General features: G+C 46.1%; 8 protein-coding genes and 2 pseudogenes across 41 annotated transcripts in view; 5 read left to right on the top strand and 5 right to left on the bottom strand.

The window, feature by feature from the left end:
- The window catches only part of Capns1 (calpain, small subunit 1), a 10,114-nt gene extending 2,357 nt beyond the window's left edge, over nucleotides 1-7,757 (top strand). Inside the window, 8 exon segments of the mRNA NM_017118.1 lie at nucleotides 89-178; nucleotides 310-367; nucleotides 472-536; nucleotides 3,481-3,549; nucleotides 3,662-3,740; nucleotides 3,858-3,974; nucleotides 7,031-7,089; nucleotides 7,222-7,757. Of these exon segments, the coding sequence (NP_058814.1) occupies nucleotides 89-178; nucleotides 310-367; nucleotides 472-536; nucleotides 3,481-3,549; nucleotides 3,662-3,740; nucleotides 3,858-3,974; nucleotides 7,031-7,089; nucleotides 7,222-7,248 (564 nt within the window). The 3' untranslated portion in view covers nucleotides 7,249-7,757.
- On the bottom strand, nucleotides 5,855-26,308 carry Cox7a1 (cytochrome c oxidase subunit 7A1). 7 transcript variants are annotated; one of them, XR_015640917.1, is made up of 6 exons: nucleotides 26,252-26,308; nucleotides 23,514-23,581; nucleotides 9,636-9,722; nucleotides 9,448-9,532; nucleotides 8,577-9,052; nucleotides 7,370-8,201 (listed from the first exon to the last, which is right to left on the bottom strand). XR_015640917.1 is itself a non-coding variant. In XM_087591229.1 (5 exons), the coding sequence occupies exons 2-5, from the start codon at nucleotides 23,571-23,573 to the stop codon at nucleotides 6,122-6,124; spliced, it is 288 nt and encodes a 95-aa protein (XP_087447355.1). In that variant the 5' UTR covers nucleotides 23,574-23,581; nucleotides 26,252-26,308; the 3' UTR covers nucleotides 5,855-6,121. The 7 variants fall into 7 exon arrangements, 5 of the variants coding, with proteins under 5 accessions (XP_087447355.1, XP_087447363.1, XP_087447344.1 ...); XM_087591229.1 differs by lacking the exons at nucleotides 7,370-8,201; nucleotides 8,577-9,052 and adding an exon at nucleotides 5,855-6,177; XR_015640918.1 differs by lacking the exons at nucleotides 23,514-23,581; nucleotides 26,252-26,308 and adding an exon at nucleotides 10,534-10,585.
- A 406-nt stretch (nucleotides 26,309-26,714) lies between these two features.
- Nucleotides 26,715-38,971, top strand: Zfp146 (zinc finger protein 146). 2 transcript variants are annotated; one of them, NM_001420070.1, is given in 2 exon segments: nucleotides 26,715-26,798; nucleotides 36,100-38,971. In NM_001420070.1, a coding segment is annotated over 1 exon segment (879 nt). In that variant the 5' UTR covers nucleotides 26,715-26,798; nucleotides 36,100-36,862; the 3' UTR covers nucleotides 37,742-38,971.
- LOC148007319 (uncharacterized) lies at nucleotides 27,277-33,574 on the bottom strand. The gene is made up of 2 exons (XM_087606978.1): nucleotides 33,467-33,574; nucleotides 27,277-33,060 (listed from the first exon to the last, which is right to left on the bottom strand). Exon 2 carries the CDS (start codon nucleotides 31,683-31,685, stop codon nucleotides 30,990-30,992), a length of 696 nt encoding a protein of 231 aa, XP_087463104.1. The 5' UTR covers nucleotides 31,686-33,060; nucleotides 33,467-33,574; the 3' UTR covers nucleotides 27,277-30,989.
- On the bottom strand, nucleotides 33,722-34,142 carry Ptma-ps5 (prothymosin alpha, pseudogene 5; annotated as a pseudogene).
- A 6,577-nt stretch (nucleotides 38,972-45,548) lies between the features above and the next one.
- Zfp382 (zinc finger protein 382) lies at nucleotides 45,549-68,778 on the bottom strand. Of its 16 annotated transcripts, none has more exons than XM_087619121.1 (6): nucleotides 68,492-68,778; nucleotides 66,559-66,635; nucleotides 63,479-63,633; nucleotides 62,741-62,833; nucleotides 57,905-59,303; nucleotides 45,549-47,163 (listed from the first exon to the last, which is right to left on the bottom strand). In XM_087619121.1, exons 2-6 carry the CDS (start codon nucleotides 66,576-66,578, stop codon nucleotides 47,109-47,111), a joined length of 1,722 nt encoding a protein of 573 aa, XP_087475247.1. In that variant the 5' UTR covers nucleotides 66,579-66,635; nucleotides 68,492-68,778; the 3' UTR covers nucleotides 45,549-47,108.
- Nucleotides 68,779-101,787: 33,009 nt separating this feature from the next.
- On the bottom strand, nucleotides 101,788-114,600 carry Zfp260 (zinc finger protein 260). 5 transcript variants are annotated; one of them, XM_087584700.1, is made up of 3 exons: nucleotides 114,554-114,600; nucleotides 109,245-109,448; nucleotides 102,014-107,102 (listed from the first exon to the last, which is right to left on the bottom strand). In XM_087584700.1, exon 3 carries the CDS (start codon nucleotides 104,935-104,937, stop codon nucleotides 103,714-103,716), a length of 1,224 nt encoding a protein of 407 aa, XP_087440826.1. In that variant the 5' UTR covers nucleotides 104,938-107,102; nucleotides 109,245-109,448; nucleotides 114,554-114,600; the 3' UTR covers nucleotides 102,014-103,713.
- Nucleotides 114,601-118,376: 3,776 nt separating this feature from the next.
- Zfp566 (zinc finger protein 566) lies at nucleotides 118,377-134,293 on the top strand. 8 transcript variants are annotated; one of them, XR_015636982.1, is made up of 5 exons: nucleotides 118,377-118,605; nucleotides 121,603-121,662; nucleotides 128,197-128,323; nucleotides 132,133-133,622; nucleotides 134,038-134,293. XR_015636982.1 is itself a non-coding variant. In NM_001134726.1 (4 exons), the coding sequence occupies exons 2-4, from the start codon at nucleotides 121,654-121,656 to the stop codon at nucleotides 133,155-133,157; spliced, it is 1,161 nt and encodes a 386-aa protein (NP_001128198.1). In that variant the 5' UTR covers nucleotides 118,433-118,605; nucleotides 121,603-121,653; the 3' UTR covers nucleotides 133,158-133,475. The 8 variants fall into 8 exon arrangements, 2 of the variants coding, with proteins under 2 accessions (XP_087440667.1, NP_001128198.1); XR_015636987.1 differs by having other exon boundaries at nucleotides 132,133-133,638; nucleotides 134,048-134,293; XR_015636978.1 differs by having other exon boundaries at nucleotides 132,133-133,638.
- LOC120100358 (small nucleolar RNA SNORA5) lies at nucleotides 129,609-129,730 on the top strand (annotated as a pseudogene).
- Nucleotides 134,294-137,998: 3,705 nt separating the features above from the next.
- Nucleotides 137,999-140,318, top strand: Ddx18l1 (DEAD-box helicase 18 like 1). The gene is made up of 3 exons (XM_087606986.1): nucleotides 137,999-138,311; nucleotides 138,420-139,798; nucleotides 140,008-140,318. Exons 1-3 carry the CDS (start codon nucleotides 138,042-138,044, stop codon nucleotides 140,243-140,245), a joined length of 1,887 nt encoding a protein of 628 aa, XP_087463112.1. The 5' UTR covers nucleotides 137,999-138,041; the 3' UTR covers nucleotides 140,246-140,318.
- Nucleotides 140,319-141,067: the final 749 nt, after the last annotated feature.

The following is a 141,067-nucleotide window of genomic DNA, read 5'->3' as shown; positions in this document are numbered from 1 at the left end:
AGCCCTCCCTGACTTTTCCCTGGGATCTTGGGTATGAGGAGAGAGACGTGTTTCTCCACGTCTGTTCTGAAATCGCTTCTCTCTGCAGCCCCCACGTAGCCATTACTCTAATATTGAGGCCAACGAGAGTGAAGAGGAACGTCAGTTCAGGAAACTTTTTGTCCAGCTGGCTGGAGACGTAAGTATCCTGCGTGGCTGCTCCACGGTGTTACCTGACTGTGAAAAACCGGAAGTTCCCACCCCGTTTTGTTTTATGGTATCCAGACCTCTTTCCATCTCCCTTGAACCATACTTAACTTCTGCCATCAGGACATGGAGGTCAGCGCTACAGAACTCATGAATATCCTCAACAAGGTCGTGACCCGACGTAAGTGACCAGGGTCAGGGAGTGATGAAGGTGTAGAGGCGTATGGGCTGGGATGATCTTTGACCTCTGACCTTCAACCTGTCCACCCATCTAACCCCCCTCAGACCCAGATCTGAAAACTGATGGGTTCGGCATTGACACTTGTCGGAGCATGGTGGCTGTTATGGATGTATCCTTTTGGAGCCAGTCTGGAGGATGTCTTGGGTGAAGAGGGTGTTTTCTGGGAGTATGTTGAGGACAGACGAGGTGAAGCCTTCATACCTGAGGACACAGGCCTACCTACATGACACCACCAGAACTTTACCTGGATTAGGAGACCCAACCTTTACAGATACCTTGTTAGATAAGGACAATGTAATAGGAAAGGAAACAGGGTCAGAGAGACACAGTGGTTTTTTTTTTTTTTTTTGTTTTTTGTTTTTTTTAATTAAAATTGCACCCTGGTGCATTGATTTTAATTTGGGAACTCAATCCAAGGCAGTTTCTCCTTAGTGGTGGCCCTCTGGCCCTGGACACACACACACAGACTGGGGGCCCGCAGAATAGCTGGAACAGCAAGGGATGGGACAATCAAATATCCATTCATCAGAGGGCAGCCAAGTCTTCAGTTCTGCACACCTTGCTGGTGATTGGGTGACAAGTTTCAGAGAGACACAGTGGTTTTGTCTCTGGCCAACCCACCCAGAACTCACTGGACTTGAATATCTGATCTTGGAAGCTAATCTTGGGGCTACTCGAGACTTGGATAACAGAACCAATCATTTGGAGAATACATGGCAGGTTAGGAATTTGAACTTGGGAGTTTCGATTTGAGAATCTAAGCTGCTTTTATTTCTCTATTTACTTTTAAATGATATTGATTGATTGATTGGTTTTTGAGACCGGGTTTCTCTGCCTTGGCCGGCCTGGAATTCACTCTGTAGACCTGGCTAGCCTCGAACTCCGAGATCTGCCCACCTTTGCCTCCCAAGTTACAGAATTAAAGGAGTGTGCCACCATCATGAGATTATCAGTTTTAGGTGTACTTATTTTATGTGTCTGAGTGTTTTGTCTGAATGTAATTATGTGCACCTGATACATGTCTGGTGTTGGAAGAGGACAAAAGAGGGTATCAGACCTCTCAAGAGTGTGTTACAGGGGGGTTGGGGATTTAGCTCAGTAGTAGAGCACTTGCCTAGCAAGCGCAAGGCCCTGGGTCGGTCCCCAGCCCCGAAAAAAAAAGTGTGTTACAGACAGTTGTGAGCTGCCATGTGGGTGCTAGGAATCGAACCCAGGTCCTTTCTTCAAGAGCAACCTATTCTGTTAATCTCTCCAGTCTATATATCTATATCCATATCCATATCTATATCTATCTCAAGGGGCATAACTACATGCATGGTACATATGTTCACATATATACATCCCAAGAACATAACTACATGTATAGGATATGGAGGAATGTGTACAGAAACTCACATAAACATTTGCACATGGGCCAGGCAGTATTGAATCCTGAGTGTGTACACATACATCTAGCACACTTTACTCACTATCTCCTTAGCTCCTACGCCCCACCCCCACCCCAAGGCTCTGTGGGATCAAAGATGAGTGCCACCACTGCCCAGCTAAAACTTCTTTTATTTTTAATTTATTTTTATTTTGTGTGTATTGGTGCTTTGCCTGTATGTATGTCTGTGTGAGGGTGTCAGATCTTGGAGTTATAGACAGTTGTAAGCTGCCATCTAGGTGCTGGGATTTGAACCCAGGTCCTCTGGAAGACCAGCAAGTACAATTAACCACTGGGCCAGCTCTCTAGCCCCCAAGCTGTCTTTCAAAGCACAAGAGTTCTGCCTGCTTTTACCTGCTATGGGCTGAAGGCCTGCACCACCAGACCCAGCCCAACCTTGTTTTGTCTTTTGGGGTAAGATCTTTCTGTATACTCTGTATACTCAAGTTACCATGAAACTCCCAATGCTTCTTCCTCTGTCTCCTCAGTGCTGGGATTACCACATAAGACCCTATCCAAGAAAGGGGGGGTCTTACTGTGTAACTCTAGCTGGCCTGGAATTCACTGTGTGGGCCAAGCTGGTTTCAAACTCACAGGTATCTGCTTGCCTTTGCCTACTGGGTGTTGGGATGAAAGGTGTGTGACAACATATCCAGCCCAAACTTTGTGTTAAACAAATGAAAAACCCCAAATAATTAAAAGCATATCTCTGGTGACATGCTCTAGTGTTGAATGGGAGCTGTTAGGCCAGATCCCTGGGTTTATTGTCATGTACCCAGTCTGGGTTTAGTTATCGTGTGTGTGTGTGTGTGTGTGTGTGTGTGTGTGAATGTGTATGAGACTTGGTATTAAACCAGGACTCATACGTGGTAGGCAGGGACTGTACCTCAAGCTTGTTGCTTTACCTACATGTAGAGAGGCTCTTGCTATATACCCCAGACTGACCTTGAACTGGGTCTAGCCTCCTGCCTCTCCGCTTCCTGAGTGCTAGGTCAGAGTGCATCCTACCTCATCCAGTTTCTTTTATTTCGTGGTACTGTAATTTTGGATCCTCTGAGGTGGGTCTCGGGAGGCCGAGGCTGGTCTTGGAGTCGGGGTGTAGCCAAACCCCTGATCGTCCTCTCAGGTGCTAGAGTTGTAGGCTTGTGCTGCCATGCCTGGCTTGGCTTGTTTTACTTTTTTCCGCGGGCGTGTGTGTGTGTGTGTGTGTGTGTGTGTGTGTGTGTGTGTGCATGCACGTGCTCTCAGGGGCCCAAGGACATTGGTTCCCCTGGAGATGGAATTCCAGGTGGTTGTGGCTGCATGATTTGGGTTGTGGAAACCAAACCCGAGTCCCTTAGCAAGAACAGAAAATGCTCCTAACTGGAGAGTTGTGATAGTCAACCTTCCAAGGTTAGCATTAGGGTTAAACCCAGCACTCAGGAGGCAGAGGCAGGCAGATCTCTGAGTTGGAGGCCAGCTTGGTCTACAGAGCAAGTTCCAGGACAGCCAGAGCTGTGTAGAGAAACCTTGTCTTGAAATTAAAAAAAAAAAAAAGAAAGAAAAAAAGAAAGAAAGGTTAGCATTATGGCATTAACACATACACACACTGCATTTTGTCACATTGTTCTTAACAACCTCTTGCTAGAGTGACACCACAGGCAAGCTGGGCTTTGAGGAGTTCAAGTACCTCTGGAACAACATTAAAAAGTGGCAGGTAAGTGGCAGCTTCTGAAACCCCCAGGATCTGGACACCCAGGCCCCTTCCAAACCACAGGGACCCCATGCTCCGTGATGTTTGGTCTGACTGTTGTTTTTTCTGTCCTTAGGGTATATACAAACGCTTTGATACTGACCGATCAGGGACCATTGGTAGCAATGAACTCCCAGGGGCCTTTGAGGCAGCAGGTGGGCTGGCCGGGCGATGATGGGCAGGGGGTGGGGCAAGCAAATTCACACCACGTTATTGGTGATCGAGAAGGCCTGTGTGCGGGTGCCGAGACTGAACCGGTTTGTGTTTTTCAGGATTCCACCTGAATCAGCATATCTACAGCATGATCATCCGCCGCTACTCGGACGAGACCGGGAACATGGATTTCGATAACTTCATCAGCTGCTTGGTCAGGCTGGATGCCATGTTCCGTGAGTGACACAGTCAATCTTCGGTGAGGGTGGGGATTTGTTAACCTTCATTGGCGAAGGCTCCTCTAAGTCAGAGCTTAACATGAGCAATGCTGGACTCCCTAGGCAGTAACAACGGACTTGAATGGCTCAAACACTTGTACAGTCATGTGGATACTGGGAATTGAACCCAGGATCCTCAGCTAGGGCAGTAGGTGCTCTTAACCTCCGATAGGGTAGTAAGAGCCACCTAGGCTTTGAAGGGAAGCCCAGGAGGAGGTGTAGACCAAGCAGGGATCTGAAGTAGCCCAGGGACTGAGGGAGGACTGCTTGGAGGAAGGCACGTGTGAACTGGGACACGGTGGAGGAGGAATGAACAGAGAGAGATCGAGGAAGAGAGGAAAGAGGTAGCGCTTCTGTTGCCGTTTTTAGGTTTATTTATTTATTAATGAAAGTTGTGGAGCTCAGAGGATAACTTGCAGGAGTAATTATTCTCTCTCTCTCTTATGCTAAAGGCATATGCTATTACGCCTAGGCTAGCTTCCTATTTATTTATGATATATATTTTATGTATATGAAGTTTTGCCTGTGTGGCATGGATGCCCGTGCAACAGATGCTTGCCTGATGCCAACGAGTGTCAGAACCCCTGGAACTGGAGCTACAGATGGTTGTGAGCCACCATGTGGAAACTGGGAATTGAACTCAGGACCCCTGCAAGAGCAGTAGGCGCTCTTAACCGCTGAGCCATTTCTCCAGCCCCGTCTTACCTGTTTTGTTTTGTTTTGTTTAATTTATTTATTTATTTCAAGTATGTGAGTACACTGTCAGCTGTCTTCAGACACCAGAAGAGGGCATCGGATCCCATTACAGATGGTTGTGAGCCACCATGTGGTTGCTGGGATTTGAACTCAGGACCTCAGGAAGAGCAGTCAGTGCTCTTAACCACTGAGCCATCTCTCCAGCCCCCTGTTTTTTTGTTTTTGTTTTTGTTTTTGAGACTGGTTTTCACGTAGTTCAGGCTGCCTTGAGACTTGATTTGAAGCTGAGGGTAGCCTTAAACTTTTGACTCTGAGGTGAGAGCTTTTATTAAGATTGACGTAAGAGCCCTAAGACTACCTCCAAAATGGCAACTATTGTCCTGTCATGGTGGAACCCAACACTCGGGAAAGCAAAGCACTTGCTCCTCGCCACTACTCAGCCAGGAAGATGGAGAGTCAGAATTTTTGACTCTGTGTTTGCCTGAGAACTTAACTGAGCAATGAGAAGAAGCAGGAGTGATGTGTGCTGTGCAGCTGTGGATACCAAGGTCAGGGGTGCTCCGACAATCGTGGCATTGTGGAGCCACGGCAAGGGAGGGGCGGAGTCAGCCGTGGCTTACAAAGCTCCTTTCATCTGGCAGCTGAGGGAAGATGATGCATTAAGAGTGAAAACAGGGGCTGGAGAGATGGCTCAGTGGTTAAGAGCACTGTCTGCTCTTCCAGAGGTCCTGAGTTCAATTCCCAGCAAGGTTACATGGTGGCTCACAGCCATCTGTAATGGGATCCGATGCCCTCTTCTGGTGTCTGAAGACAGCTGACAGCGGACTCAAACTTTTGAGGGGGGGGGGGGAAGAGTGAAAACAGAAGTTGGATGTGATGGTGTGTGGACACAGGATGATCAGGACTTCAAGGTCATCCTTGACTACCTGGCAAGTTTCAGTCAAGCCTGGGTTTTGTTAGACCCATCTCAAAGCAAGGTTAGTTCATTAGTTACTTAGTGAAAAGGGCTAGAATCCAGCTTAGTTGGGAGAGGGCTTGCCTCCCATACATGAAGCCCTGGGTTTGAGAGCAGGCGCTCATTAACCTGAATACCCACACCCATAATCCGGCACCCAGGCGATGAGGCAGAAGGATAAGGAATGTAAGGAGAAATGTCCTCTCAGCTGTGGTAGCCGGGGCACCAGTGGCACCAAGGACACTGTATTTGGCCACCTGAAAGTGGAGACTCAGCCTTGGTATGGGAAGGAACAGACATAGTAGTGTGGGCAACTCTGGCTTGGTTTGGCTGTGGGCGGAAGGCATGGATTCAAGTTCCAGGGCAGGAGTGGCCTAAATCTAAGGCCAAGATTGGCAGGTCACCTCCTTCAGGGCCGGTGTTGGTTACAGCTGGAGAGGGTGTAGCACGGGTGTCAGGAAGGATGCGCCTGGCCTCCAGTCAGTTTTCTGTCCTGTCTTGTCGAGTGACCTGCAACAAGACAGGACATGTCACTCTGTCTGTTTACTTATTGAGGCGCCAGGGATTAAATCCCCTGCCTCAAGCTTAAAGAGTAAATACTTTATCATTGTGTTTTAATACCCGAATTCTGACATTTAAGTGATTTAACTTTCTTCCTCTTCTTTTTTTTTTTTTTTCTTTCTTTTTTTTTGGAGATAGGGACCGAACCCAGGGCCTTTCACTTGCTAGGCAAGCGCTCTACCACTGAGCTAAATCCCCAACCCCCCTTCTTCTTTTCTATTACTACTATTCCTACTACTATTACTACTACCACCACCACCGCCGCCACCACCACCACCACCACCACCACCAGAGTCTCATGTAGCCTGACTAACCATTAACTCCCACATGTAGCTAAGAGTAATATTGAACTCAAGAACGTCCTACCATAACCCACCTAGTGCTAGGATTTCAAGCGTGTATCACCACCACGTGCTTTTTTTTTTTTTAACTTTTTTTTTTTTTTTTTTACTTTTTTTTTTTCTGAGCTGGGGACCGAACCCAGGGCCTTTCGCTTGCTAGGCAAGTGCTCTACCACTGAGCTAAATCCCCAACCCCCACCACGTGCTTTCAACGTTCTGTAGAGCACTGTCATCATCGACAACATCGTTATCCTATAGCCAGTCAGGGTGGCCCGTGCCTTTGATCCCAGCACTCTAGAGGCAGAAGCAGGGAGCTCTCCGTGAGTCTGAGGCCAACCAAAGGGTACTTAGTGAGACCCTGCCTAAAAACAGAGTGGAATAAAACAACAACAAAGGGTGTGTGTGTGTGAGAGAGATTATATTAGCGTTCTAGAAGTTTCCAACCTTCTTTTCTCCTCCAGGTGCTTTCAGATCTCTTGACAAAAATGGCACTGGACAGATCCAAGTGAACATCCAGGAGGTGAGACGGCTTCTCTTGGGGGTGGCGCTCAGCGGTGAGGTCTATCCCCTACCATCCGGTTTGCCCAGCAGGCCCTGGGTGAGGTGTCTGGTTCTCCAGGGTCCTTTGCTCACCTGTGCCTCCCTCCTTTAGTGGTTGCAGCTGACTATGTATTCCTGAGTGGAAGTCACAGACCTGCCGCCTCACTGCTCACTGTGGAGCCTTGAACCTGATCCTGTCTGCAGCCACGTTTTTACGGTCATGTCCTGCTACCCAGAGGCCTTCCTTTTCCCTATGCTGGTACCCAGCTTCCCAGTCGGCAGCCAGAGCTCAACGTGCCCCAGCTTGCTGCACCCTGAGTTCCCCTGGCTCTGAGACAAGCTAGCTTGCTCTGCCGAAGTGTCACCCCACCCCAGCACACCCAGTCCGCACCCTCTGTGACCTCCATCCTGTCTGTGTGCCAAGCCTAGCACTCCTATTGCTTCCATGTCCCAAGGGCCCTGTCTCAGTTCTGGGAGGATCACGCCTGTCCCTACACACCTTGTTACACACTCACACAGTTACCTCCCAGGCAGCCAAATAAACTCCAGGCCATCCAGTGCCACACACCCTAGTGCCTATGCCTGCACTGTGTTCCCCCTGCACAGCTGTCGGGCCCAGGAGGAAATAAACTCTCCATTCGCTGCTTCCTTCAGACTCTGAGTGCGGAGAGGGGGCGCTGAGTCCAGGAAGGAGAGCTCTGTAGAGTGACTTGGTTATTTATTTAATGCGTATGTGTATAATGTGCGTGTACATATGTGCACTCTGTGTGTGCCACCACTGGGGTCCTGGGGTGAACCCGGTCCTCTGCACAGCACCCTCTCTCCAGCCCCACAGGCGGTCTGGGGCGCCAGTCACTGCGGCTGGATCCGTGCGCTTTCTGCTCTGCGTCTTTGCTTCCAAGTTGAGGCTTGGCCTGGTTTTGCTGCTTCACCTGGGTCCCACGCAGGCTGAGAATGGGACTCTGAGTCCCCAGTGATCTCCTCGCAGGTTCCCAAGCGGTTAGGAGAGCTCAGCGACCCTCTGTCTCTTGGGGTCAGGTTTGTAGTTCTCCGAGCTTTGTTCTTTTAGGTCCTCCGACTGATTGATTGGTGCTGAGGATGGAACCCAGGGCTTTTACACATGTACGTGCTCTAACACCACCCCACACATACCTACACCACACATTCTCCCTCTTACACATACACACACACCATACCCCCAATACTTATAACACACACGTATCATACATTCTCACACATACACACACCATACCCCCCCACACAAACACTTAAGCTACATACCTCACACACTCACACAAACATACCACACACATTTACCACACTCACACTCAGACATCACACATACCCTACACTCTCACAGATATATACACACACCACACCCACACATGCTCTCACACCCACATTTGCTGGTGGATTCTGTGCCCTTGCACTCAGCCATATCACCAGTGAGTTTCAGTTGGCACCAACCTTTGTCCTCCCTAGGTTCATAGATCACGGTCAGCCATCTCCTTTTTGCCACAGGCTCTGTCGGTAATATAGCCCTGACTTCCCTGGAACTGGCCCCTCGCCGTTCCTCCCCTTTGGGCCTCTGCAAGGGGAGGGGATTCCATTCCAGTTTATAATATACCGCTGCTGCTGCTCCATTCCCATCACCACTTGAGGTCCTCCGCCCTGCCGCCCAGCAGGCATCCACAAAGCACACTGTCCTAGGTACAGTGCTGGTCCAGCATCGGGACCAAGATCAGGGGTAACTTGCTTTCCACTGAGTAGACAGCCCAGATTGTGGGAAGGTGGGTTAGGACACACACACAGGCTGGAGTTGGGTTGGGTTCTCAAGAGGTTAGCATATTTATTGATGTTTGCCCAAGTCCTCTGAGCTTCTTGGAATCACTTCTTGTGGGGGAAGGAGGCCCAGCCCAAGCAGTATAAACAGTAGGCAGTGCCTAGGAGGGAGGAGTTGGATATCAAATGAGACCCTACTTCCCTCTCAACATCTGGCGAGGCCTCTGAAAGCCCCTCAGGTTCCCTCAGTTCCACAGCTCGGGTCACACAGCTCTGATTCAGCTGGCATCTTCCTCCCAAATCGGATTCCTCACGGGGAACCCCCACCTCCACCCGTTTGGATTTGAACCATCCCAGGAGCTTGTTTTGGGCTGGGGTGGGCATTACTGATTGCTAGCCCAGCTTCCTCAGGGCTATAGGTAACCCATTGCTCCCTTCCTAAGCACTGTGGGTCCTCAGGCCTTGTCAACTCAGGACCCACCCCTTCTGAAGCACCAGCCGACCCAGACCCTGGCTATTCCTACAAGGGGAGCAAGCCAGTGGGCCCCGCACTCACCCCCGAGCGTCAGCGTCATGGTCAGTCTGTACAGGATGTTGTCCATTCCCCCGCCCTTCAAGTGCACCGGGAGGTCGTTGTCTGCCTGAGTTTGAGGGATGAGAACAGGGTTGCTGGTTGCTGCACAGACCTCCACCTGCCCAGCTACACCCACCCCTCATTGGGTCCAGAGACTTTGTCCTGCCTACCTGGAAGAGCTTCTGCTTCTGTGCCACTCGGTTTTCTAAGTGGCTCCTGGTAGATGAGGTAAAAGACCGGATCAGAGCCTGGGAGACCTGGAGGGATAGGAGATGGGTAGATTAGCAGCACCTGGAGAACTGCCCTCTCGGGGATCTGGCAGGAAGGGGCTGCTTTGCCACCAGGATATGGGAATTATGTTTCTGGGAAACAGCTAGGCAAGATATCTTAAGGCAAGATAGTCGCCAGTGAGAGCGGGGAAGGGACTCCTGTCAAGAACAGATTGGTAGGAAGCCTATTATCCCAGCATTCAAGAGGAAAGCAGGAGTTCAGGGTTAGCCTGAGTTACTTGGTAAGCATTTAGAAAATGAGGGGAGGTGTCACACATATGTTATTACAGCTGGGAGGTGGAGGCAGGAGGATCGGGAGGTCAAGGACATATTCAGCTGCATAATAAGTTAGAGGCCAGCCTAGGCTACGTGAGACCCCGTGTCAAAAAAAAATGGGGAATCCGGGCCTAGATTCAGCTTGGAGCTTTGCAGGCTGTGAGAGGGTCTCGGAGACTCCAGTGTTGGGAATGTGAAATAGGTGCTTCGGTATTGAGGGAGGGGGCTGGATTAACACGAGAAAATCAGGTTCCAGGGATGTCAAGACTGGCTTGGAAGTTCCATGAGAGTTGGTATTGGGACTCTCTGGGATGTTAAGAGGGACTCGGGTAAACGGAGGTTTAAACCCAGGGTCCTGGACCGTCTTAAGGATAGTGCTGTCTGGAAGCTCAGGCTGTCAGGGAGGAAATCCCAGACTCTGAAGGCTACACCTGATCCAAGACTCCGGATCCTGGATGTTTAGGGTAGGCATCTGGGTTGTGGGGTTCCCCTCCACCCCGACACAGCCCATGGGGGGCCTCACCCGTAAGGCCCTCATTTTGCGTCCTCAGCTGCTCGAGTCACCTCCCCTCTTTGCCCAAGGACGAGCAGCAAGTTACCCTAAGAGAATCCCAACCACGCCCACTGATTCCCATGCCTGATGGGGGCGTGGCCAGATAAGATTTGTCCAATAGGGTCAGAGAGAAAGTGTTCCAACTTGTCAGTCATCATTTCCTCATTTGAGTTGACTCCAGCAGAAAGTGTGTTGGCTGCGACGTTGACTCAGGAGATGTGCCACTCCCTGGTTTTTATCTAGGGTTACCCTGCTAGTTAGTATCTGGGAGCCAGTGAGGACAAAGATAAACTTGTTCTGTCTACAGAATGAGAGATCGTTGCACCTGGGAGTCTTAGTTTCCATATTTGTTTCCTGAGGGCCAAGTCAGGTTCTTCCCCAGGGTTCTCGAGGAAACGAGGAGGCACCCCGATACAGATAAAGATATTTACCAGGCCAGAACTGATTTAAGGAAAAAAAAAAAAAAGCGAGCCGTGGTGACTCAGACCTTTAATTCCAGCGCTTCTGAGGCACACTGGTCTACACGTTAGTTCCAGTGTGGAGGAGAGGAGGGAAGGAGGGAAGGAGGGAGGAGGAAGAAGGAGGGAGGAGGAGGAGGGAGATGGAAAGAGCAGGGGAGAAAGAGGTGTTCTCTTAGAGAAAAAGTGTGGGGGTTTTGTTTTGCTTTTTTTTTTTTTTTTCTGTTTTCTTTTTTTCGGAGCTGGGGACCGAACCCAGGGCCTTGCGCTTGCTAGGCAAGCGCTCTACCACTGAGCTAAATCCCCAACCCCTTGTTTTGCTTTTTGTTCGTTTGTTTTTAGCTGAAGTTAAGCTTCCTAGATCTTTTCTTTGCGATCAAGCCTGAACAGAGGTGAAGGTGACAACCCACCATTTTTTTTTTCTCTGTGAAACCAGCCATTTGGGTGGGGCCCTAGGAGTTAGGAGTCAGGCTTAATTGTAGATGGACCCCCCTAAGCCACGAGGTTTGACTGCTAGTGAGTGGGTCATTTCGCTTTTAATTTGTCTCTATAACTAGAAGTTTATTGAGGCAATAAAGTGAGCTCACGACATAATTCGGTTAGCACAGTTGAATCAAAACACAGGCAGTGAGCCAGCTCTGTGGTCAAGCCTCTTGCCGGTCCATCCTGTGGCACAGGTGGACCCTCCCGCCGTAGCAAATAGTAAAATTAATAAAATACAGCAAAAAGAAAGACACTTGGCGGGGAGGAGTGGAGGTTCCAGGAGCAGGAGTTCAAGGCTAGCCTTGACTACAGAAAGTTCCAGGCTAGCTAAAGCTACCTGAGACCTTGTCTGTATAGGAAAGCCTGGGGGCGGAGGGGGGGAGGAAGAGAAGAAAAAAGAAGAAATAAACTAGTGTGAATTTCGAGAAAAATCAAACAAAAGCCACTGTTTCTAGTGGGAACATCTGCATATCTATTTTTTGCGCAGGATCAAACCTAACCTCAACTTATGTTAGGCAAGCAGGCCGCCCTGAAGCCACGCCCTAGTCCGCAATGGGAAAGCTATGACTTGAGAGTCACATATTTTTGCATTACATTTACTTTCACCCGTATGAAGTGGAGACTTAAGGGTTCTTTGGAAAGTCAGTTGTGTTGTGTTTTGCTGGGGTAAACAGGCGAAGGAACATTTCGCTGAAGCAGACACAGGAGAGAGGATTTTTTTTTTTTTTGGTTCTTTTTTTCGGAGCTGGGGACCGAAACCAGGGCCTTGCGCTTCCTAGGTAAGCGCTCTACCACTGAGCTAAATCCCCAGCCCGAGAGGATGTTTTACTAAAGCAAGCTCGTGAAAGGACACACGATGAAGGATTCTTTGCTAAGACACACGTGTATCGGTTTGCCTTACATTGCGTAGTTGAGCTCAATTTGTTGGGACTCCATAGAGAGAAACACACCAAACACTTCCGGTGGTGTGCCGCGGCTTCCTGCCACTCCTGTGGACTCCGGCTGATTGGTAGAGTGATGTCCGCTGAGACAGACACACATACTGAGGGAAGACACACGCGGAGGACACTGATGTTTGGAGGGATATAAATAGGACTTGCCGGATAGTGATGGGAGCAAAGCTAGGCTTGGCTTACTTGCTTGTTGGTCTCTCATCTTCACTGATCTTCCCTTCACTGCTGACTTGTGTCTGCTATCCCACTCTACTGCACTGGACTGCTGGTGCATCCGTTTGCAAGGGGATGGAGCTGCTGCTGCTGACCTGTGAACGGAACTGTCGATTTCCTGACAACACAGAGGGGAGCCTCTCCAAAGAACCATTTCTAAACAGGTCCACTCCCCCCCCCACACACACACCCCTCCCCGTCTCCTTTCTTTTCCACTACCTCTGGTGGGTGTTGGCTAAGAGGGAGGTTAAAGCGCTTGAGAACCATCATTAAAAAATAGGTTTTGAGGGGTTGGGGATTTAGCTCTGGTCCCCAGCTCCGGGAAAAAAAAAAAAAAAAAAAGCACTGACTGCTCTTTCAGAGGTCCTGAGTTCAATTCCCAGCAACCGCATGGTGGCTCACAACCATCTGTAATGGGATGCTCTCTTCTGAAGTGTCTGAAGAGAACTACAGTGTTCTAACATATAGATAAAATAAATAAATCTTAAAAAAAATAGGTTTTGAAAAAATGAAGTTACATCTATGTGCAGTCACACATATTACACCATATGCACAACACAAATATGTGCCTACACACATACACATACACGCACACATACACTCATACACACACACACACTCATACACACACACACACACACACACACACACACACACACACACACACACACAGACACCCATCCTTGCCTACGTAAAACATTAAGCACTGAAGAACAAGGATGCAGCTTAGTGGCAGACGGTAGGCCCTGCTGCCTAGGGGACAAGGCCGGGGCTGGGGGGGTGGGTGTCGATCTCCTGCTTAGCTTATGCAAAGCCCTGGATAAAGTCTCTAGTCCGAAGTGGGAACCATCAGAAAAGCAACCCGTGGCTTCTGCTTCTAATTCTGAACTCAGGCCTAGACAGGAGAATTTCACATTTGAGGCACCTGTGGGTTCCATAGGCCTGCAAGGTGTACTAAATGTGAAGTTCCTCCTTTCTCCCATGGCTGCCCTCAGCTCCTTGCAACAGGCATGCAAACAAACAAACAAACAAACAAACAAAAAGTCTGTACGAATAAAGCTAAAAACCGAAAAATGTGAGAGAACGCCTATTAGCCATTCTCGATGATGATGTGTACAGTTTTGGTGCTTTATGTGTAAGGGTGTTTTACCTGCATGTAGGTGCACCATGCCTGCCTTGTGTCATAGAAGCCAGAAGAGGTGTCAGAGCTCTTCTGCAAGAGTAGCCAGTGTAGCCCAACCCCTAGGACTTACTTTTGAATCTCATTCTGCCACACACCCCTCTTTGTTCCCCAGACAGGGTCTTGCCACATAATTCAGGCCTTTCTGGAACTTGGGATCCTCACACTTCACTCTGCTGGCTATTACAATCTGAGGCAAGTACCACAAAACCAGGCTTACAATCGTCATTTTAAAAGTCAACGTTGGAGGGGTTGGGGATTTAGCTCAGTGGTAGAGTGCTTGCCTAGCAAGCGCAAGGCCCTGGGTTCGGTCCCCAGCTCCGAAAAAAAAATCAACGTTGGAAAGCAAACGGCCCCACAGTGCTTTAAGGTATGCCATAAGTTCACACCTATAAACCTTGTGGGAGGCTGAGGCTGGATAATTTTGAGTTCTAGGGTAGCCGAGGCTATATAGAGGAACTCTGCCACAAAACAAAACCCATTAGTATTTCTGTTTGAATGAAGGTACCAGTTGCATAACAGAAAATACATCTCTGGTCTTGACTCCAGTTCTAGTTTGCAGCTCCTGAAATTCTTTGAAACATTAGAATGATTGACACTGTCACTTATGTGCTAACGTGGTGGCCTCCAAATAGGCTAAAGAAAGAATTGACATCCAGCTCTCAACATCCTTGGGCCTTTAGGGAAGGGGTGGGGGGCTATTTGGAGATGATGGAATCACTTATTATCAATAATTAAACACCTCAATTTGTAGTTAAATTGCCCTTCGGCAGGCTCCAGGACTGTGACTTTATTAAAGGATTAGGAAGAAGATGATGCCTGGGCAGTGGTACGTGACTTCAATCCTAGCACTCAGGAGGCAGAGGCAGGCAGATCCTTGAGTTCGAGGCCAGCCTGGTCTACAGAGTGAGTGCCAGGACAGACAGGGCTACATAGAGAACCTGCGGTGTTGAAAAACAAAAAGGGGCCTGGTAGACCTGAGAGCACAGAGCTCTAGTCCCCATCCCCCCTATGCATCCCTTCTCTCTCTCTCTCTGAGTCCCTGAGTTTTGGCCTTATAAGTAAATATTTAAAACTGTGGCACTTGGGAGCTGGAGTCAGGAGGACTAGTTCAACTTTATCCTTGGCTGTGGAGGAACTCTAACGCCAGCCTGGGCTGCAGCAGAATCTGACTTGTTCCCTTTCCCAACTCCCACAGTAAGCAGAAAGTACCTTCCATATTCATTTTGGATTTAATTTTTTTGAAAAAGGAAACCCTATAAAATTTATGTGCACCATGTACATGCTGGTGCCTGCAGAGGCCAGAAGTGGGTCCTGGATCCCCTGAAACTGGAGTTATGAATGGTTGTGAGCCACAAGGCTGGAAACCAAACTCGGGTCTTCTGTAAGAAGCAACAAGAGCTCTTAATGGGCGCCCCTCCCCTTCTGAGGCAGGGTCTCGCCTTGGCTGGTCTGGACCACTTGCTTCTGCCTCCAGAGTGCTAGGACTAAGGGACCTGTGCGACCACTGATCTCTAACTCTTCACTACTGACTGCAGGAAATGCCACAGAGAGAGATGCATGCTAAATTATAACATGGAGGTTTTCTACAAGTTAGGACAGTTTCTTCTAACAAAGCCCCAACCCCCAAAACTAAATGAAACAAAATGAAAAACCTAAGACGTTTGCTGGGTGTGGTCATGCGAGCCTGTAATTCCAGAATTTGGGAGGCTCAGGCAGGAGGATCAGGAGTTCGAAGTCATCTTCAGCTACAATTTTGAGACCAGCTGAGGTTACATGAGATTGTCCCTTAAAAACAAAATAAATACCAACCAACGAGTAAAAAGAAGTAGAGGACGAAGAAGGACAAAATTGCACAATATGTTCTGTGACATCAGTAACCAGATGGGGTTGAGAACTGAAAGACCCCCGGAGTGGGGAGACCCTCACTCAAGTCTCGGGATGACGCGACCCCCCAAGAACTCACACAAGACCGTCCTTGTTATAATCACATGAGGTTTATCGAGAGCAACCAGTGCACTGGGGTCGAGACTCGTATCCCATGCAGGGGCAGTGGACTTCGACCCCGAGAGGCTGGGAGAAGAGGTATTTAAAGGGAGAAACCGGGGCTGGGGATTTAGCTCAGTGGTAGAGCGCTTACCTAGGAAGCGCAAAGCCCTGGGTTCGGTCCCCAGCTCAAAAAAAAAAAAAAAAAAAAATAAATAAATAAATAAATAAATAAATAAAGGGAGAAACCGCAACCCGAGGGGGCAGGGATGGCGTCATAGAATAACAGTGAAAAATCACAAGGAAGAACTCTATCCCCCAAGATTGTTTCCTAGGAGAAGCTGTCTCCTACTTCTCAGATTGTTTAACTTCATGGTCCGCTAGTTCCTAGGAGAAGTTGTTTCCTGCTTCTCAAGATTGTTCTCTAAGATTTATGGTCAGCTAGTTTCTGGGAGAAATCTGTTGAGCTGGCCAATGTAATTATCCATTCTATAGCCCTAGGAGAGGCTTCTTGGAACATACAATTCTGGGGCCTAACCTGTTTGTTTGTTTTTTTTGTTTCTTTTTTTTTCTGCTCTAAACTTTGTGTCTAGGGGGGCAACTTTAAAACTTTTATCTTTCGGGGCTGGGGATTTAGCTCAGTGGTAGAGCGCTTACCTAGGAAGCGCAAGGCCCTGGGTTTGGTCCCCAGCTCCGAAAAAAAGAACCAAAAAAAAAAAAAAAAAAACAAAAACAAAAACAAAAACAAAAAACTTTTATCTTTCAAGAACGAAATCAGTTTTAAGCCACGCCCACCCAAAGGCACACTCATCCCTCGAAACACACCGAACCAATGTTTTAATCAGGATCACCACCCATGCGGGATTCTCAGAAACTGAACGTATTTTGACATATAATAAAGGCCTTTCCTACATTCATATCAAGTTACTTTCAGCACAGGTTCGATGCTGCTTAGTAACCAGTGGGAGGAAAAAGGCGTTTCCGCAATAATGGGTCTTTCTCCTGGTATTGTGTTTTCTGATAACAGACGAGACGAGGGGGCTGGAGAGATGACTCAGCGGTTAAGAGCACTGACTGCTCTTCCAGAGGTCCTGAGTTCAATTCCCAGCAACCACATGGTAGCTCACAACCGTCTGTAATGGGATCCGATGCCCTCTTCTGGTGTGTCTGAAGATAGCCACAGTGTACTTATAAAATCTTAAAAAAAAAAAAAAAAAAAAGATGTCTCAAATACTGAGCAATTTCCAGAAAGCACAAATTTGGTAGAAGTGCCCATGATGCTATAATTGGCAAAAAACAAACAAACAAAAAAACCCAAAAAAACCAAAAGAATGAAGCCTGAGGTTCTCAATCTTGAAATTGATCAGTTACCCAGAAAACGAATTATTAATACAAATGTCCAAGTGTCCTCCTGGTGTGTGTATGTGTGTGTATATGTGTGTGTGTGTGTGTGTGTGTGTGTGTGTGTGTGTGTTTAGAAGCAAAGCAGGAACAGCTGGAAATGAGGGTGATGAGGGAACAGACATACTAACTGTAAAATTGTGTAAGAGCTGGCTGGAGTACGACACCTTTAATCCCAGCACTCAAGAGCCAGAGGCAGGAGAATCTCTGAGTTCCTGGTCTACACAGCAAGTTCCAGGACAGCCAGGGCAACACAGAAAAACCCTGTCTCAAAAAACCAAAAACCAAACAAACAACCCCCCCAAAAAAAACTAAACAAACAAACAAAAAAACCAAACTACAAAACCAAACCAAACAAATAAAGCTCTCTCTCTCTCTCTTTAGTATATGATTTCATTGTTTTCGCTGTCTTCAGACACCAGAAGAGGGCATCAGATCTCATTACAGATGGTGGTGAGCCACCATGTGGTTGCTGGGAATTGAACTCAGGACCTCTGGAAGAGCAGTCAGTATTCTTAACCGCTGAACCATCTCTCCAGCCCCAAATAAAGTTCTTTATAGGTAGCAACACATGATGGGCATCTTTTGGGACAACTGGCACAAGACACTGGGGACCAACGGAAACTACTACGAGAAGAAGAAGAGGTATGAGCTGGGGCTGCCTGCTGTCCACACTACTACTGGCTCTTGGCATAAGTTCTGTCTGAGCTTGAGAAGGCACTGAGAAGCACTGTGCCCTGAGACTGGAGGTGGAGACTTTCCTGGGTTGTACCAGCAAAACAAGGATCAATGATGTTGTCGGGACACATGGAGCAGTGGAGGCTGACTCTTGAGGAGGAAGGGGTTTTAGACACAAAGGGGAAAACACCGGAAGCAGCCTTCTCTTGTGAGCCACCATGTGGTTGCTGGGATTTGAACTCCGGACCTCTGGAAGAGCAGCCAGTGCTCTTTACCACTGAGCCACTCTCCAGCCCCCAGTTTTTCTTATTCTCATGGACTGTGTTCTTACATCCGTATATAAGCAACCTTTGTGAATAAATGCATACATCCTGGAGGTGGGGGGTGGGAAAGAGGAGGGGTTGGAGAGGTGGCTCACTGGTTAGGAGCACTGGCTGCTCTTCCAAAGGACCCGGGTTCAGTTCCTGGTACCCACGTGGTGGCTCAACCATGTGCAACTCCAGTTCCAAGGGATCAGATGCTCTCTTCTTGCCTCCTTGAGGAGCCACACATGTATATATGGTGCAGACACACATGTAGGCAAAACACCCACACACTTAAAGTAAAATAAAACAATAAATGTGCATGGAATATTTTCCAAAATTATAGCTGCCCGATTCAGAAGATAGAAGGCAGTGGAAGAAATACCATCTAATACAGAATGTTTTGACTTATTTTTATTTTGTGTGCTTGGCCAGTGCTGACAGAGTCCTTGCTCTTCTCCTTAACTCGGGCCTTTATTCTGCAGCAGGCTTTGAGGGCTTCCTGACAAGCACTCAGGTTACAGCTGTGAGCTGTAGTTACCACACTATCCTGTTAGACCCAACAAGACCAGGTCTTACTTACCTGAGTGCCAAGAACCTGTCATATAATTTGTAACCATCTATGGCTCTCTCCCTTGCTCCAGTAAGAAGATGACATCAGGCTTAGAAATGACAAGTCCTGGGGCTGGGGATTTAGCTCAGTGGTAGAGCGCTTACCTAGGAAGCGCAAGGCCCTGGGTTCGGTCCCCAGCTCCGAAAAAAAGAACAAAAAAAAAAAAAAAAAAGAAATGACAAGTCCTGTTTATGGGAAAAGAAATGAAGCATGAACAGAATGTTTAAATGCCAAACTCCTGGGACTAGAGAGATGGCTCCTCCGTGATTTAAAGCACTGGCTGCTATTCCAGAGTACCCAGGTTCAATTCCCAGCACCCACATGGCAGCTCACAACAGTAACTCCAGCTGCAGGAGATCCAACAGCCTCATAAAGACACACCATGGGGTTGGGGATTTAGCTCAGTCCCTGGGTTCGGTCCCCAGCTCCGAAAAAAAGAAAAAAAAAAAAAAAAAAAAAAGACACACCATACAGGCGAAACAACAACAAACATTAAATTTCAAACTCTGGCCAGTCATGGTGGCACATGTCTTTAATCACAGCACTGGGGAGGGAGGCAGAGGCAGGTGGATCTCTGTGAGTTTGAGGCCAGCCTGGTCTACAGAGTGAGTTCCATGACAGCCAGGGCTATATATAGAGACCCTGTCTCAAAACAAACAAGTCCAAAAACGAAGATTAAAATGAAATTCAAACTCTGGGGCTGGTAGGACAGCGGAGCAGGGTAAAGCACTGCCAAGCCTGACAACCTGTTTGATTCCCAGGATCCACATGGTGCAAAGAGAGAACCAAATCCCGAAAGATGTCCCCTCACCTCAAGACGCATTCAGTAGTGCACCTATGCCATCACCTCCAACACCAAGGAATCAAAACAATGCTTATTATTATTAATATTAATTGCATATGTCTGGCAAGGCCTGTGGTGGACCAGCCTGCCTTCATCTTACAAGGGACAGATAGCTCAGCAAACTTTCATTTGCTTTGGCCCCAGGGCGTCCCATTTCCTATGTGGCCCTGGGTGCTACAGGCCTTACCTAGTGAGCCAGATGACTGAAATTCTCTAAAGTCATATTTCTGTACAAGTCCCTCTGGGCAGGCTCCATGAACTTCCACTCTTTCTCAGAGAGCTCTACAGCCACATCCCCGAAGGCCACTGTTCGCTGAAACAATGCGCTTACACAGTATTAGTGAATCAATTGTTTCTTTTCTGTAGTTTTCTACACAGGGTCTCACTGTACTGGGCTGTACAGTGGGGCTCACTCCTTAGACCAGGCTGGACTTGAACTCACAGAGATCTGCCTGCCTCTCTCCTTGAGTTCTGGGATTGAAGATGTGTGTCATCATGTCTGATTCTCTTACTTCCTTTCTTTCTTTCATTCTTTTTTTTTTTTTTGTGGTTCTTTTTTTTTTTTTTTTTTTTTTTCCGGAGCTGGGGACCGAACCCAGGGCCTTGCGCTTCCTAGGCAAGCGCTCTACCACTGAGCTAAATCCCCAACCCCTCATTCTTTTTTTTAACTGATAATTTCCTAAATATGTGAAAGTAGCAGTCTGGAGAGATGGTTCAGTGGTTAGTTAAGAGCACTTGCTGGTCTTCCAGAAGATCCAAGTTTGGTTCCCAGCACCCCTATTGGCAGTTCAGGACCACATGTAACTCCAGCTCCAGGGTATCAGATGCCCTCTTCTGACCTCCAAAAGCCCCTGTATACATATACACATAAACAAACAAACAAACAATCAATCTTGTAAAATGCTTGAATGTACATAGTGGCTGGGCACAGTGGCACACGCCTTTGATCCCAGCACTAGGGAGGCAGAGGCAGTCAGATCTCTGTGATCAGCCTGGTCTACGGAGTGGGTTCTAGGATAGTCAGGGCTGCACAGAGAAACTGTATCTTGTGAAACAAAACAACAAAAAAAAAGAAAGGAGTGTAATAATGCCAGTGGCCTAGCACTCTGCTTGCATAATCATGAGATTAATCTCCTGTTTGGATCTGTTCTTTCCCATTCTCTTTCTTTTTGAGTGCTGGCGACCCAAGCTGGTACCTCACACATGCTAGGCAAGCCCCACTACACCAGTCCTCTCTTCCCTCTTTCATCTACAACCTAATTCCGCATCCACAGCACTCGACGTCTTTAGTACCTAACGGGTTATATGCTTTTTTTTTTTTTCTTTTTCTTTTTTTCCGGAGCTGGGGACCGAACCCTTGTGCTTGCTAAGCAAGCGGTCTACCACTGAGCCAAATCCCCAACCGAGTTATATGCTTTTATTTTCCTTTTGTTGTTGCTTTTTGAGACAGGGTCTTAGGAGCTCAGGCCTATTTCACATTCTACAGCTGAGAATGACCTTGTACTCTTGGTCCTCCTGCCTCTATCTCCCAAAAACTAAGAGTAAGGGATGATAAAAATGTGTCTCGGGCTGGAGCAATGGCTTAGCAGTTAGGAGCACTGACTGCTCTTCCAGAGGTCCTGAGTTCAATTCCTAGGAATACATGGTGGGGTCTGATTCCTTCTTCTGGTGTGTCTGATGACAGAGACAGTGTGCTCATAGAAATAAAATAAACAAATAAATCTTTAAAAAAACCCAACAGGGGTTGGGGATTTAGCTCAGCAAGGCCCTGGGTTCGGTCCTCAGCTCCGGGAAAAAACAAAAAACAAAAACCCAACAAAACAAACAAACAATATGTGTCTCCTTCCTTTTCTTTCTTTTTTCTTTGAGATAGGGTTATACTGTGTTACTCTGACTGACCCAGAACTCACTATGTAGACACAGAGATCCTCCTGCCTCTGCCTCTGGAGGTGGGCCAGTTGTTGCATCTCCATTGAGACTATAACTGATGAAAGGTTCAGGTTTCCCCAAGCCAATCCATTCAGGAAAATGACTTCAAGATGTGGAGGTGAGGGGGCTGGAGAGATGGCTCAGTGGTTAAGAGCACTGACTGCTCTTCCAGAGATCCTGAGTTCAATTCCCAGCAACCACATGGTGGCTCACAACCATCTGCAATGGGATCCGATGCCCTCTTCTGGTGTGTCTGAAGACAGCAACAGTGTACTCACATACATAAAATAAATTTTAAAAAGTGTGCTAAAAAAAGATGTGGAGGTGAAGAAAAGCACTATGGGATGTGGGACACTATAGTTTTCAGTCCGTGTCACAGAGTACATGAGTCGAGATCGGTCAATATCCTCTTCTGAGGAGCAGGACTCTCCTGTCTCTCATTCAGACTGGAAAATAAACAAGATCTAGCTGAGCAGGGTCTCATAAATTATCGAGACCATGACCAGGTGTGGTGAAGTAGGCCTATTATCCTAGTACTCGGCAGAGTAGGGTGTAGGCCAGAGGCTCAGGAGTTCAAAGTCATCTTTCGTTACAAACAAGCTGGTTTTGTGAGCAGCCTCAGTTACCAATCTTAAAACAACACCCTCCCCCCCAAAAAAAGGTATCAAAGCCTGCATGCAAATGAAAAGCAGTCGCTCCACTCATAAGGACGTTTGGACGACACATTTGGGTAACGGATACATTGATGTTTATTTTTTCATCCATATGCATGTGGTAGACATGTGGGGTTTTGTTTGTTGGTTTGGTTTCTGTGTGGGGAGGGAGGGGTATTTCGAGACAGGGTTTCCCTGTGAAGCCCTGGCTGTGCTGGAACTCTATAGACCAGGCTGGCCTTGAATGAACTCGGAGATCTGCCTGCTTCTGCCTTCCAAGTGCTGGGATCAATGGAGTGTGCATGACAACCAGCTTATGGGAGACATGGTTTTATATGTGTGACGGACATGTTTTCTATCCAGTTTCCAATGGCATGAAATATGGGTTGTAGTTTATGTGTCTGGGTGATCTGCATGTATGTCTGTGCACCATGTGTGGACCTGATACCTAAGGAAGTCAGAACAGGGCTTCTGATCCCCTGGACCTGCAGTTAGATGGTTGCAAGCCAACATGTGGGTGTGGGAAATGAATCCAGATCCTCTGGAAGTGCAACCAGTTCTCAAGCATGGAGTCATCTCTCCAGCACCATGAAATAGGCTCCTTTTAAACAAAACAAAACAAAACAAAACAAAACAAGAGGGAGTGACATATATCAGTATAGGAAAGTCACTGGAAAAGACCATCTCCTCTTCAGTCCCAATAATGGTTATTAGTAAGCTACCATCTTTTTCAAGAGAAGGTATTCCTTTCCTCTGCTCCTCTGTGAGAGCACTGTATATGGTGCCAAGAAGAAGGAGCTACTGAGGGAGGTGGGGCCCCATCACTTGCTCCCCGGGAGCAGGCATTTTGACATGAAGAACACAGGTGTTCCTATGTTCTGAAGGGTTAGAAGGAATTACAGGGCTGAGGGGATGGCTGGGCAGGTAAGGCACCTGCTGCAAAATCTGATCCTGGAGCCCGCATGATGTAAGGAGAGAGCTGACTCCTACTATGGTTCTCCGACCTCCACACAGTACAGCAGCTTGCATAACACACCACCACTAACTTACTAACTAACTAACTAACTAACTAACTAACTAACTAACTAGCTGTAAACAAAGTCCAGGCAGTGGTGCACCACCCCTCTAATCCCAACACTTGGGAGGCAGAGGCAGGTGGATCTCTGTGAGTTCCAGGATAGCAGTCTCTACACAGAGAAACCCTGTCTCAAAAGCCAAAACAAACAAACAAACACATAAACGAAACTTTCAACCTACCTGAAGGACCATGGCATTCAGGACAACCTGACCTACTCTGATTTCTCCTTCCGGATACATGAAGAGTCCTGAGAAGGGAGAACACAGAGGAGTAAAGCCCCCCATACTCTGACAGACAAGTTCAGGCCCAGAGCTCTGAAGGCTGAGGCCTGCAAAACAGCAGGAGTCCTGTGCTCGCCTCCCCTATCCCAATCCCCATGCAAAGAAAATGAAAGAACAAGAGATACAGGTGGAAATGGGTCCAGACGGAAATCCATGGAATAAATAATGATCTTCAGTAACAGAGGGAACGCTAGGACTTTATTACAGAGGCTCAAAGATAGACACACACACACACACACACACACACACACACACACACGCAGGCATTCACGCACACGCACACAGAGGCAGTTAGTTCTGTCAGTTCGAGGCCAGCCTGGTCTACAGAGCTAGTTCCATGACAGCCAGGGCTACACAGAGAGATCCAGTGTGGTGGTTTGAATATGTTGAGCCCAGGGAGTGACATTTGGAGGTGTGGCCTTGTTGGAGTAGGTGTGTCGCTGTGCTGTGGGTGTGGGCTTTAAGACCCTCATCCTAGCTGCCTGGAAGTCAGTCTTCTCCTAGCAGCCTTCAGATGAAGATGTAGAACTCTCAGCTCCTCCTGCACTGTGCCTGCCTGGATGCTGCCATGCTCCCACCTTGATGATAATGGACTGAACCTCTGAACCTGTAAGCCAGCCCCAATTAAATGGTGTCCTTATAAGAGTTGTATTGGTCATGGTGTCTGTTCACAGCAGAAAAACACGAAGACACCGTGTCATGAAAAACCCTCCAAAAAGGGGGGCAGGGGTTCAGGGAAAGGAGACTAAAACCTGATGTTTTTTGAACTTGGCTTTGGAGATGCTCAATAGCTAACCACTGAGCTATAGTCTCAGCTCAGCATCACCTTCTTTGAAAATGGTTAGAAGAAAGAAATCATGAGTGATCAGGGTACTTTTGGATAGCTGTCCTTCTGTCCTATGTACATGGGATGGAGGTCAGAGAGGGCTGGACATTCAGTCCAAGCTCAGGGTCACCTTGTAAAGCTGATGTCACTACAGTCCAGGGTCACAATCTGCCATTCACAGCATCTGCTGGGGCCAGAACAGTAGTCATAGACATATCTCATTGACACACTTGGGTGCTGCAAGATATGTCACACGAAAATATCCACATAGCAACTCTTCACTCTTTAGAAATAACTTTTTAAAAATTTATTTATATTATTCATATGAGTACACTGTAGCTGTCATCAGACACATCAGAAAAGGGCATCAGATCCCATTACAGATGGTTGTGAGCCACCATGTGGTTGTTGGGAATTGAACTCATGACCTCTGGAAGAGCAGTCAGTGCTCTAAACCACTGAGGCATATCTCCAGCCCCTAGAAATTAATTGCTGAGCCATCTCTCCAGCCCTAGAAATAATTTTTTAATAACTTATTTTATTTTATGTGCATTGGTGTTTTGCCTGCATGTATGTCTGCGTGAGGGAGTCCGATCCCCCGGAACAAGAGTTACAGACAGGGGGGTTGGGGATTTAGCTCAGTGGTAGAGCGCTTGCCTACCAAGCGCAAGGCCCTGGGTTCGGTCCCCAGCTCCGAAAAATAGAAAAGAAAAGCTGCCATGTGGGTGCTAGAAATTGAACCTGGTCCTCTGGAAGAGTAGCCAGTCCTCTTAATCACTGAGCCATCTCTCCAGCCCTAGAAATAATTTTTTATCTTTGTGTGTGTGCACATATTCAGGTATGCGTGTGCAATGCCACTTATGTGTAGGGCAGTGTAGAGTCTTGGGTGTTGGTTCTAGACTTCTACCTTGTGGTCTGATCACTGTTACATACTCCGGGCTAGATTATCTGAGAGCTTTTGGAAACTCTTGTCTCTGAATTCTGTAGGATCTCGGATTACTGAATACAAACACATTATGGCAACTGATTTGTGCCACAAGAACTTTACCCACTTAGGCATCTCTCGAACACCCTCTACAGGATTATATACCACAGTGATTAGCATCACTGAGACACACGAAGACACAGTCACAGGTAAATATCTCCATACACGCCAGTCAGTTTGCATGCCATTGTGATACTGTCACTTCCCTAACATCCCTAAAAGCCCTACCTACATAGTCACAATCACATATGGTGGCACGCAGAAGGCACAGTACTCTGCATCATCCACAGCCATAACTGAAAATTCACTCGCAAGCCACTCACTCATTAGCAAAGATAGTCCACACCCGCATACACACAGCATTATACACTGTCACAAAGTCCTTTCCCCTCCCTCCCTCTTCTCTCCACGAACACAAGGATACCTATGCAGTGCCGACGCAGAGCCACGGACACGGAACACAGCACACAGTACTACACAAGGTCACTTAACCCAGAGATACAAACACAGTCACAGTTACAACTGTATTCACAGCCCCCAAAAATAAAGGTTATTGGGCGTATAACACACTACAGGACGACGGGATACCACTTCCACAATCACAAGATCCCGGAATACATAACATCACATGTGTTTGCACAGCAACCGTCAGATATACACCTTGGCGACAGGTGATTACAACAGCACACTTATAAGTATTCACAACCAGTCACCACCACAATCAAAACCACAATTAGAATCCCGCACCCCGGTCCTTCTCCCGCGTGCGCAGCCCCAAGATTCGGGACACGCCTGGTCCCCGCCCAGAACTACCAGACCATTCACCTTCGGTCTCTGTAGAAGGCGCGCGCGTCCGAGTCAGCCAAAGCTAAAGATTTCACCAAGTTGAGGTGCAATGTCAGCTCGCTATGAACTCTGGGAAACGTAGTCCACAGTCACATCAGCCATTGACAAAGATGGTGTCCTCTCACCTTGGTGTCTGGGGCTCAGTGTATTTTTGAGACGCCGCCCGTGAAGTATCAAAGAGGAAGCCCCCACTCCAAACATCCCACCAGGCATGAGCTTATTTGGATCCAAGTGGCAACAATCTACTCTAAGAAACCCCAAATCAGAAGAAAAGGCGGCCAGGTTTGAGCGTGGGAAGATAAGAGACCCGCAATGCCTTGTGGGAAGTGTAGTCCGAAGTCGGAAAAACAGTATTGCTGATAATAGACAACAGCCTTGCTGGGCTTTAGTGAACAAGCCCGGAGGTGTCGCGGAGACTTCTGGGAGTGCTCTCTCGCTCCCTGAGTGCGCAGACGCAGGGCAGCGAGTGGACATTTTGGTCTTTGTCCGCGGGTCAGCACGGCGGTCGGGTCCACGTGGCGCCAAAGTAGGAGGTGGGATCTGGACGTCCTGGGTCGGTGGGGCCGGGGAGGTTGGAGGGGAGTGTTTACGATCCTTGGTGGTGTAGCGCGGGGGGTCAAGGAGTGAGCTGAAGAGCATCGGGCCTTGGTGAGGGGAGGAGGTGGGGGCCTCTAAGGAACGCTTGAGCATTTGAGACCGAATTTGACTGCAAAGTTTGACCCACTATTTGGAATTATTGAGTGGATGGGGAGCTGGGTGGAGGATTGTGGGTGGCTGGGTGGAGGATTGTGTGAGGCAGTCTGGAGACCCATGTTAAAATATCACGTCTGCGCCGTAGTTCCCGTGTCCAAAGTGCTGATAATTACAACGGGGCCATCTTCCCGAAGAGCATCCGTTTTATTTGAATACTTGAAAGGTGGGGCGAAGCTAAGGAGTAAATAATTTTAAAACTGTATTTATTGATGGTGAGTTTTATTTGCCAGGCAGTTGGATTTTGTGATACGATGCAGTAAGCCTTAATAGACATGTTTAGATTTTAAAAGACGATCTTTATACTAAAACGTGGTTGCTTATGAGTGGAAGTAGAATACAGGTTACTCTGACATGCTTAGTTAAAAAAACATTTGGTTTGGAATTGTTGGTCTCGGGGGTGCCAGTCTTAGACTCTATTTCTGATTTTTGAGGTACTTTAATAGAGCTGTTAGGCAAATTCGGGTTTCATTTTGAATAGCGTCATTTCACTGAAAACCCATGATTAAGGAATCTAATTTAGATTTAGGTTAATCACAATTCCTCATTTAAAATAATTTTATTTACATTTATTTGTGTGAGCATGCTTGGCACAACGCACACAATAAGGCCTTTGGAATCTGTTCTGTCTTCCACCCTGTGGGTTTTGGGGCGAGTTCAGGTTGTCAGCCTTGGAAGCAAGTACCTTTGCACCCTGAGCTATCTTGCTGGCTCATGTTCCTCGTTTTTTGAAGAAAATGTAGTGACTACTGTGCTAAATCATAGATGGCATAACTCCTTCATGAGTCTGTGTGAATTGTGTGGCGTATGTAAAACATTACTTCTCCCTGCTGTTGCAGTCATTAAAGATATGGTCAGCTTTGTCCTTCTTTTAATGGGAAAAGTTAAGCAATCCAGTATCTAATTAAGATTTGCAAATCAGTAGCCTTCAAATTTATGAATAGGTGCCACTGGTTGATTGTAAAAAAAAAATCGTAAAAACAAAACTAGTATTTTAAGTGTTTTTTTTTTTTTTTTTCCGGAGCTGGGGACCGAACCCAGGGCCTTGCGCTTGCTAGGCAAGCGCGCTACCACTGAGCCAAATCCCCAACCCCAAAACTAGTATTTTAAATAGCACTGAAGTTGGACACGCACACACGCACACACACGCGCACACACACACACACACACACACTCCTTTAATCCCAGCATTTGGGAGCTGAGGCTGTCTTGAAAAACGGAAACAAAACAAAGAAAGACACCCCCCCCCCAAAAAAAAAAAAAAAAAACCAACCAGGAAGTAGAATGAGAGTTTGTTGTTTAAAAGTGCTGTGTATTGGCTCTCCACTAAGCTGTATCCCTAGCCCACAGTTCCGGAAATTAATGTTACAAATGTGTATTTGAGTTAAACAGTATAGGCAGAAGTTTGCTTATGACAGCAAAGTTTAGCCTAGAAAAATATTAGAAACAGTTCATGCTCATCCATTTAGAGGATGGTTTAGTTGATCCATGATAGTAAACTTATCCAGTAAAACGCACAGTTGTGCAAAAGATTGAGGAAGGAGCTTTATGTAGACACTGAAAGGATTCAGACTTATTAGAACGAGGTTCAGAATATAGACTTGTCAGGAATAAGCTATCTTTGTATTCTATTGGGAGTGGAACCCCTCAAAAGATACTTAAACTTTTCAAAATAACTACTACTGTGGGAGTGGGAATACTAGAACAGGCCAAAGGCCAGTAACTCTATTTACATCATAACGTAGACATAGGAGGGTAGTATATATTGTAAAGTCAGTGTCTTAATTATTTATGTTTGAGCCTGTGGAAGTTTGGGCACTAGCAGTGTCTTGAAACCTCAAAACCCTCCTGTAGTGGCACACCTCCTCTAACAAGACCATACCCTGTAAATGGTAAATTCCTCCCATTTACTTCTACCAACAGGGGACCAGTTACTCAAATACGTGAGCCCATGAAGGCTATTCTCAGTCCACCAATTACAGGATGCTCTAGTCAGCTATGCTGCCGGTTTTGTACTACTCCATTACACTTAGCTGCCGAGTGTGGATTCACCATATTTTCACTTGCACTAGTTTATCTTGTTCTGAGATCAGCTGACTCTCTGATCCTAGTTACCCTGTATGGCTTTCCTTTGCACACAGATTGGCCTTGAACTTGTTGCAATCCTTGCACCTCTGCCTCCTGGGTGCTTAGATTACAGGTTGTGCCACCAGGCTCAGCCGTCTTCGCCCGTTTCCTGGGCTGTTTTCTTAAAAGGAAGCATAACTGGTTCACCATGTCAGCTGATGCAGGTATAGAGGCGGAGCCCCACAGTCCCCTGCAGCAGCCTGAGGAGTTCCTTAACGGTTTAGGAGCCATGACTCAACTTAAAAATATTCTGCTGTCTTTGAGATTGTATTTTAATTACATCTCTCCCTTCCCTTTCATGTGTGCTCTCTTGAGTGACAGACGCACCTGCATATGGCAGTCAGGACAACTAGAAGGGGCGGGTTCTCAGTGTTCCAGTACTCACCTCTACCAGAGGAGCCATCTTGCCTTGGAGTTTATTAAACATTTTAGGGGCAGGGTATTATTTGATGACTTTGAGCTGGGTGCGTAGTAGCTGGGGCTGATCTGTCTCTACCCCCAGAGCTGCAGAATTACAGGGGTGATTGAACCAGATCTTCCTGAACGCTAGGCAAGCAGTCTTCTGGCTGAGGCACACGTCCTCATCCTCAAGGCACACGGATTTAAAGCCATAAGGGTTAAGGAGGACTGAGGGCACACAGGAAGGAGGCACATCCCAAAGCACGTGCGTGCGTGGGCTTGTCAGAGAAGAGTGACACTACTGTCCCTGCAGGAGTCACGTGGACTACCTCAGAATTGGGGCTAGTGTCTTCAGAGGGCCGCTGAGGAACATCACAGGGTATTGAGGTGTACCTGGTGGGGTTACAGACGATAAAATAAAATCCCCTCACAGGGCCACAGGAACTTAGGATAGCTTCTCCGTAAACAAGTTAACAGTCTGATTTAAGATTCCCAGGGAATGTTATGTATATTCAGGCCTTAAGGTCGGCTCCTTGTTATTAGCATAGAACTATGGGTGGGGGGGTCTGGATAGCTGGTTCACTTCAGTAAAGTGCCTGCCATGCTGGCATGAGGGCCTTCTTCAGATCTCCAGCATTCAGGTAATGATCATGGCGTGCTGACACTCTCAGGCTCTTCCTGCTTCGGACCATGAGTAGCTAGGATTATAGACTTAGCTTTTCTCTTTCTCACTGTCTTCTTTCTTTCTCTTTCTTTCTTTCTTTTTTTTTTTTCCATATAAATTGTAGGATTGGCTTGTCGGGTTTTGTGGGAGGGAGAATGTTCCCCTAATGCTTTCTATTGCAATGGTATTAAATTTATAAAATGATTTAGAGGAAAGCAGCATTTTTATAATGTCAGCAACATCTGTCCATGAGCACATGCTTTGTTTAGATAGTATTTGGAGCCTTAAAAGCTTACATCAAAAAACCCTAACATTATTGTGAGTGCAGGGTGCATAGGTGGGCGCCAAGGTGCGCGGGTGCATGTGTGAGGAGTGTCAGAAGACAGCTCTGTAAGATTGGGCCTCCCCTTACATTCTGACCGCACGTTGTCAGGCTTGCACAGCGGGCCATCTCAGCAGCTCTCAGTGCTTTCATAGAGGTTTTATTCTATTATTGTTATTGTTGTTATTTGAGACAGTCTCAATAAATATATCCCAGGCAACTCTGAACTTATCCTCTTCCTGCTTCAGGCTCTAGATCATACAGGTTTTAAGTATTCAACAAACATCTTGCAATATTTATCTCATTTTTCCTTCTGAGTGCTACAGTGAATGTAGTTATAGTTATTAGAATGTATGAAGCTTTTCAGTTTTTTACTTTTTTAGCATAGATTACTGTGTCATAATATTGATATGGGGACACCCTTGTGTTTATTTAGAATTTAATATAAATAGCTCCTATATGCCATTGATGGTGGTGATGATGGTGATGATGGTGGTGATGGTGATGGTAGTGGTGGTGATGATGGTGGTGGTGATGATGGTGGTGGTGATGATGATGGTGATGATGGTAGTGGTGATGATGGTGGTGGTGATGGTAGTGGTGGTGATGATGGTGGTGATGGTGGTGATAATGATGATGGTAGTGGTGGTGGTGATGATGGTAGTGATGGTGGTGGTGATGGTGATGATGGTAGTGGTGATGGTGGTGGTGATGGTGGTGGTGGTGATGATGATGGTGGTGGTGATGATGGTGGTGATGGTGGTGATAATGATGATGGTAGTGGTGGTGGTGATGATGGTGGTGATGATGGTGGTGGTGGTGGTGATGATGGTGGTGGTGGTGATGGTGATGGTAGTGGTGGTGATGATGGTGATGGTGGTGGTGGTGATGATGGTGGTGGTGATGATGATGGTAGTGATGGTGGTGGTGATGATGGTAGTGATGGTGGTGGTGATGATGGTAGTGATGGTGGTGATGATGGTGGTGGTGGTGGTGATGGTGGTGGTGATGATGGTGGTGATGATGGTGGTGGTGATGATGGTGGTGATGGTGGTGATGATGATGATGGTAGTGGTGGTGGTGATGATGGTGATGATGGTAGGGATTGACTGTATAGAGCCGCTAGGCCACACACTATTATTGAGCCACATCAGTAGCCACCTGTGCTTTTATATTAGGCAAGATACAGGCTTTTCTTGTCCTGTGTGGATTATGATGTGTGTCGTAGTTACATTTCTATTGCTTCGAAGAGATGCCATGACCAAGGCAGCTCACTAAAGAAGGATTTACTTGGAGGCTTGCTTATAGTTTCACAGTGTGAGTCTATGACCATCATGGTGGGGAGTGTGTCCACAGGCAGGCCCGGTGCTGGAGCTGAAGCTCAGAGCTATATCTTATTCACAAGATGTAGGCAGAGAGAGAGAGAGAGATGCGTGTATACACACACACACACACACACACACACACACACACACACTGGGCCTCAGTCCACCCCCAGTGACACACCTCCTCCAGCATTTGCAAGAGCAACAATTGCTCTCAACTGCTGAGCTGTCACTTCAGTCCTCTAGTATGTGTTCTGCTGTTCTGTGTGTGATTGTGCAATTGTGTGCACCACAGCATGCATATGGAGGTCAGGGGACAATTTGATGGAGCTGGTTCTCTCCCACTACAGTGTGGGTCCATGGGAACAAACTCAGGTCATCAGGTTTGGCTGCAGGTCCCTTTACCCACTGACCCATCTCACCAGCCTGCATCCTTTCTTGGTTATTTCATGTCATTTTGAGTTTTAGTTTATTCAATGACAGCATGTTACATGATTGTGAAAAATGTCATAGAAGCCAGAGAATCAGGAGTTCAAGTCCAGCCCATGAGACACTTTGTCAACAGATCCCAAATATAACTCTTTTAAAAAGAGCACAGTCACAAGCTATTATGTGTTGAGCTCACTGATTGATCAGTTGACAAATAGGCCCTTTCAAGCTAGATACAGTGTTGGGCACCTGGATTGGGAAGGCAAGGGCAGAGGGACCCAGAGGTCAGGGTCAGCCCCAGCTACATAGCACGACTGAGGTCAAGCCTGGCTACTAAGGATCTGCTTCCTCTCCCCTTCCAAAAAATGCTGGTTGTGATGACACATCCTATATGCCAGAATGTGAGGCAAAGGCAAGAGTATCCTTGTAACTTGAAGACCACTGTGGTCTACACAGAGAGTCCTGCATCAGTCATAACTACATAGCCAAGACCGTGTCTCAGAATAAAAAATAAAAAGCGAAAAATATAGTTTTTGTTCTTTGAGTATTTTCTTTAATCAGTTTTATATCCACCCCCATTTTTATTATTTTGAGAATTTTTTTGTTAGAACAACTCAGCAAAATATTTATTGTTGGACATTGTTTCACACATACATCAAACTGACCAAAAAAACCCAAAACAAAACAGCAATTTCATAGACAAAAAAAGGAAAAAAAATCTTTTTTTTTTGTTTTTTTTTTTTTTTTGTTTTTTTTTTTGTTTTTCCCCAGAGCTGAGGACCGAACCCAGGACCTTGTGCTTTCTAGGCAAGCGCTCTACCACTGAGCTAAATCCCCAACCCAAAAAAAATCTTTTTATCTTTGACCTTTTTAACCATCTCATACAAACCAACTAATAGTACAGCTAGGTACATACCCAAAAAAGTTACTGGAATAAGATTGTTTTTTGTTGTTTTTGTTTTTGTTTTTGTTTTACAAGGTTTTTCTCCTCCTTTGAGAGTATAATGAACATGGTCACACCACAAGTAAAGTCTGAAGTAGGACAGAAAACTCTCTGAAGGCTGGTTTGGTCACCCATTATCATTAAAAATGGCTGACGGGGGAGGGGGGGGTTGGGGATTTAGCTCAGTGGTAGAGCGCTTGCCTAGCAAGCACAAGGCCCTGGGTTCGGTCCCCAGCTCCGAAAAAAAGAAAAAGAAAAAAAAAGTGGCTGACCCCTAACTATATGTACAAAAACAAAATGTAAATACAAAATACAAACACATTCTCCCTTTTAAAGTATTTTTAAGAAAAAAAAGGAAGGAAAAACCTGGGAAGTTCTGGTTCTTTTCTCCTCCCATGTTGCCAATTCATGTGGTTTTGGTGGGGTGGTGGGGAGCGCACGTCATCTGTGGGTGGGCGGGGCCTGCTGTGGGTGGGCGGGGCCTGCTTCTCTACTGGAAGGCGATCATGTTTAAATTATGAGACGGGAAGTGGAGGGTGAGTGGGTCCCGGTGCGTAGGGTTAGCTTTTCCTTTTGCTGTCTGGTCATCCTCATCAGCCTTCTGCTCCTTGTTGTCAATATCATCGTTCTCATCATCTCAGCTACCTGCTTGCCTGTAAGAGCCTCAGCTTCCTCACCTTCATCTCCGTCCTCTTCCTCACCATCACCTTCTTCCTCTTTCTCCTCCTCCTCCCCACCTTCTTCCTCTTCTTCATCTACCTCACTGTCAGCCTCCTGCTCCCCATTTTCCTCATTTTGAGCGTTCCCATGGGCAGGCGCGTCTCTTCCACTCTCTCCTCCTCCACAGCTTACTTCTTCTCCTTCAAGTCCTTGGTGATCTCGGAGCTGCTGTCCACTGCCGCGTCTGACATGGTGGCGCAGGCTGGTGGTCCGATGCTGTGAATAAGGAGTTAGTCAAGTTTTGAGGACTTTGGTGAGAAAGCTGCCGGAGTCCGCGTTGGAGGAGGTGGTGGGCGGCAAAGGTAGCTGCAGTGAGCGCGGAGCACGACCCAGGAACAATGCAAAGATGGCTTTTCAGAGCAGCCAGTTTGAGATTTTTTTTTTTTTTAACTCCACTGCTGTATTTCCTTGGTATATACTATGGTTTTGTTATTAAACTTCTACCAGCAAATGGCAAGTGCCAGGTAAAATCCATTTTGAATAAAAAGATCCTGTTCTTGAGCACTTATAATATAATCTATGTCATCTGCCTTTTATCATCAGTTCAGTTCTCTCCCCTGCCCCCAACACACACACAGGGTTTCTCTGTGGAGCTGGCTGGCCTTGAACTCCACTTACCTGTGTCCCCCACCGTGCTGGGGCTAAAGGTGTGCATCATGGCTCAACTCTAGTCCTTACCCTCTCCATTGCCTGTTTTGGAAACAGTTTCATATAGCCCTGCTGACTTGGAAGTCTAATCTGACACACACATGCACATATATGTATATATGTATGTATACATATATATGTAAAGGCACTTGTCACCAAGCTTAAGAACACAAGTTGTTAAATGTATATACATACACACATACATACATTCCTCATAGTGGGATGGAGATATATATGTATATATGTATATATATATGAATGATATGCTGTATAATACATATATTTGGAATTAAAGTGTAATTGCATAATTCTCCCTTTCCTTGAGCCCTTTCATTTCCTCTCCTCTGCTCCTTTCAGATTCATGGCCTCTCTTAAAATGTATATATGTATGTGCTCAGTTCATTTAGTATTACGGGTATGTATATGATTTCAGGCATGACTAATTGGAACTGGATAACCAATGAGAGGGCTTATCTCTGAGGAAGCCTGTTCTTTCTCTTCTCAGCATTCCTTAGTTGCTGCTGATAGTTCTTTGTTTCTGTGTGGGGCCTGAAGATGTCTCCCTTTGATGTTGTGTCTGTTGGTGTTGGACCTGCTCATGTCCTGTTTAGGCAGCCCTGTTGTTGAGTATCAAAGGCAAAGCTTCCCTGTCAGTTCGAGAAGACACAGTCTCCTCTAGTTCTTACTGTCTTTCCACCCCGTCTTCTCTGACATTCCCGAAGCCTTAGGTGCATGTGCTGTGCCTGTCAGGGCTGGGCACCCCAGTCAGTTGTGCTCTGCATTTTGACCAGATGTGCTTTCCTGTCATGGCCTCCATCTATTGTAAAGAGAAGCTTTTTCGATGAGGGGTGAGAGCCACAATTAACTGGATATAAGGATATATACACGTATTTAAGGTGTAGTTAGAAATTGGGCTGGTTTAGTAAGGTGGCAGTGGTATGGATTCCTTTTAGGTCCATAACCTCACTAGCCCCAGGTAGTGGCCTAGGTTTCCCGGACCAGACATGATTTCCCTCCTGTTGCGCATGCCTTAAGTGCAATTAGACAGCTGATGGTCACCACCAAGGTATGCGTGCGCCCTCAGAGCTCGCATGTGCTGCTGCTATGCTTCATAGGTGTCATGCTGGTTGCTTCCCTCTCTAGGAAACTTGTACAACACATTCTTTTCTTTTTTTTTTTTTTTTTTTTAGATTTATTTATTTATTATATATAAGTACACTGTAGCTGTCTTCAGATACACCAGAAGAGGGCATCAGATCTCTTTACAGATGGTTGTGAGCCACCATGTGGTTGCTGGGAATTGAACTCATGACCTCTGGAAGAGCGGTCGGACGCTCTTAACCGCTGAGCCATCTCTCCAGCCCACAACACATTCTAATACTATGAAAGCGAGTCCTCAGGTAGCAGGGAATATTTAAGTAATATTAATGGTAGTGTTTGTTGAGTGCTTACTGTATTTCAGCCATGTTCCTTTAAATGGTTCTTCGTGATCTGTTGTAGAAGCGGCTGAGGAATGCCAAGCACATAGAGCAACGCCGACACTGGGACAGCAGTTTATCCACCAAGGAGAGTGGAAGGCAAGAATTGGAACACTGCTTCCTGTGCTCACAGACTTCATTTCTTTTCTTTCGGAACAGACATCAAGTTTTAAAAGGCGAAACATTTTTTAAAGCTTAAAGCTTTGCGCTTGAAACATAATTTAGATTTAAACAGAGAGTTGTATGGGATGAATCCTCTGCTACATATGGTTTGGGAATCCTCTATGACGACCTCCTGCTGGTAGGAGCCTCTTATAAGAGAGCAGCGTGGAGATGCCTGCACTTTGTTAGTGGACTGCACAGACCAGAGGAAAGCCTCTGAGTTTCCTGAAGGCCGGAAGCATTTACCTAAGGGAAGCATTTGCCTAAGTGTCCTCCGCCCTGGACAGAGAAGTCATGCTGAGAGGAAGCCCTGTGTCTCTAAGAAATATTGAAAAGCCTTTAGCTAGATGACGGCTTTCTCAGCCTTGCTGGAGGAAAACAAGTGAACTTTGCAAAAACACCATTGACTATTAGTAAAACTTACCCTTGGAAGAAAGGTTTATACCAATAAAGTTCTCTTAAACTTTCTCCCCTGCTCCGCATTTGAATGAATAGTCAGACCCAGAGAGAAGCCTTAGAACTGTAAGAAATGTGGAGACATCCTCAGTCAGGAGCAAACCCTCCTTCATCCAAACTTTCGTATTGGAGATAAACGCTGTGAATGTGATAAAGCTTCTATTCAGATGTCACACCTCAGTCAGCAGAGGATTTTAAGTGGGGGAAGCCCCTTTGCCTGTAAGGTATGTGGAAAACTCTTTAGCCACAAGTCGAATCTTACAGAGCACGAGCATTTTCATAATAGAGAGAAGCCTTTTGAATGTAACGAGTGTGGGAAAGCCTTTAGCCAGAAGCAGTATGTCATTAAGCATCAGAACACTCACACCGGAGAGAAGCTCTTCGAGTGTAATGATTGTGGGAAATCCTTTAGCCAGAAGGAAAACTTGCTTACCCATCAGAAGATTCACACTGGAGAGAAGCCTTTTGAGTGCAAAGACTGTGGGAAAGCTTTCATTCAGAAGTCAAACCTCATCAGACATCAGAGAACTCACACGGGAGAGAAGCCCTTCATATGTAAGGAGTGTGGGAAAACCTTTAGCGGCAAATCAAATCTTACTGAGCACGAGAAGATTCATATTGGTGAGAAACCCTTTAAGTGTAGTGAGTGTGGAACAGCGTTCGGCCAGAAGAAGTACCTGATAAAGCATCAGAACATCCACACCGGAGAGAAACCGTATGAGTGCAATGAGTGCGGAAAGGCCTTCTCTCAGCGAACGTCACTCATTGTGCACGTGAGAATTCATTCAGGCGATAAGCCGTACGAATGCAATGTATGTGGGAAAGCCTTCTCTCAGAGTTCATCTCTAACCGTGCATGTGAGGAGCCACACGGGTGAGAAACCCTATGGCTGCAATGAATGTGGGAAGGCCTTTTCTCAGTTCTCAACCCTGGCCCTGCATCTGAGAATCCACACAGGTAAGAAGCCTTATCAGTGCAGTGAGTGTGGGAAGGCCTTCAGCCAGAAGTCCCATCACATCAGACACCAGAAAATCCATACTCACTAAACGCTCTGTGAATGTCTTCAGTACGGGGAAGTGTTCGTTAGCAGTCTACACCTCATGGTACATCATTTGGTCATTCTGAGGCTGAGCACCATAAATTAGCCAAACATTTAATGTACGATGCTGTGAACACCGGAGAACTCCTACTGAAGGGAAAGAAGTGTGTGTGATCAAAAGCCTGCACTCGGCAAAGCAGCAGAAAAGAAAAGCAGTGCTGAACCGTGAACACGGTCGTCTACAATGGAGACTGGCAAACAGGTCCTGCTGACGGCTGTCAGCGTAGATCTGCAGGTCTTCACAGTTAGTGAGGACAGACATTAGAGAATGCTAACTACATTTACCAGGACTTAGAATATGAAAATAATTGCTTCAGCTGAACACCAAGACTATGTTTGGAGGTAAATTATTCTCTGAGGAGCAAACCTGCACACCACAAACTATAACCTGATAGTAAAAGTAAAATATATGGATATTGAAAGTAGAAATATAGAAATGCTGTACATCATACAAGGTTGACTTTGGAGAGGGAAAACATTCCTTGTAACATTTGAAAATACTTGGGAAGTCTCATGAGTATTTATGCTCCGGAGGTGAGGCACCAGGAAATTTACCATGACTTTAGTTTAGAGCAGCCCAGTGTTAGCACTCAACTGCCGGTTTGGCCTGGATGAGGAAGCACTCGGGACTCCTTCGCAGACATTGGCAGGTGCAGGAGATGGGGTGTGAGTGACTGGAGGGACGGAAAGTGCTGTGGGGAGACTCAGTTTACAGGAGGATGCATACAGTACAGTGACTCCCAAGTTAAATCTCCTCCTCTGAGCTCCTGTCACGGCATATATGCACATGTATGTAAATGAGATGCATCAGAAGGATGCGGACCAACTGCTGAGAGTGAGGAAGGGAAGCGGGAGGGGGAGGGCAGGCTTCAGCTTTCATACAAGCATTCATTCTCTTAAAGACGCAGGTAAATATATGAAGATATTGGCTAATTTTCAGTTGTGTTATATGAATATCATGTCTTATTTTTTGTACTTTTCTGTATTTTTCAAAATAAGAATGGAGGTAATGGTGGGAACTCTGCACCTGTAGAGCTGTTATAGTTGTTTAATTCCCAATCAAATACTGAGCTTTTATAGAGATATTTCTAAAACTTTAACATGACAGTGAGTGGATGGACTTGGCACTCTGTGTAATGAAATTATCTATTTTATTAAAGTTTAAAATGACAGCATATTCTTAAATCTTTCAACTTTATTTTATACTATGTTGCATATGGTCTCGTTCTTATAGTTCTAATATTTTGCAAGATCGTGTAAATGTAGGAACTTTAAAGAGCTTAAAGTTCAGTTGCATGGGGATCAGTTGACATGCAGTGTTTCACTCTTCCCCCGTTTTTTACAGACGCTGTTTCCTTTTCCCAAGGCAGGCCTTCCTGAAGATTTTTAAAATTAGTATTTCATTATGATGTGATTTGTTATAGAATATTAAGTTGTGTGTGTGTGTGTGTGTGTGTGTGTGATTACATGCAGATGTGTGTATTATGGAAGCCAGAACACAACCTCATATAGTGTTGCTTGGGCTCTGCACATCTCACCGACCTGGAACTATGCCTGACTGACAGCAGGCCCTAGGGGTCTTCCTGTCTCAGCCTCCTCAGCCAGGCATAGCTGTTGGAGCTTTTTACATTTTGTGGTGGGAGTTGGTGTGGTGGGTGTCAGGTGAGGGGGACGTCTTGAGTTCAGTTCTCCGCGTCTACCTGCAGTGAGTGTAGTACCGGGGAAGTGAGTGTAGTACTGAGAAAGTGAGTGTAGTACCCAGGAAGTGAGTGTAGTACTGTGGAAGTGAGTGTAGTACTGTGGAAGTGAGTGTAGTACTGAGGAAGTGAGTGTAGTACTGAGGAAGTGAGTGTAGTACCCAGGAAGTGAGTGTAGTACCCAGGAAGTGAGTGTAGTACCCAGGAAGTGAGTGTAGTACCCAGGAAGTGAGTGTAGTACCCAGGAAGTGAGTGTAGTACTGAGGAAGTGAGTGTAGTACTGAGGAAGTGAGTGTAGTACTGAGGAAGTGAGTGTAGTACTGAGGAAGTGAGTGTAGTACTGAGGAAGTGAGTGTAGTACCGAGGAAGTGAGTGTAGTACTGAGGAACTGCGGCAGAGTCCCTGACCAGCACACGAGGTCTTAGGTGGAGCTGACCTTGTCAGAGGACAACTTGTGCGGATTGGTTCTACTCCACCACGGGAGATCCTAGAGATCCAATTTAAGCCACCAAGACTCGTGGCAAAGGCCTTTACCTGCTGAGCTACCTCACTTGTCTGGTTTCTAAATAATTTTATCAACAAAACTAAGAATCCAAAAGGAATCATTGCCCTGGTAAGAACTTTGAGGCTCTCGTCTGAGATTAAGTTGAAACTAGAGGCCGGGAAGAGGTTCAGGCAAGCATATTGTAAAAAAGGTGGTCCATTGTGCTGTGTGAGTGCGTGAGGAAGAAGCGGGTGTCTCCAGTGTTAAAGAGGCTGGAGATTTATAGTTTGCAGAGAAACCAAGAGGACAAAAATGTGTAATCATAGCTGTATGATTACACTGTCGAAGAGCTGAAAAGTGTGTTCAAGGCCATCGTGGTCTACATAGCAAGTTCCAGGATACCAGTGCTACTTAGATGGACTCAGAAGATGAGTGCCCAGTGTCACCTTTTCTGTCTCCGGTACCTCAATCCAAAGGCCTGGTTGAGTATGTAAGTCTTTTTTTTTTTTTTTTTTTTGGTTCTTTTTTTCGGAGCTGGGGACCGAACCCAGGGCCTTGTGCTTCCTAGGTAAGCGCTCTACCACTGAGCTAAATCCCCAGCCCCGAGTATGTAAGTCTTAAGCAGTGTTTGGCTGTATATTACACAGTCACTGTTCAGGAAACATTTGCAGCTGTTGAAAAAGTGAATTCAAGATGGGAAGGCTCTGGCCTAGTTAAGGCTCCTGAAGAGGACCCGAATCAGGCAAATCAACATTGTAATGAAAGATGAATTTTAAAACCTTCAGGAAGGCCCAGAAGGTCTGAGGCACTGACCCCACCAAGACTTGGCAAAAGAAAGTGTCTGTTAAAATGGAAGGATGAAACACTGCATATCAGCTGATCAGCACGCGACTAAATGTTAATGCGGCCTCCAATGCCCTCTTCTGGTGTCTATACCCAAGTTGCAAATGTCCACACACAGACACACATACTTTTTAAAAATATAAATTGATATTAAAGATAAGAGAAGGGGGTTGGGGATTTAGCTCAGTGGTAGAGCACTTGCCTAGCAAGTGCAAGGCCCTGGGTTCGGTCCTCAGCTCCGGAAAAAAAAAAAAAAAAAAGATAAGAGAAATACTTTGCTAGAAGCCTAGAGGTGACCCAGCATGAAGTTTGGACTTAAATGTTTGGCTAAGACATGATCTACTGGACATGAATCAGGAAGACAGCGAGGGAACAGGGTTGGGACAGGGTTTGGAGGATGTATATGTGATGTGCCACTTGGGTGACATGGGGTTATTATGAAAGGTCATGTGATCTCACACCTGCCACTGAGTTTGCATGACTGTGTTTCTTCCGGCCACTACAATTTAATACTTTTTGAAATTTCCTAATTACACATGTATTGTGTGTATATGTCTGGTAGAAATGTGCCTCTGTGTGCATGTGCCCAGAGAGTTGGGAAGACATTGAGCTGGAGTTTTCGGCAGCTGGGAACGGTCTACATTGGCACTTTGACTGCTTAGCTGTCTCTTCAGCCTCCCCCCAAATTGGGGGAAGAAAAAAAAACACATTTAAAAGCACATTTACCATTCGTGTGCATGTGTATGGACACATGGCCCTTGTAGAGATTAGAGGACAACTTGGAGGGGTGGGGTCTTACCTGCCACCGTATGGGTCTCTGGGAATTGAGAGCTTCCTGCTTAGCACCCAGAACTGGTGCTTGCTAAGCCGTCTTGCTGGTTCTCTGGCCAGCAGTTGATTCTGTGTGGATGAGGTGAGCCGAGTATAGAATTGGGTAGGAATTTAACTCATACGTTCTCCCTGTTACACAACACTCCCTGAATCTTGCATTCAGCATTTGGTCTAAGATTTTCGAGTAGTTATTAAGTCTCTGAAGTCAGCACTATTGTAGAAAGAGGCTTCTCAGACCACAGCTGATAGCGGTATGGGTATTTGACAGACACATGTCCATCAACAAAACAACAGTGGCTTTCCTGTCAAGGCCTGTGATCTCCCAACAGTGGCCTGTCACTGGGTCTAGAGAAACAGAATCTTTTTAAATTGTTGGACAGGATCCTCGTGTGCAGTTGCTGGTAGAGAAAGCAGTGGTAGGATTGCTGGGTGGTTAAGAGTGCTTTGCTCAGGGGTTGGGGATTTAGCTCAGTGGTAGAATGCTTGCCTAGCAAGCGCAAGGCCCTGGGTTCGGTCCCCAGCTCCAAATAAATAAATAAATAAATAAATAAATAAATAAATAAATAAATAAATAAAGAGTGCTTTGCTCTAGCAAGCGCAAGGCCCTGGGTTCGGTCCCCAGCTCCAAATAAATAAATAAAGAAATAAAGAAAGAAAGAAAGAAAGAAAGAAAGAAAGAAAGAAAGTGCTTTGCTCTTCCAGAAGTCGGGATGGAGGTTGGTTACCTGCCTCCATATTGGGCACCCACATTGGGAGCTCACAGCCTCCTCTAACTATAGCTCCAGGGAAGTCAAAGGCCTTTGACCGTTGCAGACACTGGTACATGTATATGTACATATATACGGATATAATTGGAGAAAGTATTTGTAAGAGAATGTAAGTTTAGTGGGCTATTTGATATCATTTGTGTAATATATCCATTTCTGGTTTGGCCTGGAGGGTAAAGGTTAGCTGTGCGAGCCTGGCGACCAGATCCCCAGAACTCACAGAAAAGCCTGCTTGTGGTAGAACACACTTCTGATCCCAACACTGGGAGGTCAAGGTGGCAGGATTTCAGTGCTCACTGGCCAGCCCAGGCTCTGGGAACAATCCTGATAAAACTATGTATATAGCATTCACGGCTATCAGGCCTCTATATACACTCAGGAAAGAATGGGCACACACATACACATTTCCTTCCATTCAGGTAAGGAGGGAAGAGATACAAAATATTTTAAGGAGAAGTGTCAGGTTGCGGCTGTCACACTTGAAAACTGGCAGGTAACATAAATGTCAACTGCAAATGGAGTTCCAAATATACCTAAGTATGGCTTTCCCAGAAATCTTACAATGTTTTCACAGTTTTGTCTTGAATTTAAAAGATCAAGGATATGTATTTCCACTGTCCCCAGGACCGTTTAGCCAAGTGTGTTGGAATGCAGAGAGGGTTTGCCTTGGTGTAGCCTGCTATAACTGCAGTCTCATGGGCAAAGCTGTTATGATTTGTAACTTTGTATTCATAAACCGTCTTTCACCTAGAAGACCTGCGTTTAATTCAATTATATAAACAGTTAAATTCACTAGAAAGTATAAATCTGCAAGGCAGTTTTCATTGTTAGGTTCTGACACAGATTTTGTTTTTGAAATTGTAAACAACTAGACAATACTGTAAATCTTTTCATCTTTTTGTTTTTTACTTTTTCTTGTTTTGTTTGAGACAGGGTTTTCTTGAATAGCCCTGACTGTTCTAGAACTCACTCTGAAGACCATGCTGGTCTTGAACAAAACTATGCATTTACATAGACCAAAAATAGCCTCTGAGCTGGGCCTCAAAACCAAGCTACTATGTAACTGGCCAGCTCAGGGCAGTCTTTTGCATCAACTTCTCAACTTTTGGAACCTCAGGCTTGTGCCACCATGACTCACCTGTAAAGTTTATTTTCAGCAAATGTTATCTCGACAAGAAGGTATGGTGAAGCCACTCATGCATCACTCCATGGATATAAAGAAGGAAAGTTTACTGAAAATATGAAACTGTCAAGTCTCTCAGGGTAGAGCGAGAGCAGCCAGATATGATTGGGAATGCCCAAAGATGCTGGAGCAGAGAGAGACACCGAAGGGGTGGGGTCGGGGCTGCTTTTAAGAAAACAAAGTAGCTACAGAGTTGGAGGGAGGCAGCTGTGCTGGAACAGTCTGGAAATTTTGGGCCAGAAGAGCCCAGCGCCTTGATATGTGCTAAAAGGGACTGAAGAGGGGGCTGGGGATTTAGCTCAGTGGTAGAGCGCTTACCTAGGAAACGCAAGGCCCTGCTTTCGGTCCCCAGCTCCGAAAAAAAGAACCAAAAAAAAAAAAAAAAAAGGGACTGAAGAAGCCCGGAAGACAGAACAGGGCTGTGATGTGTAGTCAGATGCCTCATTTGCCTAAGGTAGCAAAAAATCAGGGATGTAGCTTTTTTATACCCCAGCTCAATAAATCTGCGGTGCAGCCGAAGCTGAACACATGTCGTTTTGGACAGTGTCAGTGGCACTACTATTTTCTGAGGGGAAGTGGGGGGTGGGGGAAGGGATGGAGGGGAGGGAGCTGGGATGGAACATTTTCCAGTTTGAATGGATGTTAATGAATTCTGTTTGGAGCTAGGCATACGGATACACTCTTTTTTTTTTTTTTTTGGTAAAGATTTATTATGTATTTAGAGTTCTGCCTGCATGTGTGCCTACAGGCCAGAAGACAGCACCAAACATGACAGATGGTTATAAGCCACCATGCAGTTGCTGGGAATTGAAGACTTCTGAAGAGCAGCCCAGTGTTCTTAACCTGTGATCTATATACTCTTAATCCCGGCACTCGGGAGGCAGAGACAGGCAGATCTGAGTTTGAGGCCAGCTTGATCTACAGAGCTCCAGGGCAGCCAGCACCATGTAATGAGATTTCTTTTTTTGTCTCAAAAATATTTTTTTTCTGTTTGGATTTGGTTTGATTCACATTGATTTATATTTAGCTCTCTTAAGAATGAAATCATTTGGGGTTGGGGATTTAGCTCAGTGGTAGAGCGCTTGCCTAGGAAGCGCAAGGCCCTGGGTTCAGTCCCCAGCTCCGAAAAAAAGAACCGGAAAAAAAAAAAAAAAAGAATGAAATCATTTTGGGAAAGGTCTGATATACATTGCAAAATGTCCCATAACTAAAAAGGCCTATATATTGGGAAGAAAAATTCCAGTGTTTGGTATTAAATAATCAGAAATGCATACATATATACAAACACCAAAAGGCATATACCAGAGCAGAGTGGTATTTTTATGACAATATCATTAAACATATCCACCATTAGAGAAGATTGAAATGTATTCTTAAAATGGAATGTTAAAAAGAATGCCCTGACACATCTTTAAAATGTGAAACAATGTTAAAAACCAGGATGTATGATAAAACATGCTTAAGATATAAGAGTATGCAAAAGCACTTAGAGGGAAAGTAACAAGTTTCTCTTACTAATATAGACTGCAATGAGCCTCAAGGTTCACTTTTATTCTCTTATGGAAAGTAATGCAGGTAATCATTTTGTAGCTTGTTCCTACATGTGTTATACCTTTTTGTTGTTGTTGTTCTGCGTACGTCTCGCTCATGTATGAGGTCTGAACTGGCCTGAAAGCTGGTATGTAGGTCAGCTGCTCTGTAACTGTGACCCTTGTGACCCTCCTGTCTTTGCCGTCCAAGTGCTGGCGTTAAGTCTGCTCTATCCTGCCCAGTTGGAAGCATTTGTAAATAAATATGCAGAGCTGGCAGAAGAGTCAAAAACAGCAATGACCATGACTATTTCAGATACTAGGAAGCAGTGGCATGGGGCTTTAATAACTTACGACGTGTGGAAGCATGTTCTTATGATACTAAAGATTTACAGTAATTGTAAAGGCTTCACAAAGACACCACTTTTCTCTTTTATTGTATTTCCATATTTTATCTATGAATCCTTTCAGGATAATGAGGTTCCTCTTATAACTAAAGGGCTTGCCACAGTTGTTACATGCATAGGGCTTCTCTCCAGTGTGAGTTCTCGGATGAGCAATGAGACTGGTCCTCTGGCCGAAGCACTTTGCACACTCACTGCATTTACAGGGTTTCTCTCTGTGTGAGTTCTCTGATGACAGATGATGTAGGACTTCTTCCTAAGAGCTTTCCCACACTGAGGACACTTGTAGGACTTCCACCCTGTGTGGATTTTCTAATGGACAGTGAGGGCTGCCTTTTGGCAAAAGGACTTCCCACACTTGTTACACACAGGGTTTCTCCCCAGTATGAATCCTCTGGTGTAGACTGAGAGGTGTTTGTTTGTTTGGTTTTCTTTCCTGGCTGAATGATTTCCCACACTTACTACATTCATATGGTTTCTTTCCTGTGTGGGTTCTGTGGTGATCAGCGAGGTAGGATTTGTTCCTAAAGGCCTTCCCACAATGAGGACATTTGTAAGACTTCTCCCCTGTATGTGTCCTCTGATGTGTCACAAGAGTTGTTTTCTGGCAGAAGGACGTCCCACATTCATTACACACATAGGGCTTCTCCCCTGTATGAGTCCTCTGGTGGACACTGAGGTTCGCTTTTTGGTGGAAAGATTTCCCACATGCTTTACAAATGTAGGGTTTCTCCCATGTATGAATTCTCTGATAGAGGGAGATAATTGTCTTTTGGCAGAAAGGTTTGCCACAGTGATTATAGCCATCAGGTTGTTCTCCTGTGTGAGTTCTCTGATGACGAATAAGGTGATTTCGGTCGGAATGCATTCTGACACTGTGGACATTCATACGACTTTTCCCCTGTGTGTGTTCTCTGATGATCTGTGAGGGCTGTCATTAGGCAGAAGGACTTGACACACTCATTACAAACAAAGGGCTTTTCTCCCATGTGAGTTTTCTGATGGCTGATGAGATAGGACTTCCTTCTAAATGCGTTTCCACACTGATGACATTGGTAGGGCTTTTCCTCTGTGTACCCGCCACATGCAGAGTCAACACTGACTTCCTGCAGAAGGATTTCCCACATTCAGTGCATTATGTGTTTTTCAGTACTTGCCACCATTTTCTCTTTGTTATATATCGATGGCTTTTCTTCTCTGTACAGTCTACTGAGTGTCACTGAGCTTCCCTGTCTACTTCTCGCAGACCTTATGCTCAGATGCCTGTGCTGCAGTCACAGGCTCCTTAGGCTGCACAAGTGCATCGTGGTGACTGCAGCACTCGCCATCTGAGTGTGGGGTTTGACGTCAGGATGTCCCACGTCTTGCATGGAATTCGGGTGTGACTTCCCATAGTCGTCATACTCACCGAATCTCTTTCTTGCGGGGTTTAGATTACAGTTGATTAATTCTGAGACATTTTCTACAACATTTCCATGAGTGTCGTGTTTAGGGGGTAGATCTTTGGAATTAACAGGACTGTTCACTAGGGTAAATGTCTTGTCTGTGGTTAATGCGTACAGATGATCTCGAATACCTATCTTCCTGTTCCTTCAACTTCATTAATAGCTCTCTTGAGTTCCATTTTTCTTCTAGGAAAGAATAACAAAAATTATAAAACAGTGTGCCATGCAGACCGAGAGCCAACCACTTCCCAGTTACAAAGCAAAATAAAGAAAAAGAAAAAGCCTACAGCAGACGACAACAGGAAGCCACACATTGCTTTCCATCATGCTCTATCTAAAACCAGGATATAATGAGCAACTAGAGACAACCAGTCTGTCTTCAGCAAAGGGGGAGGGTAGTACCTACAACCGCAAAGCCAAGAAGGGGCGAAGTCGGGTGTGTGAGAACTCACTCACTTTACGGCTAACTTCCACGGCTCACAGCTGAGCTAAAGGCCACAGTTCTTGTCTCCTTTTTACATCCCAAAGAAGTATAATAATGGGTGCTCATGAGCTATTTCATTCCCACATCCAAGGATGCAGGCTTTTAGAACCTGATGGATCTAGGGTAAGCTGCACCCCCTCTCCAAACAAACTGTGATTATGAAGCTGAAGTGAGAATTTCTGGTTTCACTGGAGACTCAAGTTGTGTCATGTGATATTCTTCTGGAGCAGACACTTGTGAAGGACGTGATGTTTGGAGAGAGAATAACCCAATAGACAATGGTCAACAGTCTGGCATTGGTTCACCTTGCGACTCCGTGCTGGTCTTCACTGACACTGGTCTAAACTGATGACGACAATGATATTACATTGGTTTACACTGCTTTCCTCACTGATCTTCACCTGTCGTGACTTCATAGAGAGAAACAAACCACAGAACTTCTGGTGGTGTTCCAGCTGGTTCTTGCCGATTTGGCGGACTCATGCCAATTAGCTGAGCCTCACGCTGCTGGTGTTTTGCTTATAGACTCGACTGCAGGTGAAGAAAATTGGAATGGCCCCAAGGAACTACTTCTAAACAGGTCCACATCCCTCTTGCCCTTTTAGCCATTTTCCTCCTCTACCTTTGGCCAATGGTCTGTAAGGGAGGTTGAAGTGTTTAAGAACCCTTATTAAAGTAGGTTTTAAAAAAATATAAGCCTCCAGACTGCTCCCTAATTAGACCACACCATATATGACAATATATGGGAACATCTGGTGATAATCTCTTAAGAGGCATCGATTCTGATTCTAGTTTTTAGTTCACTATGTCCCAGAGAAGATAATCTTAAACAAACAAACAAACAAACAAACAAAAAACACCTAGTTTCTTGTCTGTAAATAAGCTTTTATATTTATTATATTTGCCTACTGTAGGGGTTAATTTTATTTTCTAGATGGGTATTAGTTCTTTGCTTTTTGAGTTATAGTTTTATACAGCCCAAGATAGCCTCAAAATTGTTATGTAGATGAGGATGACTTGCCCTGATCCAACTGCCTCCTTTTAAAATTTATTTACATTATGCGCATGAGTAGTTTGTGTGCTCTATGTACGCAAGCCCTCGCATTATTACCTTTAGAGGACAGAAGATTAAAGACAGCTGTGACCTGCCATGTAGATTCCAGGAACAGAACCCAGGTCCTCTGCAAGAGCAACATGTATGTACCCTTAACAGTGGAGCCAACTCTCCAGATGCCAACTGCCGCGCCCCCCCCCCAAAGATTTATTTATTTTATTTATATAAGTACACTGTAGCTATCTTCAGACACACCAGAAGAGGGCATCAAATTCCATTACAGATGGTTGTGAGCCACCATGTGGTTGCTGGGAATTGAACTCAGGATCTCTGGAAGAGCAGTCAGTGCTCTTCACTGCTGAGTCATTTCTCCAGCCCTCTTTTTCTTCAGAGCTCTACAACAGTCAAACAAATCGACTCACTTTAAAACGGAGGCGCACGCATTTCCCCCTTACCATTTTGGTTAACAATCGTTTTCTAAAACACTGTCTATAAAGGACAGGCTCAAAAAGACACACAGTGGAATCTCCTTGGGAAGAATCCAGAAAAAACAAAACAAAACAAAAAAACCTTAAGTCCAGCGCTCCCAGAGATCGCCTCCCTCCCTCCCGGAGACGCGCCCTTGGCTCCCGCCCTCGCTACATTCTCCCTGCTCGCTGTCTCTACGGCCTGGGCTCTCTCTCGCTATACTCCCGGGGTTTTCCTTCCTTGTCTGTCCTAACCCAGCCTTCCCCTTCAGCTTTCCCAGCCAGGCTCGTCCATTACCGGCCCACTTCACAAGCACAAGACCCGCGGGTTCACCTTCGAAGCCTGATTTAATGTGCGCGCCTGCGCGTTGTGGCGCGTTCGACCTATCCCAGGGGGCTCTGCAATGTCCCTGGGACCGCTGGCCATACGCGTCTTCCCGACATCCGGGTTTTGCGGACCTTGCACTACATTTCCCACAGACCACAGGGCCACGTTCAAACTGCTGATTTTGGGTCTGAGTCTGGCGTGAGTTCCCAGAGGTCTTACCAGAGTGGAACGCCATTCTGGAGTTCGCGTTTGTGTGTGCCTACTTGCGTGCGATTGTGTGGCGAGACCATGATTAAGTGCGTGGCTGGGCTTGGGTACCTGCTCTGATGAGGGGCCTTTGGAGTGACGCGATGACTTGTGAAGTGGGCTGTGATGGATTTGAGATCCTCCGACATAGGATGCTGCTGCCTTGACTTAGTATTTATACTGCCTGGGTTCATGGGGCAGAACTTCTGCACTTCCAGTTTGCTTGGAGTCTGTTGGGGAGTCAGCTTTTGCCTCTGAAGACTAAAAATGGTGCCTAAACAGTCAACTTCCAATGAACACGGATTGCTTGTCTTCCTCGGGACTCCTGGTCTGCGGTGCCTGAGTAAATGCGCCAGGTATCAGTAGAATGAATGCCAGGCTAGACACTGATTCTTGATTTTTGTTTGGTTTTGAGACTGGTCTCTTAATTATATAGTTCTGGTTGTCCTGGAACTCCCTATGGAGACCAAACAGGACTCAGACTCATAGAGATGCACACCCCTCTGCCTCTGAAGTACCGGGATTAAATGAATCACCACACCTGGCCTTTTATTGTCTACCTGTGCATTTTTTAAAAGGCTGCCAGTAAGTCTGGCTTGGTCTACTGAGTTCGTAACAGGATCCCGAGGGCCACACAGAAACCTAGTCTTTTGCTGCCTTCCTTCTTTGTCCTGCAGTCTTGAACCCTGGCTCTGTGAATGTTCCTTGGCTAGCTGCAACGGTAAACTTTTGTAGAATGAGAGATGTGGTGGATCTGTTTAGTCTCACTCTTGCTGAGAAATGGTGGCATGCTCCCTGAAGACCGTTTCTCTCTTCTCCTTAGTTCCCTCTTCAGTGTTCCACAACCCCCTGTCCCAAATGCAGCAAATGGTGGAAACTTAGTGTGCAGACCCAGGGACCTGTCAGGACATTTATATTCAAACCATAACTTGAGACCCTGAGGCAAAAGGATAACTATTTTGAAGGCAGCCTGGGCTGCTGAGAGAGCCCTTGCCTCAAAGTACATTAAAAGACTCTCAGAAGATATGTGCTGCAGGAGAGAATATGATCCTCAAGAATGCAGAATACCCCTACACTTTTTCTTGTTCCAAGATGGGGTTTCTCTGTCCTGGAACTCACTTTGTAGACCAGGCTGGCCTTGAATTGACTAAGATCCACCTGCCTCTGCTTCCTGAGTGCTGGGGGCTGTGTATGCCACCATGCCTGACTAACCAGACTTTTTAAAAAAAAAGAATTTTAACTATACTTGTGTATGTGGGTGCATGTGCGTGTGGGCATGTTCCTGGAAGTCAAGAGGACAACATGCATGGATCAGCTCTCTCCATCCATCGTACAGTTCCCAGGAATCCAACTCAGGTCTTCAGGCTTGATAGTAAAACCATCTCCCTGTCCCCCAAATTCATTCATGTAACTCATGTCACAAGTAATACTGCTCAAAACCAAGGGCAAAACCAGGTTGTCCCCCAATGTCATTCCCAATGATTGCATGTACACTAATGAGCACGCCTTTGGTCAACCACTGTGCTCTCTTTTAAAGACTGCCCCACGGCCTAGTATATGACCTCACACAGGTGTGCTCTCTAACCCAGATATGAAGCCCACCATTCAAGGCGTATTAGATGGACAGGTGTTGCAGCTAGGGCCAAATGCAATGTCTTCCTTGCAGTGTGATTGAATTGATTCAAAGAAAAATGTGGAGGTTTGAATTAGAATACTTGCATAGTTCACAATTTCTCTTGTCACCACATAGTGGTGCTATTTGAGGATTAGGAGGTATGGCCTTGTTGGAGAAAGTGTGTCATTGGTGGTGGGCTTTTGAAGCCAGGTGTCTGTCTGTCTCTCTCTCTTTCCCTACCTTCCCCCACTCTCTGCTTGCAGATCCCAGATGTAGCTCTTTGCTAGTTCCACAGCATCGTGGCCTGCTGCCATGCTCCCCACCATGATGAAAATGGACTCACTCTGAAACTGTAAGCCAGCCCCAATCCTTTCCAGGGTTTCTCAGGTCTGGTGTGTCTTCACAGCAACAGAATAGTGACTAAGACAAAAAGTGACTATCAGATCACATGGGTAAGGCTAGTATGTTTCATGCATGCACAGCATGTATAATTCATGAGTCCAAGGCCCATTGTGCCCATACCCATATCCCAATCCTCCCAAGGCCATGGCAGGAGGATCAATCACCACAAGTTCAAGTCTAGCTTGGGCTACATGGAAAATCCCAGGTCACCCAAGGCTTCACAGAGAACTTGTTTCAGAGAAAACAACAAACCATTCAGAAATTACTTTTTTTTTTTTGGCAGAGCATGAGTGTGTGGGGACACAAGGTCCTGTGGCTGTGGGGCTATAGGAAAGATCTCGAATTTGTTTTAGAAAACTTACAAACAATGCAATTTATTTTTGCACTTCTATTTGTAATTTTATACATGTGTAAATTTTTGTATCTGACCACAGTGAGAACATGAAAGCACTCCAACACCTCAAAGGACACCCTCATGCATTGCTTCTGCCCCAAGATCCTCCCCACACCAAATACTCAGTGAACTCTCACCAATCCTGTGATGTTTTTGCCGTTTTCAGAATGTCATGTAAGTGGAATCACACAACTTGTAACCTTTAGACAGCTTCTGCTTGTAGCTTAATTCATTTGAAGTTTATTAGCAGAGTTGAACACTGGAGAACTCCAATAGTCTCGCGGTGCCAGCCCATCTTGCTCGTGTGACACAGTATGCACACTTACCCCTCGAAGAGCTCTTGGCTCCTTTCAGATTTTGAGGAACTATCTGTGGCATTGCCCATTAGCATTCTCTCTGGTGAAGATGTTTTCACTTATCCAAGGGATGGAAAATACAAGTGAAATTTCAGGTCACATGGGAAGTGTGTGTTTTATCCTTTGGTTGGTTTTTTCCATTGAAATTTTTACTTTTAAAGTTTTTTTTTTTCCAAAGACAGGGCTTCTCTGTGTAGCCCTGGCTGTCCTGGAACCACTATGTGATCACTGAGATTTGAACTCAGGTCCTCTGGAAGAACAGTTAGTGCTCTTAACCGCTGAGCCATTTCTTCTGTCCCATCTGTTCTCTTAATGATCAGCTGTCCTAGGCTGTGACGAGGCCGGAGAAGTTTTGCTCCTCCCCTACCTAGAAGCTGCCATGGCTCTACAGTGCCCATGACTGTTTTAACTTTTTAAGAGATTGACGACTTGTTTTCCAGGGTGGCTGAGGCACTTTGCAGCTCGTTTAGCAATATGGAGGAGGTTGTGCAGAGCCAGTGAGCATCTCCTCTTGTTCATACACCAGGGTGGTGGAAAGTTCAGGACCATCAACTGCTAACTATTTCAAGTGGTTGAACATCCCAGAGGTAGATGTTGGAGACAAAAGCTGAGGCCAGAAATATGTGCTGTTTCTTATTTCTTGTGAAGTGTGGCAGTGGAAGCCTGGTTACCTCAGATAGTACTGGGAGAACATCTCACAAGACAGGTCACGCCTAAGACGCACTGTTCATTAACAGACGGGGACACAGAGTAAAGGGGCACATCTGTTCACACATATCACCAGGAACCCATAATCAAAGATGGAGTTAATGTATAGTTGGGCTGCAAAGCTCTCATGTCTTCAGGCTGGAAGGCCCACCACCACCCAAACCAGTCTGCTTATCGGTGCATCTCAAATCACCACCACTAGCCTGGCTTGACATGGATTCGTGGGCTGAGGGTTCTTGCAGAGAGCTTCTGCTTGGAGCATTCACCAAGCAAAACTTCCTGCGCATTCGCACTGGAGACAGCAGCATGTGGAGCTGTCCTGAGTGCTAAGGACGGCAGGCAGCTTGCGTCCGCATGATATGCAGCTCCCTCCCCATAAGTGTGATGAGGGTGTGTTCGGTGGGGGTCTTATGAGTCTTCAAATGATAGCAGCCTGTCTTAGAGTTTACTGCTGTGAGCAGACGCCATGACTCTGATAAAGGAAACGCTGAATTAGGGCTGGCTTACGGTTCAGAGCTTCAGTCCGTTGCCGTCATGCGGGAAGCACGGCGTGCGTGTCCATGCACACGTGGTGCTGGAGATCGAGCTGCATCTTCATCTGCAGGCAGCAGGAGACCGTGTGCCACAAGACGTGTAGCTTGAGCACGAGGGACCTCAAAGATGCCTCCACAGTGACACATTTCCTCCGACAAGGCCACCCCTCTTGTAGTGCACCTCCCCATGGCCAAGCATTCAAACACAGGAGTCTATGGGGGCCGTTCCTATTCCAGCCACCATGGAGCAGATCCTCACGAAGGCTGAATGACCTTATAAGCTGAGTATGGTGACACATCTGTAATCACAAGACTTGGGAGAGACAGCAGGAGAATTAGGAGTTCGAGAACACCCTGAACTATATGACATAGTGAGATGGAAGCCAGCCTGGGCTATATGACATCCTGTTTGAAACAGCATGTTGGGGGTCGGGGCTAGAGGACTGAAAGAAAAATCAGGCATGACCATGTAGGCTGGCCAATGTCCAGCTAGGTATTTACATAAGCTACATGCCTTCGAGTGTGAAGACCTGCCTTCCCCTCCCTCTCACTGGAACCATCACTGATCAGTAGTTCTATATACTCAATCACAATGAATGAAACCAGACACAGCACGAAGGCCAGAAACGTATAAAAGTCTCAGCCTTGTGATATCGAGGTCCCTCTAGCTTTCAGGTTCTAACCTACGGAAGAACAACTACTTCCTGGTTATAAAATCTCGGCCATCTCATGCCCTGCTCATTGTCCTGCGACACACAAACACTCTGTTAGGTGTCTAAAACCTGCAAAGACTGTAGGGAAGTGGGCATGGGTTCTAGAACCAGCTTCATATATCACCGCTGCCCAACCAACACAATGGAGCAACTAATCCAAGTAAAAAATCTCCTTGCATTTATTTAAGGCGAAAATCTCTAAAAATCAATGCAAAAATAAATAAATAAATAAATAAGTAGCGCTCTCAACTGCACAGGCCATCATCAATCCCCAAGCAGAGCACTGCCAGGCTGTGCGTGGCACACAGCCTGGCATACTTTGAGGTATTTTTAATGACGTCAACAAATCCAATTTTAAAAAGAAAGAAAATGCACAAAGGAACACTTTGGGGGGAACACTTTGGCTGACAGTTTCAGGTGAGGGCCATGCGGTTCCACTGCTTCTGGACAGACCTCTCTGACAGCTCCGCATCGCACAGTGGACAGAGTAGAAAGATGGCGGACAGAAGAAGGGGCCAGAGTCAAGGTGTTTTACCAGGGACTGTCCTCAGGGGCCTAGCAACAGCTTATGTCATTATCTGCCACTGTCATCACCAGGTGCCACCTGATTGCTCTGCCTCCCTCCATCTGTCTTGTTCATTCTCTCTCTCTCTCTCAACCTCGTACACTAGATGTGTTACTTGGCATAATTTCTTAGCAGCATGCCATGCTATAGGCCTATGGAAAGCACCCATCTCGACGCCTTCTCCTATCAACCTCCAGTGGCCTACTTCCTCCAAATATGACCCTACTATTGGTTTCATCAAGGCTTGTAACCCACTGATGAGGCTAGAGTGCCCCAGGCGCTAATCACTTCCCAAAAGCTCATTAGCTGGCAGCCACACCTTTACCACATGAGCCTTTGGCAGACACTTTAGATTCAAACTACAGCATCGCCTCACGGTGGGACTCAAAACCGGCATCAGCTCTCCCAAGCAGCCTGCGCGCTAACAGTTATGACGGCCTTATAAAGTCCACCCAGACTTTCTCTAACACATTCAAAAGTGTGTCTGAGAAGGACGGGTTTGTGCTCTCTGCCCCTGGACTGTGTCATTTGATCTGGCTTCCCTTCACGGACTCCATGACAGCCTTGTTCCCTCTGCGTTAACCATGGCATGGCTTTAGTAGCCAGCTTCACTTTGTACAAAGTTGGGATACTGAGGGTTGGGGAGACAGTTCAGTTGGTAAAGTGCTTGCCATGCAGGTAGGTTTAAGAACCTTCGTTCCCTCCCAGACACCATATGAGATCCCAGTGTGGTGTCACAAGCTGATATCCCCACTGGTAGGGAGGCAGAGGCAGAGGCAGAGGCAGAAGATAGGGTTCACTGGACAGGCAGCCAGACACTTGCTGAACTTCAATCGGTAGAAAACAAGATGGACAACTTCTGAGAACTGAGGTTGTTCTCTGGGATACATATCACACCCACTCACACTCACACTGACATACTCATTCATATTCATACACACCGCACAAACTCTCTCTCACACACACCATACAAACAACTCTCTCTCTCTCTCTCTCTCACACACACACACACACACACACACACACACACACACACTGACATACTCATTCATACTCATACACACCGCACAAACTCTCTCACACACACCATACAAACAACTCTCTCTCTCTCTCTCTCTCTCTCTCACACACACACACACACACACACACACACACACACACTGACATACTCATTCATACTCATACATACCGCACAAACTCTCACACACACCATACAAACAAATCTCTCTCCCTCCCTCTCTCTCTCTCTCCCTCTCTCTCTCTCTCTCTCTCTCTCTCACACACACACACACACACACACACACACACACACACAATCATTTGAGTATGAGTAGTCAGATCTATAGGCCTTGGATAAAGTTGTATTTTCCCCACCCACCTCTAATTTCAACAATCTTACAGGTTTTCCAGTGTTGAGCAAAGGAACTGCTGAGTGCTTCTGTTTCTCTCATAGTTTTCAAATAAGGTGTTAACTGCAGCTGAAGGCCGTCCCAAGTTTGTCACATGACGATATGAAGACCTGGGCTGTGGCTAAACACCCCTGTTTATTCATTCTCTTCTCAGTCCCATCTCCCCAGTAGCATTGCTCGAGGTCCCTTCTAACGGGATTTCTGTGCGGGTCTGCCAATGAGTCTTGACTGTTTGTATGCACAACCTCATGCATGCCTAGTTCTTGCAGAGGACAGGACAGGACTAGGTCCCCTGGAACTGCCATTACAGCCAGCTGTAAGCCACCAAGTGGGTGTTGGGGACTAAACCCAAGTCCTCTGCAAGAGCAGTGAGTTCCCTTTGACTGCTGAACCATCTCTTGATCCACTCCAGAATTCTGTCATTTGAACACTGTCGTGCTGGGAATATTTGTAGTGGTTTCTCTTTGGAATACACTTATCTCATGATGTGAAGTTCTGAGTTACGTGGTTCTACCTACTAAAGCTGACTGAATACACATGTGCCCTAACACTCAGTGACTTCACTCCTTGAAGATACACAGGAAAGTGTATATATGTACCTTTTTATTATGGCCGTAAGCAATAAACAGTGTAAACGTCTACCAATAATAGCAGAATGGGTAAGAGAGATATACGACTGTATGGAATTCTATATAAATGAAGATAAATGGGCTTTTGCCCACGCACTCATGACTGTCCCAGAGACGATGAGTGGAACAAGCTATGTATGAAAGGACATAGGCTAAACACTCCAATCTTCTAATAATACAATGGTAATAATAACGTGTAGAACCTGGCTTATACTTTTAGAAGTCGGAGCTGTGGTTAAACTTGAGGGGGCAACAACTGACTTTTTTTTTTAAAGATTTATTTATTTATTATATATAAGTACACTGTAGCTGTCTTCAGATACACCAGAAGAGGGTATCGAATCTCTTTACAGATGGTTGTGAGCCACCATGTGGTTGCTGGGACTTGAACTCATGACCTCTGGAAGAGCAGTCGGGTGCTCTTAACCTCTGAGCCATCTCTCCAGCCCAACAACTGACTTTTATGCCACATGGACAAGCTGCATTCGGTCAATGGTCTATTACTGATTCCAGAGGAATCTATGTCCTGAGACTGAAAGGCAAACCTGAACATTTACAGCATAAATCAGAGGTCAGTGTAGTCTCCTGAATCTAGTGATTAAAACATGAAGCCTTCATTTTCAAATACTTGGTTGTCATTGAGTTTATGCAGTAGTGTGTGTGTGCGCGTGAGCGTGTGCGCGCGCGCGCGTGTGTGTGTGTGTGTGTGTGTGTGTTACCAAGTAGTAAACGGAAGGAATAGAACTGGAAAGGAATGGAACCTGAAAGCACTCAGTATCAAAAAACCCAAAAACCAGAAAACCACCCCAAATCTGCCAGCTGTGGTGGCCGGTATCTTTAATCCCAGCACTTGGGAGGCAAAGGCAGGTGGATCTCTGTAAGTTTGAGACCAGCCTGGTCTATGCACCAAGTTCTGGGCCAGCCAAGTCTACATAATGAGACCCCTGCCTCAAAAATATAAATAAATAAATAAATAAATAAATAAATAAATAAATAAATAAATGAATGAAAGCACTCCACTCACTGAAATCTCACCGTCTCTGCCTTGTGAGTTTTCTGGTGGGCGACGAGGTTCGATTTACAACTAAAGAATTTTCCACACTCATGACATTCATAGGGTTTTTCTCCCGTGTGAGTTTTCTGGTGGCGGATGAGGTTTGACTTCCTACTGAAGGCTTTACCACACTGGGGACAGCCGTTGGACTTTTCCCCTGTGTGTATTCTGTAGTGCACAGTGAGGATAGCCTTCTGGCGGAAGGACTTCCCACAGTCACTGCAGACGTAGGGCTTCTCGCCAGTGTGGATCCGCTGATGGAGGGTCAGGGTCGTCTTCTGGCAGAAGGACTTCCCACACTCGCTGCACATGTAGGGCTTCTCCCCTGTGTGAGTCCTCTGGTGCACTGTGAGCGTTGTCTTCTGGATAAACGCCTTCCCACACTCAGCGCACTGATAGGGTTTCTCCCCTGTGTGAGTCCTCTGATGGTCGATGAGGTAGGACTTTTTCCCAAAGGCACTTCCACACTGAGTGCATTCGTAGGCTTTCTCCCCCGTGTGCGTTTTGTGGTGCCTGGTGAGGGTGGCCTTCTGGCGGAAGGACTTCCCACAGTCCACACAGAGGTAGGGCTTCCCGTCTGTGTGTGTTTTTTCATGGAGCGTCAGAGCCGTCTTCTGACGGAAAGCTTTCCCGCACTGACTGCAAATATAGGGCTTCTCACCTGTGTGGATCCTCTGATGCTCGATAAGGTAGGACTTCCTTCTAAAACTGTTCCCACAGTAAGGACACTGGAAGGGCCTCTCGTCCACCTGAGATCTGGGGTGCATAACAAAAACTGACTTTCTGCAAAGGAGTTTCCCATATTTGTTGTATGTAGAACATTTCTTTTCCATAAGATTATGTGGGTGAATACCAAGGTCTGACTTCTCAAAAAAAGCAATTTCATCTTTACTGCAGTTGAAGTCCCTGACCCCTCTGTGAGCTCTGTCATGTGGAAATGCCACTTCTGTCATGAGGAAGGAGCTGTCACATTCATCACATTCAAACCTCTGCTCCGGAATCTGGGTCTTCTGGTGCTGAGCGAGCTCCAGGCTGGAGCTCAGATTCCTTCCGATTTGTTTATAGAGAGTTGGGACAGGATGAGTTTTCTCCTGCTCTGAAGTCAGGACTGATTCCTCCCACTCACTGCTGTCACCCAGCGTCCCCATTACAGGGTTTATATCTCTACTGATGAAGTCTGAGATGTTTTTCAAAACTTTCCCATCAGATTTATACTCAAACAGTGTTTTGGAAATAATATGGTTATTGCCTAGTGTTTTCTCATAAACATTGTTCCTCTCCTTAATTAGCTTCTTGTGGTTGATGATCACAATTGATGTAGGAGGCTTGTCTTGGTAGTCTCTGAACTTCACCAAAACCTCTTCATCTTCTAGAAGAGAAGTTAGATATATATAATTAGCTGGCAATAGTCCAAGTATATATATGTGTATGATGTATATATACATAAATGCAGTAGATATAGATATTGAAGGAACCTATGATGTCTCATTATTATGGTTTCCAAAAGGATAGATTGAATCTTATGTTCTATAATGATACATTATATAAATGTCAGAAAAGTTCCCAGTCTCTCAGGCCAACAATAAAAGACCACAATGGGCCAGGCCCTCCCCCAGCAATCACTAGTTAACATGTTTCACAGGCCTCTCTACAACATGATCTTACAGAGGAATTTTCTTATTTGAGTCCCCCATCCCCACCCCCCCATAACTCTAGCTTGTGTCATGCTGACACAAGATTATCTAGCACAGCCTTAAATTATATGTGTGTGCACACACACACGCGTCACATGTGCACACGCATGTGTATAGAGAGGTCAGAGGACAATGTGTGGGAACTGGTTCTCTCCTCCCACCCTGGAGCCCTGGCAGCCTGGCAGCCAGAGTTTTATTTACTGATCCTCCTGGGTCCACCTCTCACGGGCTGGGGTCACGGGCCTCTCTCTGTTCTCTTTGGTGCTGTTCCTCCCATAGGAACTTTGGCTGTGAAAGGAAGCACTCCACCGTCCCATCCCTTTACTGCACACTGGCCTGCAGGGCCTCTCCCACCCCATCATTTCACTTCTTCCTTTGCCCCCATCTGTCTTGTCCTCCATTCCCTTGAGCCTGCTGCTGTATCCTGCCTCCATTCTCAGTCTCTTCATCCCACTGTCCACCTATGCTACAAAGTTCCCATTCCTCTCCAACTCCTACAGGTAACTTAGGTCTCCCAGACCCTACCGGGGACACTTAAAGAACTCAGGAACCAAAAGAGTCGCCTGTGCTGTGAAGAAACAAAAAGCTCTTTGGAAGGGAACAGTTTTAACTGATGGTTACCAGACGCCTCTTCAGACATCCATCCACCTGGCTAGATCACACAGAGGAGGAACTTCAGCGGTAACGCACTGGCACACATAAAGTGCTCTGGGTTCCATCCATAGCATCAGAAGTGTTTTCGCATAACAAAGCAGATACGCACTGTGCAGGAAAAGTGGGTGTTCTACTGTATTTTACTGAGTCCTGGCTAACATCCTTAGAATGAAAGTTGTGAGAGATGTGTTTCCAGTCTGTATGTCTATGATTGCCTGTGTCTGTATCATGCCCACATGCATGAACATGCACACACAGACACACAAACTCAAGAAGAAATGAAAACACATTTCAAATATAGACGTAAAATTTTTCTACTTCACAAGTACATTTTATGGGGGTGGGGTGGGGGTGTGTTACAGCCATGCACCCGAGGGTGGTGGAGGCCAGAGGTGCCCTTCTGAACTGCCCTCCACCTCATTTTGTAAGACAGACAAAACAAAACAAAACAAACCCGCAAATGACTTCAGCATCTAAAACCATGTATGGATCTCTTGACTACGAAGTTGGGTGGAAGAAAAAAATCATGACTGTAGAGGGCCGCAATAACATTTGCCACCACTAGATGGCGCTGGCTTCCACTGCGCCCCACGTGGTAGGCTAGGATAGCCTCCGCCATTACTAGATGGCGCCAGCCTTCGCCGCGCCAGCCGGCCCCCCTTTCAGGAAGTTAACTGTGCACATGTACAAGAGTGCCTTCGTGCCAGGTCTTTGCCCACTCCGGGGCGTGCCCTATGAGATCATGGGTAACAACCAATCAGGTGTGGGTGCGCCACACTAGGGTTTTATAAGCGCGCCATGTTGGCGCGGTGTGGCTTTTCCTCTTCTAAGATTAATAAAGTGGTCACAGTAAGGATTTCTAAATGTCCGCGTGCTTCTTGCCAGCGAAAAGTCGCGCGCGGGACACATGACAATGGTAATCCCAGTAACAGTCGGTCACCTAGTGGGAGGCGATGTCTTGGAAGAGACTTAGGGGAACTGAGTTATGGACATGCTCTTTGTCTTGACTGGGATGAGGAAGGCATGGGTTTATACAGTTGTCAGAATCTGAGCGCAGTGTGTCAGACCTCTATGTCCCCCATATCCAGAAAGCCTGAAGGAGGTTCACAGTAAGGTAATAGAAGGCAGCATCTCTATAAACACTGGGCAAACAAGGAAAAGACTGACTGGAAAGTGATACTCAAAACGAAGATTCAGATTTTAAATGTATGAAACGCAACCACAGATCTCAGACTTTTAAATATTCACTTGTGAGCCAGCTGTGCTGTTCAGGCCTTTGACCCAGCATTCTGGAGGCAGAGGCAGGCGGACCTCTGGGAGTCGGAGACCAGTCTGGCCTATATAGTGAGTTCTAGGACAGCCAGGGCTACACAGTGAGACACTGTCTCGCCAAGCTAACAAACAAGCAAACAGAAGTTTGTATACACTACGGGAAAATGCAGACCACAATACGTCCTAGTAAAAGCACGCAGAACCCGGAAGCACTGTGCACTGTGGAGGGAATGGCAAACGGTGCTGCTGTGTGACAACAGCTTGGCGACAGATCTCTCAGAAACTAAATGTGAAGTTACTACACGAGCCAGCAAGTCTAACTGAGTACACCCAAAGCAGTCAAAAGCTGATGTGTGTGCAGCCGTGCACACGGCAGCGTCACTCACAGAAGCCAAAGATGCCAATAACCCAAAGACCAAAGCAGGAGCCCAAGGAGGAGTCTGAGGAGGAGCCAAAACGGACTCGTATCGTATTAATCGGCCTTAAAACAAGGAACTCTGAGATGCTGCAACATACATGAGCACAGAGAACAGGCATGAGATGAAATACCACAGACACAAGAGGGATACACACCATGTGATCCATTGCCACACAAGTCCTAATGAGATAAATCACAGAGAGAGAAGCTACAATGACGGATGCCGGGGAGCGTGGGTAATTTCACGTTGCTGTTAAAAGGGTGCAAGGGTGTTTGTTTGTTTTCCTTTTGAGATAGGGTTTCCTCTGTGTAGCCCTGGCTATCCTGGAACTCTCCATGTAGACTAGGCAGACCTCGAACTCACAGACATCTGCCTGCTTCTGCTCTGAGTGCTGGGATCAAAGGCGTGGGTCCCCTCACCAGGCAGGGATTCAGATTTGAAATGTGAAGTGTTTTGGAGCCTGGACAGCGGTGATGGCTGCACAAAAATGTGACCTCTGAACTATACACTGAACTCTAAACATTAAAGCCAGTAAATTACTTTACGCCAATTCTAAAAAACATGCCCTAAATATTCAACACTGTCAGACACCTGAGACCCAACACCCAGAGGATTTTTTTACTTTGGGCTTTAACGGCTGTGAGCTACCCACTCCGCAGCCCCATTGGACTTTCGTCTTCTTATGAAGCAGTAGAGCCCTTGCCTGTGTCATGTGCTCCATCCCTGAGCCGTCCCCAGCCTCCCCCACCTTTATAGCTATGACTTACCCAGATAGCTCTGACTTGGGAACATTCGCTCTGTCCACAGCTCCTCTCCTTGCTCCAACTTGCGGATCATGTCAGGTTTTGTTATGTGAAATCCTGATAAAGAAAATGAGGAAGGAAGGAAGGAAGGAGAGAAGGAAGGAAGGAAGGAGGGAGGGAGGGAGAGGAAGGAGAGACTTGTTTTAAGATGCTGGGACTCCAAAGTACTGAGATAGACACAACTTCACTGTGGTAGATGGGACAAATTAATGCCAATAATCACACACTCTGGGGCTGGAGAGAGAGCACAGCAGTTAAAAACACGTTGCTCTTCCAGAGGACCCAGGTTCAATTCCTAGCATCACATGGCCATGCACAACCATCTGTAACTCCAGTTCTAGGGATCCAATACCCACTCTGGCCTCTGCAGACATCAAACACACATGTGATTCATACACACACACACACACACACACACACACACACACACACGTACATATATACATATGTACAGGCAAAACACCCATATATATTAAATAAATCTTTAAAAACTCATACTGGACCAGGGTCAATAGTGCACACCTTTAATCCTAGCACTCTTGAGACAGAGGCAGGAACATCTACATGAGTTCAAGGCTAGCCTGGTCTACATAGCAAGCCCCGGCATAGATAGGTTAACATAGAAAGACCCTGTCATATGTAACACTGGACAAACACGAGAGGCTGGTTCCAGGACCCTCGGGAGGGCATAGTGACACTTACCCACCGAGATGAAATGACAGTAGTTTTCCAGCATCACGTCCCTGTAGAGGGCCTTCTGGGCAGGGTCCAATCGCTGCCACTCCTCCTGGGTGAAGTCCACAGTCACGTCCTTGAATGACACTGGTCCCTGTAAGGGCACACTGTGGCAGTTCATCCTGAAGTTATTGGAAACGGGTTAGAACTAAATGTTGGAGACGAATCTGGCAACGATCAGTGACTGAACTAACTTTTATACTTTTATAATTTTGTCTTTTAAAAAGATTTTTTTTTTGGAGCCGGGGACCGAACCCTTTTTTTTTTTTTTTAAAGATTTATTTATTTATATATATGAATACACTGTCACTGTCTTCAGACACACCAGAAGAGGGCATCGGATCCCATTACAGATGGTTGTGAGCCACCATGTGGTTGCTGGGAATTGAACTCAGGACCTCTGGAAGAGCAGTCAGTGCTCTTAACTTCTGAGCCATCTCTCCAGCCCCGGGGACCGAACCCTTAAAAAGATTTTTAAAAAATATTTTATGTGGGTAAGGATTCACCTGGAGAGTCTGTGCACCACATGGATGCAGTGTCTGAGGCCAGAAGAGGGTGTCAGGTCCCCTGGAACTCCAGTTGTAGGCAGTTGGGAGCCCCGATGTGGGTGCTGGGAACTAAACTAAGTCCTCTGCAAGAGCAGCCAGTGGTCTTTCTGCCAGGGAGGAGGGTTGAGGCTGGGTCTCTATGTAGCTCTGGCTGTCTTGGAACTCACCATGTAGACCAGGCTGGCCCTGCCTCTGCCTCTGAGCATTGGAATTAAAGGTCATTGGGATTAAAGGATTAATGTCACTACTGTGACATTAGCAACTAGTACTATCACCGAGCCACGTCTCCAGTCCCTTAACTGTGCTATTTCTGCTACACACACACACACACACACACACATTCTAAAAGTACACCCAGGAGCATTTACTCTGTAATCTCATGCTAAATGATCTTAGAGCACACAGTTCTGTCCTGAATGCAGACGGTTGACTGCTGGGCCAAAGTGAAAGACTGTTCTCATGAGCAGTTCTGGGGAGAGGCATATGGAAGTATTCACTGCATGGACCATGGACACAGTGAGGGACGGATGTGCAGGAAATGCATCACGAAACAAAGACCACTTTCATTCTGTAGCCTGAAGCGTCATTGAAGATACAAGGCTTTGAACTTAGAATAAATCTGCACAGTAGGAAGAAAGGGCACTGGCTTTTAAAAATTCATGGGACAGCTTGTTCTTTTTTCAAAGATTTACTTATTTATTTTATTTCTATGAGCACATTGCCTCTGTCTTCAGACACACCGGAAGAGGGCATCGGATCCCACCATGTGTTCCTAGGAATTGAACTCAGGACCTCTGGAAGAGCAGTCAGTGCCCTTATCTCTCCAGCCCCTCGTGGGCCATCTTTAATCTTAGCACTCAGAAGGCAGAGGCAGATGGGTCTGTGAGTTCAAAGTCAGCCTGGTCTACAGAGTGAGCGCCAAGCCAGCCAAGGCTACATCGTCAGACTGTCTCAATAAAATAAAAAAGTAAATAAAATTCAAGTAAGTAAAAGTTCATGGGAGGAAAACCACTTAGTAAATTCAAGAAACAGCCAAAGGCAGAGCATGCTGGGAAATGCTCTCTGAGAGCAAAGAAGCAAGGGCTACAAAGGCAGCCAGTGAGCGCGGCACGGACTCTAAACTCTGAACGTTTCCCCTTGAAGCACTGCTCTTACAGATGAACTGACAGGGCCTGGAGAGAAGGTCGGCTTAGGGGTGAAGAGTACTCAGTGCTGTTTCAGAAGTGCTGGGCTTGGTTCCCAGCTCCCGTGCACGGCTGCCTAACTATAGTTCCTGACCTACAATACCTTTCTCTTCCTCCAACAGTACCCATACCCATACGGCGCACACATGTGCCGCTCAAACATGCACATACACATATACATAAATAATAAAAATAACACAGTTTAAAAAATGGACCGGGTGGGGCATTGTGGCACACGCCTTTAATCCTAGCACTGGCAGGCCAACGTAGGTGGATGTGTGTGTGTAAGCCAGTCTGGTCTACATAGTGAGTTCCAGCACAGCCGCGGCTACATAGAAAGATCCTGGCTCAAAAACAAATCTAACAAAAAATTTTAATAATTAAAAACGAACTGATTACATTTCCAATTTATTCACTGCTATCTGGGGTCAGCAGCTAAGGGCGTTCGCTTCTCTTGCACAAGACTATAGTCAGCCATGAGCATCAGGTCCAGGGAATTTGCTGACCTCGTCTGGCTTCAACAGATGCCACCCCTCCACACACACACCATCCACACACATAAATAAATCTAAACAAAACAAAACAAAAAAAAACTTTAAGAATCAGAGAGGAGGCACACACAATCTGTTTCCTATTGTTTCTGAGACAAGGTCTCACTTTGTAACCCTCGCATCAAATCAGGATCCTTTTCCCCGTCCCCCAGACTCTGGGATTCCAGGTGTGCATCGCCACCAGGGCCAGCTCCACAACCTCAGTTTTCTGTACTAGTTCGTATTCAAATGAGAACCTCACAGCCTGGACGATGCTTCCCACAAGCTAATCCCAGGACCTAGTAATTTACGCTCCTACCCATGTCTGCTCCTTGAGCACTCACAACTTAGATCTCAAATCAGTGTCAAGACAAACTGGATTCATTGAAGTGCAATCAATAATTTATTTCTCTTTGAATCAAGACAAAGCATTTCCAATACAGCAGTAATCCCGGAAGAAGAGGAGAGAAGACGACGAACAATGTAAGAGGTCACTGTGTGAAAATGGCCATAAGTAGAAGGCAAAGCTGGGGAAGGCTGCAATCTGTCTGTTAGGTACTGGGGCTGCAATCAGTGAGGCAGGCGCCTTATATGAGAGAAAAACTGGGGCGGAGCCTCCCTTAATATTATAGCTCAGTGTCACTGGTCCAGCCTGGCTTAGAGACCCTGGCCCTGATCTGAAAACCGTATCGTGGAAGCAGATCCCACTATCCAGGCCTCTGAAGGAACACTGCTAAGCAAACATTCCTGTTTCCTGAAAGGAAAGACATCGAATAGTACCTCACCTTAGACATGGCTCTGACATGTGCGAGAGACGAGCCTCGTCGTCGTCTGGGCTCCTCTTCTGGAAACGGGAAGAGTCCTATAAAGGGAGAGACGGAGGACAGAAGGAGCCAGGAAGAACATGCTCAAATCAGGTCTCTTGGATAGCTCAATTAGATCTGCAGACCCTCCCTCCCTTTCTGCACATGCCTACACCCAGGGCGAGAGTTTGTGTGGAAACAAGACAAAAACCAGAGGCCCAGTGCCTTGCTGAGCTAGGATGGATTCCGTGGAACCTGCTGTAGCTTGCAAACGCAACATTTTGTTTTGCTCTCTTAAATTCCCCATGGGTTCAAGTTGACAGGACAGTTCTGAGCATGTGACTCAGGGGCACAGCATTTGCTAGCATAAGCAAGACTCTGGGCACTGTGCTTAGCACTGCCCAAACCAGGGCTTCTTCGTGCTCTTTCCACTGACTCACACCGTCACCCGATGTACTTTGAGGGATTCCCATTTGGTTACGTACAAATGAAGTGCTGACTGCTACAGTGGATATTCTGGTTGCCATGGTTATTTTAATTACCAAGAATGAGACTGGTCTTAGAAGTGAAAGTGTGGGGTTGGGGATTTAGCTCAGTGGTAGAGCGCTTGCCTAGCAAGCGCAAGGCCCTGGGTTCGGTCCCCAGCTCCGAAAAAAAAGAAAAAAAAAAAAAAAAGAAGTGAAAGTGTACTTTTCTTTTTCATAATTTTTTTTAAAGATTTATTTATTTATTATATATACACACCAGAAGAGGGCATTGGATCTCTTTACAGATGGTTGTGAGCCACCATTGGTTGCTGGGATTTGAACTCAGGACCTCTGGAAGAGCAGTCAGTGCTCTTAACCGTTGAGCCATCTCTCCAGCACCCTCTTTTTCATAATTTTAGGAACAGAAAAATCCACTTCCGTAGATGTGAACATGATATTTATGGGTTGCAAGTGCTACTCTTCCTGCAGGCTCCCATGCAACGCCTTTCATTTCCAAACTTTTTATTTAACATCCTGCTTCGAGGTTATTGGCCTCACCATTGGGAATTATGAAAACATTATCTACTCCATTTCAACATTAGTATCTTTTTTTTTCCAAGTAGGCTTGCTGGTACTAATCTGATAATCAAATGTGCACACACCACATGGAATCCCAGCAGTTGGGAGGTTAAAGCATGGGGATCACTGACAAGTTTTAGGCCATCCTGGGCCATGAATGAGTTCAGAGGCAACTTGAACCTGTCTAAAAAAATTACACAGACGTGATCATGCAGCATACCTCAGTCATTTAAATATTACCCGTACTACAAGCCAGGTGGTCATGGTACGCGCCTTTAATCACAGCAGGGGGCAGGGGGCAGAGGGCATGGCCAGAGGGCAAGGGGCAAGGACAGGCAGATCTCTAAGTTCGAGGCCAGCCTGGTCTACAAATCGAGTTCCAGGACAGCCAGGGCTACACAGAGAAACCCTGTTTTGGGGGGAGGGATCCAAAAACATACAGACACAAAATCATGAGGAATAACAGAACAACCACATGTGCTTAGCCATAATCTTTCAAACATCCTTCAGAAAACCAACCTATTGCTTCATGTCATTCACGACGACAGAAAACGACAGAATTCCAGGCAAAGTCACTCACCATCACATCCACAAATCACTTTCAATTCTCCTGTCTCCAATAGTGGAGTCACACCTTATCTAAAAATAGACCCATGCCGCAGTAATCCTAAGCAAAACCCCACCATCCGTCTTTCACATCCAAGGAGATAGCAATCCAGTTATCGATCTGCCCCCTCCCCCCCAAATAATCAGGATGAGTTGAGGGGGCCAAATCCCAACATGCACCCCACATTCTCACAAGCAACGCTGTGATGACCAGGGACCTGCTCCCAGCCACAGAGCTTCCTCGCACTTAGCATGAAAACTACCCTTGTGCCCTCAGGTCACCGGCAGTCGTCGTCAGGGTCACGCCTACGGGCCACGCCTGAGGCCCGGTGCTACCATAGAGTGTCCAGATCCTGCTTCTTTAACATTCTTCTCCCCTCTCCGTCCGCCCAGCCTCTTAAAATTACCAGGCCCGAATCGGCCTTTCGGTTTCCTTCCAGGTCTCCCCATCTGGATTCGCTCTCTCCGTCGCCCCGGAGATGGGGAGCATCCACTGCGGTCCTCAGCTTCTCCTAACGCCTCTCACCGCCCAGCCGCGGCTCAGCCGTCTGCGCCTGCGCACACTCGCCAGGGGCTCGCTCTCCCAGGAGCCTCCGGGGCGACCCGTTAGTTGTTGCGCGCCTCTCCCTCGTCCCTGCGCTTGCACCAGCGTCCCCTTGGCTGCCGCCGGTGGGAGTCAGCTGCTCGCGAGGGTCTGTGGCCGCGCGCCAGAGTGCGTGGCTGCGTCAGTATGGGGTGTGCCCAGAGGAGAGCTCTGAAACTGACTCTGATTAGGTTTTGGTGACTGAACAGGACCAGGCGGTTTGCCATCCCTTACTGCGACCAACTGATCTTGTAACAGCACTATGCATTAATACTAATGGGACCGATGTAGCGCCCAACCCTTTTGACTTCGTTTGGGTTTGGTAGGATTTCATTTTGTCAATCCTAGGCTGAGATTTATGTGCAGGCCATCTTCTTGTGCCCGTCGAATAACGCGAGGGGTGGCCTCTGTTGCGTTCTTGTTCAGTCTGCACACAAGGTCTTTCCCATGGGTAATTCAGAGAATACATTAAGGTGTCTCTTACCCCGGGAGGGAGGAGAGGGTTCAGGGATGGCAATGAAAAGCTCCAGGATTCCTTGGAATGTGTGCTGCGACTTCTCTCACTGCCTCTGCTGTTCACCACATAGCCACACTGCACAGCATGGAGTGATATGGCTATTAAGGGGGAAGTTGGTATTTGAAACCTAAACAGCCTTGTATGGAGACCTCCAATGGGAGTTCCCTCCAGATTGAAGTGGAAGCGACGATGGAGTATTGAGGTTCTAAGAATAGGATTCCAAAGATTGTTTTAGAAGTTATGAGTCATTAATGGTTTTTCCAAGGATCTATATCTGATATGATGCATTTATTCGTCATTCTATGGAAAAAACCACACTGGTTCTATTTTGGACCTATCAATGTTACATCTGAAACTGCTACTTAATCCCGATTGTATGATTTTCTTTTGAAGGAAAATCCTACTATCAAAAAAAAAAAGGTGATTTTTAAGAAATGTACTAGACTTTGTAGCTGATTTCATTTGTTTTTAGTGCTGTACTCTGTCATTTTTCAACCCATTTCCTCAAGTTGTTCAAAAGAGATTTCTTTCCCAATTCTTTAGAAAAAAATGCTTTAAATATATACAGGTTTTACTATGTTTTTTTCCAAATTTAGTTGTTTCACGAGAAAATTATTTATTAACACAAGTTGACCTAACTATTTAAACTTTAGCCCTATGAATATTATTCAACACCAAACTGCTGGCTGCCCGACCACGAGGACCATAGCTCAATCCTAGGACCCACAGAGGAAATTGTATATGAGATGGTGAATGCCTAAATCCCAGTGGGGGAGGGGTGGACAAGAATATCCCTGGGGTTCAGTAACCAGTCTGCCTAGCTGAGTCTGCAAGCCCCAAGACTCCATGAGAGACTCTGTCTCAAAACCCCCAAGATGAACAGCTCCAGAAATGTGGCACCCAAGGTTGCCCACCAACATGTGTGTATTCTCTCTCTCTCTCTCTCTCTCTCTCTCTCTCTCTCTCTCTCGTTTTAAGATGGATCAGTAGTCTCACTATGTAGTTCTGGCTGGCCTGGAACGCACTTGTACACCAGGCTGGCCTTGAACTCACAGAGACATGCCTGCCTCTGCCTCCCAGGTAGTAGGACTAAAGGTATATGCCACCACGTCTGGTACATTTTTTTTTTTTTTTGGTTCTTTTTTTCGGAGCTGGGGACCGAACCCAGGGCCTTGCGCTTCCTAGGCAAGCGCTCTACCACTGAGCTAAATCCCCAACCCCTGTCTGGTACATTTTAAAGAAGAAAATATTTTTTGTAACTAGAGTCTTACTGGGTAATCCTGGCTGGCTAGAGATCTGCCTACTAAGAGCCTCTGGAGTTCTGAGATTGAAGGAAAGTGTGATTCTACCTGGCAGGAATGTTCGTTATTAGTGATTTGGTATACATTTGCCATTTCCTGGGGGTTTTCACCAGAATTCCAGTGAGTTATTTGAATGATACCTCTATCTTTGTTGTGAAAGGAATGCAAGCCAGGAACTAGTTTTATTAAACTTTAGTGTGTGGGGGGAGAAAAAGGAAGTGCTAGTGATTTAAGTGAGCCTTTGATAGTTACCCCTTTGTGAATTATATCAATTTGTTCATAAGCGGGCTGGAGAGATGGCTCAGCGAGCACCGACTGCTCTTCCAGAGGTCCTGAGTTCAATTCCCAGCAACCACATGGTGGCTCATAACCGTCTGTAATGGGATCTGACGCCCTCTTCTGGTGTGTCTAAAGATATCTACAGTGTACTTACATACATTAAATAAATAAACCTTTAAAAAATTGTTCATAATCACCAGGAGAACAGGAAGATAGCTGTGTGAAACAGTTCTCAGAAATAGATTTTCAAATTTTGATTCACAGATTAAGTGGTTCCCACAAAATAATGCTAATCTCCTAAAACCAAATTTCTTAGGAGGTATCATTTGTGAACAACACTGGGAGAGATGGCTTAGTGGCTGAGGGTACTGGCTGTTCTTCCAGAAAGCATGGGTTAAATTCCCCACACTCAATGGCAGCTCGTCTGGAGCCGTTTTCTGTCCTCTAAATCCTTTGTACAAATGTGGTTCATAGATATATATGCAGGCAAAGCATACATGCATGTAAGACAACTATTTTTAAATTTTTTTTTTTTTTTTGGAACTGGGGACCAAACCCAGGGCCTTGTGCTTGCTAGGCAAGCACTCTACCGCTGAGCTAAATCCCCAACCCTATTTTTAAATAATTTATCTTTTTTTTTATGTGCATGGGTGTTTTGCCTGCATGTATATCTGTATACCACATGTGTACATGCCTTTAACCTCAACACGTCAGAGGCAGAAGCAGAGGCAGGCAGATCTCTGTGAGTTCAATGTCAGCCTGGTGGTCTTTTGAGTTCCAGGACAGTCAGAGCTAAATAGTAAGACCCTATCTCAAAAGGAAGGAAAGAAGAATAAAAGAAAAAGAAAAAAAAGGCAATCATACTGCCAAGACAGAGTTCTAATTATTGCTAATAATATGTTAATTGTTACAAACATGCGAAAACACGGGCTGGACAGTAAATAAGATTAAACTTCTGTTAATATTTTCTCCCATTTTTTTTTGTCAATTTTGAAAGAAAGTCTCGTGTAGCCCAGGTTAGCGTCAAACTCACTTTGTGGCTGAAGAGAACTGTAGTCCTATAGCATCTTATCTCCCCAGTGTCGGGATGACAAGTGTACGCCACCATGTCTAGCTCTGTTAATGGTTTCAGCTTGTTACCTAGGTAGGTTGGACTGTCTGAGATCAGTTTTCCTTTCTGAATGTTTTATGTTATAAAGAAGAGTCATGGGGCTGGGGATTTAGCTCAGTGGTAGAGCGCTTGCCTAGGAAGCGCAAGGCCCTGGGTTCGGTCCCCAGCTCTGAAAAAAAAGAACCGAAAAGAAAAAGAAAGAAGAGTCATATGTTCAAGCTGTGCTCTGTGATATACAAGCTTTAAAGGAAGGAATAGGCCTAGAATTCAAAGCCACTCTCTCTGCAGATGGTAAAGACGTGAGAAAATTGCTTTCAGTTGGGATGAACCACAGAGCATTAAGTAGTCTCCTCATCTAGGAAAAGAGGCAGCATCGGCCGGGCTGGTTCTAGGCATTGAAGCACTGGGTGTCAGTGGCAGTAGGGAGGCAGTCCCTTGCCGCCCCCAGCAGCCTCCACAGTGCTGCTGAGGGAAAGCTGATCTTTGACTACTCTCACAGAAAAGAATGTCAGGATGAGCCAGGGTGAAGCGAACTTAGTTTATTAAGTACTTAGGTGGAGAGTCAGATACAGAAAGGACAGTGCACAGTCCCAAGACATGGCGTGAGCTTCTTGAGAGACACAGACATGGTTTGGTGCTCTTACAATGGCTGTACATATAGCCCTATCATTTTTCTAGTCACATTTCTTACCAGCAGCAGCAACAGCAGCAGCAGCAGAGCTTTCTAGGCTCTTGGAAGAGGAGGGGGATCTCTATGAGTTCCAGTACAGCCTAGGCTATGTAGTGAGATTCTGTCAAATAAACAGATAGATAGATAGATAGATAGATAGATAGATAGATAGATAGATAGATAGATAGATAGATAGGGGGCTGGAGAGCTGGTCCAGAGGTTAAGAGCACTGGCTGTTCTTTGGAGGGCCAGTGCAATTCCCAGCTCCCACAGACATACATCAGTAAACACACCAATTCACATAAAATAAAAAATAAATCATTAAAAAATAAAAATAGGGCTGGAGAGATGACACAGCTGTTACGAGCACTGACTGCTCTTCCAGAGGTCCTGAGTTCAATTCCCAGCAACCACATGGTGGCTCACAACCATCTGTAATGGGATCTGATGCCCTCTTCTGGTGTGTCTGAAGACAGCTACAGTGTGCCCATAAACATAAAAGAATAAATTATTAAAAATAAAAAAATAAAAATAAAGATAAGGCAGGCTGGGAAAAGCACTGTTCTCCTGCCTGAGAAGGGCAGGTCTCCTGAAACTGCTTTAATGCTTTATAGAGATGTGAACACTGAATTTATTTTAAAAAATAATAAAAAACAAAACATTTTTTAAAAATTTAAAAAGAGAAAAAAAATGGAAAAACCTCACAGAAAACAACTTAGCATGTATATAGGTTTTGAAGGGAGTGAAACGAATCTGTTTTCTTCTCTTCTGGGGCTTTTTTTCCTTTCGGGCTTGGCTGGTTGGTTTGTGGGGAGAAGATGTGAGGTGGTACTCTATTCTAATCAAAAGTGAGGTTTTGTAGTGAGACCACGCTCCCCTCCCCAACCCCAGTTCTGCTGCGTGGGAAGTTCTCTACCTGCTCTCAAGACAGAACCCCTGGTATCCCGTGAAAATGCCATCAGTCTAGGATCCCTGCGGGCATCGGGTACCAGATATGTTTGGCCCTCGAGTACCTGGCAGCCAGCAAGGCTTAGCAGCCGGAGAACCAGGAGGATACTTCAGTTTTGACCTGTGATAGCAAGAGTAGGTGACTTCCTTCTCCCTCCCTGGGGAGGACTAACCATTCACCTTCAGTCCAGGGGGCTGGGGTTCAGGAGGCAGGTATAAGAGCCTACCCTTGGCCCCAACACCCTCACTTCCCAGCCTCATGATGGCGCTACCTAAGAAAGTCCTCTCTGCACCCTTTGCCAGCCCAGTCAGTGGTCAGACTTGGAGGAGAGTCCAACAGGAGGGTGTAACTGTGAGATAAAATGTCTTGGTTGTACCTGTTTGTGGCTTAGCTTTGTATTTAAATAGCAAACAAAAAAGGAAATAAATTGAAACTTGTTCGTCATCTTTAAAATAAAGCAAAAAAAAGTAAAATAAAAAATATTTAGGAAATCCATCTTAGTAATTTCATGAATTTTAAAAATGTCAAAAGACATAAATAGAAGATTCTTAAGTGTGTCAGAAAAGGTTGTACAAAAAGTGTTATAAAATAAACAGAAAGTTGGGTAACAAGATTTTACTCACAAACATTTAATTTTAAAAAATTTTGTGTGCATGCCTGTATTTTATTTTGCTTCCTTTTTTTTTTTTTTTTTTTTTTTTCCGGAGCTGGGGACCGAACCCAGGGCCTTGCGCTTGCTAGGCAAGTGCTCTACCGCTGAGCTAAATCCCCAACCCCTTTTTTTGTTTTTTTAAAACAGGATCTCTCTGTCTCTCTCTCTCTTTTTGTCTCTTTGTCTCTGCCTTAGTTAGGGTTTTACTGCTGTGAACTGACACCATGACCAAGGCAAGTCTTAAAAATGACAACATTTAATTGGGGCTGGTTTACAGGTTCAGAGGTTCAGTCCATTATCATCAAGGTAGAAGCATGGCAGTGTCCAGGCAGGCCTGGTGCCTTCATCCAAAGGAAGCCAGGAACAGACTGAGCATCCTTAGGCAGCTAGGAGGAATATCTCCAAGACCACCCTCACAGTGACACACTTCCTCCAACAAGGCCACACCTTCTAATAGTGCCACTCACTGGGACAAACAAACATATGCAACCCCCCACCCTCTCTCTGTAACCCTGGCTATCCTGAAACTCACAGAGATTGTCCTGCTACTGCCTCCTGAATGCTGGGGTTAAAGGCCTGTACTGCTTTACCTGGAATGTTTCTTTCGTTTTAAAGGCTTCCCCCCCCCCTCTGCTTTTAAAACTTTGATGTTTTCCTGTGTAATGAATCTGGTCATTTCAACTCCTATTTCCTCTCCCATCCCCTTCTCCTTCACAACATGTCTGCCTCCTGCTCTCACATCATCTTTGATTGTGTGTGCCCTTGAGTTTGATTAGCATGGCCTGCAAGAGTATGGGCAACTTGTCAGTGGCTACACCACGGAATACAATGTAACCTTGTGTTTACATTAGCTACTTTTCTGTGGCTGCAATAAAACACCACACACACAAGGCAATTTACGGAAGGAAGTTTCTTTGAGCTTGCAGTTCCAGAGGAGAAGATTCTATGATGAGGGAGCAGAGACATGGCAACAAGTGTCAGGCATAATGGCAGGGACAGGGAATTGAAAGGTCACACCTTGAATTGTAAGTACAAAGCAGAGTAAGCAGATTAAAAAAGTGACCTGAGTCTTTAAACTCGCAAAGCCTGCTCCCAGAGGCATACTTCTCCAGCAAGGCCACACTTTGTGGATCTCCCCAAACATTGCCAGAAACTGAAGATCAAATGTTTAAATTCTGGAGCCTATGGGGGACACCCTCATTCAAGGCATCACACCCTCTTCCAGAGCAACCGCTGACTGCCACTGGTACTGCAGGGAAGTGTCTACTCTGGGCAGTATCTCTGGCACTCACAACAGTGGTGCCTGATCAGGCATTGCCGCGGGAGATTGCAGACTAATCATCGCAGATTAATGATTCAATTCCCGTCCTAGGAAAGAACTTAGAGACGTAGATTGTCAGCAATGACCAGCATGCTTACAAAGAATTTGGAAAAATAAATTGTTAGTGAAACGAGGTTAAGATGTTTTTGGTAGTGGCTCTGATGTAGATGTTATGGGACAATTTAAAGTTCAGAGAAACACACTCTTAATTGATCTTGAGGTTTTTTTTTTTTTTTTTTTTTTTTTTAAGGTCAGGGAACAATCTTGATTTGAGTAATAGAAACAGGAACGCCCTCCTGTCTTGGGAGAGCCTCCCATCTGACCAGAGAGTAGTTTTTTACCCCCTTAACAGCCATGCCACAATCGTGAGGCGTATTCACAGATGAGCAATCCTGCCGATTGTTCCCTCCTCCACAGCAGCCCCGTCTGTATTCTCAGGCACTATGAAAAGCAAGTGAGAATTGTCCAGTCCAGTGCCAGTTGGATTTCTCCATGCTCTATGACCTGAGTATGTGTGATATCTTCAGTAAAAGACGGGCTCTTCCCATCAAGTTCTGCCAGGCAAACAAACGGTGGGATAGCTTGTGTTGTTTGGGGGGACCCAGAGGACCTCTGTGACCAACTCATACGGAGTTGTTCACAGCTGATACTAGGATGTTTGTTGAATGACCTATGGCTTCTGGGAGGAGAATCTATCCAGGGAGGATATCTTCAAACTCTCTCTACCCCACTGTCTTATTCGATGTTCTATTGCTGTGAAGAGAAACTATGACTGTAAGGGAGACCCCACCCCATCCCTGCTACCACGATCCCGACACTGGAGTTGGTACGTGACACATCCAAATACCGAAGCACAAAGGAGAGTTCACAGACAGGCAAGGAGGGGGCACAGGGACGCTGCAAAGGCAGACAGCAAGCAGCAGCAGCAGCAGCAGCAGCAGCAGGAGCAGCAGCATAGAGTTTCCCTGCAGGAATGGGGTTTTATGTAGAAAAAGGGAGGAGGGTCAGTGCTAGGGTGAGTTGGTAAATCCTGATTGAACATGTTACCCAAACAAGGAATTTTGTCTGTTGAGCCTTGGTGCTTAGTCTCAGGAATGAGTCAGTCACCAAATAAGGGAATAGACTTTGGAGACTGGCTTTAGGAATGTAATCTAATGGCTTTTAGCAAGGGGACAAGTTTAAGGGGCAAAACCTGTCAGCAATGTTTGGCATGCTTGGGCCCAGAGGAGAGCCCTTTGGTAACCACAGCAATTCTTATAAAGGAAAGCACTTAATTAGAGCTGGCTTACATTTCACAGGTTTAGTCTATTATAGTTATGGAGAGAAGCATGGTGGCACACAGGCAGATATGGTGAGAGGTAGCTGAAAGATCTACGTTCATATCAGAAGCCACAGGGATAGAAAGCAACATTGGGCCTGGTTTGAGCATTTGAAACCTCAAAGCTCACTCCCTGTGTCACACTTCATCCAACAAAGCCACACCTACTCCAACAAGGCCACACCCACTCCCACAAGGCCACACCTCCTAATACTGCCACTCTCTCTGAGCTTATGGGAAACAATTTCATTCAAATCGCCACACTCACCCTCTGTCTTTTTGGTTACATTGTTTGGTAAGTTTATAAAACAGTGGATTTCCATATGTCATTTCTATATATCCTTGGTTTTGATTAACCCTTCATCCTCCCTCTTCCTCTTCCCTATTCTCCCATCACCTCCCTGCTTAGACTTTTCCAAGCACTTACTTCGTTGAAAATGTCGCTGTTCATAATTCTTGCTACACCCAGCACAATTAGCGGCTTAAAACAGAAAAGGGGAAATGTAGTGAAAATTTTGTAATTTTGGGTTCATTAAGAAACACAGAAATAGTGGCTGGAGAGATGGCTCAGCAGTTAAGAGCACCCAACTACTCTTCCAGAGGTCCTGAGGTCAATTCCCAGCAACCACATGGTGGCTCACAACCATCTGTAAAGAGATCCGATGCCCTCTTCTGGTGTGTCTGAAGACAGCTACAGTGTACTTATATATAAAATAAATGAATAAATCTTAAAAAAAGAAACACAGAAATATAAGAACGTGCTGTTATTTTCATGCCGTGTTTGGGATTTGAGGCTGCTTCAGATTTTCCACTGTAGATGACTGTAGTTCGTGTCCTTCTCTAGCAGGGGGTATTTTGGTAGCTGCAGATAGTTTCTGCAATTGACATTTGGAATTGCGGAGACTTTTTAGAGGGTCTAAAAAACGCTAGGGTCCCAAGAGGTGGTAGGTTGCTGTCTGGTTTTCGGTGGGTTTCGTTAAGGATTCATGTTCAAAGGCGAAACAACAGGCAGAAACTAGATAACCTGAGAGCAAAGATTAGACTTGCCCCTAATCAGCAGGGAGTATTCTAGCTACAATGTTGCCCCTTTCTGACCCCTGACTTCATTGGGAGGGGTCTCTTTCCGTTCTTCTCTATCCTTTTTCCTTTCTCTTATCTAGTGTTAGGGGTTGAAATGGAAGAAAACTGGAGAAGGGTGGAAGAAAGAAGAACCCACGAAGTAACCCAAGACAAGCTACACATGCTCTCACAATTTTCTGAATTTTGTTCATGTCTGCATCATGTCTAATTTACATACTTGCATTTTCTCCTTTTAAAAAGTTTCTGAGGGGTTGGGGATTTAGCTCAGGGGGTTGGGGATTTAGCTCAGTGGTAGAGCGCTTGCCTAGCAAGTGCAAGGCCCTGGGTTCAGTCCCCAGCTCCAAGAAAAAACAAGAAAAAAAAAAAGAAAAAAGGAAAAAGTTTCTGAGTGTTTTGGACACACACACACACACACACACACACACATATGTGTGTGTGTGTGTGTGTGTGTGTTTGAACAAACACTGGCTACTGAGGAGTGTCAAATTGCACTGACTTCTTGGCCCTCACAGATGGACACTCTGCTGCCTGTGATGTTTGCAGAGACAGCCCCACGACATGGGCTAGGAAGTGGACCCAAGTCTTCTTCAAGAATAACAAGTATCTTTCCCCACTGAGCCACCTCTCCAGACTCATGCTTCTTCTCTTTGCCAAAAAATTTCGTTCTCCTTTAATTATGACAAATTGCTTTGTTGGGTGTACTAAACGTCATTGGCAATTGTGGTCTTTTAGGATTTGCAATAATTCTTTCTAAAACCCTTCTGGGCCAGGAGTGGCGGCATGTGCCTTTAATCCCAGTATGGCTGACTCCTCTGTGTATCATGGAAAATAGTACTATGGATGACTAGATTCCAAGGAGGACAAGGAGTTCACAACAATTTTTGGAGGAAAAATTGTGTTTCTGAAATATGATAAGTGCTTCCAAAATGCATTTAATTACCCTCTCTCAGAATAGAACCCTACTGTTGTTGTAAAAATATAAAAAATAAACCAGTCTTTTTTTTTCTTTTCTTCGGAGCTGGGGACTGAACCCAGGGCCTTGCGCTTACTAGGCAAGCGCTCTACCACTGAGCTAAATCCCCAGCCCTAAACCAGTCTTTTTATGCCCCACTAGGTCTGTCACCGCAGTGCCCCAAGGTATCTGGTAGATACCTTGCCAGAAGCACACATCCCAATTCTGCAGTAGCCCAGTGTCTCTAGCTGCCACACAGTTTCTTACACTTAAATCTACACATGAAAGAACACACAACACAATAACCTTTGATCCAATTGATAAGATATAATTGCCCACCTAAACATTCAAAGCTGTACACATCCATCCCTTAAGAACATTCATAAAAGTACAGCATGGAAATTTTTTTTTTTTTTGGTTCTTTTTTTCAGAGCTGGGGACCGAACCCAGGGCCTTGCGCTTCCTAGGCAAGCGCTCTACCACTGAGCTAAATCCCCAACCCCTATAGCATGGAATCTTAACGTCAGCTTCCACATTGTCCTGCTGCAGCTTCTCTCTCTATCCCTCTTGTCTCTTCCCCTTTCCATTCCTGTCTCCTCCTCTTCCTTCAAACTTCTCTCCCGCCCATCCTTCCTTCTCATCCAATGACAGGCCTCCTTCTAGCCTGTACCTGCCCTCACCTGTATTTTACAAATTAAATGGGGAGGAGGTTCTGGTGAAGTCACCTGAGTTCTGAGTACAGGACTAGGCAGCTGTCCTTGGGGCAGCGGAATTAGCATCAAAATACAGATAGCTCCAGGGCAAACCAGAACACCCTACACTAGTGTCCTCTTCTGATTGTCCCAGGATCAATCCTGAGACACAAGTACAATTCTCAGTCCATATACCGTGAGGAAGAGGAGAGGATACACCAGTGGGCTTGTGAAATAACAAAATCTTGTATTATTCACACCCCACAAGTGAAGTCCCTAATAGAGCAGAACTGCCAAACAGGGACTTGGGAACTTCATTTCTTCTAGCAGCCCTGAGCAGGGTTTATAAGCATATAAACTGCAAGGCCCTAGGCCAAGTTACAGTTATAATTTTTACCAATCAGAGCTCGGAGATTAGGGAGTTCCTCAAGTATCCCATCATTGTCAGCTGACAGTGAATGTGTTTTGCCCAACCAATCAAATTTGTTCATTGTTTCCATTGTTACAAACAGACATTATATTTTGGGGGAACTACAGTTGTTTTAGAGAGGGAATTGGTCAGCTTAGGTAAAATGGGGTCTGAAATCAAAATGGCAGTACTTAAAACAAGTTCCTTTCACCTGCTCCCAACACCATGATATAGGATGTGCTTTTCTGCTTGGAATTCACCAGAGTGTTGAAATGTATGGCTTCCCCTCTGAGAAATATTTTTCATAGCAGAATAAAAAAAATGCAAGAATGTGTGTGTGTGTGTGTGTGTGTGTGTGTGTGTGTGTGTGTGTGCACGTGCTCACTTGTCTGCAAGCACATCTATGTGCACTTGAATGCAGGTGCCCTCAGAGTCCACGGTATCAGATCTCCCTGGAGTTTGGAGTTATATGGGTGCTTGGAATTAAACTCAAGTGACACATGCTCTCACTGGTGGTTAGCCTTCTAGTGCAGGCCCCCTTGGTCTCCACTCCTGAGACCACATTCTCTTGCTCTAGAATGATCTAGTACTGCTCGTCATGTATCCTCTTGGACTCACTGATCCCTTCATCCTTAGCCTGATCCAGGTCTTCCCAGCCGAGGGCTTCCCTGTCTCTGGTACCAGCCTGGAGGGATGTCCTAGTCTTTCTCTAAGTCAGTCAAGGACCCAAACCAGAGCAGAGGGTTGAGCAAGAACTCAACTACATCCATTCTAATAGAAAAAAAAAAAAAACCAAACACATGCTCTTAAGTACTGAGCCATCTCTGCAGTCACACCTCTCTTCTCCTTCTTGAATTAGGCCTCGTGTTGGGATAACCTTTTTAAACAACTTTGTAAGAAGATGCATCTCTGTATATTCAACTCTGAATGCTGTTCCAGAAGAGAACTAAATGCTGGCAGGATTTTTGTCATTTCTATGGACAGTCACCAAAGTTTCTGTTTTGACCAAGTTACTTCGGTCATTCAACAGGGTCTCAAGAGAGGGAGTGAGAATTGAAAAGAAAAAGACACTTAAACAATATTATAACATAACTCCAGCCAGTGCTGAGGTTGAAGCAGGTTTATTTTTTTTTCCAGTCTGCTTTTATATCATTCTAGGTACATGCAAAGAAAATGGCCGTTCCTAAGTCATAAACAGTGTAGTTAAGGAACAAACAAAGCATAAACAAAGGCCCCATGATTACTGTATTCAGGGTCTTAACAAGACCCATCAAGATACAAAGAACACATTCCTCTGCTGTATTCATCTTGAGCCTACTTCCTTCTCCTAGCCCAAAGTCAAATTCCTGCCAAATTCCTAAAATTGGCCCTAAGAATTGGGGAAATTCCTAGATTTGGCCCTCTCCACATCCCCTTTTTTATTTCATAAACAAGACTGTGCCTGTCTTAGGTTGTTCTGACAAAAACACCTTCCTTACCCGTCATGAAATATGCATTGTTAAAAGCAATGCATTTCTGTCTTAGGTTGGTAAGGCTCTGTGCAGGATCCTACCTATCATTGACTACCAGCCTATTAAATTAACGACTCTGTCTGGGGGTCCATTTTTAGTTTCAAGCCATGTATTTTGGCTGCCAACATATTGCTGTTGTTAAAGGCAAGCCTTATCACAATGGGCAGGAATAAAACTATTCTCAGGACAAGAAGGGCTAGCATGACCAAGTTACATATGCCATACTTGAAGCTTGACCAAGATGGAAATACTGACCTCAGGCTATGGATAATTTTATCAGCAATATCTGCAGCATCAAAGCTCAGTGGAGCAGCACTCTTCAAATTCATAATCTCGGTATACAAAGTTAAACATCTAGAGAAGTGTTAGAATTATGCCGAATACCCTGCAAACATCTTTGAATTTTCTCCCAATTATAGTGACTGTCATTATAAATTTTAGAAGTAACTCAAATCCATTTAGGATGACATTTGAAATGGCTTCTTACTCTGAAGCTCCTCTGCAATAACTTGAATTGTATCATAAAGAGTATCAAATCCGGGGTTGGGGATTTAGCTCAGTGGTAGAGCGCTTGCCTAGCAAGCTCAAGGCCCTGGGTTCAGTCCCCAGCTCCGAAAAAAAAGAAAAAAGAAAAAAAAAGTATCAAATCCATTGTTCCAAACACCTGTCTAAATCCCTTGAATGCTCAGAACATTAGTAACATTTTTTGCTAAAGGATTAACAAATGTAGCCATCTTAACTTCTTGTGTCAAAGCATTTGCAGAGGCAATGGTGCTAGCTATTAATGTAATCAAAGCCGCTGTACCAGCAATGATCAAGCCCACTGCCCTCTTGCTTCTGCTTAAAGCCTGACTTCTTCCAGCATTTGCAAGTCTTTCTCAGAATAGCAAGGTCTTGTAATACTCACAGGCAATAAAACAAAAGCTGGTTGATAAACCACCATAACAGACACGCCAGATTTCAAAACATTAACACCATTAGAAAATGTACAATCCATACAACTTACATTAAATACCATAGAAGAAACAAGAGTGATTTTAACATGACCAGTTAATAAAAGATTAGGAGCTTTAAACATGTGCACCGACAATCATTTGAAATCCAGATCCTGTCCTTGTTCTAAATCCAGATCCTATTCCAATTCTATCCACTGCAAATGTTAACATCATACAGGGCAGTTGTGAATTTTCAAATATGTCTCTGAAAATGTCCAGAACCATCCTTCCAAATGAAGACTGATATTTCCAATATTGGATCGAATTCTAGACCAGTCCATGATTGAGCCATAAAAACTGGTCACATTAAAAGAAAGAGAAGGTCATTATAACTTGATTAATTTTTCTTTTTTTTTTTTTTTTTTGGTTCTTTTTTTCGGAGCTGGGGACCGAACCCAGGGCCTTGCGCTTCCTAGGTAAGCGCTCTACCACTGAGCTAAATCCCCAGCCCCTTGATTAATTTTTCTAAGGCAGTTTCCAGAGTCTCCATGTTCTCTGTCCCACAAGGTTTGAATGCTTGAAGCAAGGCAATTTGTCCAATCTGGGATATAGGCAAGCAAAGGTGGGTCAGGAACATCCCTCCAATACAGCTTCCCTGTCACCATGGTCAGGGCCCTCAGCGAGCTTACAGGTCAGCATCTTTTTTGTCCCAGCACCAGCATGTCTCACAATCACTCTGGCAGCCACCACACTCCTTCAGTATCCTGCAGAAAAAACACAAACATAGCCTCTTCCCCATATTAATATCTGCTCAGTGCCTTGCCATATGCTGTATGTGGATCCTTCCATTTCACCTAGGCATAAGTATGCTGAGTTGTAGGGTGTCATAGACATTCGGTAGAGAGTTTCTTGGCACCCAAATTTTTAATTTTTTTAAAATTTTAAAATAAAAGAGCATGATAAATTTAAAATGTATGGGGATGGGGTTGGGGATTTAGCTCAGCGGTAGAGCGCTTGCCTAGAGAGCGCAAGGCCCTGGGTTAGGTCCCCAGCTCCGGAAAAAAAGAAAAAAGAAAAAAAATGTATGGGGATATACTTCCTTTTTTTTATTTTATGAAAATATTGTTTTAAAGTTCCATTGGCCGGGTCCACAATAGCTTGTCCTGGAGGATTATAAGGAATCCCAGTCATATAGGTAATATTAAACTGTCCACAGAAAGTCTCAATGCTCGACTGTAATAGCCAGTTCCATTATCTGTCTTAATCTGATTCGGAGCACCCAGCAAGGAGAAACTACTTAGGCAATGACTAATTACATTTTTAGTTGACTCTCCTGTTAAAGCAGTGCAACTAGAAAGCCTGAGAAGCTGTCAGTAGTCACACGTATATATTTTAGTTTTCCAAAATCAGAAGTATGAGTAACACCCATTTGCCATAATTGATTAAGTACAAGTCCTCAAGGATTATCACCATTATGTAATACAGGAAGAAGTTGAAGACATCCAGGACAAGGCTTCACAATCTTATGTGCACATTCTCTAGAAATACTGAATTGTTGTCTCAAGCTATTACTATTTTGATGATGTAAAGACTGAGATTGTTTGGCCAATCGTTCCAGAGTAAGGCCTGCAATCTGCCTGGTATACAGATCCGCTGTGGCATTGCCCTCACTAAGGGGTCTGGGTAATCCAGTATGAGCTCTTAAATGTCCTATAAAGGAAGGAACAGTATGTTCTCTCTCTTTTTTTTCTTTTTTTCTTTTTTTCGGAGCTGGGGACCGAACCCAGGGCCTTGCGCTTGCTAGGCAAGCGCTCTACCACTGAGCTAAATCCCCAACCCCAGTATGTTCTCTTAAATTGAGTTGTATTGGGGTTGGTGATTTAGCTCAGTGGTAGAGCGCTTGCCTAGAAAGCACAAGGCCCTGGGTTCGGTCCCCGGCTCCGGAAAAAAAAAAAAAAAGAAAGAAAAAGAAAAAAAATTGAGTTGTATTTGCATAAATAATTGCAAAATTTGAGAATTAGCAATATCAAAAAAAGGAACAGTTTAAACAATTGTAAACCATGAGCTATATTGGCCATCAGTAAAGAAATTGAAAGCTCGATTTTTTCAATATTTCAAAAACAGTGGCTACCGTACATAATCCAATTATTTGTGCTGAAGCAGGGGGAAACTCAAGAGAACGAACATGTGATCCAACTACATAAGCTGCCCTCCCATTAGATGAGCCATCTGTAAATACAGTAAGCACATTTTCTATCAGCTGCATGTGAAAATGTACAGGAAATACAAAAGCATGCCTAGAGGCCAATTGTAACAACTTGTATTTTGGGTAACAATTTGCCCTGCCCTGTGGGGGTTCAGTGGAGACCTGGGAGGGGGCAAAAGAATGGGGGACAGGAGGTGCAAAGAAGGAGAGCAAGTCTGTGTTCTGATCAGGCTCTCAAACTTTAATTAAAAATAGCGGCTTATAAAGACAAGCAGGCGGGAAGGTCACCCAGGACTCAGGACAGATCCATCCGCCACCACCCTCCCTATAGCCCTAAACCATAAATTGCAGGTGTAGACTGATAAGAACAGGTTGGAGATGGAAACTGGTGTCCCAGAGGGTGTAAGTGGGCTTGGCCGAAGGCGATGATTATCAATTTTGCCTGAAAAGTTTGCAATGCAATAGGTCAAATATCAGCATTCTGCAATAACCAATTTAATTGCTATTTGGAATAAGGAATAAATATATCATCAGGTCCTTGTGACTGAATTATAAACTACCAGTGATGGGTTAGCTTTATATATTTTTTAACTATAATTTTAGAGTTTCTTTTGCAATATTAGAACATAACCATAATTTTGGGAAGCAACACCAATTTTTAGCAGTAAGAACAATCAATTCACTCTAAAATCAATACCAAGTACGTTACAAAGTCTGTCTGCCTGTTCTTATATAAGAATGCAAGACAGTGCAGCTTTTAATACCTCATTAAAGAAACATTATTTTAGGGATTGGGGATTTAGCTGAGTCCTACAAGGCTTGCCTAGCAAGTGCAAGGCCCTGGGTTTAGTTCTAAGCTCCAAAAATAGAAAGGAAAAGAAACATTGTTTTAAATCCTATCTTTTATAGGTCTAGCTTCTAGGAAAGAATTACATAAAATATTATCCCAATTTAGAAGTATCTTTTGAGACCTATTTCCCTGGGGTGGCTCATAATACATGTTGTCTAGAATGAATCCAGTCCTGAGTTACCAGTTTTAAATCAACTTTCCGTTACCAGTGTTACAATTTTTTAATCATGCCCAATAACTTATAAGCCAATAATCTACAACCAAAACATGTAGAACATATTTACACATTTAAAACCAGTCAGAAACAAAAATGAAGTGGCTACACACACATATTTAGACCGGATAAAATCTTGTTTCTAGCTGTAATAGCAGGAGAGGAGCACCTCGTCACCTGCTGAACCCAATAAACACAATCACAGAGATTTTTCTAGGAAAACAGCCATCAGCTTCCTGTCCAGAGAAGTCGAAGAAGCTGCTGGCCCCTTTTAGAGCAGCTTGTGTAGACAATCAGGCCCCGCCAGGGCTTCTCCAAATGTGATAGACACCTGGCTACAGGTGTAGGGTAACTTACCAGGTCTTGCTGTGTAAATTGAGACTTTTTTCTGAAATGAGTTGAAACTAAATCAAGAAGTTAATGACCAGCAGATTAAATTTTAACCATTTTTTTTTTTTGGACTTTTCAGGATTTTCAATAGTCATATGCAGAGGTCTGGTTCATTTCAGCTCCTTCACTGCCAAACCTGGGAACAGGGACTGCTTTAGCTTCTCCGCCTTCTCTTTGTCTGTGATAACCAGGGTGTAAAGGTACCTTCTGAAATATTGTTAAAACAAAACAAAACAAAACAAAACAAAACAAAACAAAACTTGGCCCTGTCGCCTACCTACTCAAGGCCTGAACCTAGCTTTCAGCCTGTACAAATTAATTCTGACATAACTCATGCACGGGGAGGTTTGTTCAGGAACTCTGAAGCCGTGAGATTAGATAGCTGTCCTCCAGGGGTGAGTTCCGAGAAAATGAGCTCCTCTGCCCTGCATCCAGAGCTCCAAGAAAAGCCACAAAGAACATCTGTGGGACCCCAGATATCTCTTCTGCCCGCTCAAGACCTACTTAAGTTTGAATAAGTGCAGGGACCAATCATGTATTGCCTCGCCATCCCTTTCCCGCTCCTTCTCAAAAACCCTATATAAACTCTGTACTTTTGTGGTTCGGGGCCAATCCCTCTGCGTCCTGCGTGAGGTACGTATTGGTCCAGAGCTCTGCTCCATACAGCTTGTTGCTTTTGCATCGGACCCGGTCTCCTGTCGTTCCTGGGCGCCATTCCTCCCTGAGTTGAGCAGGCACCGCCCCCTCCTGAATTAAGCAGGGCTGGCGAATTCGGACTTAACATACTGGGGGCTCATCCAGGATCAGAGCGACCGCCCCGCGCGACAGAGACTTTTTGGAAGTTCGAAAGCTGTTTCAGTTTTACGTATTCATGTTCAATGTGTTACTGTTGTGTGTCCTCGGTATTGTGGTGTTAGTCTTGAGTGTGTTAGGGTCGGGCCGCGGTGAGTGATAGCGCCGGTGGCCTTGGCTTTCTTCTGCGGTATTTGTGGGATGGTTGTAGAAGGGAGGTGAGGCTCTGCGAGGAGCCGAGGAGCAGCTGCCCAGGAATCCCTGATCAGGGCTCCTGTGCTGCGGGGAGGGGAGCGGGCGCGCTCTGGAACCCGAAGGCTGTGGCCCTGGAGGGACGCCTCTGGGAGGATTGGGGAGACGTAATATCTCCCCCGAGGGGTGGCTTAGAGTTTTTTTACAAGCTCCCAGAAGTGTCCTCATCTTTGAAAGTCTGGTAGAATTCTGCTCTTTTTTTTTTTTTTTAAATTTTTTTTTCCGGAGCTGGGGACCGAACCCAGGACCTTGCGCTTCCTAGGCAAGCGCTCTACCACTGAGCTAAATCCCCAACCCCCTTTTTTTTTTTTTTTTTTTTTTTTTTTTTTTTTTAATTAACTTGAGTATTTCTTATTTACATTTCGAGTGTTATTCCCTTTCCCGGTTTCCGGGCAATCATCCCCCTAATCCCTCCCTCTCCCCTTCTTTATGGGTGTTCCCCTCCCCATCCTCCCCCCATTGCCGCCCTCCCCCCAACAATCACGTTCACTGGGGGTTCAGTCTTAGCAGGACCAAGGGCTTCCCCTTCCACTGGTGATCTTACTAGAATATTCATTGCTACCTATGAGGTCAGAGTCCAGAGTCCAGGGTCAGTCCATGTATAGTCTTTAGGTAGTGGCTTAGTCCCTGGAAGCTCTGGTTGCTTGGCATTGTTGTTCATAAGGGGTCTCGAGCCCCTTCAAGCTCTTCCAGTTCTTTCTCTGATTCCTTCAACGGGGGTCCCGTTCTCAGTTCAGTGGTTTGCTGCTGGCATTCGCCTCTGTATTTGCTGTATTCTGGCTGTGTCTCTCAGGAGCGATCTACATCCGGCTCCTGCTGGCCTGCACTTCTTCGCTTCATCCATCTTGTCTAATTGGATGGCTGTATATGCTTTCTGTTTCTTGTTTGAGAGCCTTAACATACTGGGCGGTGGTCTTGGCGCCTTAGTGTTTTTGTCTCTCTTGGTTGTTTTGTCTTGTTTTCTGTATTTTGAGGTGTATTTCCCTCACCCTGGATCATTGGGCTGAAATAAAAACTAGAGCCCACAATTTGTCGGTGGAGGTCAGAAAGGGACCATGGCAGACTTTCTGTACCTCTGAATGGCCGACTTGTGAGGTAGGATGACCCCCTATAGGAACTTTTGATATAGCCATCATTAGCAACGTCAAGGCCGTAGTGTTTCAAGAGGGGCCCGGAGAACACCCTGACCAACAACCTTACATTCTGGTCTGGGAGGATTTGGCCTTGAATCCTCCTCCATGGTCAGACCCTGGGTAAAGAAACCAGAACCCAGGGTGCTGGCCGTCTGAAAGGCAGGCAACAACAAGAAAAGTAGGGACCTTGAGACCCTGAGTCCCACGGAGGGACCCTCAGCCCCTCCACCCAAGATTTATCCCCAGGGCCCCGATGATGCTGGCACCGACGCCCTGGCACAGGGACCGGTGGCTGGAACCCGCAGTAGGAGGGCTCAGAGCCCTGAAGAGCCTGACTTGACCACTACCCTCCCGTTGAGGTCTTTGGGCCACCTGTGGACCCCCCTGGGATCCAACCCCTACAGTATTGGCCTTTTTCATCAGCTGATCTTTACAACTGGAAGCCTAGTGACTTTGGAGGCTGGGTCTCTTGAGAGGCAAAGCCACCAACCTGACACTAAAGAGAGGTACTCCTTGAGGAAAAATCTAAGTCCAGAGAGACAGTCGGTAACAGATCAGCTGCTCCTCTGCTCGCCTTTCTGTTTCACAGGCACAAAGCTTGTGCTTATTTTTACAACGGTCTTTTTGTCCCAAAAAGGCCTCCTGGTTTAGCTGTGTGACTAAATGCTACTTGTCCTCTTCAGTGGACCTCTATTCTCTAAATTCTCTTCTTGTTTTCTCACCATCCCACTTGAGATGCTTGTTAGTAACTGTTACAGGTCTTCTTTACCAACGAGGAAAGACAGAATCCTACTAGAGGCCAGAAAGAACGTTCCAGACATGGATGGAAGGCCCTCACTTCTGCCTGTTGACTTGAATACCCCTGAAGGTAGGGAGTGCCAGGTCTACCACCAGACTCCAATGGTGGGTCTCTGAGGGGCTAAAAAACGCCCCACCAGGGGTTGGGGATTTAGCTCAGCGGTAGAGTGCTTGCCTAGCGAGCGCAAGGCCCTGGGTTCGGTCCCCAGCTCCAGAAAAAAGAAAAGAAGAAGAAAAAAAAAAAACTGCCCCACCAATTTGGCTAAGATAAGAAAAAGATATGAAAAAATTAAAGGGTTACGCTAAGCTGCTAAGAGTTAGTGTAAGGTGCAGGAATAGTAAGATAGAAGTGTGGTTCAGGGTCTGTGCACATAAGTGGACAGCATCTAGTAGCTGTAGAGAAAGATGCAGAAGATGTAACACAGCGACTGAGAAAGAAAGAGAGGAAAGAAGGTAAAAAGAGCAGGAAGCTAAAAAGAAAAGAGAGCTAAAGAGAGATAAAAGACAGGAGAAGAACATATACTTGCCACAGTAGTTAGAGAACCTAGGAAGACAGTACCTGGCAACAGAAGAGAATTCCTGGCTAAAGATCAGTGTGCCTAATGCAAAGAAAAAGGACACTGGGTCAGGGACTGCCACAGGAAGAACAAGAGGGGCCTCTCTAGTGGCCCGAAGGCAAGCCTCTTGGTCCTAGGGTGCTGGCTATGCGCAAAGATAGAAAGGAAGCCCGCCCAGTTGTTCTGTGAATACGGGGGGCCTAACACTCTGTGCTCCTATGCCCAAATGGGCTAGTGTCCAGCAAAAGACCTTGAGTACAGGGGGCTACTGGCAACAAACAATACTTATGGACTGCCCGAAGAACAATGGACCTTGGCGTGGGCCGGGTAACCCACTAGTTCATGGTTATCCCTGACTGCCCCTATCCCTTGCTCATGAGAAATTTGCTCTCCAAAATGACTTACATGGGCTGAGATGGCTGGGTGAGGTCATGTGTATACATATCTGCAGACTGTGTACGTGGGGCTTAAGACCTGTCTCAGTGCACCAGTACCTGATGCTGGGAGATGTGTGGCTTAGTGCCGTTCTGCCTGGAACACATCACTCCTGCCATCTGGGCACTAACAATTATCACTCAATCCAGGACTTAAACTGTGGTAGAGTGGCTGGTGTCTTGTCTTTGAATAGAATGTCCCAAAAGATGGGACCACTGGTCAGCTGCCATGGACTAGATTCTCCACCAGTTGGGGGCAATCTAGTTACCTTGCTGCCCAATCCTGACCTGGAACCACCACAGCACGAGTGTCAAGCACTGGCAGAAGCCCATGGGTGGAAAAAGGACCTCTGTGACTGACCGATCAACCCCTGCTGAAAGCCGAGGCTACCTTGTCCACAGACAGGAACAGTTCTCTTCATGAAGGCCAGAGATGAGTGGGTGCTGCCATGGTGGACAACACAATGTCATCTGGGATGGCTGAACCTCTACCCCCCAGTACATCAGCACCACAGATGCCTTTACCATCTTTTGGATGCCCTGGTGAAGCCAACAACTGTGAGTATTATTCATTGCCCAGGTCGTCAGGAGGGAAGAGATTCAGTGACATGGGACAATAACAAAGTAGATTAAGTGACTTGAGAAATGGCTATGCAGGAGCCTATCCTGGTTGGAGGCCTACAAGAGACAGCCACTGGGAACTGGGATCGGACTAAGGGATAGCCTCACTTAAAATGTACAAAACAGAAGAGAAAGTCCAAATTCCCTGTGACAGAACTGTCCACTCAAACCTTTTATCAGGCTCTTCATGATTTTGAGAAGGAACAGTGAAGGCAAACCTAACCATATCATTCTGATGCAAAGGAATTGAGAAAAAACAATCTTTAATATCTAAAACTATTATAGGCCAATTTTTGGGAAAAGCAGACGGCAATGGCAGCCCTCTCTGTACCGAGCCCATCAAAACCATTTGTCTATTTATTTCTCTCAAGTCATGTAAAAGTCTCCATATCACCGATTTTTTCTTTATAACAAATATTCCAGGGGGAAGTAGAAGGGCGTTTATGGCCCAATTCTAGCTGTTCTTGTACCAATTCCTGGGCAGCATTCAACTTTCCTGAGGGAAGTGGCCACTGAGGAACCCACACCGGATCCTCAGTTTTCCATGTAATGGGTAAAGCTCCCTCAGTGGCCCCTATGAAAAACCCAGCCCGCCACGATCAGTCTTTTTGCGGACCATCACAGGGGAGGCTTTGCCCTCTAAAGAGCGGCCTAGCCCCCTTCCAGGGACATAGCCCATTCCCATCATCATATCCCAGGCCTGCGTGCTGTAGCGCCCTTCATTAGTTAAAATAAAGCCCATTTCTTTCATCAGGTCACGACCCCATAAGGACACTGGAACGGCCAATACATATGGTTGACACTCACCAGAATGTCCCTCGTCATCCTTCCAATGTAGGATACGAGAGCTCATTTCCGGCATTTGAGCATATCCTAGTCCTCTCAGTGTTTGCTCTGACTGTTGTCTTGGCCACCCAATGGGCCAATCCTTGATGCTGATGATACTACGAGCAGCACCAGTATCTAGGAGGCCGGATATGGATTTCCCTTCCATAGACAGTTTTAACAGTGGCCAGGTGTCAAGGTCCAAGGAACAAAAGATGTTAGAGAGCCCAGTTGAGCCAAAGCCCTTACTTCCTCGTTCCAAATCTTTAGCAGGAAATTTAGAATGATAGCTAGGTAAAAGGAGCAATTGAGCTATCCTATCCCCAGGAGATGTTGCAACGATGCCTCTAGGGGAAGACACCATTATTTTAACCTGCCTGGTAAAATCTGGATCAATCACCCTGGGATGAACTATTAACCCTTGCATGGTAACAGAGCTTCTTCCTAAAATCAATCCCACTGTATCAGCAGGTAAAGGGCCCTTAAAATCTGTATCCACTAATTGAGTTCCCATTTGGGGGGTTAATATGAGTCTGGTGGTGGAAATGAGGTCAAATCCTGCACTTCCTTTTGTTGCTCTCCGGGGCGGCCCCAGTGCATCGGAGGATTCAGGTTGGGCCATCCTTCCGATACCACCCCATATATTTGCAGGCCCTGGGGTTGGGGGCCCCTCAAGTTTTTTGGCCGGGCACTTGTATTAAGTGGCTGCCCGTGAATGTCCTTAACCGATCGGCACTCATTGGCCCAATGATTACCTTTTTTGCATTTGGGGCATAGTCCAGGCATCTTAGGCCGTTGATCCCCTGTTCCTTTTAGCTGTGGGCATTGGCGCCTCATATGGCCAGACTGCCCTCATTTAAAGCAGTTATTATTCTTTTGGCCATTCCATCCTTGGGACATCTGCATGACGGCAGCAGCCAACCCTGAATTAGACAAAGGCCCCACCCCCCAAGTCCCTGTAGAGCTTCATCCACACCTCTAAGCCTTTTCCCTTATACGGAGTAATAGCTTGTCTGCACTCTGTAGTACACTGCTCAAAGATAAGCTGTTTCAACAGTGGCATGGCGGTATCAGGATCCCCAAAAACCCAGCCTTCCACCTCCACCATATGAGCCACGTAATCTGCAAAGGGCTCTGTGGGTCCCTGGATGATCTTAGTCAAGTTTCCGCTCACCTTTCCTCTATTAGGAAGGGATTTCCATGCCCTGGTCCCTATGGTGTTGATTTGTTCATATACTTGAAGAGGATAATTGATCTGAGCTGCCGCAAATCTCCCTTGTCCTAGCAACATGTCCTGATTCCAAACTTGCTGCCCGTTAGGAGCGTTGACTACAGCCTGCTCGGCAGCAAACTCAATAAAGTATGCCTTCCAGTCCAAATACTAGCCTGATGTCAGACAGGCACGAGCCAGATTCTGCCAATTGCTAGGAGTCATACAAAAGAGATGTAAGGATTCTAACTGCGCCACTACATAAGCAGCGGTAACACCGTATGCGCGAACTCCTTCTGCCAGTCTTTGGACGATCTTCCAGTCCAGCAGCTCATGTGTGCGATTGCCCTGCGCATCCTGAAATACAGGGAAGCATTGGGCTCGCAGTTCCCTCCAGGTTTCCAGGTGTAGAATACGTCCCTCTGTCCCGCCCGGATCGTACGGCAGTGGATGAGGCAGCCCTGGAGCTGATGGCTCTACCTTCAGTTTTACTTTCTCTAAGCTGTCTGCAATGCTCTCCACATCGTCTTCCAACATATCTCCCTCGCTAGAAGTTCCCTCGGTCTCCGATCTTTGGGAGCGTTCCTCTGTAACCTGACTTATCGCCTCATTGCCCTTTTTTAGCTCTGCACCACATCTTTCCTCGTCTCCTATGCTCACAAAATAGCCGCACAGTTATGTACTCGTTAGCAGGTCCTGTAGATCGAAAGGGTGGATACCAGGACCGCACCTTGGATCCCCATATGCCTCTAATCCTAGCCCTCAGGTCCCGCAGGAGGATCAGGGACAGCCTTGGCTACTGAGGGGTAGTTACATTTAAAGAACTACGATAGAGGGGTTGGGGATTTAGCTCAGCGGTAGAGCGCTTGCCTAGGAAGCTCAAGGCCCTGGGTTCGGTCCCCAGCTCCAAAAAAAAAAAAAAAAAAAAAAAAAAAAGAACTACGATAGAGCACTTGGAGAAGCATCTTTATTTGAAGTGATTTTCATAAATAATGAATATACCTGGTCCAGGAGATAACAGTTCAGTTGGTCTGGAATGGACAGTTTAAAAAAAAAAGATTTATTTACTATATATAAGTACACTGTAGCTGTCTTCAGACACACCAGAAGAGGGCATCAGTTCTCATTACAGATGGTGGTGAACCACCATGTGGTTGCTGGGATTTGAACTCAGGACCTCTGGAAGAGCAGTCAGTGCTTTTAACTACTGAGCCATCTCTCTAGTCCCATGGAATGGACAGATTTAAAGATATTAAGTTAAATCCCTACGCCTCTGTATAATCAAAGTTTTCTCTTCAGAAAACAGCGACAATGTGGCTTACCTCACTTCACTATTAGTTGCAAAGCCACTGCAGTCCTAGCCATAGAGAGCAGAGCTGAAGCAATAAAATTGATGTTATAAGCTAAGTATAAATTTGCTAGGAGACAGGAAGTCACACAAAATAGAATTGAGCTAAGGGGACGCTGCCTGGAGTCTACCCCAATGATACGTATTATAACTAACCAGGCCTGTTAGACAGAAGTGAAGTTTGGGATCGCTAGGTGTGGTGGTGTGAATGAGCTGTCCCCCACAGGCTCATATGTTTGCATGCTTGGTCCCCAGTGGGTGGAACTGCCTGGGATGGGTTAGGGCTGTGGCTGTTGTGCCAGGAAGCGTTAGTGAACCCTAAAAGACCACCAATGAGCTGTTTCCTATGCAGTCCCATTAGGGTCTTTTAACTACAACCCCGGGCTTGGGCTCTCCTACAACCCAACCCTGACACAGTAGGACAGGAAGGGAAGGAGGAGCAGCCTCGAACCCTCAGCAGGACAGGGTTTTATAGGGAATAGGAGTAAGTGGTGGGGCGGTGGGGGTGTCCAACCTGGCAAGTACCTCACAGAATGACTGTTGTAAACAGACAGGTGGGTGTTCTGAAACAAGATTGTATGTAATCTGAAAGTACGTCTGAAATAGTCAGACTAACCTTTGATTAACTGTTGCTAGGAAGTAGTTAGGGAGTTACTCTGGGGTGTGGGCCATGCGCAAGCCGTGGGGTCCTTCCTGGTATGTGGGTGCAGCTTGGGTTCAACTGTAGGTCAGGCTCTCAGACTCTTTTTTTTTTTTTCTTTAAAATGGAGTCCAGTCCCAAGATGGAGTAGGTTTGGCCTTCCACAGCCATGTTGGAGGAGGTGTGTTACTGGAGGGTGTGCTTTGAGTTTTCACAAGCCCATACCAGGACTAGTGAGTCTCTGTGTCTCTAAGTCTCCTGTCTCTGTCTTTCCGTCTCTGTTTCTCCCTCTCTCATTTACCAAGTGACCTTCTACCTCCCCCTGTATTGTAAGTTTTACAGCTCTATAGGGAAAAGTATCCTGACAGTTGAGAGCCAAAAAAAAAAAAAAAAAAAAAAAAAAGAAAAGAAAAGAAAAACATACACACACACAAAACAAACAAACAATCAAAAAACAAAAACCCCCAAACAAACAACAAACAGAAGAGAAAAAAACAACCAACCAAACAAACGAACAAACAAAAAACCCATACAAAGTCACACTGTACACTCTGGTGTGTAATTTTAAAACTCCACACTATCTCCTTCCAGGAGTGGCGCTCTTGGCTCCTGGTTTCACTCTGACAGAGCTCCGCTAACAGCCAGCTGATTCTCTGACTCCTGGAGGAGCTGTGATTGCTCTCCAACCCCTCACGGCTAGCTCTGCCAAACCTCTAATGACCACCTCGGAGGCTGTACCCTTTCTCCTGCCCGCCCAGGTCACCATGAATGGAAAATACCAGAGAGCTTTAATATTTTAAAAACAGTTAGATAACGCAACTGCTGGGTGTGGAATCTATTATCCTAAACTCATCAGCTGTCCTACATCAAAATTCCAGTGACAGAGGCAGCCACCGTTGGCCTCAGACCTTACATGATTCATACTCCTCTCTCCAAAACCTGGCCAAGACGCCCTCCTCTTCTTCCTGGGACCCAGAAATCCCACCTCTTTACCTTCACCCAGAGATTAGCTTCTGTTGTCTTTATTGACACAATCAAAAAACAATTAGAAAAACCAGATTATAATTATCATCTCCCCCCCTACATACAACCAACCACACACAAGAGATTTATGGGGGGTGGGGGGAGGGAACCCAGGAGGGCTGCTGCCTCCGCTCAGTCAGGAAGCAGCGTTTCTTGGGGTAAGGGGAGGCTTTTCAGGGTGGGGATTGGTGAGATTTCAAGTCCAGGCTTTGGGCTTTTTACTCTGTAGAGTAGGGGCCGTGTCCAGCTCTTAGGGCAGATAGAGTATTCAAGTGGTGGAATATGACCCTGTTTGGAGGTCCACAGGGGCCAGGCTGGCCACTCTGCACATTGAGGGGCTTTTGATAGTCCCATTGAGGGTGCTCTGAGCTCCATCTTGACAGAGCACAGTCAATTGCTTCTGCCCCTGGGTCATCAGTCACTGAAGCTCTTCTGTGGAGGGCTTCGGTTGCTTTTGTGAGTATCTGTTCCCTCTCTTCAGTAATCAAGAGGGTGCAGAGAATCTGCTCACAGTTGTTTTGTGTTGTGTGTGTGTGTGTGTGTGTGAGAGAGAGAGAGAGAGAGAGAGAGGAGGAGAGAGGAGAGAGAGAAGGAGAGAGAGAAGAGAGAGGAGAGAGAGAAAGGGAGAGGGAGGAGAGAGGAGAGAGAGAAAGAGAGAGAAGGAGAGAGAGAGAAGAGAGAGGAGAGAGAGAAAGGGAGAGGGAGGAGAGAGAAAGAGAGAGAGGAGAGAAAGAAAGAGAGAGAGGAGGGAGAGGAGAGAGAAAGAGAGAGGAGAGAGAAAGAGAGAGAGGAGAGAGGAGAAGAGGAGAGAGAGAGAGAGGAGAGAGAGAGGAGAGAGAGAGGAGAGAGAGAGAGAAAGAGAGAGAGGAGAGAGAGAAAGGGAGAGAAAGAGGGAGAGGAGAGAGAGAAAGGGAGAGAGAGGAGAGAGAGAGAGAGAGAGAGAGAGAGAGAGAGAGAGAGAGAGAGAGAGAGAGAGAGACTGAAAAAGATTGAATCAATTAAAGAAATTAAAGAATCAGGATTTGTGCCGAAGGGGTTGTTTCTGGTTCTTCCAGTTGCAGAGCTCTGTAGGGACACACAGGTATTGATTTTCAGGAACCCATCACAGGGGAGCAAGGATGGAGGGAGGGGCTGTCTCGGAATCAGGATGAGAGGAGGAGTTGGAAGGGTCATATGGGATGCCCTGCTGAGCGTGGGAAGGGGGACAGACTGTGGGAGGTTGGGGGAAGCTAGGTGGCAGGGTAGAGATGAAGCGAATGGAGAGGCAGAGTGGGAAGGGGTTGAACCAGGCAGAGGGGCTGAGTGAGGCTGGGGTAGTAAAGGTGGAAACTGAGGCGAGGAGGGGGTTGGCAAAGATGGTGACATGGAGGGAAGAGGGATTCCTCCTCCTGTGAGTCCTGCAAAACAGGTTTCAGAGGAGGCTCCTGACTGCTCCAGGTCCTCAGAAGGGTCACCTGCCGACAATCAGGGCTTGGCCACCTTGCCCTCTTCGGACCATACAAACCTTCATCCAGACGGGGCAAGTTGGAATTGGCTTCAGTCGAAGGCAACATGAATCCAGTCTGATATGGGTGGCTGGGCTTATTGAGGGTGACATTTATCATCACCCAAGTCCAAGATGAACCAATTAATACAGGAGATGGAGACAGTAAAAATGAAACTAAAGGCAAACTGTACAAAACCAAGACAAGCAAGACACAAACTAGACCAAGAACCTTAAGTGGGCAGTGTGACATCTCACTTTTTGCCCTGGATGGGAGAGTATTGGATCTCATCCTACATCTCCTCATCCTCAGGATCCAAACAGAACCAGGTTTCACAGTATTATGATGTAGGGGAGTCCTCCATAGACACTTGCGCCTTTTCTCAGCATGCCAGTTCAAGTTCACTCTGAGAGTCTGTGAAGCTGAGAGCAAGCTTCGGAGCCTTGGAATAGCTCAATGTGTGCACCTCCTGGGGCGACCCTTCTTCCCCAGAGTCCTGGAGTGGAGGTCCGGCTTTAGAATGTGGGTGGGAGGTCTGATCTCCATGGAGCCTCTGTGTTACAGCTCTGAAGGGATTAGTGGGTATCTAAAACCCAGATGTGAGCTGGGACTTTTTAACCCTACAGGCTCCAGAAACTGTTAATCCCACTGCAATTTTTGAGCCAGATTTAAAGCAAGCTTTATTTTATTCAGTGCACCAGCCAGCCAGCCAGTGACTGCCTCCTAAGTCAGAATGGAGAGAACAGCACTGAGGCCATTTATCGGGCTCACTTTCTTTCTTTCTTTCTTTCTTTCTTTCTTTCTTTCTTTCTTTCTTTCTTTCTTTCTTTCTTTCTTCCTTCCTTTCCTTTCTCTCTCTCTCTCTCTCTCTCTCTCTCTCTCTCTCTCTCTCTCTCTCTTTCTTTCTTTTTAATTTTTATTTATTTATTTATCTACATCCCTCCGGGTCCTCCCTCCTAAAGTCCTTCACCCCCTCTCCCTCCCCATCTCCTCTGGAAAACAATTCAAAGTTATGAGTTGGGGCAGGGCAGGCTTCAGAAGATAGAAATTTAAAACAATAACCCAGGGCTGGAGAGATGGCTCAGTGGTTAAGAGCACCCGACTGCTCTTCCAGAGGTCATGAGTTCAATTCCCAGCAACCACATGGTGGCTCACAACCATCTGTAAAGAGATCCGATGCCCTCTTCTGGTGTGTCTGAAGACAGCTACAGTGTACTTACATATAATAAATAAATAAATCTTTAAAAAAAAAACAATAACCCAGCTTCTACAGTAAATGGAAAACTTTTTTAAACAATGTAACCATTTAACAATGTAACTGCCTTCAAAAATGGAGTCAAGCAGTTTCTCAACAAGAGGATTGCTTCGAGTTTGAGACCAGCTTGGGTATAGAGTAAAACCTTGTCTTAACAAATTAACTAGGCCTCCTTGCTCACAAAAGTCCCTCCTTGGAAAAGGATCAGTATTTTCCCCACTTTTTCTCTTTCCCTTTCTTTCGGACATTCGCCAACAGCTGGGCTCTGCTCTCCTCCAGGCTCTGAGTCTCTTTGCTCTTTTCCTCAATTGTGTCCACCCCACTCCTCCCGTTGTGTGACAGCTTAAAAACAGCATGGCTTTGCTCTTGGTGAGGTCTGGAGCCCAACCACTCCACTAAATGGCCATGCTAGTGACATTGTCCTAAACAGGATGTTGCTGGGATCAGCGGAATGCTTGGCACTAAATGTCCCTAATGCTGGGACTCTAATACAGTTCCTCATGTTGTGATGACCGCCAACCATAACATTGTTTCGTTACTACTTCATAACTCTAATTTTGCTACTGCTATGCTATGCGTTGTAATGTAACTCTATGATATACAGGATATCGGACAAGATCCCCAGAGGGGTCGACACCCGCTGACTAAGAACCACTGCTTTAGCTCCTGGCAACTGTTGTTCAACTTCCTGCTTAAAGAATTTGGTTACTGTGGATGTTGCCAAAATGGGTTACAGGTTTGCTTTTTTTTCTGAATGACGTGATCGATTTAGCATAGTGTCAGGGTTCTGTTTGTCTTAGCACAGCCTAGACTCCTAGGCATGTCTCTGCCTGACTCTCCCTAATGATGGCATTACAGGTGCGCGCCACTGTGCTTGGTGCTGGGGTTCAGGGATTCCCTCACAGAGCACCCGAACACTGATCTGAGTTAGATAGGGATAGTTTATCGAACGCCCCCACACCCAAGACTGATTCATCGGGGATGCAGCTCAGACTCAGGAGCTGGAAGCTTCAATGCTGGTTTGCGCTCAGGGTTTTTTTTTTGTTGTTGTTGTTTTTGTTTTTGTTTTTCTTTTGTTTTGTTTTTATAGGAAAACCAAGTGCAGTAGGCAGGGGGTCGGGGGGCTGTATTACATTTTGGTAAGTATTATCAGCTGAACTTTAAGCTGATTGGTCCTGGGTGAGCTAAGAGGGGTGGTTGTTAGGGGTTTCCCAGAGCATTGAGAGAACAGAGAGACTGAGTTTTACAAGCATAGCCTTAGACCTTTTAGAATTTTTCAGTGTTAGCTATGAATGATTATGTTGGGGAATCGGAGTCTGAGAAGCTGAACTTAATTTCACTTTTTGAACAAAATGGAGACTGGATACAAAATGGCTACAGTTACGTTAAAGGGAGCAGGCCTCAAGGGTTGAATTGGTTCTACTTGAAAACATATTTAATTCTCTCTCTCTCTCTCTCTCTCTCTCTCTCTCTCTCTCTCTCTGTGTGTGTGTGTGTGTGTGTATGTGCGCGCCTGAGTGTGTATGTACAAGTACCAACCATTTATGCGCCTTTCTGAGTTCACCAGAAGAGGTATTTGATCCTTTGGAACAGGTTGCAGGGGTTTTGGGGGGTCCCAGTTGGGCTTTAATAATAAAGACACTGAGATGTCTGTACAGTAAAAGTCTGTTAGCCTTTTTGGTGGGGGCAGTGTCCTCAGCTAACCATCCAGACTTGACCTGATGCCCTTGCAACATAGTGACTCATTGCTCTGCCTCCCTGCCACCCCCACAGGAACAGGTGTCATCATCAGCTGTGAGCTGGGGACCAAACCTGGATCCTCTAGGAGAGCAGTAAGTGCTCTTAACTCTCTGGAAGAGTTCTTGGTTTTACTATTTCTCATGGGGGCCTTTCCTGAACTGAGGCTCTTTCCTCTGTGGTGACTCAAACGTGTGTCAAATTAACACAATGACAGGAAGTACAAAGGATTTCTTCAGTCCACCTACGGGGCCTAAATGAATGTGAATGTGGGTTTGACAGGTGGGATGTAGTTCAGCTGGGAGAATACATACTTAGCATGCACAAAGCTCTGGGTTCAATTCCCAGTACATCAACTAGGCATACTGGTGCATGCCTGAAATCCCAGAACTTGGGAGGTAGAGGCAAGAAGATCAAAGATTAGAAATTCAGGAGCTGGAGAGATGGCTCAGTGGTTAAGAGCACTGACTGCTCTTCCAGAGATCCTGAGTTCAATTCCCAGCAACCACATGGTGGCTCGAAACCATCTGTAATAAGATCTGATGCCCTCTTCTTTAACTTTTTTTTTTTATTCATTTATTATATATAAGTACACTGTCGCTGTCTTCAGATACACCAGAAGAGGTCATCAGATCTCTTTACAGATGGTTGTGAGCCACCATGTGGTTGCTGGGAATTGAACTCATGACCTCTGGAAGAGCAGTCGGTGCTCTTAACCGCTGAGCCATCTCTCCAGCCCCTGATGCCCTCTTCTGGTATGTACTTACACCAGACTGTGTACTTACATAAAACAAATCTTTAAAAAAAAAAAAAATCCTGTCCCCTGTACCTTTTCCTGAATGTGAGCCAACATTTGGGAGACAGAGGCAGACAGATCTGTCAGACAGAGCTGTGAGTTCAAGGCCACCCTGGTCTACACGAGGAGTTTCAAGTCAGCTAGGACTACACGGTGAGATCCTGTCTCAAACAACCATCACAGTCCATCCACAATTAAAAACATAAAATTGTGCAGAAGAGCCCAGTCATTACTCACTTCCCAAAGCAGTTCCAGCTTCCAGCCTCCCCTCGAATGGCCATCAGTCTTTCTCCTAAGATTTGAGTCCTCACAAGTCAGATACTCAATCTTACTATTTATAAAGCGGGAAGGGGGCTTTCTCAGTCATTCTAGATCAGTTTCTTTGGATTTTTTTCTTCAATCCTAAGGAAAAATACTCCTGGAAGTTACTATCTGCAGAACGGATGAAGCATGAAGTTGGTTTCAGATCACGCCATGCTACGTGAAAAGCTAGGGGTCTGACACAGTTGAATGTCTTAGCCCTTTTCATGAGTTACCCTACACCTGAGGCCTATGACCAGGTGTTAAGTCTGGCATAAAGGCTGACACTTGTAATCCAAACACCAAGGCAGGAGGATGGTTGTGAATTCAAAGCTAGCCTTGTCTATTTAATTCCAGGGTGTCAAGGTTACAAAGTAAGATTTTGAGGGAAGAGAGATAAGGGAGACAGGCATGTAACGGTCAAATTCTAGCTTTATTCCAGAGTCAAACTGGACAATGAAAGTTGATGTGACATTCCATGAGTTTTCAGTTTTCACGATCCAGTTAGTCATGGTAAGACAACACTACCTCCACACCTAAGGACAGAATCCCCAATCTTTGGGCACGGTCTAGCGCACTGAGGAATCCAGGCCCCATGCAAAAGGACCAAACCGACGACAGCACAAGAAAAACAAAAAGATCAGGACAGGACTTTTCCAAACTTTATTAGTCTGAGTCCAATCAATGGGCAGAAACTACCCAGCGACATTTATTTTACTTAACAATGATTCCAAAGCCCAAGAATATTGATGTGAAAGAGAAGCTGTAATTCTGTTACTTGAAGACCCTTGTGATGCTATACACATCTTCCTAGGTGTGTATGCTCATAGGAAACCCGATACAGAGAGTTAATAATATACAAGGCTTCAGATATCCACGAGGGGCCTTGGGATGCACACACGCATGACGGGAATGTTGTAGTAATGTGGATCTCAGTACATCTCATCCACACCTAAGCCAGACAAGCAAGAGAACAAGGAATACATGTTGCTACAATGTAGAACCAACTATCGATTTGTTCCGTTTATTTGGAACCTCTCTACTTGGAAAGTAGGTGTTTAACTAGAAAGCTGAAGTAGCATTTAAATTACCCTGCTTTGTGACAACTTCCTTTCCACGGAACTCCACTGTCACTGTAACAGCAGCCACCACACATGCCCTCCGGATTCTAGTTTTAGAGAAGTTTCCCATAACCGATGCTTAGTACCAGAGTAGATAAGAAGTGAGTTTTATTCAAATTTAATGCAGGAATCACAACATAGTTACCGCTTCAATTTCTTCACACTGATGAATTCTTTTGCTGTTAACACACAGATTCACCTGTTGGGCTTGGCTGCTAGAGCATTCTACCGAATGACGGTTACATTTTCTTCATCTACTTTGCAAACAACGAACACCTGCGCCCGCACCCATTTTCCGCTGTAATTTATGCTGTGATGAACTGATGCGTGACTCCCCACATAAGCATGTCGGCTCCTTGAGAATACATAGAAATGCTCGAGAGGAACAGTTGAGGATTCCAGAATCTGTATTTGGCTTCCTACTTCAAGGTCTTGGAAAAATCAGGAAATTCTTATACAAAGCTTTACGTTCTGCAGGGACGCCATAGTTCCTAAGAAATACTTAATCAGTGATGACATCAGAGGCCTAGTCTTTTCCCACGAAAAGAGTTAATTATCCTGAGATTATTTTTTTCAGTCATCCACGATTTTCCCATTGACCTGGAACACTGCCACAATCTTACCGATCCTCTGTGAACTCATTCATGATTCTAGATTCAGTATCCTGTTCTGACCTCAAGTTTGGACAACTTTACCAACAAAGACCTTGAGTTGGCATGGCAATGTCTGAACTGCAGCACTGGGAGGCGGAGTATGTGGATCAGAAGAAACATGAGGCCAACTTGGGCTACATAGTGAGTTTAAGGTCACCCTGGGCTATGTACATAGGGGGATCTGCCCCAAAACGCCTTCTCTGAAAAAACGCATTTTACAAATTATCTATATACCAAAGTGTATATCAAAAATATTTTTTGCCTCTTCATTTCAAACCTTTATATTGCTCATTTTATCTTGATACAGTTGATAAGCTCTACAAGACAACCCTACCTGGAATCACTGGACTCCTAAAATTAGAATTTAATAATGTTTCTTGTAAGAGCCTGGGAAGTATATATAATGCTATGATCTATCCTATTAAATACCTTTGTATTTTAAGGTGTGAGTCACTACAGAAGCATTTCCTACATTTGTGTAACATTAGTGTAAGACAAACCCTTTGATACATTGCTAACCACACACTCTGCTCAAGTGCTAGTACACCTAAGGCATTCAAAGAGTTTTAGTGAATATGGATTCTCTGGTGTCTGATGTGATGGGACTTCTGGCTGAAGGCCTTCCCACACTCACTGCACTGATAAGGCTTCTCGCCAGTGTGGATTCTCATGTGTAAAGCAAGAGTGGAGAACTGAGAAAAAGCCTTCCCACACTCATTGCAGCCATACGGTTTCTCACCCGTGTGGCTCCTCATATGCACGGTTAGAGACGAACTCTGACAGAAGGCTTTCCCACAGACTTTACACTCATAGGGCTTATCGCCTGTGTGAATTCTCACATGCACAATAAGCGACGTGATTCGAGAAAAGGCCTTTCCGCACTTATTGCACTCATATGGCTTCTCGCCCGTGTGAATGTTGTGATGTTTGATGAGGTACTGCTTCTGCCTGAAAATTGTTCCACACTCGTTACATTTATAGGGTTTCTCTCCAATATGAATTTTCTCATGCTCAGTCAGGTTTGATTTGCCGCTGAAGGCTTTCCCACATTCCTTACATGTGTACGGTTTCTCTCCAGTATGGCTCCTCTGGTGTCTGATGAGGCTTGATTTCTGAATGAAGGCCTTCCCACACCCTTTACATTCATAAGGCTTCTCTCCGGTATGGATTCTCTGGTGTATAATGAGGTTTTCTTTCTGGCTAAAAGCCTTACCACACTCATTACACTTAAAAGGCTTCTTCCCACTGTGGACGTTCTGGTGTTTAATGAGGTACTGCTTCTGGCTGAAGGCTCTACCACACTGATTACATTCAAATGGTTTCTCTCCGGTATGAATTTTCTCATGTTCTTTGAGATATGATTTGCCATTAAAGGCTTTCCCACACTCCTTACACGCATATGGTTTATTCCCGGCGTTTCTCTGATTTCTGACGATGGTTGTCATGGGGACGGGAGTTTTCTTAGACTCACTGGGTCTCTCTTCAGCATGTTGTTTCTGGTGAGAAAGGAAGTTTCCTCTCTGGCTGAAGGTTCTCCCACAGTTACCACACTTATATGATTCCCTCCGTGAGCGACTTCTCAGATGTCGAGTAAGTGAAGAGGCTTTCGAGAACTCTTCACCACATCCGGTACACTCGGGTGACTTCTCCCCACCGTGCGTTTTCTTATGTTCCACAAAGTGTTGTTCTAGGCTAAAGGTTTTCCTACATTCATCACATTCATAAACTTTCTCTCCAGGATCAGGTTCATCATGCAGAAGCTCTGACTCGGGCTGAAGGCTTTCCAACATTCTGTTTCGCACAAGGATTCTCGCCTAGCATCTACTGAAGTTGGATGAACGCTTTGCCACATTCACTGAATACGTACAATTTCTTTTCAATATTAATTCGTAAGTGTCCAGTCAAGCCAGATATATGAGAGATTTTTATGTGAGTGACCGGAGATGTGGTTACAAGGGACTGAAATACAGAACTGTCTTTGTGTTAATGGTTCTTCCTTACAGTTCTCTCATGTTCAGAAATGAGGAATGTGGGGAAATCACAGTTCACTTTCTTTTCATCTGGATCCTATATATAGGAGGGACTCTTGCAGAACCAATGTCTGTGCCCACAGGAAATACTTTGTTTCTAGGTTTTCTGAATTTGTCGTTAGTCTATCTCTATACAGAAAGATGAGACTTAACTCATGAGTCTTTCATCCTGTGTCCTTATCTGTGTATAAACTCCAGAGGCTGCGTCTAAAAGAGAACAAGAAGTCATTAAAGAGAATTCGCAAGGGTGGAAATGTTGGTGTCTGGACTGTAGAAGGCATCCAATAAGCTAGTGTGGATCATTAGCATCCTTAATGACCTGTGCATTCTCCCAGAAAATGCTAATAAAATGCAGTGATGTGCTATTAGAGAAAGAGTGTTTAAGCCACAGAGGGTAGGTCACACTTATAATCCCAGAACTTGAGACACTGAGGCAGGGGACTTACATGAATGAGCTAGACAGTGAATCACAGGCTACCCTGGCTACAGAGGAGACTCTGCCTTACAAACAAGATAAAATAAAACAGAAGACAAAAACAACTAACGACGGAAGCCTAGTCTTTTGCTAAGAAAGGAAGCTCAAACACTGCAACATTCCCAGGTGTGTGCAGCTTTGCTTTTAACCGTAGCTTGCACGCACCGTCAGTAAGTACAATACGAGACAACAGAACACTAGGCAACCACCAGGATAGACCCTCGAGATTGGGAGCGCCTAGGATGAAAGGGAGAAAGAAAAACACAATATTTTTCTTCAAATACATTTATCTGTTTTCTCGAAATCCCATTAGAATGGTAATAAAAGGACTAAGGAGTGGGTAGGAAAAATACTTATGAAAGCTAAACACCGGTGGATAAAACAAATTTAAGAAACTGAAGGCACAGACGACTTGACCAAGACACTACAAATAAGGGTGCCAGGTAGAGGTAAAGTTAATTTGTGATAGATCTTAACAAAAAGTATGCAGTCAGATATAGTGGCTCATGTCTGTGGTGTTAACACTTGGAAGACAAAGGCAGAAGGATTGCCAACAAGTTCGAAAGCCAGCCTGAGTCCAATGTTAGCCTGAGATAACTTCCAGATAGCCTAGGCTATAGACTCAGACCTCCTGCCAAAAAAAATCATTACCTAGAGTTCTATGATTTGGGAAGAGTAGATGTTTATAAATTGAATGTAAATTAACAGCTGATACCCCCAAACTCTTTCTTGTTTATGCAAGTTTTTAAAAGACATAATGTTGATTTGTGTGTGTGTGTGTGTGTGTGTGTGTGTGTGTGTGTGTGTGTGTGTGTGTGTGTACATGAGTGCAGGTACCTTCAGAGATCAGAGGCATCAGATCATCAGACCCCTGGAGGTTTACAGGCTTTGTGAGCCTCCCAAAAAGGATGTTGAGCCCTGAACTCAAATTCCACGAAAGAGCAGTACACGCTCTTACCAGCTGAGATATGTTTTTGTGAGGGTTTCAGGTAAGCCAGGATGGCCTTGAGATTATCATGTAACTGTGGATGACTCATGATGAATGACACTACTTCTGTCTCCACAGGCACGGTGCTGCGGATCAAAGGCGGGACTTGGGAGTGCATGGGAAGCCAACAATCCACAAAGGGAGCTACATCCCCACTCCCATGATGCAGCTCTTGCCATTGGAAAGTAATTATGAAGATAAAGCACTCTTTGGAGAATGAGGGAGGGAGACTAAGGCGTCCTGTAACTGTCTGGGTAAGAACGGCCCTCAGAAGCTCACAGATTGGAATGCTTAGTCGTGAGGGAGCGGCACTATTTGAGAAGGACTAGGAGGTGTGGCCTTGTCCCTGGAAGCATCTCACTGAAGCCGACACCAGGCCAGTTGCTCTCTGCCTGCGGACCAGGATGAGGCTGTCAGCCGCTGCTCCAGCATCATGAGTATCCTCATGCTTCTACCATGCCCCTGCCACGAGAAGAATGAACCAACTTCCTGAGACTATAAGCAGGCCCACAATTAAGTTCCTTCATCTATAAGAGTTGCCTTGGTCACGATGCCACATCATGGCGATAGAACAAGAACTAAGACAAACCCCTTCCACTGAATAACAAATAGTACAGCTAATAGTCTTTAAAAAACAAACAAACAGTGGGTTGGGGATTTAGCTCAGTGGTAGAGCGCTTGCCTAGGAAGCGCAAGGCCCTGGGTTCGGTCCCCAGCTCAGAAAAAAAAAAAGAACCAAAAAAAAAAAAATAATAATAATAATAAATAAATAAAGCACATTACTGCAACATTTTAGCAAAACTAAAAAGGAAGGAAAACATGAAGGCAAATACTCATCTTGGGATATGGGCCAAGCTTGTGCTCAGGCACAGTTTGTGTGTGGAGGTCAGAGGACAACTTGTGGGAGTCTCTTCTCTCCTGCCACCTAGGTTTCAGAGATCAAACCCAAGCCATTGAGCTCCGTGACAAATGCCTTTACCCACTGAGCCACCTCACTGGCCTGAGAGGTGCATATGTCAGGCGCATACATACAAATAAAAGAAGAAAATCTTTTTTTTTTTTTTTTAAATGCAGTGATATGAGTTGTTCCAGAAGCACAGGCAGTATGGTTGCTGGGGATAACATTTCTCCTTCTTTCACATTACTAAGTTGATAATATCTAAAGTAGAGCAATCAAAAATAGGCAAATAGGGTGGTGCCGGTGCACACCTTTGATCGAAGGGCTCAAGAGGCAGAGGTGGGCAGATCTCAATGAGTTCGAGGCCACCCTGGTCTATAAAGAGAGTTCCAGGGAAGCCAAGGCTACATAGAGAAACCTTGTCTCAGAAAAAACAAAACAAAACAAAACAAAAAACGGCAAAATGGTTTTAATAAACACTGGTGGTTTGAAGTGGCCAAGTGTGGTGGGGTACATCTTTGATCTCAGTATTCAAGAGGCAGAAAGGTAGGTGCCTCTCTGTGACTTAGAAGCCAGCCTGGTCTACACAGTGAGTTCCGGGACAGCCAAGTCTCAAAGCGAAACTCTGTCTCAACAATAAAAAAGTAATACATGGTTGCCAATGTAGAGTAAGTCAGGGTAAGAAAAGACTAAGCAGCTAGGTGAGGTAGAGAACGGGGTTAATCTGAGCAAAGATACTAAAGGGTGAGTTCCAGGACAGTCAGGAAACTGTTTTGAAAAACAAAATACACACACACAGAAAGAAAGAAAGAAAGAAAGAAAGAAAGAAAGAAAGAAAGAAAGAAAGAAAGAAAGAAAGAAAGAAAGAGAGAGAGAGAGAGAGAGAGAGAGAGAGAAAGAAAGAAGCAAGAATAGAAGAATAGTTGGGTATAGAATCTATAGAATCTACAGTCACCCTTGGGTATCGCTGATCCTCTCCTAGAGACTTCTATACACATCGCATTTACAGGCAATCTGTGCACATCTCCTTATCTAGCTCAAAGGTTCAATCATCTTTAGGTTACACAGAATACCCAGAGGCAATCCTGGGCAAACAGCTGCCGTATGGTATTGGTCAGAGAGTTATAACAAGGGAAGAAAACTCTACGTTCAGTAGAGATGGAATGAGTTTTTGTTTATTTTACGCGTTTGTGTATTTGCACACAAGTGTGGAGGCCTATGGGGACTAGGGTCCTGGATCCCCTGGGAACTAGATACAGTATCAAGCATTAAGATTAAGTCAGCACAGGGGTTGGGGATTTAGCTCAGTGGTAGAGCCCTGGGTTCGGTCCCCAGCTCCGAAAAAAAAAGAAAAGAAAAAAAAAAAAAAGATTAAGTCAGCAAATGAAGCACAGGGGCTAGCACCCAGGAAAGAAGTTAGAAGGGCAACCAATCCTGCAGAAGGTGAGGAAAAGAAAGCAGAAAGTCAGGAGAACTGTCTGGAAATTTCTTTGAACTATCTAAAGGATTTTCAGCAATTATCTCTCCAAATGGGGACAAGCTGATCCAAAATCATCATCATCATCATCATCATCATCATCATCATCATCATCATCATCATCATCACCACCACCACCACCACCACCACCACCTCCACCTCCACCTCCAAACCCCTCAGAGGTTATAAGCTCTCAATGTAGCTATAAGGACATAAAGGTTTCACTCACCCGCAGACCGATGTTCTTCTCAGACACCCAGGGTTTTTGTTTGAACCGCAGACTTTTAACTTGTAACCAGTAAAGCGACTCAGGACTCAGATGCTATCTCGGCAAATCAAAGCAGCAGCTGCAAGTCAGACTGAAGTCTCAGCACTCAAGAGAGGTTTGGAAGGTAGAGAAACTTCCGGTCCTGGAGGTACACAGGAAGCTGCTCTGTGAAGACAACAGACGGGAGCCTCAGTTCGCGCATGCGCACAAAGCAGAGGGACCAAGTATTTGTACTTGGCATTCAGGCTAAACCCGTCGTTCTACTTAAAATCAAAATGTTCTTCAGATGTGGGTAACAGATGGTGTTATATTTTCATAATTGAAGTTATACAGAGAAACTATGACGCCGACATTTTCAGAGTTTGCCCAAATTGGCCATCTGAACATGATTTCTGATCAGGGTGGCCTTGCTCCCCAACTGAAGTCAAACGGCTGGCCGTCACTTCACTGCCTAGCATAGGTTTGGTTTTTGGTTTTTGGTTTTTGGTTCTGTTTTCTGAGGCAGTCTCTCTGGGTGGCCTGGCTGTCCTGGAACTCATTCTGTAAACCAGGCTGGCCCGAACTCAGAAACCTACCTTCCTCTACCTCCGGAGTCTTGTGATTGAAGACGCGTGCCACCATCACCCAGCCTCAAGAACATTTTAAGTCAGGTGCGGTAGTCAGGTAGTTTCTATTCCTAGCAACTTGGGACGCTGAGGTAGGAGGACTCAGGACCTCTGGAAGATCAGTCAGTGCTCTTAACCGCTGAGCCATCTCTCCAACCCAGTAATTCTTTTTAAAAGGGGGGGGGGCTAGAATTATGGATGGCCAGCTAAGAGCGATCTTTCAGAGGACCCAGGCTCAGTCCCCAGCACCCACAGGGAAGCTAGCAATAATCTTTAACTCCAGTTCCAGAGGATCCAAAGTCCTCTTCTGATCTCTGTGGGCGTTGTGTGTGTGTGGTGCATAGACATACATGCAGGCAAAACATCCATACATATAAAATGAAGATTAATAAAATCTCAAGAAAAAAAGGGAGAGGATGCTGCAGAGACCTTCTTCTGCAGAGATGGCTCGGTAGTGAAGGCCACTCACTGCTCTCACTGCCCCTTGCCAGGGACCCAGGCATGGTCCCCAGTACAAATATCCTGGCTCACAACCATCTGTAACTCCAAACACAGGGGATTCGACATCTGATTCTGACATCCGCAAGACACCAAACATGCATGTAGGTATATGCATGGCAAGCATATATGTATATGTATGTACTAGCAGGCAAAATACTCAGACACACACAGACACACAGACACAGACACAGACACAGACACAGACACACACACACAGACACACACACACAGACACACACACACACACACACACACACACACACACACACACACACACACACACAAAGAAAACACATCCAAGGGCTTTGTAATCAAAAGGTTAGGGATTCAATCCCAACAAGGCCAAAAGCAAAAAAACAAAACAAAACAAAACAAAACGAACTATGTATTTTCTTTTAAAAGACATCAACCATGAATAAATTATTTGGCTAATACTAACAGCTCAGCTCTTAAAACCTTTAGAGGCCTAATATTTTACCTAGGTTTGGTTACTGTTGGGAGAAATTAAATGGAATTTAGGGTCCTGTCAGTATATGCACATCCTGAGTTTAGTGAACATATATCTATTCTCCATATGGCAAACTCTACTTGTAGTGGGGTGTGTAGACATACTGTTTTTGTGCACAGTGTAAAGTTTACCCTTGTGTTATCCAAATGCTGATTTCTCTGCCCTCACATCTTGCTTCAATCCGGAGATGGCCTTATAATGCTTCTACCAAGGATCTCCTGTCTCAAGTTTGTATAAACAGTTCTTACCATTTATTCTCTGCCTTGTCAGTAAATGCTGACTACCCAATGCTGGGCAGCATAGAGATGAGGGTGGGATATCCACTAGTGAGAGGGAGGAGAAGAGAGAGATGTGCCGGGAGGGTGGAGAAATTGGAGCCATGAAGGGGTCTGAAGGGTCAGATCAATAATCATAAGCAAGTACCAAGGGACAGGGCTGGGAGGTGGCCGGATTAGCACATAAAGAGAGGTCATTTAACTGCTCAGCTATTGAGGTACGGTTTTAAATACATCTTGATTTCTCTGCATAGTTACTGGGGGACTAGTGTTAGGTAAAGAACTACAGCTGCCAGATTAATCCACAGTTTACATTTATATTAAGAATAATTCATTTTCAGGGTATGGCGACGAAAGGGGAAGGCTTACTCTCTTACTTGGAGATGTACAAGGTATAGCCGTGCTGTGCTGGTCTGTGCTGTGAATCACTGAGCAGGTAATACACAAGGGAAAGGGATGGAGGCCACCTTCAAGAAGGAGCTAGCAGTAATCATTATGACACCTATGGACGTAATAAGTTCGTTGCTCTTAGCTGGGTATGGTGGCTCACACTCTGAGTTCAAGGCCAGCCTGGTCTACGTATTGAGTTTCAAGACAGCCAGGGTAACCTAGAGAAGCAGCAGGAGATGGACGTACACAGAGGTGAACTCCCACAGTCCTAGGCACATTGATATCAGGGACTGAAAACAGATGCCTGCTAGTAATGACACAGTCCTAGGCACATTGATATCAGGGACTGAAAACAGATGCCTGCTAGTAATGACACAGTCCTAGGCACATTGGTATCAGGGACTGAAAACAGATGCCTGCTAGTAATGACACCTGCTAGTCTTGCCTCTGGGTCCCAGGATCTGTATAATACATCACACACATTGGCATACAGCTTCTTAGAGGAGAGGGCAGTGGGTCCCTGAAGCTCATGAACCAGCCAGCCAGGCCAAGTCAGTGGGTTCCACATTCAGTGAGAGAGCCTGTCCCAAACAGTAGAGAGGCATGGAGGAAGACACATGACATCACCCTCTGCCCTGTATGACTCCCACGTACATACACATGCACACATGTACATCATATACATACACATGCACACATGTACATGTGCACTCACGAGCGCTTATGCACAAACCCCACATGAATATTTACACGTGCACACACACTAAAATGAGTTGTGCCTCCCTTGTTAATTTGAAAGTTTTTTTCTTAGTTTAGCAACATTGTTGACTCTTTACCATCTCATCTTATTGAAAAAAACTTCATTAAGGGGCTGGAGAAATGGCTCAGCACTTGAGAGCATGTTCTGCTTGCTCTTCCAGGAGACTGGATCTTGGTTCCCAGCAGACACACTGAACGGCTCACCAGGAGATCAAAGGCCCTCTTCTGGCTCCCACGGGCATTAATAAACATGCCCACAACCTTACATACACGTAAATAAATAACTCTTTAAAAATAAAATCTTTGGGGCTGGGGATTTAGCTCAGTGGTAGAGCGCTTACCTAGGAAGCGCAAGGCCCTGGGTTCGGTCCCCAGCTCCGAAAAAAAAGAACCAAAAAAAAAAAAAAATAAAAAAATAAAATAAAATCTTTGAGCTGGAGAGATGGCTCAGAGGTTGAGATCATTGACTGCTCTTCCAGAGGTCCTGAGTTCAAGTCCCAGCAACCACATGGTGGCTCACAACCATCTATAATCAGATCTAGCGCCCTCTTCTGGCCTGCAGGCAGAAAGCTGTATGATGTATACATAATAAACAAATAAATATTAAAAAAATAAAATCTTTAATGGCAAAAAATAAGAAAAGAAAAATATGTTTTAAAAAGAAGTGTGGGGGTTGGGGATTTAGCTCAGTGGTAGAGCAGTTCGGTCCTCAGCTGGGTGGGGGGAGTGTGATGGGGGCTGGAGAGACAGCTCAGTGGTTAAGAGCACTGACTGCTCTTCCAGAGGTCCTGAGTTCAATTCCCAGCAACCACATGGTGGCTCACAACTATCTGTAATGAGATCTGATGCCCTCTTCTAGTGTGTCTGAAGACAGCTACAGTGTACTCACATAAATAACATAAATCTTTAAAAAAAAAAAAAAAAAAAGGAGAGTGACAAGCTAGGCATGGCGGTTGGTGCACAACTCTAATCCCAGAGCTCAGGAAGCAGAGGCAAGTGGAACATCCTAGTCTGGGGGCAGCCTAATCTACAGAGCTAATTCCAAAACAGGGCCGCACGGAGAAACCCTGACTCAAAATAAATAACTATATAAAGATGGTGGTGCGCCAGCCATGATAGTGCATACCTTTAATCCCAGCACCTGGGAAGCAGAGGCCAGCCTAGTCAGCAGCATGAGTTCCAGGACAAGCAGACCATTTTGTTGTAATGTTTTAAAGAATGACAAAAAATACTGAGAAGAAAATCTGTATGATAACAAAAGCTATTTGGTATGGGATCAATCTGGACAAATCAGGAATCTTAATTTGGAGCTAAAGGGGTGGCTTAGTGGTTAAGAGCATTGCCTGTTCTTCCAAAGGACTCAAGTTCAACTCCCAGCTCCCACATGCCAGACCACATCATCTATAATTCCAGTTCCAGGGGATCTGACGTCCTCTTTTGGCCTCTGCAGATTCCATGTACACATACATTTGGGCAAACACACACACACACACACACACACACACACACACACACACACACACACACAGTCCTGCCCTTTGACAAATCTGAGTGCTAAATTAAATAGCTTTCTTGACCTCTCTGTGTTAACGGTGGGACAATCGATTACTTTCTTGATTTAATCCCATCTGCAGCAGTGGAAAGTGCCTTCTAAATGCTATTCCGTAAATCTGGGACTACTCAAAAATAGCTCATCTGAAGTTTTTCCAAGTAGTAAGTTAATGCCTATTGATGTGTAGGCGTTCAATAACGAATTATTGGAAATCTTTGATATAAAAAATATTTTCCAAAGGAACGTTAGTTTCATTTTCTACTGTAGTGTAGACTTGTTTTAATTTTAAAAACCACTTTTAAAATTACTCACTCAATTTATCCTTTTCCCTTTCCAGTTTCCAGAAGGGGAAAAAAAAACCACCACGTTTTTATTTTTAAAAATAAATGCAACAAGTATTAGAAAACCACCCCTGTATTTTCACAAACTTGAAACCAGTTTCTCGCTCACAAACCAAAACACACCCTTACACGTATGCTCACCCCACCCGCAAACCCATCCCGGTTTCTGATCTCCCCAGCCCCCATCCAGCCAACTTCTCAGCTCCAATATCACAGTAGACGTTTTTCGTCCCTTCAGGCATCCTCGCCCTGGCAGGTGGGCAAAACCTCCCCTATAGCTCTTTGCCTTTACTCGGTCTGGGAAAATCCTGGTCCTACAGACCCCCAAATCAAACTCACCCAGACAAAGGCGACGACGGCAAGCCACGAAGCCTGCGCCTGCGCACTCCTTCAGTGAGCTAGCACTCCCAGAGGTCTCTGCCCACCAGGGCTCTTAACTAGAGGTTCTTTTTCCATTCTATTAAAAAAAAAAAAAAAAAAGAACTATGAACTACATTTCCCAGAAATCTCAGGTGTTATGGTAATTCTTTACTCCGCATCCCGGCCCAGGGAACTTTTCCCAGTGGATAAGTAGTAAGAGGCCGGGACTCAGATACTACCGCTTTTACTGTGTGTTACCGGAAAGGACCGTGGTGTGCCAAGGTATATAAAGAGTTCAGCTTAAACTCACTGAATAGTCTTTTACTCGCCTCTAGGGCGAGATACTCTGTAAGGAGCAATCCTCCGGAGTTTTACCGGAGACGACGCCATCTTGGCCACCGTGGCGCACTGCTGAACTACATTTCCCAGAAGGCATCTCACTTTCTCAGTGCCTGGGACTGATAGCAGGCAGCTCTGTAAAGAGTTGTATCAGACATTAAACTGGAAAGCATTTGCTACAGTATCGCAAACTGATGCCAGGCGGAAATTGAGACTGACAATTGGGTTCAAACAAAACAGGCAGACAAATGAGCTGTTGTGAAACTGTAATTTTTGCAACCATATGCCGTAGGGTTGTGACAATGTGTAGCAATCTGGAAAGCAGTATTCAGGTGAGCTGTGGGGTCCTGTGGGATGTTTGTTACTGTGTAACCTTGGTGTTAGGTCCCAAAGCTGGGGCAAACGATTGGGATGCTTAGTAACACATCAAAGCAGCTGATGTCCACCAGTCTTTTAGCACCACTAGTACTTGGTGAAAGTGTTACAGCTCTAAAGCGAAAGCTATCCAGGCATTTGGGAGACAAGGAACACAACAAAGTCACACCCTACAAACCTCAGGGAAGATTTATTAGGAAAGACCCAAGAACATAGGCGTCTGTACTTGGGAGAGAAGCAGCAAGAATAGAGCAGGAGGCAGGCATTATATAAGGTTTGGGGGGAAAGGGGGCGGAGCTTACAGGGCGGCCTGGGACTGGTGGAATTCTGTAGCCTGATCTTGCCCAACTCCACCACCTCTTATCCCCTATAGAGTAAATCTTGTCATCCTGTATAACAAGGGGCTGGAAATAGACTTTACAATGGTAGAGCTGTCTAGAAGGCAGGCCCTGGACAATCTAGCACCTCAAGGCGCTGGGCCTGGTCATTAGGTTAATCTGGGGGTGGGACTTGTGTGTGTCCAGGGGCTTACACATGGCATACCCTGCTTCCTACCCTGGATTCTCCCACTGGGGTTGGGCTGTCCTTTCCCAATTCTCGTCCCTCTATAATGTAGCCATTTTGGCCTCTTGTCTACCACTCTTGGTTTTCTGCGTTCCTGGTCTCTAGGCTTCTGCCTCTTCCCCTCGTCGCACACGGCCCAGTGTGAAAGCAAAACAAGACCCACCATTAACTGTGAGCCCTTTACCTTGCTAAACTGCTGAACCTGGGATATACGACTGCCCTTGTGGCTTACCAATATGTGTCTTACCAGATACCTTCCCAGATACCCTTCCACAGGATATATTCCCATACTTACCCACCCCACACACAGCCTCAATCCCAACCCCCCCCCCAATTTTCTGTCCAGATTCTAATAGCCAATTATATCTACAGCTATTTTCTATCAACTCTAATCCTTCCCCTTAAAAGGGACTTCAAGAATGAGAAGCTTCGCGCTTGCCTAGCAAGCTCAAGGCCCTGGGTTCGGTCCACAGCTCCGAAAAAAAAGAAAAAAAAAAAAAAAGAATGAGAAGCTTCCCTCTCAAATTCTGACTTTGGGAGGGGCAGCCTGCTTCAAGGCGTAGATTTTTCTTTCAAAACCTACTTTATTTAGGCTTCTTAAACACTTCAACTTCCCTTCTAGCCCACCAACTAGAGGTAGGGGAAAAAGAAGGTTAACAGGAAAAGGGAGTTGTGGACCCATTTGGAAGTAGTATCTCAGGGCAATCCCACTCTTCCTTGTCAGGATTCCAGTAGTCCAGATCAAGAGCAAACCCCAAAAATGAATCAGTAGTGGCAGCAAGATGCAGTAGAAACCCTAAGGCTCCATCAAATCGGCACAAGTCAGGGGAAGCAGCCAGAATCAGCCAGAATACCATGAGAAGTTCTTTTGGTGCTTTGCACAGTATAGGAATGCAAGAGGTTCTCTCACTGCTTGTGGGGTTCCTCTTGCCACTGAGCCAAATCCCCAACCCTGTGGGGTTCCATTTTTATTCTTTCTAAACATCACACCCCTCTGAGGAGTCTGTTTTCAACAAAACATCACATGCTCTCTCACAAGAGAGCTTCCAGAAAAACATCATGTGACACAAACCAAGTTGTTAAAGAAACCGGAAATTCCCGCTTCACCGCAAACACTTTACCATCTTAGCTACCTCTCCATCTCTCTTTTACAGTTTTGTTTTGTTTTTGTTTCTTTGAGACAAGAACTCATGTAGCTGAGCCTAGCCTCAAAGGCCTGCATAGTCTTGAACTCTGCCTGTACCTTATAAGTTTGGGAATTACAATTGTGTTTTACTTTTACATTTTAATTATCAATGAAAGAATAAAAAATGCAGCTAAGAAGTCAGAAGTTTAAAAAAGCCCTAAATACCTCAAATTCCAGACCCTGCCCTCTACCTGAACTAGCTGACCATAAAGTTAGATTAAAATCTTAGAGAATAATCTTGAGAAGCAGGAAGCTTCTCCCAGGAACTGATGGACCATAAAGTAAACAATCTTGAGAAACAGGGAGCTCCTCCTTGTGATTCACTGGTATTCTCGACATTTTCCAATGATGCCCTCCCTACCCGCTGGGGTTGAGGTTTCTTCCTTTAAATTCCCCTTGTCTTAGTTACTGGGGGTCGAACTCCACTGCCCCTAAGTGGGATATGAGTCTCGACCCCAGTGCACTGGTTCCTATCAGTAAACCTCATGTTTATTACAGCAAGGACGGTCTCACGTGAGTTCTTGGGGGGTCGCATCATCCCGAGACTTGAGTGAGGGTCTCCCTGCTCCGGGGGTCTTTCATCATGAATCTTGGTGTGGATCTCTTCGAGTTCCTCTCATTGAACCTTGAACTTATTGGGGAGACACACACACACACACACACACACACACACACACACACACACACACACGGTTGTAATGACTGTAGAAAGGCCTTTTCTCAGTTCTCAACTCTTGCTTTACACCTTTACACAGGAGAATCCATACTTGTGAAAAGCCTTATCAGTGCAGTGAATGTGGAAAGGCTTTTTACCAGAAGTCCCATCACATTAGACACTAGAGAATCCATATTCATTAAAACTCTGAAGCAAGAATAGGCTTGCTATGCAAATCACACTCCGCCCCCTACCAGTTTCCCCGCCCCTTTCCTGATGCTCTTTTCTACAGATAGTACCGAACGATCGGGAAGTCAACCAATTTCTAACTTTTTGGAGTGATTTTTTTTTCTTTTTTTTTTTTTTTTGGTTCTTTTTTTCGGAGCTGGGGACCGAACCCAGGGCCTTGCGCTTCCTAGGTAAGCGCTCTACCACTGAGCTAAATCCCCAGCCCCTGGAGTGATTTTTAAGTGCAGTAATGGAGGCGGATACAGGGTTCCGTGTATCCTCATTTCGATTTGGGGTGTCATCAGCTCGTCCGCGACACGGCGGAACCGTTAGAAACCCCACCCACCGGGAGCCACCTTGTCCGCCGCGGTGCCTCGGACTACATTTCCCAGAATGCTCCTATGGCTTCTCGCGGTAAAATCATGAGCACGGTGTGACCTCATAGCTTTGCTGGCAAGAGGGGAGGTGCAGTGAAGGATTGCACGGCTTGGGAAGCTTGGAAGGAAGGCCTGTGGCGTGGAACCCGCGAGGAGGCGGGGCGAACACCCAGGCCGGGCTTTGTGTGGCGGAGGAGTTGAAGTCGGAATTGTGCAGCTATTTTGTGAGCACTGATCGCGGCGCTGAGGAGCTAGACTGGTGATGAGCATCTGTTTCTGCTAACAGCTTGGCGGGCATCACCCGTTGGTGAGTGGGAGCGAGCGAGCTGGGGACAGGTGCGGTACTGTGTGTGGATATGGAGAGCTGCTGACTGGTTGAGTGTTCTGTCCCTGTATGGGCGTGCGACTGTGTGATATTGTGACCACGTGTAGCACAGTGCAGGCGCAGATACCAGTGGATTCTGTGTGGTAAACGGGCAGTTAGTTGTGTTCCCTTTTGAGTCCCTAGTGAGTGGCTCCTCATAGGTAGGTTTCCGGTAGCTGATTGTCCCTGTTGTGGGTCTGCGGATTGTGAGTGGAAGTTTTGGATGTGTGCCTCCTGCATGCGTTCTTCTTTAGCCTTTGCTCATGTTAGAAGTTCATGTGAGTGCTACATGCCTTCTTTCCTCTGTCTTTTATTGTGTTTGTTTGGACACCTGTGTGGGACTTCCCCAAGTTAAGTGGGATAGCGGCTTGCCGTTCGATATTCCAGCAGTATGAAATATATATACTGCACTTATCCATCTCTACTGCTTATAGTACCCATATGAGTGATTCAAACTTCTTAATTTTTACTGTTTTAAATTTACTTTACATCCCAATCTCAGCCACCTCCTTCCTCTCTTCCCAATCCCACCCTTACAAATCCCCTTCCTCCATCTCCCCCTCCTTCTCAGAAACATCTAGTCCCAGCAGGTCTAGGTACATCTCCCACTAAGGCCCAGTCAGGCACTCCAAGCAGGGGGATCCAATGGAAGGGAACAGAGACAGAGAGCCCCAACTCCACTTGTTAGGGGACCCACATGAAAACCAAGCCGCACAGTTGCTACAAGTGTGTAGGGGGTCTAGGTCCAACTCTCGCATGCTCTCTGGTTGGTGACCCAGGCTCTCTGGAGTCCCATGGCCCCAGGTTAGTTAACTCTGGGTCTTGTGGTGTCCTTGACACCTCTAACTTGCTCACTTCTATCCTCCAGTCTTCCACAAGACTCCCTAGGCTCTGCCTGATGTTTGACAGTTGGTCCCTGCATCTGCCTCCATCTGCTGCTGCGTGAAGCCTCTCAGGAGACGGTTATGCTAGGTTCCTGTCTGCAAGCATAAGAGTATCATTAATAGTGTCGGGTTGGCTCTCTCACATGGGATGGGTCTCAAGTTGGGGCAGTCATTGGTTGGCTGTTCCCTCAGTCTCTGCTCCATCTCTATCCCTGCACATTTTGTAGATTAGAGAAGTTTTGGGTTGAAGATTTTTGAGGTGTATCCAAGTCCCCCTGCCTCTGGAAGTCCTGCCTGGGTAAGGAGGTGGCCAGTCTTCATATCCCCTCAGCTAGAGTTGAGTCACTCCTCCCCACCCCCGCCCCCAGAGGCTCCCTGTATTTTCCCTCTTCCCAAGCCTCCAGCTAGTCCCAGAGATAGAGTCCCCTCATTGGTTTCCATTTTCACTCCTAGCCCTCTCAGTTCCCTTTCCCACCTTCTCCCCAGTTCCCTCTCTCCATACTGATGACTAGTTTCTCCTGAGAGGGATCCTCGGATTCTCTTTAGTTAGGGTTTTAGTGCTGTGTACAGACACCATGACCAATGCAAGTCTTATAAAAGAACATTTAATTGGGGCTGGCTTACAGGTTCAGAGGTTCAGTCCTGTATCATCAATGTAGGGACATGACAGCATCCACGCAGGCATGGTGCAGGAGGAGCTGAGAGTTATACATGTTCATCTGAAGGCTGCTAGAAGACTGGCTTCCAGGCAGCTAGGATAAGGGTCTTCAATAAAGCCCATGCCCACAGTGACACTTATCCTCCGACAGCGTCACACCTACTCCAACAAGGGTACACCTCCAAATAGTCTGACTCCCTGGGCCAAGCGTATAGAAACCCTCACACCTCCCTTGGATCGCTTTATTACCCAGTGTCCTTGGGTTGATGGATCGTAGCATGGTTGTCTGCACTTGATGGCTAATGTCCATTTATTAGTGAATGAGTACACACCACACGTGTATTTCTGGCTCTGGGATACCTCACCCAGGACGATGTTCTCAAGTTCCATCCATTTGCCTGCAGAATTCGTCTGAAGTATACTGCACTTACTCATCTCATCAAATAGTCTACCTTTTTATTTTATATTTATGAGTACACTGTCGCTGTCCTCAGACACACCAGAAGAGGGCATCAGATCTCATTACAGATGGTTGTGAGCCACCATGTGGTTGCTGGGATTTGAACTCAGAACCTCTGGAAGAGCAGTCAGTGCTCTTAACCGCTGAGCCATCTCTCTAGCCCTCTGGCAATGCTCTTGTCTCAAATCTCAGAAGTGCTGAGATTTCCGACACTTGCATCATGATGTAGCCTATGCAAGAATTGTATTGTTGTGCCAGGAAGTCTTTGTGAACCCCAAAGTCCACCAAGGAGCCGTCTCCTATGTGATAGCATTAGGGTCTCTTTATTACAAGCTCGGGCTTGGGCTCTCCTCCAACCCAACCCTGACGCAGGAGGACGGGAAGGGAAGGTGGAGCAGCCTGGAAGCTTCAGCAGGACAGGGTTTTACAGGAGAATAGGAGCAGGTAAGGGGGTGGGGTAGAGGGTGTCCTGTTTGGCAAGCATCTAATGGAATGACTGTAAGCCTACAGGTGGTGCTCTGAGGTAATCACAGTCTGAAAATACACCCGAAGTAACTGGACTTATCTTTGGTTAACTGTTGCTAGGAAGTAGTTAAGGGGTAGCTCTGGGGTGTGAGCCAAGGACCAGCCTGATACATGGGTGCAGCTTGGGTTCTGCTGCAGGTCAGGTTCTCAAGGCTTTTTTTTTTTTTTTTCCTTCTCTTTAAGATGGAGGCTGGTCCAAGATGGAGTAGGTTTGGCCTCTTCGTGTGTACGCTTGTGTGCACGTGCGCCATGTTGCCCAAACCCTTCCTGTTCTGTTCCAGAGCCTGGCTCTCTGAAGTTCGGGACGCTGAGATATTTGTCCCTTCTTCCCACTTTAGACCCCTCACAGTGTGGGGAATGGCTGCCATGGGCACCGGGTCAAGTGGGGTCTCACCGTTGTTTGTCTCCCCCAGTTCCACCCTGTTCCAGAGGAGCAGCACAGAGGACCTGCCACTATCAAGGTCATGGCTCAGGTGAGGTTTATTTTTATTTGGATACAGTCGTTTCATGTCTAGTACAGACAAATGTCTGCTTTCTTCAACGTGATGCTTTTTTTTTTTTTTTTTGGTGTTGAACAAGGCACCTTCAGTTTAAGTCTAAACATAGTCTCGCCCTTGCTCTAAGGCCATGGTAGCCCAGTCATGGTAGGGTCCTTGCGATGGGCAGAGGGCTACCTGCTAAGGCAGTGGTTCTCCATCATCCTAGTGCTGTGACCCTTTAATACAGTTCCTTGTAGCGATGATCTCTTGTGTGCTGTGTAGAGGCATTGTCTGTCAATAAGAAGCTGGTGGCCCATCAGCAAGAGGAGGGAGTAAGAGGCGGGAGTTTCTCGGGAGATTGGAACTCTGGGAGATAAGATGGTCAGAGGCTGGAGGTGTGCCCTGGGATCTGAGAAAGTTGGACGCAAACCTAGAATAGAATGAATGGGTTAAATACGTGACGAGCTAGTCGGGGAGCGAGCCCAAGCTTATGGCCTAGCATTCGTTCATAGATAACTAAGTCCAGAGTCATTATTGGGGAACCGGGAAGTGATGGGTATAAAAGCCTGTGGTTACAGTTCCGCATGCTGGGTGACCCCCAGCTGTAACAGTATTTTTGTTGCTGCTTCATAACTGTAGTTTTACTGCTGTTATAAATCGTAATGTAAACATCTGTGTTTTCCGATCTAAGGTGGCCCCCGTGAAAGGGTGGCTATAACCTCAAGTGGGTCGTGATCCACAGGTTGAGAACTGCTGCTCTGAAGAGTCTCTAGGAGACAAATGGAAAAGCTTTGGGGGCAGGGGTCCAGCTAGGATCACAACCGAAAAGTGGTGGTGCATGCCTTTAATCCCAGCACTCAGGAGACAGAAGCAGGAAGAGCGCAGTGAGTTCCAGGCTAGCCAGGACTACCTAATGTGATCCTGTCTCAATCTAACAACAACAAAAAGAAGAGAGAAAATAAGTGTGACTGTTCTACTCAGTTTCAGTCTTAGAACATCCATGTCTCCTGATCTATGAGCCTCTTAGCTTTGGAGCCATGACTGCTGGTTGGTCAAAGCTCTGTGAAACCTTAACTCTAATGTCATTGAGCCTTTCTTTCTTTTTTTTTTCTTTTTCTTTCTTTCTTTTTTTAATCTGTTTATCTCTTGGGGTGTTTTTCCTGCCAAGTATGTCCGTGCATCCCATGTGTGCCATACCTGCGGAGGCCCGAAGAGGGTGTCAGATCCCCTGGGACTGGATTGTTGGTAAGGGGATTTGAACCCCAGGTCCTCTGGAAGAGTAACCAATGCTCTCAACTGCTGAGCCATCTCTCTGGCCCGATACCATTGTATGAAGCAGCATCTTTCTCAGTCGTTTTCCTGAAGCTCAGTAACAGGGGCAGTTGACAGGTTGGCAGTGGTGTTTTTCATACCACTGTTTCCCACATTAAGGTTATCTTTTTGTAGGGCATGTGGGCCTGTGCCACCAGACAGGCATAAGAACTGGTAACGCTGAGTGAGCTCAGACCCCAGGGATCTCAGAGACTTGAGAACAGCAGGAGTTGAGCGACTTCCTCTCTACCTGCTCTGCAACCATGGCACCCCAAGGAGAGGACCATGGGCATTCAGTCATGTAACGTAGCACATGGAGTCCTTCCCCATGGAAAGAGAGCACCACTAACCTCTCAAATTCAGCCAGTAGAAAACACCCACCCCTTAAGTCCCAGCCCACTCCCCAAGGTTCACATAGTCCCTGTCCATGTGGAATAAAGCACACAGGCTGTTTCACAGTGGCTTGTCCTTACTGAGTGTAACACTTACGGAAGAGTTCGCTCTCCTGGAGCATTCACTGCTGGATCTTGGACCCGCCTGGCTAACCAGGCTCTTGCCTCCTCTGCAGAGGCTCCTGTCAGAGTGGCAGCTCCAGCTGCTGCCACTGCCACTGTTGCTGTAGCTGGTGAGAGACCCCGGCTATGGCCACCCAAATCTCTTCGCTTTTCTTCTGAGAGTTGTAACACTCCTGGCACTCCTGGCTGTCCAGGAGCCCCATGGGACCTATCTGTTCCCATCTCTAAACACCCTTCTCAGTCTGGCCTGGTGTACAGAGGCATCTCACGCCCCAGAAGGAAGCAGATGGACAGCACACATCTTTTGTGTGTGTGTGTTTGTTTTCAGACTGAGTCTTCTAGGCTGGCTTCCAACTCATTCTTTAGCTGAGGATAACCGTGGGCCATCCTGCCCTCCTCTCTCAGGCGTTGGACTTACAGGCATGTGCCACCAGGCCCAGTTGATATAGAGCTCTAGGGATGGAACCCAGGGTTTCATGGCTGCTGAACAGGTATTTTACCAAGTGAGCTACGTCTCAGGTCAGAGAAGTCTTTAAAGATTAATATTAACCTAAATGTCTAATGGTAGATAAAAATTGCCATTTATTCTGGGTGGCTCATGCCTGAACCCCAGTGTTTAGGATGATGGTAGATTTGAGGCAGCTTGCACTATGGTGAGTTCAAGGCTACCCTGTAGTACATAGTGAGCCCCATCTTGAAAAGCCAAGGACTGGGAAGTAGCTTATTGGTAAAATACTTTGTCTAGCATGAGAAGGCCCTGAATTCATGGATTTTATCCCAGACAATAAGCAGGTGAACAAGACATTGGCATTTATTATCCTTAAGATGGAGTAGTATTTAATCTGAAATAAATATGCCTCTATGCTTATTATAACAAGTTGTCTGTCCTGTCCCCTCCACCTCCTATCCCCTCACACCCCGCCTCCTACCCCCTCCACCTCCTATCCCCCACACCCACCTCCTACCCCTCACACACCCACCTCCTACCCCTCACACACCCCACCTCCTACCCCCTCCACCTCCTATCCCCCCACACCCACCTCATCCCCCCACACCCACCTCCTACCCCTCACACACCCCACCTCCTACCCCCTCCACCTCCTATCCCCCACACCCACCTCCTACCCCCTCCACCTCCTATCCCCCCACACCCACCTCCTACCCCTCACACCCCACCTCCTATCCCCCCACACCCACCTCCTACCCCACACACACCCCACCTCCTATCCCCCCACACCCACCTCCTACCCCTCACACCCTACCTCCTACCCCACACACACCCACCTCCTACCCCACACACACCCCACCTCATCCCCCCACACCCCACCTCCTACCCCCTCCACCTCCTATCCCCCCACACCCACCTCCTACCCCACACACACCCCACCTCCTATCCCCCCACACCCCACCTCATCCCCCCACACCCCACCTCCTATCCCCCCACACCCACCTCCTACCCCTCACACCCTACCTCCTACCCCACACACACCCCACCTCCTACCCCTCACAGACCCACCTCCTACCCCTCACACCCTACCTCCTACCCCTCACACACCCCACCTCCTACCCCTCACACACCCCACCTCCTACCCCTCACACACCCCACCTCCTACCCCTCACACACCCCACCTCCTACCCCTCACACACCCCACCTCCTACCCCACACACACCCCACCTCCTACCCCTCACACACCCCACCTCCTACCCCTCACACACCCCACCTCCTACCCCTCACACACCCCACCTCATCCCCCCACACCCCACCTCCTACCCCTCACACACCCCACCTCCTACCCCTCACACCCTACCTCCTACCCCCTCCACCTCCTATCCCCCACACCCCACCTCCTACCCCCTCCACCTCCTATCCCCCACACCCCACCTCCTACCCCCTCCACCTCCTATCCCCCCACACCCACCTCATCCCCCCACACCCCACCTCCTACCCCCTCCACCTCCTATCCCCCCACACCCACCTCCTACCCCTCACACCCTACCTCCTACCCCACACACACCCACCTCCTACCCCTTACACCCTACCTCCTACCCCACACACACCCCACCTCCTACCCCTCACAGACCCACCTCCTACCCCTCACACCCTACCTCCTACCCCTCACACACCCCACCTCCTACCCCTCACACCCCCCACCTCCTACCCCCCACACACCCCACCTCCTACCCCTCACACACCCCACCTCCTACCCCTCACACACCCCACCTCCTACCCCACACACACCCCACCTCCTACCCCTCACACACCCCACCTCCTACCCCTCACACACCCCACCTCCTATCCCCCCACACCCCACCTCCTACCCCTCACACCCTACCTCCTACCCCACACACACCCCACCTCCTATCCCCCCCACCCTACCTCCTATCCCCCACACCCACCTCCTACTCCCCACCCCACCTCCTATCCCCCCACACCCCACCTCCTACCCCACACACCCCACCTCCTATCCCCCCACACCCCACCTCCTACCCCCTACTACCCCACACCCCACCTCCTACTCCCCACCCCACCTCCTACCCCCCACACCCCACCTTCTAACCCCCACACCCCATCTCCTACCCCCCACACCCCACCTCCTACTCCCCACACACCCCTTTATTTTAAACAGGTCTCAGTTTGTAGACTAGGCTGGCATTGAACACCCGAGACTGGCTGGGATTAAAAGTCTGTACTACCTAGCCTGGCTTATTTATTTATATGTCTATCAATATTAAGATTTTTTTCTTCTTTTTCTCTTCTTTTTCTTTTTTCTTTTTTTGGAGCTGGGGACCGAACCCAGGGCCTTGCACTTGCTAGGGAAGCGCTCTACCACTGAGCTAAATCCCCAACCCCAAGATTTATTTTTTTTAATATGGGGGAGGGCACCTGATTGTACCGTATTTCAGTCCTAGTTCTGAACACTGTGTTGCTCCGTCCTCAGAATGAAGGAATTTGTGTTTTCTTCCTTGTTGTAGAGACAGGTTCTCCTCAGCCTAACTTAGGATTCAGTTGTGTCCTGTGACGGGCCTGTCAGACTTGTGATTACAGTCACGCAGCATCACGCCCCATACATTGATTCCTTTGTTTGGTTTTTGTTTTTCAAGGCAGGATTTCTCTGTATAAACATGGTTGTTCCGGAATTCCCTCTGTAAACCAGGCTGGCCCCACACCCAGAGTTCTGCCTGCCCCCGCCCCTGCACTCAGCTACATTAATTACTCTTTGTTCCATTTTCCTAGTTATTGGTCTATTTATATCTACACTCTGATATTCACTGTTGCTGGCTTGGCAGAAATGAAGATGTTCCAGATCCTTCTGTCTCTGGATCAATAGTCTTGACTATCAGACTATTGGAGTGTGGGCTCCAAGAAATGGCATGTTGTTTTTTTTTTCCCCCAGCTATCTCATCCTGGGAGAAAGGAAAGGTCCCAGCCTTTGTCTCCTGGAAAGAGATTTACATCTCACAGCTTCCAGAGTACCGGAGGGGCTGAGCCTGAAGCCCAGAGAGTGATGATGGGTTAGTGGAGGTTGAAACCACACCCTGACCAAGACCGCTTAGATGTTCATGCCCTCGGCCCTCCTTCTAACTTTCAGTGTCAAGGACAGCCCTCTGCTGTATACTCTTAATTAGGTTCCTTTAAATGAGAACAGGTGGCCCAACCTATATTGGGCACAGGGCGGGGCCCCAAGCTTGATGATGTCATTGCCACGCATTAGTCAGTGAGTTTCATGGTTTTTTATTTCTAGTGTGTGAATGTTTGCCCCCTTGTCTTTGTCAGTACCGTGTGCATTCAGCCAGAAGAGGGCGTCAGATCCCCTCAGACTGCAGTATGGGTGGTTGTGGGTTCTCAGAACCAAACTCAAGTTCCCTCAAAGAGCAGTAAGAACCTCTCTAGCCCATCAGTGCGTTTCCATCTGGTCAAACACATCATCTTCTTTTGGACTCAGACACGTCCTCCCCATCCCTCAGTGTCCTTGTTCCCATCTGATCTGTTTACTCTCTAGATGCCACCACTTCCTGAAACTATCCTTTCCCTGGGTTTTCCTCTGAGACTCTCCTGTTGACTTCTGCCTCTTTCCTGCATCCCATGGCCTTTTGGGGTTTACTCCCTCGTTCTGGAGGACCACATCCTTCAGTAGTCTCCCAGGAACCTGTACTTGAGTCCTTGCGCATATCTAGGAATGTACGAGCAGAACGGAAGATGGTTTAGCTATGGTCGTCTTGGTCAGAGTTTATCTTTCTCCACTGGCTACTGAATTGTTTCTTGTGTCCAGAAGTCTTAAGGATCCATGACTCCTCTGCCTCCTGATGCCTTTCACAAAGCCCGCTGTCTTTCTGGATGCTTCTAATGTCCCTTCTTTTTCTTCTACCCCGAGATTTTTCTCTTGGCTGTTTGAGAAAAGAAGACCGTAGGTGGGAATGCAATGAGGCTTTGTGTAAGTCATTTAGTGCAGAGGTCCTCCCGGCTGCGTCCGTGCCTTCCCAGCTTCCTGTGGATAATGGAGGAATTCATTCCAGCACAGTGGTTTGTTCACAGGCCTTCTCTATGACTCCAGACATTTATCCTCACTGCCTTTAGCTTGTTCTCCCTTATTCCTTTTCGACTGTTTTTCCTACATAGAAACAACCCTCTTCCCTCTTCTTCCTCCTTTTCCCGCTACCCTCCCCCTTCTATTAACCAAGCGATGTGTGGGTGTTGTTCCAGGTGTCAGTACTGTTCCATGATGTGTACATAGACTTCTCTCAGGAGGAGTGGGAGTGCCTGACTGAGGAGCAGAGAGATTTATACAGAGATGTGATGTTGGAGAATTACAGCAACCTGCTTTCAATGGGTAAGGACGTCCATCCACACTCCCTCGCATTTGCCCTTTGCTGGGTTGTTTCCTCAAGGGTTCTCAGGATGCTTGCCTGCTTTTGAAAAAGCCGTCAGGCCTCTGCAGCCTAGTCCCACAGAGTGTGTCAAGTATTGCAGAGTGGCGACGGGAACCTATGTGTGGGGGCTCGTGCCTGTAACTGCAGCACTTGGGCCGCTGAGACCGGACTGCGGCTCATTCCAGGCCAGCCTAGGCTACATGGGACCCACCTCAAAAAGTAAAAATAGAAAAGAAAAGAAGAGCCAAAAATAGGTGAGCGTGTTGGCACACACTGGTAGTGCCAGCGCTTGGGAGGAGGAGGCAGAAGTCTGTAAGTTCTAGGCCAGCCAGGGCTACAGTAGATCCTGTCTTAAAACCTGAAAGGGAAAGAGAGGGAAAGCTGCGTGGAGTTACAGAGGCATGGAGTTACAGTTCCCTGTCTCCTGAAGTGTCCTTTACTCCTCTGTCACCCTTCTGCAATGCATACTTTGGATCCAGTTCCTTCCAAGCTTCTTGAAAGGCCTGCAGGTCTGGGGGACACTTGGGTGGTTGTGGGTGTAAGAAGTTTATTAGCAGAGTTATTAACACACGCACAGACGCACACCAGCATGGCTGAGACCGAGGACACCTCAGACCCCAGCATCACGGCACAGTGTGAGCTCTAAGAGCGACAGAGTCTGCTTCCAGCTCTGAAGCCGGGGCCTGTGATTGCCCATCAGGCAGTCGGGGAAGAGAAGTGTGGACTCTCTAGGTCCTTTGGTGTGCTCAAGCCTCCAACCTCACATCTGATGAGAAACCCAAGGACCTGGGATGCTGTTGGGATGCTCTCCACAGGGTGCCTGTGAGTGCCTGTGAGGCCAGGGAGAGGGGCCTGCAGGGGCTGCGGCCTGAGCAGCAGCGCGGTCTGGACTCCAGTACTTCTTAGCAACCTCTTATCTGTCCGCTGTCCGCTGTCCGCTGGAATGTGTATTTTCATACATTGTCAAAGATACACCCCGCTCTCCATCTCCCCCTTTTCCTTCTCTATTTATGTTGCTCCTTCACTCTGTCTGGGGATCAGCCAGGGCCTGTGCCTGCTAAGCGAGCCTTGTACCACCGACCTGCCATTCTGTCGACTTGCTTTCTTACCTAGGTTTTCATCTGTCTGTTTTATTTGGGAGGTCCATACCGTCCTTGATTCATCCATACTTCTTTCTAACTACTGTTCGCTGTTTCTCTAATGAGTGCAGTTCTCGGCACAGAACCACAGAAGTGAAGATAGCATTGTAGCCGTGTCCGATTCACTGCCTGTTCTACCACAGAAGCACTGGCCCAGAGGCTGCCATAGAAACTGTCATCCGTGGGCCCCGTTTCCTGTGCTTGGTCAGGCTCTACTCACAGACATCAGCCTCTAGACCTCAGGTCTGCGATGGGTGAGGGACTGACGTTCACAGCTCATCCCTGAGGTCTGCCCTACCTCCCACAATAGTAATGTTCAGCTCTAGGCCTTATGTGTATGTGTGTACTTAAACATACATGTGGGGCTGGGGATTTGGCTCAGTGGTAGAGCGCTTGCCTAGGAAGCGCAAGGCCCTGGGTTCGGTCCCCAGCTCCGAAAAAAGGAAATTAAAAAAACAAAAAACAAAAAACATACATGTAATTTAAGGTAAATATAAAATAATGTGATCCTATAGCTTTTAAAAGTGAACTTATGGTGATTATCACTCCTTTCTCTCCTGTATTAACCATCTTCCTCAGTGTAAAATTACAGATAGCCCAGTACCCAGCCGTCCCTCTCTCCAGGGCTCCTACTGGAATGGCGTCTTTTCTCTCTCCTGGTTCCTGTGCTTGCTCCAGATTGTATGGTCACACCTGAGGATTTGGCGCCAGGAATGACACGAGACAGAACTTTTGTCTTTCTGGGTCTGGGTTACTTCACTTACACACATGGATGCACACATGCATGTATTCCTACTTTTTGAGGTAGGATCTCTCTGTGGAGCTCTGCCTGTCTGTAACTCTTCTCTGTAGACCAGTAGCCTAAAGTTCATGGAGTATGTGTGTGGCCTGCATGTGTGTGTCGTGTGGATGCAGTGCCCATGGAGGCCAGAAGAGGGCATCAGACCCCTAGGTGGAGTTACTGCCTAGCATTAAGACTTATTCCACAGTGGCATTGAGTATCTCCTACATACCGTGTAGTTCACAGAGGCACTCCTATGGCCTCACCCTGTTGTCTCTTAGTTCCTCATTATCTTGTTTTGTTTTATTGAGATGGTGTTTCTTGTAACCCAGACCTGCCTAGAACTCACAGTGTAGCGCAGGCTGACTTGAACTCAGAGCAGCTTTCTCCTTAGCCTCAGGAGTTCTGAGAGTACAGATGTGAGCCACCTCACCAGGGATTTCTCATCCACACTATTTTTTTTTAAATTTATTTATTCTTTTATGTTATGGGTACACTTGCTGTCTTCAGACACACCAGAAGAGGGCATTGGATCCCATTAAAGATGGTTGTGAGCCACCATGTGGTTGCTGGGAATTGAACTCAGGACCTCTGGAAGAGCAGTCAGTGCTCTTAACCGCTGAACCATCGCTCCGGCCCCTCATCTGCACGATTTATTGACTTAAACACACACACACACACACACACACACACACACACACACACTTTTTCCCCAAGCTGGGCAGTAGTGGCACATGCCTTTAATTCCAGCACTAGAGAGGCAGGGGAAGGTGGATCTCTGTGAGTTCAAGGCCAGCCTGATCTAGAGTGCATTCCAGGACAGCCAGGGCCACATAAAGAAACCCTGTCTCAAAACAAAACAAACAAAAAAAAGTAGTATTTATTTGTATGACTATTTCGCGCCACGTATGTGTGTATATGTGCACCCTGTGCATGCCTGGTACCTGCAGAGGTCAGAAGAGGGCATTGGATCTCCTGGGACTGCAGTTATAGTCAGCTGTGAGCTACCATGTATGTACAGAATGGAACCTGGGTCTTCTGCAAGACCTAGTGCTCTTAACTGCTGAGCCTACTCTGACCCCTTATTGACTGATATTCTCTCTCTCTCTCCCTCTCTCTCTCCCTCCCTCCTTCCCTCCCTCCCCCCCACCTCCTTCCTTCCTTCCTTCCTTAAAAATTTTTTCTGGGGGCTGGGGATTTAGCTCAGTGGTAGAGCGCTTACCTAGGAAGCGCAAGGCCCTGGGTTCGGTCCCCAGCTCCGAAAAAAAAAAACAAAAAAAAAAAATTTTTTTTTTCTGAACAGTTTTCTCTATGAAACCGTTTTGGAGACCAGGCTGGCCTTGAACTCACAGAGATCTGCCTCTGCCTCTCCTGAATGCTGGGATTAAAAGTGTGTGCTACCAAACTTGGCTGTATTTCTTTTTCCTTTAGTGATTTATTTTTATGTGTACTGGTGTTTGGCCTGCATGTATGTCTGTGGGAGGTGCCAGATCCTCTAGAATTGGGGTTAGATACAGTTGTGAGCTGCCATGTGGGAGTTGGGAGTTGAACCTGGGACTTCTGGAAGAGCAGCCAGTGCTCTTAACTGCTGAGTCATCTTTCCAACCTTGAATTTTTTTTTTTTTTCTTCTTAATACAGAGGCTCATAAAACCCAGACTGGCTTCAAACTTAGGGTGACTTTAGACTCTCAGTCCTCCTGCCTTTGTGTCCTGAGTGCTGAGGGTACAGATATTTGCCACTGTGCCTTGCTGACCTTCACCTAGCTTTCAAAAGTCACTTTAGATTGCCCATGTTTATAACACGTCTCGCAAACTATATCAATGGGATTGATCTCTTTTCTTTATTTAGTCCTGGAGTCAAGATGTGAGGCCCAGAAACTCTTCCTGAAGAAGGAGCTGTGTGAGATAGAAATGGCGCAGTGGGAGATAATGAGGAAGCTCACCAGACAGAACCTTCAGTGCTCCAGTCTCAGCGGTGCCCGGGAATGGAACGGCCACTGCGAGAGACTGCGCGGATCTCAGGAGAGACAGTTCAGCGAACTGATCATCAACCGTGAAGACGTGCCCACTCTCAGTCATTATCCATCCCTCAGGCTGCAGCAGACTGTTAGGAGTAAAGAGAAATACTGTGCAAGTAAAGAAAATAGGCAACACTGTAAGCACGCCTCCCTGTTTTCTCCCCATCAGATCATTCGCACCACTGAGAAGCCGTACGAGTGTAAGGACTGTGGCAAGACCTTTAGGCACCCCTCGGGGCTCACCCACCATCACAAAATCCACACCGGAAAGAAACCGTTTGAGTGTAAGGAGTGTGGGAAGACGTTCATTTGCGGCTCAGACTTGACACGACATCACAGGATTCACACAGGTGAGAAGCCCTACGAGTGTAAGGACTGCGGAAAAGCCTTTAGTAGCGGCTCAAATTTCACTCGTCATCAGAGAATTCACACTGGTGAGAAGCCTTATGAGTGTAAAGAGTGTGGGAAGGCTTTTAGCAGTGGTTCCAATTTCACTCAACACCAGAGGATTCACACTGGAGAGAAACCCTATGAATGTAAGGAATGCGGCAATGCCTTCAGTCAGAGTTCACAGCTTATTAAACATCAAAGAATCCACACCGGCGAGAAGCCCTATGAGTGCAAGGAGTGTGAGAAGGCTTTCCGGTCTGGTTCTGACCTCACTAGACACCAGAGGATCCATACTGGAGAGAAACCGTATGAGTGTAAGATTTGTGGGAAAGCCTATTCTCAGAGCTCACAGCTCATCAGTCATCACAGAATTCACGCTGGTAAGAAAGCCTACGAGGATGAGGACTGTGGGAAGAGCTTTAAGTACGACTCACAGCCTGTTCAGCACCAGAACTTGTATTGGTGATAAACCAAAACATATACAATGTACGGAAGGCTATCCAAGAATCTGTAGACCTCTAGACCGAAGAATGTAGAGACAGTTTACTTGTTGACTGTAGCTTGTTCATCTGAAGAAAACTTTGGAGAAGCAGCCTATGAATGTAGTGTATTTTGGAAGCTATTTAATAACAGTTTATATTTCTTTTGACTCAGATTATTCAGTCTGGCAAATAATTCATAAGAAAAGAGTGCTTTGGGGTTGGGGATTTAGCTCAGCGGTAGAGCGCTTGCCTAGGAAGCGCAAGGCCCTGGGTTTGGTCCCCAGCTCCGAAAAAAAGAAAAAGAAAAAAAAAAAACAAAACATATCACACGTCAGAAGAAAAGAGTGCTTTGGTCTTAAACATAACAATTCATGTGGCAATGTAATTTCATGGCTCTCATTTTTTAAAAATAATTGCTTCGTTAACATGTTTTTCCTTTTTGGAGAGAGGCATCTTTGAGACAGGGTTTCTCTGTGTAGCCCTGGCTGTCCAGAAGTTCTCTCTGTAGACCAGGCTGGCCTCAAGCTCAGAGATCTGCCCGCCTCTGCCTCCCGCGTGCTGGGTTAGAGGCGTGGGCCACTGCTACCTGCCGTGTTCTTGATGTGTTGAGGTGGTTTGTTCTTTGAGTCTGATGAGGTGTGCTCTTCTGAGCACGTTCACGAACAGCTTTCTGCATCCATCGCGAATAGGCTATTTCTGACATCCAGCAAAGTGCCATTTGTAACAAGATCAAGAGTTAAAGAGTTTATCTGGGTGGTGGTGCATGCCATTAATGCCAACACTCAGGAGGCAGAGGCAGAGGCAGAGGCAGGTCGATGTCTGAGTTTGAGGCCAGCCTGGTCTACAGAATTCCAGGACAGTCAGGGCTACACAGAGAGAGAGACCTTGTCTTGAAAAACTGAAAGAAAAGAGTTAAAAGATCTTTTTTTCTTGGTAAGTCAGGTCGTGTGGTGATTTATGAGGAAGACAACGTACATACAGAAGAGTGCTAGGAACATGAGGTTAGATGGCATTTAAAGCCCAACTGAGCACAGCCCCATTGCTGTTCCTCACACCCTTTGTGGAGCTGGCGTCTGGGAAAGTGTCAACTAGAGCAATAAATAAAGTTTTATTTATTTTATTTTGTGTGCCTGAGTGATTTGTCTGCACATACACATGTATGTGCACCACCCATGTGCCTGGTGTCCCAGAGGCCTGAGGAAAGGATTGGAGTCCCTGGAACAGTTTCCAAATAGTTCTAAGCCACCCTATGAGAGACCCCTGGTCCTTTATAAGAGTATCCAGTGCTCTTACCTGCTGAGCCATCTCTCGAGTCCTGAGATCAGTTCATTTGCTGACTCTGACACGATGACCTGATGACCTTTGGGAAACACTTGGAAGGTGGCAGGAAGGGTGGGTTGTTTTTTTTGTTTTGTTTTGTTTTTCAAGTCAGGGTTTCTCTGTAACCATAGCTGTCCTGGAACTCACTCTGCAGACCACATTGGCCTTGAACTCCCAGAGATCCTTCTGCCTCTGCCTCCCAAGTGCTGGGATTAAAGATGGAAAATACATATGCTTATGTGCTGGCAGCTCCTTATAGCTGAGTTTGAGGTCTGCCCTTTGTGGGCGGTAACAGCAGAACAGGTCTCTGGAGTAGAGCCCCTTTCCTCCCCAAGCCTTTTCCTGTGGCCCTGAGATTCCCTTTCTGTCTTTCTCACTGTGATGTTCAGTGTGGTTCACAGTTTGAGGGTACAGTGTGGCAGAGCGGGGATGGCAGAAGGTACATGGTCACATTGAATCTGCAGCCAGGAAGCAGAAAGATGGAATGCCAGGAGTCAGCTCGATTAAAAAAATCATTTTAAGGGGTTGGGGATTTAGCTCAGTGGTAGAGCACTTGCCTAGCAAGCGCAAGGCCCTGGGTTCGGTCCCCAGCTCCGGGGAGAAAAAAAATCTTTTTAGATTTATGTGCATGAGTGTTTCGTGTGTCTCTGTGTGTGTGTGTGTGTGTGTACTATTGTGCTTATATGCCTACTGATGATTGTGAGCCACCACGTGGGGCTTAGGAATGACTCTGGATGTACAGCAAATGTTTTTAACTATTCAGTCATTTCTTCAGTCCCAAGCCCTGCACCCCCTTTTTTTTTCTTTTTTTTTAAATTTATTTATTTATATCTAAGTACACTGTAGCTGTCTTCAGACACACCAGAAGAGGGCATCGGATCCCATTGCAGATGGTTGTGAGCCACCATGTGGTTGCTGGGAATTGAACTCAGGACCTCTGGAAGAGCAGTCAGTGCTTTTAACCACTGAGCCATCTCTCCAGCCCCCCCCCTCTTTTTTTTTCTTTTTTTTGGGGGGGGGTTCTTTTTTTCGGAGCTGGGGACCGAACCCAGGGCCTTGCGCTTCCTAGGTAAGCGCTCTACCACTGAGCTAAATCCCCAGCCCCTTTTTTTTTTCTTAAATTCAGGATGTTTCTTCCAATTTCAGTTAAACTGTCTGAAAATGTCCCATTCTCCCATTCCCACCTCCAGATTCCCAGAGACGTGCCTTGTGATTCTAAATCTGAAGTCGACAAGATCAGTTGCTCTTTGTGGTGGCACATGAGAGACGAGAGTCCAGCCTGGTCTACTTAGAAAGTTCCAGGACTGCTACACAGAAACCTTGTCTGGAAAAAGCAAAACCACAACAGCAAAAATTAGCAGGACTCTGACCTTGACAGCTTTTCATTGTCTTACTGATAAATCACTTTAAGTGCCTCCTGGTGGACCTTGTTTCTTTCAGATATTTTTTATGATCCATGCCCCCAATGGACATTTTTCCTAGGCATATCTTTTGGATTTTTTTTATGTGTATGAGTGTGCGTGTGTGTGCGTGCATGTGTGTGTGGGTGTGTGGGGGTGTACCTCCAACTTGTGCTGGCATTGAATCACCAAGAATTATACAAGGTTTGGGCCGCCATATGGGTTCTGAGAACTGAACTTGCGTTTCCAGTAAGATCAACCAGTATTCTTAACCAGTGAGCCATCTCCTAAGCCCCATCTGTGTATCTATTCATTTGGTTTTTGTGGGAGATAGGGTCATTCTACATTACCCCAGTTATTCTGGAACTCATTATGTAGACCAGGCTGGCCTCATACATGAGAGATCCCCCTGCCTCTCCCTCCCAGTGTGAGAGCTGAGATTAAAGGTGAGTGCTGCCACGCCCAGGGGAAACGGGTTCTCTCCTTCCACCGTGTGCTTACCAGGGAACGTAGAGCAAGCTCCACGGAGCATGTCTCTGGCTTAAATGCTCTTAATTTTAAAACTAGAAATGAAACAGATATGTTTTCTTACAACAGTAACACAGCAACACCTTTTGCCCTTATTTTCCCTAAGAGTACTCATAATCAATTGCTTACTCGGTTAGTTGGCAGTTAGACGGCTTCTGCTTGAGATCTGGAAGGTTTTTTAAAAATTATTTCAGGTATATGTGCTACACACATTACATGTGTGGAGGCCAAAGGATAACTTGTCCTTGACAGTGAATACTTAGAATCTCATATGCCCCAAGATGTCATCTGGCTGGTTTCAAACTCTTGAGCTCAATTGATCTTCCCACTTCTGCCCCAGAGTAACCAGAACTCCAGACACGAATCCTCATGGTCATCTTGCGCTATCTGGCCGGTGGCTTGGTTTGTTGAGACAGGGTCTCCCTGTGTACTCCACTCTGGCCTCAAACAGACCAGACTCAGCTGCTGAGATTGCAAGCCGATGCTCAGCTAGGACCCCTTGTTTTCCTATCGAGTGTGAGTAATTATACCACCTATTTCAGTGTTTCATTAGGGTTAATTCACGGTGCCTAAGGCTGTACCTGGGTGTGTTAGTCACTGCTTCCTGTTCATTGCTGTCCCTATTTATTGAAAGGCTTAACTTTCTGCAGACCAGCCTTAGAGAATATAATTAAAGACGATCCATTAATCAAAACTCTAACCATCACATTTACTTTATGTGGTTGAGACCAGGTCTTATTGCACAGCCCTGGCTGCCTTGGAACTCACTATGTAGCTCAGGCTGGTCTCAAACTTTGAGTGATCCTTCTGCCTTCAAAGTGTTGAGATTACAGACACAAACCAACTCAAGCATTTTATTATTTTTTGACAATTTAATATAGAAACTTAAGGTATTTTAGCAGTTCTTAGCTATTTTGGATCAGAGGTTGACAACATAAAGAATGAAGGCCAGATATCTAGTCTGCTACATGCTGGTGAATGAAAGAGCGTACCCCTAAACGGGGAGCCGCGTCTCTCGCTCCGATCGAGGGGTGGGGTGCCCCCAGGAATCACGAGTAGCCATTCTTGATGTAAAAGCACGAGGTAGCTTTATTAACAAGATCCCGGGTCTTAGCAGGATCCCGGGTCGATAGGTATCCCACACAGGAGACAGAGGAATCGACCCCGAGCTTCCAAACTCGGGGGGGGGGGGTGGTTATATAGGGGAGGTTAGGGGCATTCTCGAGGTTACACATGATTGGTCAATTCAAATGGTGCAGTTACTTTCGGTGCGAAATTACATCAGCAAGGAGTACATGCTCTCTAGCAGCTTGGCAGGCAGGTAGGGTGGCTCATCTCACTCAGGGGGGTGAAGGAAGGGGAGGGGGTGGCTACAGATGGTCAGTGTCCTTGGGGCTGATAGCTGGTTTGGCAGGTCCTATCTCTGGCTCTCCCTCAGGCACGTCCGGCCCTGCACATCCGGGCTCTGACAATGAGTAACCTTTATGAAACTCTAGTTCTACAGTGAACAGCCAGTACCTAAGAACAGTTAATATCTAAGTAGCTTTCTACATTTTTTTTGAGATGGTGATCGTTTTAAATCTAGTGATAGACTTCCGACTCGGAACTGCGCATGTGCATATGTCGCTCGGTGCAGACGGCTGGGCAACTCGGCAACATGTCGCAGTTACAGATGAGAAGCGGAATGCCAAGCTGCGGCAACGGAACCTGAAGCTGCAAGAAGCATCAGACAGGAGCCTGTCACAGCCTGAAAATGGAGATGTGCCTGAAGAACCAGAAAAAGGTGGAAAAGCTAAAAAGGCCCTGAAGCATTCTGTGACTGCGGGCTCAGCAGAAGCACAAAGTGGAGGCGTGCCGGAGGAGACTGTGGAAAATGCCAGAGTTAAAAAAGTCACCCCGGGGTTGGGAATTTAGCTCAGTGGTAGAGCGCTTGCCTAGGAAGCGCAAGGCCCTGGGTTCGATCCCCAGCTCCGAAAAAAAGAACCAAAAAAAAAAAAGTCACCCCAAAAACTTAGCATTTTAACCAATGGAGAAGCAGCAGCAATGCCGTCTACAGATCCAGAACTAAAGAAGAAGAGGAAAATTGGAAATGACGCTGAGCCTGATACCAAAAAAGCAAAAACTGAAGAAAGCACGGAGGCTCGTGAGGAACCAGAAGACGGCGTCAATGAGAACACCCTGAAGGCCATAGAAGAAATGGGCTTCAAGCACATGACAGAGATCCAGCATAAAAGTATCAGGCCACTTCTGGAAGGCAGGGATCTTCTGGCGGCTGCGAAAACTGGCAGCGGCAAGACCCTCACTTTCCTCATCCCTGTGATCGAGCTCATTGTCAAACTGAAGTTCATGCCCAGGAATGGAACAGGAGTCCTGATTCTCTCTCCTACCAGAGAACTGGCCATGCAGACCTTTGGTGTGCTTAAGGAACTGAGGACACACCACGTTCACACGTACGGGCTGATCATGGGTGGCAGTAACAGGTCTGCTGAAGTGCAGAAGCTTCTCAATGGGATCAACATCGTCCTGGCCACCCCAGGCCGGCTCCTAGACCACATGCAGAACACACCAGGGTTTACGTACAAGAACCTGCAGTGTCTGGTTATCGATGAGGCTGACCGTATCTTGGATGTTGGGTTTGAAGAAGAATTAAAGCAGATCATTAAACTTTTGCCAGCACGTAGGCAAACCATGCTCTTCTCTGCCACACAAACTCGAAAAGTTGAAGACTTGGCAAGAATTTCTCTGAAAAAAGAGCCACTGTACATGGGCGTTGACGACAACAAAGAGGTTGCCACAGTGGATGGTCTTGAGCAGGGGTATGTTGTTTATCCCTCTGAGAAGAGGTTCCTTCTGCTTTTCACATTCCTTAAGAACCGGGAGAAGAAAGTGATGGTCTTTTCATCCTGTATGTTAGTGAAATACCACTATGAGCTGCTGAACTACATTGACCTGCCTGTCTTGGCCATCCATGGACAGCAAAAGCAAAATAAGCGAACAACCACGTTCTTCCAATTCTGCAACGCAGATTCGGGAATACTGCTATGCACCGATGTGGCGGCCAGAGGGCTGGACATCCCTGAAATGGACTGGATTGTTCAGTACGACCCTCCCGATGACCCCAAGGAATACATTCATCGGGTCGGCAGAACAGCCCAGGGCCTGAATGGAAGAGGGCACTCCCTGCTCATCCTGGGCCCTGAAGAGCTGGGTTTCCTTCGTTACTTGAAACAATCCAAGTTTCCATTGAGTCAGTTTGACTTCTCCTGGTCTAAAGTTTCTGATATTCAGTCTCCACTGGAAAAACTGATCGAAAAGAACTACTTTCTGCACAAGTCTGCCCAGGAAGCGTACAAATCCTACATACGGGCATATGACTCCACTCTCTCTTTTTTTTTTTTTTTTAAAGATTTTATTTATTTTATATAAGTGAGTACCCTGTCACTCTCCTCAAACACACCAGGAGAGGGAATCAGATTGTGTTGCAGATGGTTGCGAGCCACCATGTGGTTGCTGGGATTTGAACTCAGGACCTCTGGAAGAGCAGTCAGTGCTCTTAACCACTGAGCCACCTCTCCAGCCCATGACTCCACTCTCTCAAGCAGATCTTCAATGTCAACAACTTAAATTTGCCTCAAGTTGCTCTGTCTTTTGGTTTTAAGGTCCCTCCCTTTGTTGATCTGAATGTGAGCAGCCACAGCAGCAAGCTTAAAAAGAGAGGTGGTGGCGGGGGATTCGGCTACCAGAAAACAAAGAAAGTGGAGAAGTCCAAGATCTTTAAACACATCAGTAAGAAGCCAGCAGGCCGCAGGCAGTTCTCCCACTGAGGCGATTTGCCTTCTGCCTGGACTGACTTTGCCCAACTTCCTCCTCCTCCAACCCTCCTCCCCAGTACTCTTTAAAAAGGAACGTTTATCACAAAAAAAAAAAAAAAAAAAAAAAAATCTAGCCTGGAACTCATGATAAGCCAGAACGGCCTCAAACTCTATAGAGATTCTCCTGCCTCCAAGTCCTGGGACTAAGGGCATGCGCCACCACGTCTTAAAAAACTAGTAATTTTAAGGTAAAGCAAAGAAATATGTTTGTGGGACTAGGAGAGAAAAATGAAAATAAAAGGCAAAAAAGTCGGTGATATTAAATTTGAGTTAGTGGTACCCATTCTTTAGTCTTTGGCTGTCTGCTCTAGCCATGCCGCTTCTTTTGTCATTTTTTTTTAAAGATTTTATTTATTTATCATATACAAGTACACTGTAGCTGTCTTCAGACACACCAGGAGAGGGCATCAGATCTCTTTACAAATGGTTGTGAGCCACCATGTGGTTGCTGGGAATTGAACTCAGGACCTCTTAACCACTGAGCCATCTCTCCAGTCCCTCTTTTGTCTTTTTTTTTTTTTTCTTTCCTTTTTCCTTAGTCCAGTTTCTCAAATCTTATGAACAATGCCCTCCAATGTGGCTGGAAAAATGCTCTTGCAGTGGACCCCCAAGGTTCCATTCAGCATCCACATGGTGGCTTATATACATTCAGATTGCCCTCCTCCGGCACCAGGTACGAAGGTGGTGCACGCAGAGTTTCGGCAAAACAAGCATACACAAAAATCTAAATAAAACTTAGTCTAAGAACCTGGGCAAAAGCAAACCACATGATAG

This window comes from Rattus norvegicus, chromosome 1 (assembly GCF_021556685.1).
Source record: "Rattus norvegicus strain SHRSP/BbbUtx chromosome 1, alternate assembly SHRSP_T2T, whole genome shotgun sequence".
Taxonomy (NCBI): Eukaryota; Metazoa; Chordata; class Mammalia; order Rodentia; family Muridae; genus Rattus; species Rattus norvegicus.
The sequence above is the reverse complement of the archived record's forward strand: the minus strand, read 5'-3'. Positions and strand labels throughout refer to the sequence as shown.

What these genes read in the sequence shown, in the direction of transcription:
- Zfp260 (XM_087584700.1), bottom strand. Translation starts at nt 104,937, where the DNA reads ATGTTGGAAAGCCTTCAGCCCGAGTCAGAGCTTCTGCATGATGAACCT.
- Ddx18l1 (XM_087606986.1), top strand. Translation starts at nt 138,042, where the DNA reads ATGTCGCTCGGTGCAGACGGCTGGGCAACTCGGCAACATGTCGCAGTT. An exon ending in AAAATGCCAGAGTTAAAAAA is followed by an intron (nt 138,312 to 138,419) that starts GTCACCCCGGGG and finishes AAAAAAAAAAAG; the next exon opens with TCACCCCAAAAACTTAGCAT. An exon ending in TACATACGGGCATATGACTC is followed by an intron (nt 139,799 to 140,007) that starts CACTCTCTCTTT and finishes CAGCCCATGACT; the next exon opens with CCACTCTCTCAAGCAGATCT.
- Cox7a1 (XM_087591229.1), bottom strand. Translation starts at nt 23,573, where the DNA reads ATGTATCCGGAAGGAGAAATCAGAGTAGGTCAGGTTGTCCTGAATGCC. An exon ending in AGAAGCAGAAGCTCTTCCAG is followed by an intron (nt 9,533 to 9,635) that starts GTAGGCAGGACA and finishes CCTCAAACTCAG; the next exon opens with GCAGACAACGACCTCCCGGT. An exon ending in CATGACGCTGACGCTCGGGG is followed by an intron (nt 6,178 to 9,447) that starts GTGAGTGCGGGG and finishes GTCTTGTTGCAG; the next exon opens with GTCACTCGACAAGACAGGAC.
- Zfp382 (XM_087618887.1), bottom strand. Translation starts at nt 68,678, where the DNA reads ATGGGGAGACCTGGAAGGAAACCGAAAGGCCGATTCGGGCCTG. An exon ending in ATGTCAGAGCCATGTCTAAG is followed by an intron (nt 63,606 to 66,558) that starts GTGAGGTACTAT and finishes GTGCCCTTACAG; the next exon opens with GGACCAGTGTCATTCAAGGA. An exon ending in CTGTCATTTCATCTCGGTGG is followed by an intron (nt 62,834 to 63,478) that starts GTAAGTGTCACT and finishes TTTCTTTATCAG; the next exon opens with GATTTCACATAACAAAACCT.
- LOC148007319 (XM_087606978.1), bottom strand. Translation starts at nt 31,685, where the DNA reads ATGTGGCTCAATAATAGTGTGTGGCCTAGCGGCTCTATACAGTCAATC.
- Zfp566 (NM_001134726.1), top strand. An exon ending in CAGCAACCTGCTTTCAATGG is followed by an intron (nt 128,324 to 132,132) that starts GTAAGGACGTCC and finishes TTCTTTATTTAG; the next exon opens with TCCTGGAGTCAAGATGTGAG.